The sequence below is a fragment of the Quercus lobata genome, chromosome 4 (assembly GCF_001633185.2).
Source record: "Quercus lobata isolate SW786 chromosome 4, ValleyOak3.0 Primary Assembly, whole genome shotgun sequence".
NCBI lineage: Eukaryota > Viridiplantae > Streptophyta > Magnoliopsida > Fagales > Fagaceae > Quercus > Quercus lobata.
The window spans coordinates 68,301,155-68,445,333 of NC_044907.1; the positions used below are offsets into that span (position 1 = coordinate 68,301,155).

Genomic DNA, 144,179 nt, shown 5'->3' on the forward strand with positions numbered 1-144,179 from the left:
CGGGGCTTATGATAAGACTTATTCAAACCAAGACCTCGTATGGAAAACACCCAAACGAAACACGCATATATACGCATTTAACAATATGGAGAATCACTTTCTGAAAGGAGGCAAATTATGTGACCCTTTTGCATATGCGCTATCGTAGAAACCACAAATCCATGGACCACAAACCTTAGCCACTGAATCTGAATGGCGCATGCTATAAATATCATAACCTATGGAACACTAAAGGAATAGAAAAAGAGCAAATTTAGAGAGATAGAGCGTTGGTGAGAGCAGAAACACGAGCGAAAGAGAAACCTTGGGCTTTTCCTAAAGGTGGCTTCATTAATAAAAACTAATAAATTCATTGTGCTAAGTAATTAGATCCTTCTTTCTCATTCTTATCCACCACAGTACCAATAAGAAATTAAATTTAACAATCTATTTATTGGTTTCATATTAAAATGTACCGACAATCAATCGATGTATAGTCTTCCTAAATCAAGATTTATAATCTTGTTTGTTGATTTTACAGGAAGGATTTCGGTATCACCATGCTGAACCAGATTACTTAATGCTTGTATGTTGGCTTCCTGAAACTGCTGATACTATTCCTCTAAATGCTTCACATCGAGTAGGTGTGGGTTCTTTTGTCATGAACAGTAAGAGAGAGGTATGAGTTTTGGATTAATTTCTGGCTTTCCCTTACCATGATTGGGGTCGGCCTTTAGGCTAGGCTATTTGGGCCAATGCCTAAGGCCCTATTATAACAAGACCTCTTATTATTATTTTAATAATTATTATTGTTAAAAAATTTACATAAATAAGTTGTTTATTCTTTTCTTCACCCCAATATGACCACAATATTGATGGCAAAAAGAAAATCTAACCCAATTGAAAATCTAAAGTGTTTAGAAAGATGTGTCGTAAAGATGATGATGGTGTCATTATTTTCCATTAATAAATTCAAGTTTGAACTTTTGTAAAAAAAAAAAAAAAAAAAAAAAAAAAAAAAAAAAAAAAAAAACTATTGCATCATGCATCACCTTATCCAAATTAAATGAGAAGTAATTAATTTAAATAAATAAATAAAAACATAATAGATTTTATGTTTGAACCATGATATCTGGTTTTTAATATAAAATTTGTCTTGGTTTGGTTAGTATTAATTGATTCATTGAGTTACATGATAGATAAATTTGAGTGATTCTATGATCTAAAATCTATCTTTGTTTGAGTAGATTGATGTTGTTAGGTGATTCTACATTTTTAAAATTATTATTTTTTGATATCTTCATACTACAATTTTATATTGTAGATATTTATTTTATTTATAAAATATTTTTTAATTACAAATTATTACTAATATCAATTTGGATATGAAAAACTTCTAAAAAAATGAGAAAAGAATAAAAATTAAATTGACTCCCAAAAGGATCCTTAATAAAGCTATTACTCGAAGAGAGAGAGAGAGAGAGAGAGATAATAGAAAACTTATATTAAATCTCATATATCAATGAGAAATTCATAAAAACTACTTCAAAGATAATCTCATAGAATAAAGGAAATAACAATGAAAATAATCATAATGATGTTCAAACATGTAATATAATATGACAATTCCTGATTATAGAAAAGAATAAATTCCTTTCAAATGCATTTATCTATTTTACAATTTTATTAATAAAGCTTGTTATAGTTGTTTCTAAAACAAACAAACAAAATATCAAAATTTAAACTTACAAAATCACACCTAAAATGGGATATGTGATAAGAAGATTAAGTGGACTAATCGTATTATCAATTGAAAAGTAGATGTTAAGAGAATCTAAATAAACAAACTTAGTAATTAATTTTGCATTTTAAACAGTAAGAAGAATAGATTTTAAATTATTAATAATAATAATAATAATAGATTTTAAATATAAAAAAGCCCCACCAATAATGTCTCCATAGGCCTAAAATGGTATTGTGCAAGCCTTGACCATGAAATCAAGGACAAAGCGGTAATTTGGAAATTCTGGTTTTGCTCTTGTTATTCCAAAAACATAAGCCATATGTTGATGGTATAGTCCAAAAAGACTAGTCAAATTTCTTCCAAAAAAAATATATATATACTAGTCAAATTAAAATTAGTACTACTTGTAATCACTTATGCAACCTAGATCAACTCAATACATATCCAATGTGAGATTCAACACTTGCCCACACAACCCTTATATCCAATCCAGTAAGAATTTAGACAATCCATTATTTGTGTTTGATCTTCTTAAAATTTATAAGTCACTTTGTTCATACTTCGTCTAGTTATTTCTATTAAGCAAAACAACTTGCTCTAGTGTATTTGACTTGACTATTTCAATACTTAAATACCAAAAATTGAATGGCCTTGTTATGATGGCTTAAAAAATCTAGCTACTAAAATGGAATTTATCTTATGGCAGGTGCTTGTAGTTCAGGAGATTAGTGGCAAATTCAAAGGAACAGGGGTGTGGAAGTTTCCTACCGGGGTTGTTAATGAAGTGAGTATGCCCCAAGTGCAATTGTTTACCAAATTCTTTAGAAAATTTTAGAAAGTGTTCACACTGGATTGAAATTTTTCATACGTAGGGTGAGGATTTTTGTACGGCTGCGATTAGGGAAGTTAAAGAAGAGACAGGAGTAAGTGATAAAAATGCCATTTGTGGATTCAAATGAGTATGAAATTTACCTACATGTAGGTTTACACATTTTAATGTAAATCTAAGACCATTACTTTTATTTTGTTTCAGATTGACACAGAGTTTGTGGAAGTTTTAGCATTCAGGTAAGAAAATTGCTTAATACCATCTAGTTCACATGCATTTGTAGATATTATTGTTTTAGAAGTATGGATAAACAATAAATAGTCTTCCCTGTAAAAGCAAGTTTACTAATGTTGCATTATGAAAAATTTATAGCAACTTGTTACACTAAAACTAATATTATTATATTAATTGTTTTCAATATAGTTTACATGTTCCTCAATCTCCTTTTGGTGTTTCATTCTAATCTCTCTCTCTCTCTCTCACACAATATACAGGCAAAGCCACAAGTCATTCTTTAGTAAATCAGATTTGCTCTTCATTTGCATGTTAAAACCACGAAACTTTGACATTGAGAAGCAGAATTTAGAGATTGAAGCAGCAAAGGTAATTTTTTTTTTATGTCAATACTACTACAAAGACTGTTTTTCTTTGCATCAACTTGTTTAGGGCGTTAAGAATAAAATTGCATTAGAGCAACCCTCAATGTGGAAATAGGCACATATTTTTCAAACTTCTATCAATCATACTAGCTACTTATATTCTTCCAATTAACTTTTCAAAATCATACTAGCTGAATGCAAGACCATAAGCCAATCTAATTCATCCGCTGTAGTCAGGTTCTAGTAAATAAGTCCTATTGGGAACTTTTTAAGCAGGTCCTATGGATTGATCTTTAGTACTTGTATGATGGTCGCATTTGTGCTTAATCTTAATTCAAAAGATATTTGTTGAAATCTTCATATTTAGGGTACTGACTAGCATGAATTATTTTGCATCTCCCATTCTTGAAATCCTCCTCTAATTCATATATCTTTAAGGCAACATGCCTTTTCAATTTGAACTTGAAACGTATTCTGAGGAAAGAAAATGCATTTAGAGCCAATGTAAAACCATAAAAAGGCTAAAAAAATCTACCTTTCAAGACCATTTGGTGGCAGAAGACATTAACTTATTATGTCCTATTTTCCCATTTTGGCTTGGCATGGCATAATTTAATATTAAAGCAATGTAAAATTCAAGAATTTTGATTAATATTGGACCTTCTATAATTACTGAAATATGGCAACATGGTTTTCTTATGTTCATTTTTTCTTTTCCAATTCTTAAGTGGATGCCAATTGAGGACTATGCAGCGCAACCTTTTAACCAAAAACAAGAGCTCTTCAATTATGTTGCCAAAATATGCTTATCAAAGTCAGAAAAGAATTATACTGGTTTTTCTCCACTGGCTACAACTACAGGCTCTGGCAAAGTAAGCTACCTCTACTTCAACAATCAGGATAATAACCACCTTGTAACTTCTGATAATCAGCCATTGAAAGTCTGATGTGATGTTTAAAAAACACTATATACTATTTGCATGAGTTGTGACAATAAGACCTCTATGATAGAAACGCTTGAAGGGTTGGCCATACTTACATTTCTTTACAGTGATATAATTCAAGATGTGGATTTCTTCTCAATAGAATGAGTCAATAAAGTTGTAATTTTCCTTTTTTTTGGGTGGAGGGTTGGGGCTAATAATAAAGATGTAATTTGATATTTATTTAATACAAAATGTGATAATAAAGATTCAATTTCTTTTCGTTTACCATATATCTTGCAATGAACAAGAGTACAAAATACACTCAATTTTATGCCCATATTAAAAAAAATAAAAATAAAAACAATATATGTAATGTATTGATCAAGAATCTTATGGTTTAGTAACATTATCGAAATCTTCTTATGAGAATCACTTGTAAGAGAAAAAAGAAAAAAAAAAATCTTCTTATGAGAATCACCAAATAAACTAAATGCAACGGAAATTAAATTGACATGGTGCTATGATTTATTGACAAATGAATAAAACCTTTCACAAGACAAAAACTCCACCAGTTTTTAAGTTCACTACTCTCAAAAATCCACTAATCATTAATCAAACGGTTACAAGTATGAGAAATTTTACCGCTACTCTAGCCTATCCTAAAATACCAACTTACAATTGAACTTTCACTCCAATATCTATTTGGACTTGATCTTGTAGTAGTTTTCTTTCCTTTGATGCACAAATCTCTAATCTGTGACTAACTCCTTTAAGCGGATCTCAGTACGTGACTAATTCTAGTAACTTAAATGATTATTGTTGGCTGTAAAGTTCTTCACTTATTGAATGATGAAGATCAGGAAACACTTAATTAAAAAACCCTAAGGCATACAAACGCAGTAACTTCTCAAAGAGAAAATTAAGCTCTTGGTCTTAATATTCATATATGAGAGCTTTTAAAATAAACCTTATATATATCTAGGGTTGTGAGAAAAGAAACTCTAACCAAATACATCAACATGGCCGAATTTCAGATCTGAAAGTTTGAAATCGTAGTTCTTGATAATCGAGCTTGTGTTGAGTTTCCCATTAATTCTTGATAGCAACTATTTGTCGACCTATCTATGGAGCTTTAGTAAACAACTTTTCTTCACTTATTTCTTGGATCAATATTCATGTCTTTAATACTACCACTTGATATGTATCAAATCTAACTTAGATCTACCCAATTTACAAATGAAGTGTGTTTTGTTGAAGGATTAGCCAATTACATAGAAAATATGACCTAACAAGAATGGTGCAACAAGCAATGAGAAGACAGATTTATTATATTTTATTTGATTTTAAGTATCAAGGGCAATTTTGTAATTTAATTTCATAATACTTGGAATTGGCTATGCCAACTATCCATTAGATCTTCTTTTGGGTTTTATTTAAGTTTGGTTATTTAGTTGGGCTTAGTAGTAAAAGCCTAAGGAGTCCAAGTCCAGGTCTTATTAGGCTTTTAAGAAATTCTAGATCAATTAGGATTAAGTATTAGTCTTCTATTTAAAGAGTTGCAGTACTTTCTATTAAGTTGATTATTAATGAATGTTTTTAGATTTTTAGAGCTATGAAGTTTTCTTTTATAGTTTGTGTGATGTAACATTCTCTGAGGTGTGATGTTTAGTAAGTCTAGGTGTGATTCCTAGTATTTATCTATTTTTTTTTTAATTTTACTATTCATGGTTACTGTTCACATCACTATTCATAGCAATCCAAATATTGATTTTTCACCTTTATTTTCATTCCCAAACCCTATTAATCCTTGTCCTCTTTGAAAGCCCTATAATACCTATTATTTTCTAGCTTATTCCCCACCAAAACCTAACCCTAATTCTTCAAAACCCAACCTAAACCAGATTTTCCCTAGTGTTCTAAATCAGATTTTGTTGTTCCCCTTGTCCTACATCAATATGCTTGGTCAAGTTCTAATTGATATAAGTCCTGTTGGAAACTTCTTAAGCAAGGCAGGCGAGTTGGATTTTAGTACTTTTATGATGACTCCATTTGTGCTTAATCTTAATTCAAAAGATATTTAGTGAACTCTTTATATTTATATCTCTAACTAGCATGAACTATTTCGCATCTCCAGTTCTTGAAAAAACCTCCTCTTATTCGTGCATCTTTGATGCAATATGCCTTTTCAATTTTAACTTGAAACACATTTAGAGCCAATTAAAAACCATTAATTAAAGGTAAAAATTCTTACTATTCATGAGCATTTGGTAGCAGAAGACATTAACTTGTCCCCTCTGTCTACTTTATTGCCCCTTTGGTTTAGCAGGAATAAAGTGGCTTATCTCCTATTTTCCCATTTTGGTTTGACATGGCATAACTTGATATTGATGTAATAAAAAATCATGAAAGTTGGGTTCATATTGGTCCTATGATCATTACAGAAATATGGTAACATGGTTTTCGTATGTTCATTTTTTTTTCTTTTACAATTCTTTAGTGGATGCCAGTTGAGGACTATGCAGCTCAACCTTTTAACCAAAAACAAGAGCTCTTCAATTATGTCGCCAAAATATGCTTATCAATGTCAGAAAAGAACTATGCTGGTTTTTCTCCACTGGCTACAACTACAGGCTCTGGCAAAACAAGCTACTCTACTTCAATAATCAAGGTATGAAACACCTTGTCACTTCATAATCAAATGTACAAAGTCAGATTTTATGTGCACAACACTATGATAGAAACCCTTGAAGGGTTAGTTATACTGTATAGAATGTCATACTTAGTGTACATTTATTTACTGTGTTATACCTCAAAATGTGGATTTCTGTACAACAAAGTGAATCAACAAAGATATAATTTGTTTTTATTTTTATTTTTTATGAATAATAAAGATGTAATTTGATATTTATTTCTGCACATTTTTTTAAGAAAGATTCAATGTTTGTTTGTTTATGCAGTATATCATGCAATGTACAAGAGTATAGAATACATTCAATTTTATGTCCCTAAAAAATACCTTTTTATTTTTATAAAAATTTAGCTATCACTGTATTTATTTATTTATTTTTAAATCATTTTTGTTGTGGAGACCACAATTTGATTCTTTGTAACCACTCTAAAAATAGGTCTGTGGGGCATTATGTCGAATGCCATAAAAAATTTGAATGTGTTTTCCTCATATCCAATTGGTTTTGAGTTGGATAACACAGCACATGGTCTGACAATTTCATTGCTCCCCTTACATACATTGACAAGAAAACTACCATATTTTACTCTTTTTTTTTTTTGGGGGGGGGGGGGGGGGTGTCGCTACTAGGCACTCATGTTTTAAACTTTAAAGGTTTTTTTTTTTTTTTTTTTGAGGGTGAACTTTAAAGGATTAGAAGCACCCATTTGAACATCATAAACTAACTAAATATGTAACCTTTAGGACCAAGAGTTGCCTTCCCCCCACCCCCCCCCCCCCCTTTTTTTTTCCTTTTTATATAGAGCTTTAACTGAAAGTCAATTTAGTATTTTAAGTAATTTGAAAATTATAGTGAACGGTGTTTCAAAATTCTGAATTTAAAGCATGAACAATAAATTGTAGAGTTCCTCTAAAAATCTATATTTCAATTTCTTTTTATTAAAAATGATTTTCCCCAATTTGACCAAACACCCTTTTGTTTGATTTTCTTTATTCTTTATTTGTTTTTTTTCCAGAAAGTGCAATAGTTTAAAGCTCTCTTTTGCAAGTCATATCTTACACAAATAGACTTGGTGAAATTGGGCTTTGAACAAGTTAATTTGCTTGAACCTGAAGTAAAAAAGGAATATGTGTGGGGAGATTTTTGAACCGTGGAAAAACAGGTCAACTTGAAATCCAAATCAAGAAATTACAAGTTAAATATGTATTTGACCCAGTGATTTGATAGGTTAAAAATTTTTTTTTTTTTTTTGGTAAACTTAAAAAATCAGTTAGTCAAAGTATTTGTATGCAAATATTTAGAAAAATACGAGTATGGTTAGAGTGGTTTTTTGCCTTTGGTAAAATGGTTAACTTGAAATCTGACTTAGGGAACTTGATAGGTTAAAACACAATTTTCTATAAAATTAAAATAAAATAAAAAATAGTGGGCAAAAGTATTTTGTATGAGTGATATTTAGGAAAAATTGAGTATGAGTAGAGAGGTTTTTGGATTGCAGCAAAAGAGGTCAACTTGAAATCTGACTTAGGAAAAACGAGCTAGATATATGTTTGATCCATTAACTTTATAGGTTAAAATGCAAGTTTTTGTAAACTTAAAAAATCAATATACAATACGATTTGCATTTTAATAGCAATATTTTCGCAAATATTTAAGACATTCTTTTTATTTTGGTTGTAATTCGAGTTAAAATTATTTTATTTAAATGGTCATAAGCCATACTAATTTTGGGATAAACAGCCTACTAACTCAAATATTTGATGTTTTATTATTTTCCTATTATATATTAATTGATTAATTAATTAATTAACTTTTAATGTTTTTATCTGAACACGTGTAGACTCATCACGAGTCCAACAATAATGATCTATTTAAATTTGGGTAACTAGTAAGTTGTCCGTGCGATGCACTGATAATCTTGTGATATTTTATGTAAAATAGTTTTGAATAATGTTGTACATAAATTATAAAGAAAAAGTAAACGATAGAGTAAAGAAACATATAAATTTTGAGATATTAAAAATTGGTTTAATAGTTTCCCTACATTTTTGTAGCCTTCTTAAGGTAAGATTATTATTATTTTTAATTCATGAAACCAAAAATAAATGCAAAAGAGTAACAAGACTATGAAATAAAATAATTTGTGTTGTATGTGTTTGTTTTTAGACCCCTTTAAAACACAATCCGATTAACCTAGTTATTTTGCCAAATGATTAACTTAGGTAAATTATGCAGATCTAGGTTAACACATACAAATCGTATCATTGACAAGTGTGGAAAATAAAGAACACAATGATATTATAACCCAAGAAAACCAAACCGGTAAAAAACCTGGGGAGGATTTAACCTAACTATCGTCAAGGTAAAACTGAATCCACTATGAAAGAATTGAAGTTTACACAATAGCGACTTAGACCACTAACATTCTATTGCTACCTCAATTAGGAAATTTACTACCATGACCACATGATAGCTTTGAATTCATAGACTACTTCTTTCTTAAATTCCCAACAAGCACAAGCACACTCGTTTATGTATCTTTAAGCTCTTGAATGCAGTAACTGAATTGATCACCAAGTTCTTGACATAATCTTGAATCTTGGAAACTCTAAGTATGTATGAAGGCAACCACCTCTTGATCTCACAAAAGATTCACACACACAGCATAAAGAGCAACCTAAAATGTGGTTAGGGTTTTCTCTTTTATACTTAAGACAAAATATAAAACCCTACACGTCAAACGGGCTTAGGCTGAGTTGGAAAATTCTGCAGAAAAACAATTTACGCGAGCTTCAATCGATCGAGTCTAATTTTCGATTGATTGAGCCAGGCAGATTTACACAGTAAATCCTACAGAACACTCGATTCCAACTTTACATATAAACACATTTTGAGCAAGTCTAAAACAAAGACTAAAACGTTTTGATCATGGTTTGCCAACATTATAAATTGAAATTCTAATACATTTAAACCTAAAGCCTTAGAACCCGACAGTATACATGTATGGGCAAGTGTGTATACATGTGTCTTATAGATGATTTAAAATTAAATCACGGTAGAATATGACTTTATATTGCGCACCAAATATTTTCTCTACTTATATACCCAAAACAAAAACTAACCAACCAAATTACCTAACCTAAATCATATTTAAGCCCCTAATTTAAAAAGAAAAAAAGATTACCGTAGTGGTTTTAGTGTCTTGATGGTGGTGGGAGGTCAGTATAACGGAGGTGGTGAAGCCTCAAATTCATCTTTCTTTCTCTTTCAAATGTTTTGTTAGTCTCAGGTCTTTTATTTTGGTAATATATAGTGAAATAGTGTCTTTTATTTAACAATCCACAACATTTTTGTGTCTCTTAATCTCTCTCTAGAGTCTTATCTCATTAGCCTTACTTTTTTTTTTTTTTTTTTTAAAAAAAAAATACTAAAATAGTGGGTATGCTAAAAGCCATGAAGAATAGTGAAAAGTGTGGTGTAAGATTAGGCAATTAATGAGATATTAGTGAGATAACAGTAAAATAAGATAATGTGAACTTTTGGGTAACAATAAAAGAAAAAAAACTTAATGAAAGAGGTAAAAAAAGGCTAAATGCAAAATTAGAGTGCCACTTGGTAGGACCTCATGCACTCTCGCATGAGGTCTCTGAGAGAGAGAAATTTTGTAACAACTTTTATTCTACAATATTCCTCCAAATTTTTTTTTTTACTCATTCCTTGAACTGAATAATAATAATGGTTATGTGTGTGCAATTTATAATTGTTGCTTCACTGCATATTTATAGCTTTCTCAAGGTAAGATTAATTTTCCACCCTAAAAAAAAAGGTAAGATTTTTTTTTTTTAAATCATGAAACAAAAAATAAATGCAAAAGAGTAACAAGACCGTGGAAATCAAATAATTTGTGTTGTATTCACATATTTAATACTATAAAATAAAACTATGTCCAACTCTCTTACTGTCTTCCACTCATTGATAATGCGACAATAAAACATAGTGTAGGCAAGTGTGTATGCACGTGTCTTATAGATGATCTAAAACCATGTTAAAATATGGTTTTACATTGCGTACCAAATATTCTCTTTAGTTATATACTCAAAACAAAAACTATCCAACCAAATTATCCATACCTAAATCATATTTAATCCCCTAATTTAAAAAAAATAATAAAAATAAATAAATAAAAAACCCTAGGGGTTTCGGCGTCCTGATGATGGTGGGAGGCCAATATGACAGAGGTAATGTCCCCTCAGATTTCTCTTTCTCTCTCTTTCAAATGTTTTGTCAGTCTCAAGTCTTTTATAGTGAAACAATGCGTTTTGATTTTGTAGTGAAACAATGAGTTTTATTTAACAATCCATAACATTTTTATGTCTCTCTATCTCTCTCCAAGGCCTTATTTGGTTAGTTATTACTATTAGTCCTTAATTATTATTATTATTATTATTATTTTGCTTTTTTAAAAATATTAAAACGGTAGGTATGCTAAAAGACATGAAAAAGAGAGAAACGTGTGATGTAAGCTTAGGCAATTAATGAGAGACTAATGAGATAACAGTAAAATAAGTTAATGTAAATTTTGTGGTAACAGTAAAAAAAAACTTAATGAAAGAGGTAAAAAAAAATGCTAAATGCAAAATTAAAGCGTCACTTGGTAAGACCTCACACACTCCTGCATGAGATCTCTGCTTATATATATATATATATATATATATATTGATGATTATTCCTTTATAACTTCTAATTACTAATCAACATGAGTCTCAAAAAACTTTGTTATAGGACTTTATCATATGTACAAAATAAGTGTAGATTTTTTTATCATTAAGAATTTTTTTATCTATTGTGTTCATCCTAATAAGAATTTAAGCATAGATTAAATTTTCATTATTTTTGACAATTTTTCTTTGATTCCTTTATAATTTATATATTGTGTTGGTTTAAATGAATTTTTTCTCAAGCTTTTAGAGGATGGACTTTAGATAAGATGTTCAAATTTTATACACCAAGCATTGACTATAAGTCATGTACATGGAACAAATAGAGATAAGAAATTAAGAATATGGTCCATTTTGGTTGGCCTTAGCTTGATTTGTCTAGACATCAATTTTCTCTCTTGCCAAAAGTCTGACTTATTTTAGGTGGAAGTTTCCTTGATTATTACTTGTATACAAAATTCCAGGATCATTAAATTGGAATAGGATGAAATTTCTTCCCATTCACACTAAATGTTGTATACACTCCAAATTTTTTCTACATCTCATTATGATACGTTGTTGATAGGTGTCATCCAAGTCCAACATGATTGAGAGTTGTAATTGAGACTATGGCCCAGAAGCTTTACTATTCAATACTTTGCAAGAAAAATTAAACACTCATTTAATGTAACAGGAGACTATGGAATTTGAAATTTTTATATAGTGGGGTTTGTTTTTGATGTTGTGAAATTGCTGTAGGTACTAAAAACTTTAGTTTGATTAGTTGGCAAGTCATGTTCTTTAATTGAGAAAAGTCTACAATGGAAAACTTTTGTGTTCCTACAATAAATATTTTGGAGAGAAAATTGTTAGCCTCCTCATCCTATTGGGACCCCCCTATTTATACAAAGGAAAAAGGGTCCAATATTCCTATGTGTGACTTAGTTACATGGAATTTTTGTGCAAATGTGCCTAGATTTCTTTTAAAAATTTAATTATAATTTTAAACTCTAATTTGGTGATTTTTATATGATTTTTGTGGTTTGATTTTGACTCAATGAAGACATATTAGCCAAAAGAAATGAAAGTAGAGCTATTAAAGAAATCTATACTTTCAGATTAGCAATTACAGATGGCTAATGTTGCATTGTCATTTGTGGTTGTGGTATGAATAAGCAGTATGTTGTTTGGGCGACTGATTGAGGTAAAGCAATTAACCATATTAAAAGGGATTAGCAACTTTTTCTTTCTTCTTTACCATTTGTGGTATGTATATGCCTTTTTCACATATGCTTAACTGAAGTACCCATTAGGATTTCCCTTAATTATGATAAACATATTAATTTTTTTTTTTAAAAGAAGTTTTATATTTATTAAATGAGATACACACACACACACACACACACACACACACACACACACAAAGATATATATATATGTTGAGGGCCATGTAGCTGAATTGGAACCTTCCCATATACAAAGTGTCTTGGGTTTAAGCGAGAAAAGATTCAAATTGCAGAAGTAAGGGAAAAGAGGTTCAAGTTGCAGGGTTAGCAGCATATTGTAATTATTTCTATATATATATATATATATATAGAGAGAGAGAGAGAGAGAGAGAGAGAGAGAGAGAGATATTGTTTTCCTTGAGCTAAAGCAGTTGCGATGGAAGTAAGTCCTTGAGTAGTTTGGATTGTTTCTAATGAGTAATGACTCCTCTTAGGCTCCTAAATTTTTTGGTTTATTGATTTTGCTATCTATAACTTTGATTCTTCTTTACCTAATAAAGTTTGGAATTTTTTGTAAGTAAATTTTTTCTTCAAGAAAATGAATAGAAATCTCCCTTTATGTTCATGTTCATGCTCATGTTGATGTTCATATTTGTATCTTTTGCAATACTCAATAAGTTGTTTACTCATTATTAATTGTAGTTAAGAAAAAAAGTATAAACACAATACTATTCAATCAAACTAACGTGAAAAATTGAATCTATTAGATTAAAAAAATGGACATGAAATTGAAAATTTCACAAAAAATTTCTTAAATAGAATTAAAATAATTTTTACTCAATATTTTTTATCAAGCAATCATGTACTAACTAACAACATTCCAATCATTACGTGTATAATGGGGTGATGAAATGGTTGTTCAGTTTATTTAAGAAATGTGATCTAGCTAATAGAAATTAAAAAATAACAATAACTTTCATGCGTAGTCATGAATTATACCTTTACGTATATCTTATGCATTTTATGAGTTTTATTTTATATAAATGTATTTCATAAAATTAACAAAATTTATCATAAAACCCTTCATTGTATTTTTTAAAATCACTACATAAAAATAAAAGAAGTTTTTTTCCCAAAAAAATGTTCTCCAATCATAATATTTACCAAAAAAGATCATACCAAAAAGAATCGTGCAACGCATAGGTCAATAATCAGTCTATATATATATATATATATATATATATATATATAATTAAAGCCAAAATTTAGAGAAAATCTAATTAGATTCTAAATTAGATTCCAATTGTTGTCTAATTTTGTGTTATGTGTCCAATTTAAAGTTTTTTCTTAAAAAAAGAAAAAAGAAAAAATTGATTCCAAATACCGATAGACTCACCATTCCAAATACATTCCAAAAGGCTGACGCCATCAATAAGCTAACACCTATAAAGTTGAAGGGAGTGGGATAAGCCGATGGTCCTGATAGCGGTTAGCTTGCTACCCACGATTACATATATAAGGAAATGTCTTGCTCTCCACGTTTGGTGCTACTCAAAGGGATTCCTATAAGGAAAGGATTCTGCCAAATATGCCCAAAGAGACTCTTATAAGGAAAAGACTTCCAAACCAAGGAAGAGAGGTCAACCCCTACTACTATAAAAGCACCAATACACTCACAAACCAAGGTACGCATAATTGACCCCACTCTAGCACTTTAGAGTTGTGAGAAGTTCTAACTTGAGCTCCGGAGGGTATTTGGCCGGCACCACACCGGTGCTCTCTATGAAGTCTTTTCTTTTTGTTGTGCAGGTGTCGTTTCAAGTGTGTAAGGACTGTGTGACTCATTGGTGACTTTTTCGGCATCATCAATTGGCGCCGTCTGTGGGAAATCGACTTCGTTGTAGATTAAAAAGTCATAGCAAATGCTTCCTAGACAAAGAGTTACATGGTACTTACTCGATTGATGGCGACCACCAACAATGTTCAGGGAGACGAACCACGTGTGATGGCCCTTGAGAGACAAGTGTAGACCCTTGCAGCGGCCATGGAATGCCTCACTAAGCAAAACCACGATTTGGAAGAACAGTTACGCCAAAGGAATTCGGGACGCTGCACCCAGGAAGAAAACCAAAAAGGTACCAGCGCCGAGCGACAAGACCGAGAGGGATCGGAAGGTAGCAATGCCCTAAGCAAACTGGAGCAGCAAAATATGAGCCTCCCATCCCTCAAGGATACGACTCCACCACATATTGTCGCAAAGATGTAGGTAATAAAGGAACAGATGGAGGTTATGATGAACGCCCTCAAGGGACGAGTGTCTAGCGATCTTGACGATCTTGTTAACCGAACTGACTCACCGTTCACCGCCTTTATCAATTCCTTCCCCCTATCGCATAAGTTTCGCATGCCGCATATAGATAGCTACGACGGAGTCAAGGACCTTACAGATCACCTAGAGACCTTCAAGACCTTGATGCATCTTTAAGGAGTAGCAGCTGAAATCATATGTAAGGCCTTCCCTACAATGTTGAAGGGCCTTGCAAGGGTGTGGTTCAGCCGACTGACACCCAACTTTATCAGCACTTTCAAGGAGCTAAGTGCTTAGTTTACCGCGCACTTCATCGGGGGACATAGGTATAAGAAGTCCATGGCGAGCTTGATGAGCATCAAGTAGCGAAAGGACTAGACACTGAGATCCTACATAACCCGCTTCAATAAGGAAGCACTCTTAATTGATGAAGCTAATGACAAAATACTTGTAGCAGCCTTCACGAATGGATTGCGGAAGGGTAAGTTTTTATTCTTCTTGTACAAGAACAACCCAAAGACCATGTCGAAAGTACTTTATGGGGCCACCAAGTACATGAATGTTGAAGATGCGCTGGTGGCTTGGGAGGAAAAGCCCAGGAAGAGGGAGAGACAGGAAGACACACGGCAAGACCAAGGGCGAAAGAAGGCAAGAACAGGTGACCAAAGGGATGAAAGGCGCTCTAAGCCCCTAGGAGGAAGGTTCACAAGTTTCACTCCATTGACTGCCCTAATAGATCAAGTCCTAATGCAAATCAAGGATGAGGGGCTCTGACATTCCTCGGAAAGCTGAAGGGAGACCTTAACAAGTGATCTAGAGACAAATATTGCCGCTTCCACCGTGACCACGGTCATGACACAGCCAATTGCTATGACTTAAAGTAACAGATTGAGGCCCTTATCAGACAAGGGAAATTGTAGAAGTTTGTTAGTAAGAAGAGAGCAGATCCACCCCCTTAAGAGCAGCACCCCTAATGGGATAATGAACGTCCTAGACCCCCCCCCCCCATAGGGGACATAAGGATGATTGTAGGGGGAACAATGACTATTGGGTCATCCAAAAAGGCCTGCAAAACTTTCCTTAGGATGGTCCAGAATGTTTAGCTGACGGGCTCCGTACCAAAGATAACATAGAGAGAAGGCCTCATTATCGGGTTCTCGGAAGAAGATATGCGATATCTTCACCACCCGCATGATGATGCACTTGTTGTAAGCATACGAGTAGAAGACTACAACATGCACCGGGTGTTGGTCGACAATGGCAGCTCGGCAGATATCCTATACTACTCGACGTTCCAGCAGATAAGGATTGACAAGGAACGATTGATTCCGACGAACACCCCGCTCGTTGGTTTTGGAGGAACAAGGATGTTCCCCCGGGCACGGTCACATTATCTATAATGGTAGGCAACTACCCTCAGCAGATCACCAAGAACGTAACATTCATAGTGGTCGACTGCTCGTCTGCCTACAATGCTATTCTCGGACTACCCAGCTTCAATTCGTGGAAGGCTATAACCTCAACCTACTATGTAATAATTAAGTTCCCTACCGACTATAGAGTGGGAGAGCTACACGGAAATTAGGTGGCCACACGCAAATGCTAAGTGGCCATGATGGAAATGAATGACCACCTCAAAGCCATGAACATAGAAGAACACCGGATGGCGACGGAGCCCATAGAGAAGCTTGAAGAGATACTTCTTGACGACTCCAATCTTGATCCAACGACCAAAATTGGAACCATTGCTAATCCCGCAGTCCACCAAGCTCTTAAAACTTTTCTTAGAAATAATCGGGACGTATTCGCCTAGAGCCACGAAGACATGCCAGGGATAGACCCTTCAGTCATGGTACATAGGCGGAATGTGTCGCCCTCCTTTCCACCCATCCGACAGAAGAAGCGAATATTCGCCCTAGAGCGAGATTAGGCCATAGCGGAAGAGGTCCGCAAACAACAGGAAGCGAACTTCATTAGGGAGGTTTACTACCCCGACTGGCTGGCAAACATAGTGATGGTTAAGAAAGCTAGCGGAAAGTGGAGGACGTACGTGGACTTCACCGACCTAAACAAAGCATGCCCCAAAGACAGCTATCGCCTCCCACGGGTCGACGTTCTAGTAGACTCTACGGTTTAGCATCAGTTGTTAAGCTTTATGGACGCTTTCTCAGGTTACAACTAAATCCGAATGCATGAAGATGATTAGAAGAAAACTTCGTTCGTGACTAGCCAAGGCCTCTTCTGTTATAAAGTGATGCCATTCGGCTTAAAAAACGTAGGCGTGAAATATCAGAGGCTTATGAACAAGATGTTTGCGCAGCAAATTGGGAGGAATGTCCAAGTCTACATTGATGACATACTAGTAAAAAGCCGAAGGGAGGAAGATCAATTGGAAGACCTCAGGGAAACATTCAACACCCTTCGCTCTTACAACATGAAGCTCAATCCAGGAAAGTACACATTTGGAGTGACGGTAGGAAAATTCCTAGGATTCATGGTGTCTCAAAGGGGCATCGAGGCCAACCTGGATAGGATCCGGGCCATAATGGAGATGGCGGCCCCAAGAAATGTTAATGAAGTACAAAGCCTCAATGGCAAAATAGCAGTGCTGAATAGATTCGTGTTGAGGGCTACGGACAAGCATTTACCTTTTTTTGCACACTGAAGAAATCTTTCAAGTGGATTGCCGAGTGTTAGCAAGCATTCGAGGAATTAATAGCTTATCTATCTTCCCTGCCGCTGCTAAGTCCCTTGCGGTCAGGTGAAGAGCTATTCCTCTACCTAGCTGTCTCCCCTGTCGCCGTCAGTGCCGCCTTGGTTAGAGAAGAGGAAAAAGTGTAGAAGCTCATGTATTACGCCAGCTGAGCGCTTCGTGGTGCCGAAGAAAGATACCCGCCCATGGAGAAACTCGCCTTCACATTGGTTACAACAGCTCGTAAGCTCAAACCTTACTTTCAAGCCTACACGATGATTGTCCTGACCGACAAGCCCTTGAGGTGGGCGATAAGCAACCCTGAAGCCGCTGGTCGATTGGTGTTATGGGCCATAGAGTTGAGAAAGTTTGACATCCAGTATTGCTAGTGAACCGCCATTAAAGGACAAATCGTCATGGACTTCATAGCAAAATTTACAAGCGATGAGGACAAGGGGGTAGAAGAGTCTCCTATGTGGAGCATACATACGGATGGATCATCCAACAGACAGGCCGGGGGAGCTAGCGTTGTACTATTGTCACCCGAAGGGGACATGGTTGAACGTATGGTCCATCTCGACTTCCCCACCACCAACAATGAAGTGGAATATGAAGTACTAGTAGCAGGACTCAATCTTGTCAAAGCAGTAGGAGCCACGAGCGTAGTCATTTATTGCGAATCTCAGGTCGTTACTAATCAAGTGAATGGGGACTATGAGTACAAGGGTGAAAGGATGAAGAGGTATCTGGATCAAGTAAGAAAAAGAGTAGATGACCTAAAAGCCAAGGTCATCCAAATCCCCAGATGAGAGAATGAGCAAGCCAGCCGCCTTGTCAAAGCCGCTTCAGCAGAAAATATGATCACCCTTGATAATGTACTCTCTTTTTTTTAGCTTTCCTCACAAATAGATTCCGATGACGTGCAGGAGATAGGTACTGAAAGAAATTGGACCACACCGATAGCTTCATATTTGAAGAATAGCGTCTTGCCAGACAGGAGGGAGGCCGTGAGAAAGCTGAATGTCTAGGAAGCGTGGATCATCTTGATAAAAGATGTCTTGTACAAAAGAGACTTCTCCCGTCCATATCTGAGGTGCTTAGGTGCTGAAGAGGCAGACTACGTCATGAAAGAGGTACACGAGGGAGTTTGCGGAAACCATTCAGGGTCAAGATCATTAGTGCACAAACTAGTGCAAGCAGGGTACTATTGGCCCACCATGCAGAAGAACGCCAAGGCTTATGTCAAGACTTGCGACAAGTGCCAAAGGTTTAGCAATATCATTAGACAACCAACCGAAGAGTTGACCTTGATGACGGCCCCATGGCCGTTTGTATAGTGGGGACTAGACATCATGGAACCATTCCCTACAGTAGTGCGACAGCTGAAGTTCTTGGTAATGGACATTGACTACTTTACAAAGTGGGTGGAAGTTGAAGCCTTGGCCAACATTATGGAGAGGAATGTACAAAATTTCGTCTGGAGATGCATCGTATGCAGGTTTAGGATCCCTAAAGTCTTAATCTCAGATAACGGGAAGCAATTCGACAACGACTCTTTCTAGGACTTTTACTCACAGTTAGGGATAAGAAACCACTACTCCTTCCCCGCCCACCCTCAAGCTAACAGATAGGTAGAAGTCACGAATCGATCCTTACTCAAGATTATCAAGACTTGGCTCGAGGGGGCAAAGGGTATATGGCCTGAAGAGTTGCCAAGCGTACTATGGGCATACAAGACAACGGCAAGAACTCCTATAAGAGAGACACCATTTTGGCTAACATACGGGAGCGAAGCAGTCATCCCAATTGAAGTTGGACTCACAAGCTACAGGGTACAAAATTATGACGAGAGTAATAATGACAAGGCCATACGACTACAACTTGATCTAGTAGACAAAATCAGGGCGACAGAGGAACAAAGGCTCGCACGGTACCAAGACCGAATGGCTAAACATCACAACTACCTGGTCTGACACAGAGACTTTCGGGTTGGAGATCTCATTCTAAGGAAAATCATGGGCACTGCTAGAGACCTTACCCAAGGAAAGCTCGGTCCTAATTGGGAAGGACCTTACCGAATCACGTCATGGTAGAGGAAAGACACTTACCACCTGAAGACACTAGACGGACGGAAGCTGCCACATCCATGGAACACTGAGCACTTACGGAAGTACTACCAGTAGAGATGATGACATGACGAACAACGCCCCCTTTTATTTACAGTTCACCGTAGTTAAATTTAGTTATACTCCTCAGTTTTATCATTTACTTTAATTTTTACTACAATACCTTTTTTTAAGCCCAAAGGGCAGAACTTTTTCTTTTTAAGAACTACTTTCTCTACGAATGCATGGCAATAAGAGGAGTTTATTCAAAAATGGTTGAGTTTCTATTTACAAGTTTTTAGTTCACAACAAGTGGACGACTTTTAGTTTATACAAGTGGACGACCTCAAGTCCAAAAAGTAGATGACTTCACCCTAAAAAAGATGAAAAAGTGCATAAAGTCCATGAAATGGACAAGTTCTTAAGTCCTTAAAGTGGACGACCTTAATTCCCCAAAAAGTGGACGACTTTAAGTCCATAAGTTGGACGACCTTATTAAGTCCACAAGGTGGACGACCCTATTAAATCCACAAAGTGGACGACATTGATAAGTCCAAAGTGGACAACCTTATCCTAAGAGAATGAAAATTATTATGTCCACAACGTGGACGAGTTTATCTTTAAGTCTACAGATTAGATGAGTCAGTTAGTAATACCCACGAAATGGATGATTGCACCAAGTCCCTAAAGCCGACGAGCCCATAAAGCTAACGAGTTCGTCCACTAGAGGATATGACTAACATTACAAGACGATGGTTTAGGATAAAAGTTAACGAGATGAACAAGTCTACTGAAGAGACGAGTTGGAATTGTCCAAATAAAAGGACTTAAACTCCATAAATTTGTCAATTCAAGCTGACGAGATCATGGAGTAGAGGGCAGTGAAGTCCATGAAATGGACAAGTTTTTAAGTCCTTAAAGTGGATGACCTTAAGTCCACAAAAAGTGGATGACTCTAAGTCCGTAAAGCGGACAGACTCATCCCAAGAGGATGAAGCATTGTTAAAATCCCTTGTATGAGTGAGAACCAAGTCCAAATATGGACAAATCAATAGAAGTGGACGACTTCATTGTCCAAATCCACGTGACATAAACTTGTCCCAAAGGGATGAAAAATATAATCCGTAAAATGGACGAGAGGCTATAAAGTTGACGGTCTCTTCAAATGGATGAGATCATAAAAACGACAAGTTCATGAAGTCCTAAACATGGACAAGACTATAAAGCCGACGAGTTCATCAAGTAGAGAAAGCTATAGAGTTGACGAAATTACAAAGAATGGCGAGTTCGTCATAAGAGTGGACAAGATCATAAAGTTAGCAAAATAAATCAAAGTCCATAGCTGAGCTCATGAAATCGACGAGTTTATCAAACTCAATAGATAAGATAGGCAAGCTCAAAATTACGAAGAATATAAGTTGATTGGCCATAAGATGGACGAGCCTATAAATTGACGGGCTCATCATACCCTTAAAAAGGACAAGTCCATCACTAATCCATGAAGTGAATGAGTTTGCAAAGATAGTAGGGACCATAGATCAGCGAATTCATTTTGGGCATTCAACACACAACATATTAACAGATAAAAGCAACAGGTACAATGTACCACAAATAAGAGTAAATCATTTACAAATAAAAGCCCAAAAAAAAAGGGGCACTTAAATACATTTTCCACAAATTAAATAGAATAAGGATAGGACTAAGCGGTAGGGGCATCAGTGGAAATTCTGTCTTCTTTATTCTAAGTAGGAGGAGTTGCAGCAGGTTGAGCCAAAACGACGCTATCATCTTTGGGTCATCACTCTCATCAGTGACGGTGTTGCTAGCAGGTGTTGTCAACACGAACTCTTCCATAGTGATCCCAAATAGGTTTAACTCTGGGAAGGCTAACACGACTTGCTTGAGGCAATCATCAAACCCAGTGCCATAATAGTCAACACAAGAATCGATGTATGATTGTGATGCTTTGAATTCTTGAAAGGCGTTATCACCAACCTTCTCCACCTGTTTGCGTAAGTCGTCAGCTCTTCCTCTAGCTACTTGTTCTGACTACCTGCCCCTTCCAACTTCTCCCTCGTCGCCTCTAGGGAAGTGAGCTTACCCGGGTAAGGTAAAAAAGAGTTGACTCCGCTAGCTCCTCTGTTCCTAGCTTAGCACAAGGATCCACATCCGTCGGCTTTATAAGGGTCTTCACTTCCTCGACAGTGCAGTCCTTGTGAGTGAGAAGGCAACATGGACCATCAATAACGAGACCAATTGAAGTCATCATCCCTTTACCCGTACCAGGACCTAGCTTGGGAGGTGACTTCTTAGAGTGCGCATCCCCAGGAGTGATGGCTACCTTTTTAGGCGGACGGTCATTCTCCCTGTCAGTCTTCCTTTTGGCCGAACCTCTAAAGATGTCCTTGGGGACAGACGGGGATGTCCCCTCTTTTCCCTTAGCCTTTCTGTCTTCTTCTTTTTTACGAGCGACAACCGCCTTCACCCTTTGCTTAGCTGCATCCATTTCTACAAAAGACAACTAACATGCATTATGAAAGTAGATGGTAAGAACAAAACTGACGAGAATGATAGAAAATCTACTTACGACAATGGCAATATTCGTCCAATTTGCGAGCTTCAGGCGTTGGCTTCGAGCCCCTACAGTACAAATGAAGAGTGTCAAGGATGATTAAGTCCCTACACTTTCATTGCTCAAGAGAAATATCAAGAACTCGATGAATGAATTCATCCTGCTCGTCAGATATGTGAGGACGAGTACTAGCTGAAAACGAGGGAATAGATGGTGTTAGAAGCATTAGAACAAAACAAAGGAAGAAGAGCAGACGGAATTAACCTGAATCCCTAACGAAAGCCCAAGTGTTGTCAAAATAACCACGGGGCATCGTCTCCCATTCTTCCTGACGACACACCCAATCCGTCCCATTGACAAAGAAATATCTACTTTTCTAGTTTTTGTTAGAGTCTGGCATATCAGATACTAGTTTCAAACCCTTCTCTTGGGCGGTAAAATAATAGGTCCTCTTAGAAGACACGATGTGCTGAGGTCTATAGACGACGGTTCCTTTTGCTCAGACGATCCCATAAGATCTCAGCACTTATAAAGATCCTCTAGGCATTTGAAGCAATCTGGCTAACGGATAGACCCAAAAAATTAGCTAGCTGACGGTACAAAGCCATCAGTGGTAATCTAAGCCCCGCAGCAAACATGGCATCATACATGCCGACGTCCGTGGTCCTCCTTGAATAGCACCTTTCGTTTTCTCTTTGGAGAGGAATTGGGATATGGTTTGGGATCTGGCAACAAGAATGCAACTCCTTAAAAACCCTATTACTCATCATTGGTAGAAATTTGTTGACGACCCAATCCTTAGGGAGAATGAAGGGATGGTTATCTCCAAGACCCCCTGAGGTCCCTTCACAGGATTCCTCGTCACCTTCATCTTCATCCCCGTCACTTCCACTCTCTCTTTCTCCTTGTTCTACCTCATCCTCCCCTTCATCCACTACCTCCTCATTTTCCTCAGTATAACTCTCAACATCATCATCAGGAGATTGGTCTGACGTTTCCCTCTCTGACGAATGTGAGAAGCCTTTGGACTCATCACCTGAACCAAAGACCTCGTCGTAGCCCTCTCCATTACGGATTGACGATTGTTCACTTTTCTTGTCACTCGACATCTAACTACCTACAGGTGGCAGATCAATTCTAAAACCTAAGATGACGACCTCACTAGAAAGTTAAGCGGTTGGAATAAAATACAAGGAAGAAAGAGAACTTACAAGTATGTCTTCTAAGTGGGAGATGATTCAAAAAGTGACGGTAATAGCACAGGCAACAGAGTCAGTAAATCAATGAAGTAAGAGTGACGGGCTCTCTCTCTCTCCAGAAATCAACAAGGATGAAATAGGAGAAATGAGGGGAGGAGGCGAGTTATATATAAGAGAGAAATGCATGGAAGACGAAGCGACGCCCTTATCTAGAAGCAAAGCCAATCGGGATGCGACATGTGTCTGAGCATTTAATGATGGCTGCTTAAGGATTCGCCCATAAATGGCTTTTGCCCCCCTGACCAAAAGACAATTAACCAATGAAAAACTTAACTCCATAACCCGTTAGTTAAAAGCGACAAGGATATGGAGTAGGGGGCAGCTGATATGGATAAAAATAGTGCTTATTCATATTAAGGCAGGAGCAGGCATAAGCTGACAGTTACAGGTAAAACCGTCAGCTTCCATTGGTAGTTGTCGACAAGAGGAGATCTGATAAGGTTAGTGAAGGGAGTCGGCAAGTCCCACCAAAAGGCTGACGCCATCAATAAGCTGACACCTATAAAGCTAAAGGGAGTGGGATAAGCCGACGATCCTGAGAGCGGTTAGCTTGCTACTCACGATTGCATATATAAGGAATTGTCTTGCTCTCCACGTTTGGTGCTACTCAAAGGGATTCCTATAAGGAAAGGATTCCACCAAATACGCCTAAAGAGATTCCTATAAGGAAAAGACTTCCAGACCAAAGAAGAGAGGTCAACCTCCTACTACTATAAAAGCACCAATACCCTTGCAAACCAAGGTATGTATAATTGACCCCGCTCTAACACTTTAGAGTTGTGAGAAGTTCTAACTTAACCTTCAGAGGGTATTTGACCGGCACCACACCGGTGCTCTCTGCGAGGTCCTCTCTTTTCGTTATGTAGGTGTCATTTCGAGTGTATAAGGACTGTGTGGCTCACTGGTGACTTTTTCGACATCATCATATGAGATAGTTTTTTTGATGAGATAATGGCTCCTAAAAAAGGCCATATATGAGACTGTGATTTCATGAATAACATGTAATTTTAAATAGACTGATGGTATGTTGTTATACACACACACACACACACACACACACACACACACACACACACACATATAGCCAAAATTGAGAGAAAATTTAATTAAATTCTAAATTGGAGTATAATTTTGCACCACATGTCTCATCTAATTTTTAAATTTGTGAGTCTAAATTCAATTAGATTCTAAATTGAATTTTAATTGGAGTTCAATGCCATGTATCTTATCCAATATTTTAATTTTTGTAGCAAGTGAATTATTTTGTACAAAAACCAAAGAGTCTAGATCCAATTAGATTCTAAATCATATATATATATATATATATATAATTTTGATTGTTTTTAAATGTACATGTGCATATGCACAGGGTTACACTCTACTTTTATTAAATGAATGTATCAATTTTTAAACACAAAATAGAAAAATAATTAGGAAATTGATTTCTTACCTTGTTGACATGACACTAATTATATTCATTACCGTGTTAGGTTAAAAGATTTTTATAATATAATTGGTAATAACTTTAACTTCTTAAAAAAATGACAATGTAAAAAAATTTACATTTGGCCTTTTTTTTATTTTTTTTTATTTTCATTTTAAAATTAGGTAAATAGTATGTTTTTTAGATGATGTTCATGAGCACTTTAACTAAAATGTCAGGACTTAGACCCCATTTGGTTGCCGAGAAAGCAAAGGAAAAGAAAAGAAAAGAAATGTTCAATTTCTGCTAATAAAATGACATGTCATTTACTTATGAAGACGCAATTAATATATTTTCAAATATTTTATTTTATTTTCTAATTAATGACACGTGATAATTCAAAGGATAGCTTAGATGGTATAAAAATATTATTTTGATATTAATGTTAGATACATCAATTCTTTTCATGTACCACTTAATAATAAGAATTATTTTGACGCAATACCAAAAGTTTAGAAACAAAATTGACACGTTTAAGATGTTAAAAACCATTTTGATACATAGTACAAGTGTTAAAGACTAAAACAATAATTAAACATGTTTTTTACATATTTTTATTAAAGATTAAATTCTATAAGGATGTGATTTAAAACTCAAATTTTACACCCTCCAATTCCAATATGCCACATCATCTTATCACGTATTAAAGAATGAGAACAACTACACTCAATCAATTATAATGCTTATCTGAAAATTCAACCAAATTGGAAGTTTATTAAAATGTTATTAATTATAGTATGACGTATTGAGTTTTAAGTAAAAAACTGATGTAACATCTCTTATTGGATGGTGTAAAACATTACACCCAATTTTTATCAAATTCAAACTCTTTTTATTAATATCCTCAAAACACTTTTTTTTATTAACTGAATTTGGAAACTAATATCCTATTTGGTTGTAAGGGAGATGAAAAGGAAAGAACAGAGGAAAAAGTAAGGAAAGGGAAAGGGAAGAAGAGAGAGTTGTATATAGAAGGATTGCATTAAATAATTTCTTCAAAAGAAAGGTCTTCTTTGAAAAAATAATGGGGCCGTCTGAAGGATTATGCTAAGAAAATTTCTAAAACACAAACTTTTCTCAAAATAAGGAGTTTTGAGAAAAGTATGAAACTTCATCAAAAAAGAAAAAAAAATATGAAATATTATTGAATCGATCAAATTGTGTATTCTCACTTTTTAATAAAAAACTGAAAAGTGAAAATGCTTAAGACCATCACAGCATATATTAATATAGAAAAACTTAATGAAAGAGGTAAAAAAAAAATGCTAAATGTAAAGTTAGAGTGCTACTTGGCAAGACCTCGTATACTTCTACGTGAGGTCTCTACTTTTATATATATATATATATATATATATATATAATGATTTCAAAGTGTTTTTTTTTTTTTTTTTAATAATTTTTTTCATTTCTTTTTGAATCCTGAGGGTAATTTCAACTTTTACCCGATTATAACCTAAAAACTTGGCAAGACCTTGTACACTTCTACATGAGGTCTCTCCTTTTATATATATATATATATATATATATATATATATTTTGATTTCAAAGTGTTTTTTTTTTTTTTTAATTTTTTTCATTTCTTTTTGAACCCTGAGGGTAATTTCAACTTTTACCCGATTATAACCTAAAGTTACCCAAGTGGATCAAATTCATACCTGACCTAAACCCAATTAATTGCTAAGTTTATATAATCAAAGTTCATACCTACTGTTGACTCTTCTCAAAAGTTCATACCTACTGCATGATTATCCTCTCAACTACCCTCATATCTCTCTTTCAAAAAAAAAAAAAAAATTAGAACTGGTTTTTGCAGCTTTCTGCCAAAGTTACCGTAATGACTTCAGGCAAAAACAAAGAAGGAATGTTTGCGCGTCAAATGTAAAAACAGAAGTGTTGAAAATAGAAACGAATATAGTCAGGAAGCGTGGCGAGAAATACTTTTCAAAGTATTGGTTGGTTTTAGAGGTGGTCAGTGGTCTCTTTGTTGGGACTTTCAATTCAATTTAATCGATCTTTAAAGGCAATTTCCAACAAAATTATGAAAAGTCCCAAACCAGCAAGCCGCCGGAAAATTGTCATCCGGATTCTGAGTTACGACTCTATCAGGTAAAAGAGTTATATATATAATCAGCTATCAGTACCTCTTTCGAATTCAGTAGCCCTTCAAAGTACATACTTCTTCATTTGCTGCAGCCCCTCCCTCCCAAAGAGGCCTTTGTCTCAACTTGGTATGTCGTGTCATCTTTCTGATTCTTCAAATACTAGGATTTGGGTTGGATTTAATACATCTAGTATTAAACTCATTAAAATAATGACATGTGACAAAAAATGATTGTGTTATCATCTTGACGATTCAGTGTAAGGACCCAAAACTTTGCCCGTTCTTACATATGTTCTTTAATCTGTTTCATTCATATGGGTTTGTTTGGAATTGGTGGTACATTGACAAATATTATAATGATTTTGATTGTCATCTTTCTTTTTTAATAGTTCACTATTTTCTAACTACTTTGTATTAGTTTCATATTCATTTTTGAAATTTTCATTTCAGTTTTATGTTATATCTTTTATGTTTCTTGTAATTATAAATTTATCCAAAAATTCTATTTAAAATTCAAGTAAATTTTCTATTCTATTTTTTAACAAGTTTTTATGTTTTCTAGTAGACATTTTCAATCTAGGAAAAAAAATGAAATTATAAATTCATTTTTTATTGTAATGGGTTGAACAAGTTTTGAATCCAAATTATTAGGGGCTTTTATTTATTTTTTTTAATGAGCTTTTTGTTGAATATTTTGTTCATTTGTTATTGTTTGGCTCAATCTTATTGTTGTTTGGGCTATGTTTGTTGTTATTTGGCCAGCCAATTTTTGTTGTTGTTATATATTGAGTTTTAATTTATTGTTTAAGGGGTTGAGGATTATGCTTGGTGGGCTAAGATTATTTGTATAGTTGTCAAATCCCATATATTGCTCCGTTTCTTTAGTAAAGTAATAAGTCTTTGCGACAATAGATAAAACCCCAATCTCACCCATCAATCTCACATCAACAACTTCGTTGAATTCAATAGCCATTGGATTAGCAGAATGAAGGTTCCTTCATCAGCATCAACAGTATAAACTTCTTCTTTTTTTAGAAACAAACACACACACACACAAGAGAGAGGAAAATGGATTGTAACACAAAGACGCACTATAACTCTACTCAAAAGTTATGGTAACTTTTAAGCAGTATAAACTTCATTGCTTTTTTTATTTTTATAATGAGATATATTTTTATAGTGGGACAGGAATTTTTGAATTGTGGAGAAATTGATCACCCGAGAAAAATCAAGCACAACCAGTGGAATAATAAAGCTAAAGAAAAAACTACAAAAAAAAAAAAAAAAAAAAGTAAAATATGTTTAATTCGATGGGCTATCTAAGTTGAGAAGAACATTTTCATGAATAGTTGAATTAGCAAACTTTTTAGTTTTTATCTGAATTCACCTCTAATATCACTTTATATATATATATATATATATGTGTGTGTGTGTGTGTGTGTGTACCACTAATAATCTGCCATGTTAGATGAGTATGAAATTTTTTGCCAAATTTTGTGTTTATAAACTTTCTCAAAAGATTATATATATTAAAAGGTGACAATGAGCACTCACATATCACCTACCCTTCGAACTTTGTTAAAAGGATATATTGTTTGCAAAGTCTACCTAATATGAAGCAAGTCATGTCTGAAAATAGAGTTGAACAGGTTGAGCTACTACGTTCAGATAATGATTCATATGGAGGAGTTGTAGTGAAGATTGAGCAGCCCATAGATTCTAAGATCTTTCCTTCTTTGCTTAGAGCTTCAATATCACAATGGAGGCAACAGGTATATATATATATATATGGTATCTATATGGTATCTTTTAATCTTATCAGTTTACCTTCGTGCGTCTAGTATCCACTTGATGTAGAATTAGCTGCCAGTACCTCCTATTATGTTATAAACTTGAGATGTAATTTGCAGGGGAAGAAAGGTGTTTGGATCAAATTGCCAATTGAACATGCAAATCTTGTTGAAGCTACAGTTAAGGTAAACACAGTTTTCCAGATTTATTATTATTATTTTATTACAACAAATTGGCTAATACTTAAAGGAGGTTTTTATTTATTTAATTTATATTTATTATTTTTTTAATATTTATTTTTTTTTAAAATTTTCAACTTATATATCCAATAGATAGAGTTTTGTTTTGGATAATATGGCCGGTGGCTATCATTGATTCACTGTGCTTTTATTTCATAACAAGCTAACTTATTTCATCTTAAGAAGCAATGATACAACAAATCCTAAAAAAAACTAAGATACCATACGATGGGATAAATGTACTATATTTTTCTATATATTTTTAATGTACATGGTTAAATATTTATTTTTCATATATTGTTAAGCATATATCAATTTAAAAGAAAAAATCTTTTGAACAAAATGTAAAAGCAATTATTGATAATAAAGTGAATTCATGTCTTTTAAATGATATTTATAATATGAACCAAAATTCAAAAGAGGAAATAAAATATAACTAGAAATCTTCACAAGTTTGGGCTATCTCTCACTATTATATAGATTTTGCTAATGTTTCCAAAAATAGATAACTTAATATGTGCCCTTAACCGGACTCCTATTATATTTATGGGGTTAGGTTATAATAACTTATTTGATTTGTATCACAGCTGTATCCCAAATATACTGACTTGTAAGAGTATATATTTTTTTTTGAAACTGAATATTCATTTCATTCAATAAAAGGCATGAAAGCCAATACACAGCTCAGACCTGACAGAAAAACCAGCAAAGAAAGGTAACAAGACAGACCACAAAAGACCAGACCACAAACTAATTCCTTTAGCTGAACCTATCTACACCAAGGAGATTAGCTACAATATCTGGAGTTGAACCCGTCTAGCTCTTCAGCTCCCCATTTCTCTTGGCCTGTTGAGCAAGTTCATGGGCTATCTTGTTGCCATTCCTATTTATGTGTCTAGCCTATGCCATCTTGAATTTGGACATTTCATGGATGATACCAGATATGATGTGGCCAGTCATTCCTCTAAAATCTTTTTTGTTTACTGCTTGGATAGTTTGCAGGGAGTTTCCTTCCAAAATGACATTCTCCTAGCCTAGATCAGAAGTAAGGATAGCACCTTTTTCCATGGCTAATGCTTCAGTTTCCTGTACTGCAAATTTTCTGGATAGAGGCATGCTAATAGCTGCAACAATTTGACTCTCCCAATCCCAAATGACAAAACCAATTCCAGAGTGACCATCCTCAGCTGGGATTGCCCCATCCACATTTATGAGGAAAAAACCTTTAGGTGGAGGCTTCCAAACTCTGGTCTACTTCTTTTTCCCTGCTGCTGCGCTATTATTTGCAGTCTTAAAATCTTCCACCATTCTAATTGCTGTTCCCCCCCCCCCCCATACCTGAGTATATTTGGGAAAGTGACATCGTCCTCAGAAATATGCAAAAAGGCATTAATATACCGTAGGACCCACGGGGCTTACAATAAGACTTATTCAAACCAAGACCTCGTATGGAAAACACGAAAACGAAACTCGCATATATACGCATTTAACAATATGGAGAATAACTTTCTGGAAAGGAAGCAAATTATGTGACCCTTTTGCATATGCGCTATTGCAGAAACCACAAATCCATGGACCACAAACCTTAGCCACTGAATCTGAATGGCACATGCTAGAAATATCATAACCTGTGGAACACTAAAGGAATAGAAAAAGAGCAAATTTAGAGAGAGATAGAGCGTTGGTGAGAGCAGAAACGCATGCTATAAATATCATAACTTGTGGAACACTAAAGGAATAGAACAAGAGCAAATTTAGAGAGAGATAGAGTGTTGGTGAGAGCAGAAACACAAGCGAAAGCGAAACCTTGGGCTTTTCCTAAAGGTGTCTTCATTAATAAAAACTAATAAATTCATTGTGCTAAGTAATTAGATCCTTAATTCTCATTCTTATCCACCACAGTACCAATAAGAAATTTAACCATCTATTTATCGGTTTCATATTAAAATGTACCGACAATCAATCGATGTATAGTCTTCCAAAATCAAGATTTATAATCTTGTTTGTTGATTTTACAGGAAGGATTTCGGTATCACCATGCTGAACTAGATTACTTAATGCTTGTATGTTGGCTTCCTGAAACTGCTGATATTATTCCTCTAAATGCTTCACATCGAGTAGGTGTGGGTTCTTTTGTTATGAACAGTAAGAGAGAGGTATGAGTTTTGGATTTTATGTTTGAACCATGATATCTGATTTTTAATATAAAATTTGTCTTGGTTTGGTTAGTATTAATTGATTCATTGAGTTACATGATAGATAAATTTGAGTGATTCTATGATCTACAATCTATCTTTGTTTGAGTAGATTGATGTTGTTAGGTGATTCTACATTTTTAAAATAATTTTTTTTTTTTTTTGATATCTTCATACTATAATTTTATATTGTAGATATTTATTTTATTTATAAAATATTTTTTAATTTCAAATAATTACTGTAGGGGCTGTTTTTGGGGCCTAAGCCTAGCAAGTAAGTGGTTCTGGCCCAAAAGACCCTAGACAATGAATTTGTAGAGAGCGGGTTACAGAACTAGGGCTGGACGAAGTGAACGTTAATTAGTTATATGCCATGCAACAGTCTGAACGTGAGAATATTTCATTTATGTTCACAGAATACCGATCCGAGGAGACGTATGAGTGCACCTTTTGCTCTGATTAAAGATTACAGAATTCTTTAATCTCTCTCTCTCTCTTTTTTCCTTCTAATTTTTCCGATCCCTCCTTCATGGGGATTTCCTTCTCTTATATAGCCTCCTTAAATTGATAAGAGTCTTACACTTGTTAACCATCTGGACCTTCACTTGAGTGCCTGTCCCATCGGACATCCACCTTATCTTTCTGTGAGTTGCACTGGCCAATGTAACACTGTTCGCTTGTCTTCTCCACATTAATGCAGCTGAAAAAGTAGTTTCCTTGCATTTAATGCGCCAGTTGTGGCTTCTCCCTAGACGTCTTACATTTTTCTCTTTCTTGCTGTGTGAGGCTCATTCTACTACCCACGTTTGTCTGGGATGGTTCTTCACTGTGGAGGGGGCACACATTGGGCCCGTATTTGTGTGTCCAAGGAGATATTCCTCCTCGGATGTCTTTTAAAATAAACTGGGCTCAACAGGATTGGGTTAGAAGTCTTTTGGTCCCCCTTTCCCCTTTTTGTCATGGTTGGGCTCCGTGCGGGGCCCAAGGCCCATTGTTGACTTTGGGAATTTTACCCCTACAATTACTAATATCAAAAATTGAATGGCCTTGTTATGATAGCTTAAAAAGTCTAGCTACTAAAATGGAATTTATCATATGGTAGGTGCTTGTAGTTCAGGAGATTAGTGGCAAATTCAAAGGAACAGGGGTGTGGAAGTTTCCTACCGGGGTTGTTAATGAAGTGAGTATGCCCCAAGTGCAATTGTTTACCAAATTCTTTAGAAAATTTTAGAAAGTGTTCACCCTGGATTGAAATTTTTCATACGTAGGGTGAGGATTTTTGTACGGCTGCGATTAGGGAAGTCAAAGAAGAGACAGGAGTAAGTGATAAAAATGCAATTTGTGGATTCAAATGAGTATGATATTTATCTACATGTAGTTTTACACATTTCAATGTAAATCTAAGACCATTACTTTTATTTTGTTTCAGATTGACACAGAGTTTGTGGAAGTTTTAGCATTCAGGTAAGAAAATTGCTTAATACTATCTAGTTCACATGCATTTGTAGATATTATTGTTTTAGATGTATGAATAAACAATAAATAGTCTTCCCTGTAAAAGCAAGTTTACTAATGTTGCATTATGAAAAATTTATAGCAACTTATTACACTAAAAGTAATATTATTATATTAATTGTTTTCAATATAGTTTACATGTTCCTCAATCTCCATTTGGTGTTTCATTCTAATCTCTCTCTTACACACACAATATACAGGCAAAGCCACAAGTCATTCTTTAGCAAATCAGATTTGCTCTTCATTTGCATGTTAAAACCACGAAACTTTGACATTGAGAAGCAGAATTTAGAGATTGAAGCAGCAAAGGTATTATTATTATTATTTATTTATTTTTTTTTTAATGGCAATACTACTACAAAGACTGTTTTTCTTTGCATCAACTTGTTTGGGGCTTTAAGAATAAAATTGCACTAGTCGCTAACCCATGCGATGCACGGGATAGTTAAACAAAATTTATACACATTCACTTTTATTGGTACAATCATTTGAAAATAATTCTAACTAATACCCAAATGTAAGAGATACATTGACTTACTATTTAAAGTAGTCTTTTGAAGAATTTACACATATTATGCAACTGAGCCTTAATTTCTCATCAACAATAAAAACATGGAAAGAAAATAAAAATTACAACAATTAATTCCATTATCTTTCGTGCTATACTTTGTAATTGTACGGAATTAAGTCAACTCAATTTAAGTAGTTGTAATAAAATTGGCTTCTACTATTCTTTATTCTATAGAGATATGAACATATTGGATTTCTCAAACAATTACCGGTATTGCAATAAAATGATTTATTATTGAAAATAAGAAACAAAGAAAATCTATCTATAGCTTAAGAAACACAATATACTAAAATTAAAGAGATAAAATTTTCGGAGGACAAAATATTATAGATAATTTTAGAAACAAATTATACACTTAAAAGGGTTAGTAATTTATAGCACTTACCCCCCACTATTAGTATACAAACACCAAGTGCGGTCGTCGTAACCCTTTGAAAGAACCTTCCCCTATTGGACCCTAACAAAAAAAAAAAAAAAAAAACCACCCAATTAACAAAATTGATCCAAAAGGGTCTAAAAAGCACACAAAATCAATTCAAAAACAAAAATATGAGACAAAGTATTACTTTCCGCTGCCAATGAAATCGTCTTTTGTATTGCTGTTCCAAACTGCAACACTTATCTCTCTAAGGCCTTCAATTAACGAAAACACAAACTTCTCTTGGAATATTGGAGTATTATGACCATCTATACACACACACACAAGAAAAACAAAATCAGCATAACTCACTATAACTCTATAGAAGCCTAAAAAATATAAAGAGAAATTAAAGGGGTTGAATTTGATATTTATGTTTGGAGAGAGAGAGTTTGCAGAAACTATGGCTTTATATTTCTTAACTTGAGAGGGGGGTAAGGTTGCTAGGGTTTTGAGGTGTTATAATGTTTTTATTTTTATTTTTTATTTTTTAAATATTGTGCTGAAATATTGTGCTAACGTGGAAAAATATGGTGCCAACAGAGGCTTCAGTTTTATATATATATATATATATATATAGATTAGGGCAACCCTTAATGTGGAAATAGGCACATATTTTTTCAAACATCTATCAATCATACTAGCTGCTTATATTCTTCCAACTAAATTTTCAAAACCATACTAGCTGAATGCAAGACCATAAGCCAATCAAATTCATATGTTGTAGTCAGGTTCTAGTAAATAAGTCCAATTGGGAACTTTTTAAGCAGGTCCTATGGATTGATCTTTAGTACTTGTATGATGGTTACATTTGTGCTTAATCTTAATTCAAAAGATATTTGTTGAAATCTCTATATTTAGGGTACTGACTAGCATGAATTATTTTACATCTCCCATTCTTGAAATCCTCCTCTAATTCATATATCTTTAAGGCAATATGCCTTTTCAATTTGAACTTGAAACGTATTCTGAGGAAAGAAAATAAATTTAGGGTCTGTTTGGATTGAACTTATTGTTGCTGAAACTGAAAACTGAAAATACTGTAGCAAAATAATTTTTAAATGTGTAAATAGTATCGTGGGACCCATTTTTAATATTTTTTTAATGAATGAACAGTGTTGCTAAAGTGATGAACAGTGATGGAACAGTACATGAACAGTAAAAATTGTCTCCTAAACAATAGAATCACTGTTCATGCAAAAAAAAAAAAAAAAGACTGAAAACGTGTTGCGAAACGTAGACGTAGGATAAAGTTGAATCCAAACGCCCTCTTACAGCCAATGTAAAACCGTAAAAAGGTGAAAAATATCTACCTTTCAAGACCATTTGGTGGCAGAAGACATTAACTTATTATGTCCTATTTTCCCATTTTGGCTTGGCATGGCATAATTTAATATTAAAGCAATGTAAAATTCAAGAATTTTGATTAATATTGGACCTTCTATAATTACTGAACTATGGCAACATGGTTTTCTTATGTTCATTTTTTCTTTTCCAATTCTTAAGTGGATGCCAATTGAGGACTATGCAGCGCAACCTTTTAACCAAAAACAAGAGCTCTTCAATTATGTTGCCAAAATATGCTTATCAAAGTCAAAAAAGAATTATACTGGTTTTTCTCCACTGGCTACAACTACAGGCTCTGGCAAAGTAAGCTACCTCTACTTCAACAATCAGGATAATAACCACCTTGTAACTTCTGATAATCAGCCATTGAAAGTCTGATGTGATGTTTAAAAAACACTATATACTATTTGTGTGAGTTGTGACAATAAGAACTCTATGATAGAAACGCTGAAGGGTTAGCCATCCTATATAGATGTACATTTCTTTATAGTGATATAATTCAAAATGTGGATTTCTTCTCAATAGAGTGAGTCAATAAAGTTGTAATTTGCTTATTTTTTTGGGTGGAGGGAGGTTGGGGGCTAATAATAAAGATGTAATTTGATATTTATTTAATACAAAGTGTGATAATAAAGATTCAATTTCTTTTCGTTTACCATATATCTTGCAATGAACAAGAGTACAAAATACACTTAATTTTATGCCCCTATTTAAAAAAGAAAACCAATATATGTAATTTATTGATCAAGAATCTTATGGTTTAGTAACATTATCCAAATCTTCTTATGAGAATCACTTGTAAGGGGGAAAAAAAAAGGAAAAAAAAGGAAAAAAAGAAAAAAGTGCAATGTACCAACAAATAAGTTGCGTTACTTTAGAATTAATGGAGGTCCTTAATACTGTTGATAAATTCTGTTTCACGTTTCACAGTAACAAAGTGTATTTTTTGCGACGAAAATTAGTGAGGAAATATTTGTCATCACTAAAATACAGCTTTAGTGACAAAATATGAATTTCATCGCTAATAATGAAAAAAAATTATAACATTTAGTGATGAAAAATAATTTTTGTCACTATTGTGATCTGAAAAATGGGCGCCAACGGAGGGAAACTTTGGCGCCAGCTTAATTAATCTACAGCGATGAAATATTTCATCACTAAAAGTTAAAATTTTTAGTGACGAAATATTTCATCACTGTAAGTATTGCTGTGGATAGTATTAGTGACGAAAATCCTTTTGTCACTATAAAGAAGAATTAGCGACAAAAAATAGTTGTCACTAAATATAATAATAGTTTTGCAGTTACATATTTTTAGTGACGAAATCACATTTCGTTACTAAAAGTATGCTTTAGTGACGAAATATGAATTTTGTCTCTAAAAATCTTAACAAAGCCAAGGTTCTTCAGTGATGAAACTGACATTCGTCACTAAAAACATAAAAACAATACCTTTTGCGACGACGAACGGAGCATTAGCGATGGAAAAGAATTCGTTGCTAAAGAGGTGAGTATATTACTTCACCTAACCCCTTTCATTTTATAACTTCTCTTTTTTATTTCAGCTCCACCAACGCCGAACCAGTAATGCCGAACCTGAAGTCGACGATCTCGACGATTCTGATTCCCATTCATGACGATACCCACTCCAAATCGCACCGGCGACCCTTCGCCTCCCTTCGCACCGGCAACCCTTCTCCTCCCATTGTGACCCTTCACCTCTCTGTCTCACTACCGCCGGCCTTATCATCACCTCTTTATCTCACTACCGCCAGCCTCAACATCATCGCCGACAAGCCGTCATTGCCATCCTCAGCCCATTGTCTAGTGAAAGAAGATCCTTTCAACTTCTTGATCTGCTTCTGCATTGAACTCCTCCCTTCAATCCTCTCTCTCTCTCTCTCTCTCTAACGATGACAGTTTGAAGGTGAGATTTGCTAACTTTGCCAAAGATTTTTACTTTTAAATTTTTTTATAGATTTAATCTTCTAATCCATTATGGTTTGGTTATTTTGATGATGATCTCGGCCACTCCTTGTCCAAACATTCTTGTAAGTGTGTTAGTCTGCAACTCTCGAATCCAGGCAAGGTACTCTTTGTGTGCTCCGATATTTTGATTGTTTTATTTTTTTTTAATTGTTTTTTATTTATGTATTTTTAAATTTGGAGATTTTGATTCTTACGAATATTTATGGACGGACTAGTTTGGATTATATTAATCTTTATGTTGTGAATTTGACTGCAATTATTGGCATTTAGGTTTGGGTAACACCAACCTACTGTGAATTGGATTGAGAATTTTGAGATCTTACGAATTGTGGGTTGACTCAATATATGTGAGTTGGATTATGACTTTCTCGTGTTTTTTTTATAATAGTCTGAATCGGTTTGTAGGGTTAAGGGTTTTTTAATTTTTTTGGGTTGGGCTGGGCTATGGGTTTACGCAGTGTTGAGTTCCCTCTCAACCAATTCACTATCATGGGAAGGGACACACCCTATCGTTTAAAACTTTTTAAGGTTCCTACTTTCTAGTAGTTTCTTTCCTGCTCTTAGAAATTAATAATAGTAAAACTATACTCAGCTGCCTTGGTCTCCTTCTCCTTCCTAGTAGTAGCTTTAAAAGATATTTTTGTGGGCCCTGGATTTTATTGTATTCAAAAGTCTAATTTAGTTTTTGAAAATTAAGTGGAGGTACAGTGAAATGATTATGAAGTAGGAAAAAAAAAATACATATATATATATATATCAAAACACTGTAGTTTTGAACAACAATAATTACAACAAAAAGAGGGAAAAAAAAATGAAATATAGGTAAAAAAAAAATTAGAACTGTGATATCTGTTTTACAAAAAGAGTGTGATCCTTCATTATTTCTTGAGGTGGATATCCTTTAGCTTCTTCAACTTCTTCAGCTCACTGACTTTTTATCTTGAGTTTTGTTGCAACGAGAGTGACTGAGAGATAAACTTAAGAGTGGAAGTGGCTGTGGAGCATAAAAGAAGTAGTTCTCTAAATTAGTGGGATTAGGTGAGGTAGGTGTGATATTTATTTGGGGTGTGAGAAAGTACAAAGCTCATTCCAAACCAACAATGGAGAATATTGTATTACAAGTAATTAACAATAATTAAAATTTATTCCTTCAACATCAAGACACTCGTTAAAATAAAATATTACACTCATTTTATTATATGATAAACAAGAAAAAAAATAACTATGGGTGTTCACTTATTATACCACCACATATTAGAAACCTTTTTTATTTTTTCTATACCTTTGTTTAAATGGAAAAAAAAAAATAATAATAATTGACTGTTTTTTACGCCTATTACATACTAAGTTTCCAACAACTTAGTAGTGGAAAACTGTGACATTCCACCTGATGATTGCATTAGAATTGGGTATGTCTATGTAAACAGTCTCTAGAGTAGCAAAACCACAAGCCAACCTGAATATTCCAGTTCCTGAAACCACAGATACCTCCATTTACTTTTGGTAAAACCTGTCCGCCCCTTGTATTTCAAGAGTGCTACCATTGTACCCCTTGTTGGTGAACACAAGGGACATCAATTGGTGCAAGTCAGAGCCGTCCAATGCCAAGTTCACGTAATTGCCATGAGCCCTCCCGACCTTAGATGAGTTCCTTTCAATAGCCACTGTCAACTTGTCATAAAATTAATATGTGTTTTTAAAACCATGGGTAACATGCCTCAATACAAAAAAAAAAAACAATCAAATTTTATTGATTCACCTTGCTTGATTGTAATAACACACTTATGTAGATGGTAACCTGGGATGCACGGACGCGGCTCTAGAGGCGTCGCACCCACGTTCGACGCGGGAGGGACGCCACTGATTGCGCGTCGGGCTGCGTCTGCCACGTGGTTTCTTTTTTTTTTTTTTTTCCCGACTCGCACCAACACGGTTGAGACTCAGCCCGATTGGCGCCGACTCAGGCCGTATCGGTCGAAATTGGCAAAATGGCCGGTTCAAGCCGAAATGGCCGATTCAGGCCGAAATTCAAACACTCTCTCTCACTCCGTCACTCATCTCTCTTCTCTGTGCTCTCTGCGGTGTGTGTGTGCTCAGAATCACGCTCTACCTCTCTGTCTCTGCTCTCCATCTCGGCATCTCCAAAGCAACCCAACACAAATGCTACTTTCCTGCCTGGTCTTCCAAGCTGGCTTCTCAAAAAAAAAACACAAATGCTACTCTGTTGGCCCATGACAAAGAGTTGCAATATAAAAGTCTTTGATTACCCCAAAATGCCCTTTGCTTTGTATTCTATTGGACCCCCTAGATGCACCCAAAATCATGTGGCTGTTTTGGTCATTTTACCTTAATGTACACGTGTTGGTTGAGATGGGTATAGTGCATGATCTAATATGGCATGATTAGGTGAGAGGGTAGGACATTTCTTTTCTGTTTTGTGTTTTTTGCCTTCTTCTTTCTTTGTTTTGTGAATCTAATGTGTTTTTTAAGAATATTTTAATAGTAAAATAAATAGAAAATATAAATAAAAATATTTTTAATAATTTTTTAATTGCCAAGTCCTGTCGCACCCGCACCCGCACCCGCACCCACCTTTTTCAAAAATTGCCGAGTCCCGCACCCGCACCCGCACCCGTACCTGAGTCTCGAAACGCACCCGTGCTTCATAGATGGTAACTCTTAACTTCTAATAACATTAGGACTACTACTTGTTGGCCGATAAGGGTTGGGCTCGGGGGCCAGTAAGGATGGGTTGGGGTTTTGGGTATCATAAATACCTTCTTTTTTTTGGGCCAAAGGGGCTCAAGTCCTAGATAAAATAAATAAATAATTCTAGAGTTACAAAAAGTTTATCAATTATCAAGGTGACAAGTTATTAGGAATTGGTATAAAAAGTAGTGTCATTAATGAGTTGTGTATAAAGCATTTTTTTAATAAAGTATTAAATGCATCTTAATCACTACCCTTAATGTATTTATTAACAAAATTTTTTAATTATTACGATAATTGCTGGGTATATAGCATTACTTTTTTAAAAAAGAAAAAGAAAGAAAGAAAAAATAACACCATTGTCACTCTTTCTGAGGAGGGTTTAACGTGCATGTGCAAACAAAGTAAAAATAGTAAAAAAAATGTATGCATTTTATTTTATTTTGTACCAAGTGGTATAGAAAGAAAGGTACGTAGGTTGAGTAAACCTAGTTTGTTGGCTAAACATTCAAGACTCTTTCTATCTAACATATATATATAATAAATGTCTCTAAGAAAAAGCCTCAACCTTTCACATATATATAGAATCTCTAACCTTCATTATCTTTCTCATTACATTAGTTGCTTAATAATGACTGATTGGTTTTAATTCTGTGTACCAAACAACAAAACATAAAAAGTTCAATAACAAACTTGGTCTCTGTCTAGTAATTCAAGAAAAAGTTTGTTAAAACTGTTCAGATTAGTCTCTCCACCAATTATTACCATTATTGCAATTCCCACATTCCTTGTTTTTCTTAACTATTTTTGAGTTTAGTCTTTAGAGAGAGCCAAACCCAAAACTTTGTTTTGAAACAGACACAAGTGAAGTGATCTCAAATGTTGTTGTGAACAAGAACTGGACACTTTTGAGCAAAATAAGTAAATTCTAATTAAAAACTTATAAAACTTTATACTTGTGATGTTGGAAATTGGATTTGTGGTGGGTTGTTGTGTTGGAGTAAGCGGGTGACTTGCATGGTGTTATAAGGTGGCTTAAATACATATTGGGAGTGTTTTTCATTTCTTGCAAATGTGGATGAGTATTTTTGATTAGATGTAATGAATAGTATTTTATTTGATTTCAATACTTGTAAGCATTATAGTTGTGATGTTTGTGATTGATTTTATAGTGCGTTGTTGTGATGGCGCAAGCAGGTGGCTTGCATGGTGTTATAAGATGGTTGAAATTCATATTGGTAGTATTTTTAGTTTCTTGCAAATGTGAATGAACCTTATTGATTAGATGTGATGAATAGTACTTTAATTGATTTCAATACTTGTAAATATTATAGTTGTGATGTTTGTGATTGGTTTTGTGGTAGGTTGTTGTGTTGGAGCAAGCGGGTGGTTTGCATGGTGTTATGTGGTTTAAATTCATATTGAGAGTGTTTTTAGTTTTTTGCAAATGTGAATGGATCTTATTGATTAGATGTGATGAATAGTATTTTAATTGATTTCAATACTTATAAACACTCTATACTTGTGATGTTTGTGATTGGTTTTGTGGTGGATTATTGTGTTGGAACAAGCAGGTGGCTTGCATGGTGTTAAAGAATATTCTTAACTTTTTGAGGAGTAAGGGTTATGATGATGCTCTTACCTATGGGGGTGGTTCAATTTCAAGTTAAAACACTTTTTGATTAGTACTTTATTTTAGCAATTGGACCACACTACATGGTGTGATTATTTCTTTTTTATGCATTATTTGAAACTAATTGTATTATAACATAGTTAATGTTTTTATTTTACGATTTTAATTTAGTATTGTTTTTATATTTGTGCAAATTTCTTATTGGTGGCTTTTAGGGGATTTTCTTTTGGCATTACTTGAAGACATTTGAGGACTTCTTCCGTTAGTTCTAATTATATTATGCTACACTTTTTGTATTATTATAAAACATCTTGAGTTATTGTATGTGTTGCAAACAATTATTGTATGGAAGGAGTTTGAATTTGATACTTGTTTTATTTTTTACTTGTGGAATGTATAGATCTTTTTTTATAAATGTGATGTTGAAATAAATGTGTTATTCAAATGTGAGGTTTTTAATAATATAATGATAGGTTACAATTTAATATCAAAGCTATAAAAAAAAATAGAATTTTTTCATCACAAATATAGTAACAAAAAATTGTTTTAGTGACGAAATAATTCTTTGCTAAATGTAAATTTTTTTTTGTAAGAAATGGTTTTAGTGACAAAAATTTTTGTTGCTATATAGGCCTGGATTTTCTATAAAATAGTTTTAGTGACAAACTTTTTGGTCATTGTATGTATCCGAACATAGTTTTAGTAACAAAATTATTCGTCACTAAATATGATTTAATAAACTACAGTGTTTTTAGTGACAAAATATTTTCGTTATTGAATAGTGTTTTTAGCAAATTGTTTTAGTGACAAAATAATTCTTTGCTAAATGTAAAATTTTTTTTGTAAGAAATGGTTTTAGTGACAAAAATTTTCGTTGCTATATAGGCCTGGATTTTCTATAAAATAGTTTTAGTGACGAACTTTTTGGTCACTGTATGTATCCGAACATAGTTTTAGTAACAAAATTATTCGTCACTAAATATGATTTAATAAACTACAGTGTTTTTAGTGACAAAATATTTTCGTTATTGAATAGCGTTTTTAGCAAATTGTTTTAGTGACGAAATAATTCTTTGCTAAATGTAAAATTTTTTTTGTAAGAAATGGTTTTAGTGACAAAAATTTTCGTTGCTATATAGGCCTGGATTTTCTATAAAATAGTTTTAGTGACGAACTTTTTCGTCACTGTATGTATCCGAACATAGTTTTAGTAACAAAATTATTCGTCACTAAATATGATTTAATAAACTACAGTGTTTTTAGTGACAAAATATTTTCGTTATTGAATAGTGTTTTTAGCGAGGAAAACATTTAGCAATGGAACATTTTCGTCGCTAAAAGTTTTTTTTTAAAAATAAAATAGGACTTTTAGAACAAAACAATTAGAAATTAGAATTAGGCTCGCGGTCAACTGGAATGTGTATTATCCATATAGGTGATCTTTCAATTGAGAAGATCCGTCGACCTAAGAAACTAAGAGAAAGGTCTATTAAACTAATGATTCGTTATTGTATCAGATAGCAACAACCATTTCATCCGACATGCGTATTTTTTATTTTCCAATGGATTTACATCTTTCATTAATAGAAATTTTTTGATGTAGTGAGTACTAGCTCTGGTTGTTCGCTGTTCAAGAATTCTTGTTTCGGCAGTTCATATCATCCATACATAATGTTTTGATCTAAGATTTCAATTCTTCCGTGTTTCATTAAGTATTCGACTTTCTTATTAGAGTCCCCTCTAGGAAATGCACTGAGTGTTAAATGTATACATAGGGAAAGCCATATGCGATGAAAGATGCAAGCATGGCTTGGGGAGGGATTTTTTACCTACTTTTTAACAAGTAAATTATCTACTCCATCCGACTAGTTCTGGGTTCGAGTCCCAGGCAACTCATTCGAATATCTAAATTATATGTAATAAATTAGGAATAAGGAATCTATATCAAAATCAAAGAAAGGTCTAAGGAATAATGGTATCCATTGTTATTTGCTTTGATCCATTGCTATCAATAAGATCAGTGAATTGGTTGAAAGGTATGGTTCACCGCTTTAGGTATCAACACTATGGCTTTCAACTTAAATGGTTTCAATTTCAACCAATCTGTAGTTGATAGTCAAGGTCGTGTAATTAATACTTGGGCTAATATTATTAATCGTGTTCTGTATTCCGATTAGGCCTTTCTGGGGAACAACAAATGGGTTATTCATTTCATGGTGGATCGGTGAATTATTGGGCCGAGCTGGATTTGAACCAGCGTAGACATATTGCCAACGAATTTACAGTCCATCCCCATTAACCGCTCGGGCATCGACCCAGGAAGAATCAATTCCAAGCATATTGATAATCCATGATCAACTTCCTTGCGTAGTACCCTATCCCCAGGGGAAGTCAAATCCCCGTTGCCTCCTTGAAAGAGAGATGTCCTGAACCACTAGACGATTTTTTGTCGCCAGGACTTTTAGTGTCGGGGTTTCAGCGACAAAATGAGTTTCGTCACTAAAAGTCCAATTTCTTCACTAATGGTCCTTAGTGACGAAAAATTGGACTTTTAGTGACGAATTTAGTTGTAGTGAACCAAAACATGTCGTTTTCTTATATTGAGATAGTGATAAATGCTTATTCATTATTGTATACTAGGGAGTAATAATTGTTAATAACTTGGCTGGTTGAGTTATATTGTCTAATTAATGAGAGACTAATAAAATAAATAAAATAAGTTAATGTAAATTTTTGGACAACAATAAAAAAAAACTTAATGGAAGAGGTAAAAAAATGTTAAATGCAAAATTAGAGCGTCACTTGGCAAGACCTCATTGCTGCATGAGATCTTTGCTTATATATATATTGATTATTATTCCTTGGTAACTCCTAATAACTAATCAACATGAGTCTCAAAAAACTTTGTAATAGGACTTTATCATATATACAAAATAAGCATAGATTTTTTTTTTTTTTTTTTTTATCTTTATTATTATTATTATTATTTAAAAGGATATTGCTATTTTGTTCATCCTTATAAGAATTTAAGCATAGATTAAATTTTCATTATTTTTGACAATTTTTCTTTGATTCCTTTATAATTTATATCTTGTGTTGGTTTAAATGAATTTTTTCTCAAGCTTTCAGAGGATGGACTTTAGATAAGATGTTCAACTTTTATGCGCCAAGCATTGACTGTAAGTCTTGTACATGGAACAAATAGAGATAAGAAATTAAGAATATGGTCCATTTTGGTTGGCCTTAACTTGATTTTTCTAGACATCAATTTTTTCTCTTGCCAAAAGTCCGACTTATTTTAGGCAAAAGTTTCCTTGGTTATTACTTGTATACAAAATTCTAGGATCATTAAATTGAAATAGGTCCTTCACTAACCTAACGAATTGGAATATGATAAAATTTCTTCCCATCCACACTAAACGTTGTGTACACTCAACATTTTTTCTACATCTCATAATGATATGTTGTTGATAAGTGTCATCCAAGTCCAACATGATTAAGAGTTGTAATTGAGAATATGGCCCAAAAGCTTTACTATTCAATACTTTGCAAGAAAAATGAAATACTCATTTGATGTGACAGGAGACAATGGAATTTGACACTGTATACACTGGAATTTGTTCTTGATGTTGTGAAATTGCTGTAGGTACTAAAAACTCTAGTTTGATTAATTAGCAAATCATGTTCTTTAATCGTGAAAAGTCTATAATGAAAAACTTTTATGTTCCAACAATAAATGTTTTGAAGAGAAAATTGTTAGCCCCCTCATCCCATTGGGACCCCCCTTATTTATACAAAGGAAAAAGGGTCCAATATTCCTAAATGTGACTTAGTTACATGGAGTTTTTATGCAATTGTGCCAACATTTCTTTTAAAAATTTAATTATAATTTTAAACTTTAATTTGGTGATTTTTATATGATTTTTGTGATTTGATTTTGATTCAGTAAAGATATTTTAGCCAAAAGAAACGAAGGTAGAGCTATTAAAGAATTCTGTACTTTCAGATTAGCAATTATAGATGGCTAATGCTGCATTGTCATTTATGGTTGTGGTATAAATAAGTAGTATGTTGTTTGGCTGACTGATTGAGGCAAAGCAATTAACCATATTAAAAGGGATTAGCAACTTTTTCTTTCTCCTTTACCATTTGTAGTATGTATATGCCTTTTTCATATATGGTTAAGTGAAGTACCTATTAGGATTTCCCTTAATTATGATAAACATATTAATTTTTTTTTAAAGGAAGTTTTATATTTATTGAAATATATATATATCAAGGGCCATATAGCTAAATTGGCACCTCCCCATAAACAAAGTGTCTGGGGTTCAAAGGAGAAAATGTTTAAATGGCAGGAGTCAGGGAAAAAATGTTCAAGTTGCAGGGTTAATAACATATTGTAATTATTTTTAAATTAAAAAAAAAAAAGATATAGAGATATATATTGTTTTCCTTGAGCTAAAGTAGTTGGGGAAGTGTGGAGTGGATGGTTTTTTCTTTTCTTTTTTTTAGTTCTTGAGTATTTTGGATTGTTTCAAATGAGTAATGGCTCCTTTTAGGCTCCTAAAATTTTTGGTTTATTGATTTCGCTATCTATAACTTTGATTCTTCTTTACCTAATAAAGTTTGAAATTTTCTAGAAGTACATTTTTTCATCAAGAAAATGAATAGAAATCTCCCTTCATGTTCATGCTCATGTTAATGTTCATATTTGTATCTTTCGCAATACCCAATAAGTTGTTTACTCATTTTGTGAATTATCAATTGTAGTTAAGAAAAAAAGTATAAACACAATACTATTCAATTAAACTAACGTGAAAAATTAAATCTATTAGATTAAAAAAATGGACATGAAAATGAAAATTTTACAAAAAAATTTCTTAAATAGAATTAAAATAATTTTTACTCAATATTTTTTATCAAGCAATCATGTACTAACTAACAACATTCCAATCATTACATGCATAATGGGGTGATGAAATGGTTGTTCAGTTTATTTAAGAGTAGTCATGAATTATACATTTACGTATATCTTATGCATTTTATGAGTTTTATTTTATATAAATGTATTTCATAAAATTAACAAAATTTATCATAAAACCCTTCATTGTATTTTTTTAAATCACTATATAATCATGAAAGAAGTTTTTTTTCCCCAAAAAAAAAATGTTCTCTAGTCATAATACTTACCAAAAAAAAATCATGCAATGCACAGGCCAATAACCAGTCTATATATATATATATATATATATATATATATATATATATATATAAAATTAAAGCCAAAATTGAGAAAAAATCTAATTGGATTCTAAACTGGATTTCAATTGTTGTCTAGTTTTGTGTCACGTGTCCAATTTAAAGTTTTTGTTTTCTTATAAAAAAAAAAAAACCATTGATTCCAAATACATTGCAATTTATTATTATTATTATTATTATTTTGATAAGATAATGGCTCCTAAAAAAGGACCATATATGGGACTGTGATTTTATAAACAACATGTAATTTTAAATAGAGTGATGGTAGGTTGCTATATATATAGCCAAAACTGAGAGAAAATTAAATTAAATTCTAAATTGGAGTCTAATTTTATACCACATGTCTCATCTAATTTTTAAATTTGTGTGTCAAGTGAATTATTAGGTGCAAAAATCAAAGAGTCTAAATTCAATTAGATTCTAAATTGAATTTTAATTGGAGTTCAATTTTGCGCCATGTATCCCATCTAATATTTTAATTTCTGTAGAAAGTGAATTATTTGGTACAAAAACCTAAGAGTATAGATCCAATTAGATTCTAAATCATATATATATATATATATATATAATTGTGATTGTTTTTAAATTTATATGTGCATATGCACGGGGTTGCACACTACTTTTATTAAATGAACGTATCAATTTTTAAACACAAAATAGAAAAATAATTAGAAAATTGATTTATTACCTTGTTGACATGGCACTAATTATATTCATTACCATGTTAGTTTTCAAGATTTTTATAATATAATTGGTAATAACTTTGACTTCTTAAAAAAAATTATAATGTAAAAAATTGACATTTGGCTTTTGTTTTTTTAAAATTTTCATTTTAAAATTAGGTAAATAGTATGTTTTTTAGATGATGTTCATGAGCACTTTAACTAAAAAGTCAAGACTTAAACCCTATTTGGTTGCCGAGAAAGCAGAAGAAAACAAAAGAAAAGAAATTTTCAATTTCTGCTAATAAAATGACATCTCATTTACTTATGGAGATGCAATTAATATATTTTCAAATTTTTTATTTTATCTTCTAATTAAGGATGGCATAAAAATATTATTTTGATATTAATGTTAGATACATCAATTATTTTCATGTACCGCTTAATAATTGTAGGGACTAGGGCCCAAAGTAGTGTATTGGGCCTTAGGCCTTGTCCAAGGACATAGACAAGTCTGAGGAAGAATGAGTAATTACCAAGGGTTTCCCTGCTAAAGTCTCATAAGCAGGGGGTGAATGGAACGAGATCCGAGGAGGAATACCTCCTCGTATACGACAAATGTAGTCCAAGTGTGTATTCTAGTGATTAAAATGACACTCCAAAAGGCTCTAACGATAAAAATGTGCCCCATGAATGTACAAGAAGGAAAGAAACTCAAAATATCTAAGGAAAAACTACTACCACTGCATTAAATGCATTGTAGCTACTTTTCTGGTTGCATTTATGTGGAGAAGACCTCTGAATAGTGCTGCCTTGGCTACCACAACTCACAGAAGGCTGAAATGGGTGTCTAATGGGACAGGGTACTCAAGTAGGGACTTAGTTGATCAACAAGTGTAGGATCAAGATAATCCGAAAGAAACTATATAATGTAGGAGATCCTCCATGAGTTAGGCATTGAAAGAGGAGAAAAGAGAGAAAAAGCAATCAAAACCATTTTGAGATCCCAGAGTGATCATCATATCTAGATTTAGCCTCCTCGGAGTGGAAATTTATTAATATCAGCATCCTTGGTTTGTGTTTGAACATCATGAAATCCAATACTAGCAATAATCCAACTCATTAAAACCTAGTTCTTTGACCCATTTCTCTACAAATTCATTGTATTGGGCTCATTGGACTAAGGCTTCATACATTTAGGGCTTGGGCCTCAAACTATGACCCTACCATAATAATGATTATTTTGACACAATAACAAAAGTTTAGAAATAAAATTGACACATTTAAGATGTTAAAAACCATTTTGATACATAGTACAAGTGTTAAAGACTAAAATGGTAATTAAACATGTTTTCACATTTTTTTATTAAAGATTAAATTCTATAAGGATGTGGTTTAAAACCCAAATTTTACACCCTTCAATCCCAACATGCCACATTATCTTATCACGTATTAAAAAATAAGAACAACCATGCTCAATCAATTATAATACTCATCTGAAAATTTAACCAAATTGGGAGTTTATTAAGATGTTATTAATTGTGGTATGATATACTGAGTTTTAAGTAAAAAGCTGATGTGACATCTCTTATTGGATGGTGTAAAACATGAATTTTATACCATATTCTTACCAAATTCAGACTCTTTTTATTAATATCCTCAAAACACTTTTTTTTATTGGCTGAATTTGGAAACTAATATCCTATTTGGTTGTAAGAGAGATGAAAAGGAAAGAAGGGAGGAAAAAGTAAGGGAAGGGAAAGGGAAGAAGAGAGAGTTGTACATAGAAGGATTGCATTAAACAATTTCTTCAAAAGAAAGGTCTTCTTTGAAAAAATAATGGGACCGATTGAAGGATTGTGCTAAGAAAATTTCTAGAACACAAACTTTTCTCAAAATTATAGGTTATGAGAAAAGTATGAAACTTCATCAAAAAAGAAAAAAAGTATGAAATATTGGCAAATTGGTCAAATTGTGTATTCTCACTTTTTAGTTGAAAACTAAAAATTGAAAACACTTGCGACTATCATAGCACATATTAATATCGAAAAACTTAATGAAAGTGGTAAAAAAAAGCTAAATGTAAAGTTAGAGCGCCACTTGGTAAGACCTCATACATTCCCATATGAGGTCTTTGCTTTTATATGTACTAGACACAGACCCGCGCAATGTGCGGGAAAAAAGAAAACTATTTACTACAGTGAAAAATACTATTTCTCTTTTAAGAGCTCAAATGATAAAGCTAAAAGCTAATGATTAATTAAACCAATATAATTTTTTCCTATGAAGGGTCTTACATTTAAGTATGAATTTCAAATTGGTGTGTTTTCTATAACAGGAAGTCTCAAACAATAGGATGATTAAATAAAGATGGATTGAGTATAATATTATTAACAGAAATAGTTTAAATTTAAAAAAAAAAAAAAACAGTAAAATGGAACAAAAATGCAATTGTAATTAAAAGTTAAAAGTGAAATTTCAAGCTCCATTACAGTCTCTCACAACATATTTGGTTCACAAAATACAATCATTATTACTCATACGGAGTTTGGATTGTGCACCTATACTTGCAATTTAGAATCTTGACATTGAAATTGATAGATGGTAAATTCTCTTTAGAATCATGTATATCATTTGAGACCTCAACTACTTCAAGTACTTTGTTTTATCCACATGACTTTGGAATCAAAACTCAAAATGAAATACTAAGGTCATCACCATAAAATATAAATGTATCTAATTTGACAATAAGATTTGATAAACTAATCACTCACCAAAAACAATTATTCCTACCAATCATAACCATTTGAGCCAAATATCAAAACTAAAAATCATTTAGATGGAAATGGAGAAATCAGGAATGCAACAAAATTCCTACAGAATGCAATATGGAAGGAGAGGCAGAGACAAACCAACTCTTAAGAACAAAAGTGCAAGAGCGTGACAACAAAGGATTAAGACTTGAAGAGATGCCCAAAGAACCAAAAGAGAAGACCATGGTGCTTGATTAAACTTAGGTTCAACTTACAACATTTACAAACCACTTAGCTGCCAAGTGCCAATACTCACAACTTTCAACAAACACCTACTGCCCAACAAATTGATACCAAGTGAAGGCCTAAGGCCTTGACATAGCAACTTTGAAATGTATTATAGGTCCTATATAGTTTATGTTTCAATAGTTTGTACCAATTTAAAAATATGCCAAGGGGAGTACAACAAACATCTATTAGACAAAATAATACCTTACATGAAACCTAAGTCCAAAAAATATATATATATATAGAATAACAAATAAGGAAGCTTGTTCTACAAATTCTCTCATGACTTTGATAGGGAGAACCCTCAAAGATAACAATATAGCAATAGTCTTCCTATGCACTTTTCAACTTTGACAGCCCATGAACATATTGGAACTTCTTCAAATTCTTACACTAAAATGAAACACCAATCCATTTTCCTTTCTTAGACTTTGAAGCTTCCAATGAGGACCATGATTTGCCTGAGAATAGGAAAATTTTTCATCTGTTTCAATGTTGTTGCAGACTTTGTTCTTAGCATTTCTCTCCTTCCAAAAGCACTACTAAAGACAACATTCTATTAGACATCTTCTCAAATAAAATGTGATCAATAAAAAAAATGTTTGCTTCTCCTTACAAAGGCAGCAATAGAGAGGTACACCCCAATAAGAAATTGAACAATTAATAAAATCTCTTAGCTTCCGTTTAGTTAGCTGTGCCCCCACTTATTGAATTTTTGTTTAAATCTATTGCTGGAGAAAAGAAGAAGCAACTATTAGACAATATTGAATAAAAATAAAAATGCAATATTTTTCATCTCAAAGATTTAACATACAACTTTGTTCATTTTGCACAGATGATAGGTCCTTGACCCTAATTGCACAAAGATTAAACTCACATTAAATAAAGTTAAGTAAGACCCACATTCTTTTTTGCTAAATAATCAAGTGAGAGTGGCCCTTACACACACTTCAATCATTGAATTTTTAATTCCATTTTAAAGACCAAACCACTTGAAAGATAAATATTTACATAAAAAATAGGCAGGGAAGGGAGGAAGTTAGTTTAAATTGTTAATTTTTTTGTATAATTGGTCTTCTTTCTTGTTGGTTTTTTTTGTGTGTAAGTTATTCTTTCCTACTAATGATCTTCACACATTTCAAGTCATAGTGAGAGTATAGAAATTTGACAGAAAGTTTCAAACCCATTAATCTTTCAAAGCTTCACAGTGAAGTCTGAAGGGCATCAATAAGATCAAAATTAATTTAACCCTACAAAAGAAAAAAAAAAGGTATAACCATGTCACTTCAAAAACATTTAAGGAGCAACATAATTGGCAAATCAAATATCAAATATAAATTAGAAGAAGAAAGATGTATATTAAGTAATGAAGCACACTTGCAACCCATACCTTAGTTCCAATATGGCAACAAACAAAAGCCAAATTCTCAGCCTCAATGCTTAAATCAAGGAGCTAATTTACCATAGATAAAGCATGACAGATTTCCCCTAATATCATGCCCAATTTCTGACTTTGTTCTTTGTAATTACCTTAGGAATATATCATGCATTTACTTTATAACTTTTCCTTGTACAAATTACTTTCTATACATGATGTAAATAGAATTTCTCATAAACATATTTCAAGCCTGAATCACTGTCCATGATTCCAATAGTATTAAAAGCATGTAAAATTTTCAAATTGTTCATACCCTTTCTGAAAGAAGCAATGGTGTTTTTTGTATTGCATGAACATGGCAGTGATCACTTGGACTTCTTCTTTCTAGAGCCGCTAGGTACTGATTCGTCAGATGGAGTCGATGACACCAAAGCTAATTCGTCATATTAGCATAGTTGATTCCTGTTGCAGAAAGCATTGAATGTTTCTTCAAAGTTTTAAGTAAAAATTTATTTAAAATTGAAAGTGAATAAGAAAAACCTAAACAATGAGAGATGTGGATAAGGGATTCACCATCATTGTCTAGTTTATGATTTTAATGGTGACACAATCATCAAACCCTATAATGTTCGTCATTGCTGTATCTTCATCATCAACTTGAGCCCTTGCATCACTGTAACACATGGCATCAATTCAAAAGTAGAAAAAAAAAATTAAGACAAACAATTTAGAATGGCAGAAAAGAATACATGGCCGATCCTCTAAAGATCTATAGCCTCAGAAGCATGAACACTCCAAAATCCCTATACTTAAAATAAAAATAAAATACACATAAATATATTAATTGATTTAAACACTATACCCCCAACGTATCATGTCTTAATTTTTTAAAGAATCGACATATCACTGTGTGATCCATATCCATATCAACCCCAAAATTTTGGGATTAATGCTTGGTTGATGTTGTTGTTTTAGTAAGAACAAACGATTTATGTGCACTTGGTGTGTCCATAATTACATCAATCGAATTATCAGTTTTTGCTTTGCATATAACATAAAAATACCAACACATAAATGAACAAATCAATGTAGAATTTGATTACTAATATGAAACAAAAATTCATTTCAAAGATAAAACTTAAAGAAGGCCATGATTAGATAAAAGTAGACATATATGTATATAACTTGCATTTCTAGGATTGGACCGTAGTTGAACATCATCAACAGTGCAATAGTGGTTGAGTTTTTGAATGTACTCATCGACTATCAATTGTACTCCAGGGGAACACTTTTTCCCTACCGTTAATATCCGTAGCAACTCTCTGCCCAAAATAAAAAATCAATTAGCATTTAGTTAAACTCAGAATTTGAAGGAAAAATCAAAAATAGATTTTATTTACCACAGATTGGCCCGTGTATATGCCTCCTGAAATATGAAAAAGTAAAGTAAAGAAGCGGAAATTATTAGTAAGAAAAGAAATGGTGGAAAATGTAAGAACTTGAAAGAGGAGCAGTTAGATTGGCATAGATTGAAATAACCATCCCGCCTTCCTTTTGCTTTTGATTTTGCCTAAAAGGAGGAGGGGGAGGATAGAGAGGCAAAATTGAATCTGGTTTTTTTTTTTTTTTCATAATTTAATCAAGTTTTTCATACGGCAAAAAAACCTAAAATAAATATCAGTGCAACATTCAATCCTGTACCAATGATTTTCTTATGGCCTGTTTGGATGTTTGAAAAAGGAGGGGGAGTAGGGTAGAGAGAGGGTGAGTAATTCAATTACCTTATTTGGAAGGTTTCTAAGGAATGAGGGGAGGGGGTTTGGAGGGATTTTAACTATCTTTAATCCCTCATTTTTAATTCCCCCAAATTGGAGAGATTTGGAGGGAGAGGGGAGTAGATAAATTATTGACCAAATGAATTCCCCAATTTACCATTTCTAAATTAACAAAATTACAAACCGATAATATAAATAATCTTTATTTGTTTCCTAAGAAAATTTAAGGTGAATGGAAAAAAAATTTTGAATCTCACTATTTCATTGACACATCTGATTTGAACCACTCCACAATCTGACAACAATGAATATCACACTCCACAATCAGGCATATTACAATGAAAATCACACACACACACACATACAAAAACATGTTAGCAGCTTAGTTCTGAACACAAAGGCAGCAAATTTGGGTTCTTCAAGTGAGAAAGTGAAGGGAAAAATGGGTAGAGGGGTTAGAGTACTGGGTTGAGCATTCTAATATGTCCTTCGAAGTCTTTCAAGCCCTCAACCAAGTCTTACAAAGAAGATATTCACAAACAAGTACACAACTAGCAAAACCAATGGTTTCTTTTGCTCATTCTCCTACTCTGGTGACTGTCTTCCCACCTAATCTGCAAGCTCCAGCGACCGAGGCTACAGTTCCTCTGGTGGTTTCAGGTACTGCAAAAATGCCATAGGTGAAAGAGCTTTTCTTTTTGTGTTTGTTTTCTATATATATATATATATATATATATATATATATTTGTTAATTTGTTTAGTCAAAGTTGCAGGGTTTGAAAGCTCTGTCACATTTATTAGTAAACCATTGTCTTATGCTATAGTGCGAGCAATAACTTTTTGCATGACATACACATTGATATGTGGACAGTTGGATTATTATATTTTCAAATATGTGTAAATTTGTTTATTTAAATCATTTCCTCTTCTTTCCATCCTAATTTTTAAAACATCCAAATAAGAGCAAGAGCTAATTACTCCCTTCCCCCTTACTAATTTTAAAAACATCCAAACAAGATAGAGGATAACCATTCCCCTCTACTCTCCTCCCTCTCTAAACTTCCAAACAGGCCATTAAAATTAGAAACAAAAGTACCCAAACTAAAATCAATATTTTTAGTGATTATTATAATCTAAAAAAACTAACAAAAATAAAACAGAAGCAAATATCTAAAATTGAGAAAACAAACATTTTGATAGAGAATCCAAAAACCCAAGACAAAAACAAATCAAATCTAAACCTACCCAACAAAAAAAACTCAATTAAAAGTAACGTTTTATGCCCAAACCTACGAAATTGAGAACAAAAATGTACCTTTGTCAATGTCAGTTCTAGCAATTTGATGGTTTATGTCTAGCAAGGAATGGTGATGACTAGCCATACGAACTCCGTCTCCTTTGTATTACAAGAGTTTTTTTTTTTTTTTTTTTTTTTCTCCTTCCCTTTCTTTGCATTGCTAGGTTTTTTTAGTTGCAGCCTTTTTTTATTTATTTGACTTTAACCATTTTTTTTAATATATATACACAACCACTGTCAAACGGTGTTAACATGGTAAAACAATATAATGTATCATTTTTTAAGTTATATGTGTCTGAATTTTAGATAGCCACTTTTCCTATTTGTCACCGTCTCCTTAATTGTAGGAATCCACTTTCTCTCAGTTTCTGCTATTATATATATATATATATATATATATATATAGACCCCTTTGCCCATCCATTACCTCAGACTCCCACACTTACGTCTACCTGTCCTCGGACTATTGAACGTCCTCGGATAGGGCCCATGGCCCAATATACCTCTTTGGGCCTACCATCCATACAAGTCATATATTAAAATTTTTATCTAAATTTAATACTACTTATGATCATTTTTTTTTTCTAGATAGAATGTATAGTGATTTTTATTTTATTTATTTTTTGAGAAACATTAATATGTAATTGTGTTCATTAATATTAGAATCATTAAGTCATTGTGGATAATTATGATAACATGTAGAATTTTTGTAATTTTTAATTTCAATTTAATTAAGTTTTCTATTACCTATTAATATATATATATATATATATATAGATGACTTATAAATTTGAATTTTTTTTTTAGTTATATGATTTTTTTTTTTTTTTTTTTTGAGAATACTAAGTATTTTCTTAACACATACACGGGGAGAGGGGAGAAGGTTTTTTAAAGAAACTTACAGTGGTGTATATCCAAAGGGCCTAACTCTTGGATATATAGCACAGACTTTAAAATCTCTTAAACTCATACTCATTTTCCAATGTGGGATTAACACACTGTTTTTTCTTTTGAGAATATTAAGTATTTTTTAACACATACACAAGGAGAGGGGGAAAAGTTTTTTAAAGAAACTTATAGTGGTGTATATCCAAAATGACCTAATTCTTGGATACACAGCACAGACTTTAAACCACTTTAACTCACACTCATTTTCCAATGTAAGATTAACTCACTGTTTTTTCTTTTGAGAATATAGGGAGAGGGGAAAAAGTTTTTTAAAGAAACTTACATTGGTGTATATCCAAAATGGCCTAACTCTTGAATACACATCACAAGCGTTAAACTTCTTTAACTCACACTCATTTTCCAAGGTTTATTATATTGGACTCCTCATTTTCTACACTAAATTAACTAATTTGGCACAAAAATTTAAAAGTTTAGATTAGATGAGACACATGACGCAAAATTAAGCTCTAATTGAAATTCAATTTTTACACTAAATTAACTCACTTAGCACAAAATTCTAAAATTTAGATTAGATGAGACACGTGGCGCAAAATTAGACTCTAATTGAATTTCAATTTGAAATTTATTTGGATTTTCTCTCTGCTTTACCTACTACTATTATTATTATTATTATTATTATTATTATTATATAGATGAGATCCAGGCAAACAAACTAAACTAATGGTATTGGGGACCAGGTGCTATTGTACAACCCCACAACCCGCAAGATATTATCAACTTTTAGTGAATGCTTGTGTGTGCATAATGGCATGCACTACTTCTAAGCAAAAAGGAAAATAATTATTCACATTTCTTTTTGGTTAGGTTCTCTTCCTTCAGGTTTTCAATCTGCACCCGCTACCCAAATCCTATCTCACCCTTTTATCAGCTTAAAATAAAAGGTAATTATAGTTTTATATTGTACTAACAATGTAAGTTTTACATTGTAAATTAAACAAATAAGTTGAATTAGTGGCGGAGCTAGAAAATTTCTTAAGGGGGGCCAAGTTTAATATATATATGAAAAGTTTAATCGAAAAAATAACATCTATATATATACACATAAAATATGTTTATAACATGATTTAATATATGTTATTTTCTTATATTTAATAGAAAAAAATATAATATTAATAAAAATTAAATGATTCTTAATTCCTAACCATGAAATCCACATTTATGGTTCTTCTAAAAGGAAAAAATAATGTCTGTATCTCTAATTTTTTTTTTTTTTAAGATTTTTATTAAAGATATTTAATTACATATTTATAGGATGTCTTCTAAATATTATTTGGTTTGATGAATAATTAGAGGGAAAATAAAGTGCACTAATAATTTATAAACCTTTCTATTTAAATGAAATACATTAAATTTTCTTTAAATTTATGAGTCATGTATGATATAAAAGTAATTTTAGGAAACAAAAATAATGCTATATATTTTTATATTTTTACCAAACATTAAAAGAAGGAAGAAAATACTGTGTACATTTAATATATGTTATTCATTTATAAAAGAGTAATGTTACAAGTACAAACTATTTTACAACATTTTTACAAAATGTTGATGTGACCAACCTCTTATTGATTTTCATCTAAACCCATCATTAATATCACATTTTCATTTACCAATAATTTCTTACCACATCAACAGTTTGTAAATTTTTTTTTTTTTTGTAAAATAGTTTGTATCTCTAACATTATTCATTTACAAAAGAGTAATGTTACATGCACAAACTCTTTTACAACATTTTTATAAAATGTTGATGTAATCAACCTTTTATTGGTTTTCATCTAGGTTCATCATTAATATCATATTTTCATTTACCAATAATTTTTTACCACAACAACAGTTTATAAAATTTTTTGTAAAATAATTTGTATCTCTAGCATTATTCATTTACAAAAAGAGTAATATTATAGACATAAACTATTTTACAACATTTTTACATGATGTTGATGTAGCCAACCTCTTATTGGTTTTCATCTAGGCTATCATTAATACCACATTTTCATTTATCAATAATTTCTCACCACATCAACAGTTTGTAAATTTTTTTTATAAAATAGTTTGTATTTCTAGCATTATTCTTTACAAAAAGTGTGCAATATTATAAATTTTACATTGCAATTTCAATGTAAAGTAATAATTTTCTTAAATAAAATGATCATATGTCACTCTATTACCGAGTAAAATCATGAATGATGCAAACAGTTTGCGCCCATAGATATTAGATACCAGTCTCTGGTTTTGGCGGCTATAATGAATTCATTTGGATTAAATTAAAATTTCTTTATATATGTGACATTATCTATATCCGAAAATGAGATAAAGTATTATTCCCGCAAAAAAAAAAGGAAGAAGAAGAAGAAGAGAGATGAAGTATAACAAAGCATATCTTGTTAGATAAAGAAGAAATCAACAGATGCACCAGTACAATTGTTTTTATTTAAGAACATAAATTTCTGGGGTAGGTAATACCGAGCAAAGATTGAGTTTGATATTATAAAAACCTTAATTTCATTTTCATATTACAAGTACCTTTTTTTTTTTTTTGTGCTGAATATATTACAAGTACCCTTGGTATTGGAGTCCAACTAGACTTGATATCAACAAAGGAAAATCTAATACCACTTGTTGGGTTAAGATAACTTGACCCCGGTTAATTAATTTAATTACTTAAATTGATTAATTAGGTCAAATTATATGCAAATCGTAGTGGTGCCAACAAATCACCAAATAAACTAAATACAGCAGAAATTAAATTGATACGATACAGTGATTTGTTAACAAATTAGGAAAACCTTTCGCAAGACAAAAACCCCACCAGTTTTTAAGTTCACTACTCCCAATAATTCACTAATCAACAATCAAGCGGTTATAAGTATGAGGAATCTTACCACTACTCTGGCCTATCCTAAAATACTAACTTATAGTTGAACTTTCGCTCCAATACTCAATTGAACTTGATCTTGTGGTAGTTTTCTTTCTTTTGATGCACAAAACTCTCATCTGTGACTAACTCCTTTGTACGGATCCCAATATGTGACTAATTCTAGTAACTTAAATGATTATTGTTGACTGCAAAGTTCTTCACTCATTGAACGATAAAGATCAGGAAGCACTTAATTAAAAAACCCTAAGGTGTATAAACACAGTAACTTCTCAAAGAGAAAATTAAGCTCTTGGTCTCTATATCCATATATAACGGCTTTTAAAATAAGCCTTATATATGTTTAGGGTTGTGAGAAAAGAAACTCTAAACAAATACATCAACATGGGCCGAATTTTAGATCTGGAAGTCTGAAATCATAGTTCTTGATAAATCAAGCTTGTGTTAAGCTATGTGTCGAGCCTCCCATTAATTCTCGATAGCAACTGTTTGTCGAGCTATAGATCAAGCTTTAGTAAACAACTTTTCTTCACTTATTTTTTGGATCAATCTTCATTTCTTTAATACCACCACTTTATATGTATCAAATCCAACTTAGATCTACCCAATTTACAAATGAAGTGTGTTTTGTCGAAGGATTAGCCAATTAAATAGAAAATATGACCTAACAAGAATGATGAAAGAGGTAATGAGAAGATAGATTTATTATATTTTATTTGATTTTAAGTATCAAGGGAAATTTTGTAATTTCATAATACTTGGAATTGGCTATGCCAATTGTCCATTAGATCTTCTTATGGGTTTTATTTAAGTTTGCTTATTTAGTTGGGCTTAGTAGTAAAAGCCTAAGGAGTCCAAGTCCAGGTCTTATTAGGGTTTTAAGAAATTCTAGTTCAATTAGGATTAAGTATTAGTCTTCTATTTAAAGAGTTGTAGAACTTTCTATTAAGTTGATTATTAATGAATGTTTTTAGAATTTAAGAGATATGAAGCTTTCTTTTATGGTTTGTGTGATGCAACTTTCTCTGAGATGTGATGCCAAGGAACCCTAGGTTTGATGCTTAGGAAGTCTAGGTGTGATTCCTAGAATTTATCTATTTTTTTTAAATTTTACTATTCATGGTTACTATTCACATAACTGTTTATAGCAATCCAAATCTTGATTTTTCACCTTTATGTTCATTCCCAAACCCTATTAATCCTTGTCCTCTTTGAAAACCCTTTAATACCTATTATTTTCTAGCTTATTCCCCACCAAAACATAACCCTAATTCTTCAAAACCCAACCTAAACTAGATTTGCCCTAGTGTTCTAAATCAGATTTTGTTGTTCCCCCTTGTCCTACATCAATATGCTTAGACAAGTTCTAATTGATATAAGTCCTGTTGGAAACTTCTTAAGCAAGGCAGGCGAGTTGGATTTTAGTACTTTGTGCTTAATCTTAATTCAAAAGATATTTAGTGAACTCTTTATCTTTATATCCCTAACTATCATGAACTATTTCACATCTCTAGTTCTTGAAAAAACCTCCTCTTATTCGTGTATCTTTGATGCAATATGCCTTTTCAATTTTAACTTGAAACATATTTAAAGCCAATTAAAAACCATTAATTAAAGGTGAAAATTCTTACTATTCATGAGCATTTGGTGGCAGAAGACATTAACTTGTCCCCTCTGTCTACTTTATTGCCCCTTTGGTTTAGCAGGAATAAAGTGGCTTATCTCCTATTTTCCCATTCTGGTTTGACATGGCATAACTTAATATTGATGTAATCGAAAATCATGAAAGTTGGATTCATATTGTTCCTATGATAATCACTGAAATATGGTAACATGGTTTTCTTATGTTCAATTTTTTTTTTCTTTTCCAATTCTTTAGTGGATGCCAGTTGAGGATTGTGCGGCCCAACCTTTTAAACAAAAACAAGAGCTCTTCAATTATGTTGCCAAAATATACTTATCAAAGTCAAAAAAGAACTATCCTGGTTTTTCTCCACTGGCTACAACTACAAGCTTTGGCAAAGCAAGCTACCTCTACTTCAATAATCAAGATATGAAACACCTTGTCACTTCATAAGCAAATGTAGAAAGTCAGATTTTATGTGCACAACACTATGATAGAAACCCTTGAAGGGTTAGTTATACTGTATAGAATGTCATACTTAGTGTACATTTATTTATCGTGTTATACCTCAAAATGTGGATTTCTTTATGATGATGCATGAAAATTGTCAGTGAGTTGTTGGCTCAAAATCACGCTAATGGACACTTACAAAACAAAACACAAGGACCAAACAGAAGGCACCGGTGTGGTACCAACTAAAGACCCTTCAAAGGCCAAGTTAGTGAATGAGAAATCTCTAAGAATTCTATAGTGAGAGAGCTAGAAATTTTCTGCGTACTTGAGAAAAGAGGAGATCCGGTGTTTATATAGTGGCAAGTAGTGGACCAAGATTCCTTAGATGTTGGGATCTTTACTTGTAGGGAAGATCTAGTATTAGGGTTTCCAAAATTTTAGGGTGTCTTTCCATATGAGGAAGATATGGGTACGTAATAGGATCTTTGTGCGTGGTACGCAAGATTTTTCCATACATGAGTATGCATGTGGATCAAGTAAGGCCACATGGGAACCTTCAGCTTTCCTCTCCATCAATTTTGGGTCCTTCGTTGCTTAAGGATCTATCATCAGTTTGTGGGGGAGACGTGCGCATCAACTTTAGGGTTGCACCATCCACCTTACCGTCATTCAGAGGACTCCATCGATTACTATAAGGCTAACGGCAAGGCTAACAGTTCTAAAGGTGGCGTCAGCCTTCATAGACTATTTTGCTTTTGGGTCTCAATTTCCTTGTAAAAAATACCCTTATCAGCTGCCCCCTACTCCTTGGTTCTGTCGATTATGGCTGACAGGCCTCGAAGTAATAAGAGTCTTTATGAGCATTAATTGAATTTTTATTGAAGAGTGAATCATTAATGACACAGGCAACTTTTAGGTTAAATGCTAGGTTACACATGGAACTTATTGGTTGGCCTTCTTTCTCATCAGAAGCGTTGCTTTGTATATTGTGCCCTTTCACTCTATAAATATTTCTTCCTCCCATAGTCATTTTCTTTACTTTATTTTCACTTCTTGAGAGCTCAAGCTCAGGGTTACTCTGTTGCTGTGTCACTTCGTCGTTTCCGAGCAATCTGTTACTTTGAGCCATCGTCTACTATCTTTGTAAGTTTCTTTTCCTTACCTTATTTTCTTAACTCTCCAGTTGGTCATCATTTATTTAGAGACTTGTTGAATAGGTTCTTGGAATACCTTTGTTGCTTATAGGTGAATAGATGTTAGGTGATAAAGAAGTGATGAGTGAACAATCATCGTCAGTCCATGAGGGTGTGGGCTATGACAAGGTCTATCTATCAAGACGTAAGCCCGCGGAAAATTTAACCTAGTCTCTAGAAAGGGAACCGTTTGCTCATTTCCCTGCCAATGAGGAAAAGGAGGAGTATGAAAAGGATGAGGAAGAAGGAGCAGAAGAGAGTGACGAAGGGGAGGAGGAAAAGGAAGAAGGAGAAGGTGATGAGGAAGAGGAGGAGGAAGTGGCAAGGAAGGTCAAGTGGAGGGTGATGGGGAAGCAGGCTAGGTAGATGGTAGTGGCCACAGGCCCTTCATCCTTTCTTTGATATGGATAGTGAACGACTTTTACCCAACAATGTCCTAGAAGGTCTTTGACACACTTCATGACTATCACCAAATCCCCGAGAATTCCCCTTCGGTTGTCAAGGAAGTTCGAGAGGTGCTACTTAGGAAAGATGGCAAACGTCGGCATGTATAATGTCATGTTAACCGCAGGACTAAGATTGCCACTGAGGGAGCTACACCATTAGCTTGCCAATTATTTGTGCTTGTTCATCAGCTAACTTGCCCCCAAAGCGTGGAGAATCTTCATCGGTGCTGAGGTGATATAGGGTCAGTTGAGTGGTGGAAACAGTCAGCTTACCCTCGACGAGTTTTATTATTATTATAAGCCTCAGCAGATTTCCTTGTTGAAGTGTATTTACCACTTTTTAGCTAGGAGGTCGTCGCTTAGATTGGTGTCTAATATGCCTGATTCCAATAGGAATTGGAAGAACATGTACTTTTTTTTAAGGGGATAGACTGGGTGTGCAAATCTAAGGAGTGCGATAGCATGCTCAACAGGTTTAACAATACTTGGGGTACTGTTAGGGAGTTTGGTGAGTCGTTAGTATTTATCTTTCATTACCTTGTTAGTTTTAATTATGTATCTAGCTTTTTGCTTTGCCTTTTCAACTTAAGTCCTTCCACAGATAATCGATGAGCAGGAGAGTTTCCTCTGATGGGTTTGGGTGATCCCTCAGGAGCAGAGGTAATGGAAGGACCTTATGGCTCTTGATACCCTCCACACTTTTTATGAAGGTCTAGTGCCGACACTCAAAACCCAACAACTAGACGCTTTTTCACACCAACATAGATTTCCCTCTCTATCCATCTATTTTTTGGTCAATTACCCTTATTTTGCTTCTCTTTATCTAATTTCATTCGTCACCTTTTGTAGAGATGGACGCTGGCCGACAAAGGAGGACAATGAGGGAGTCGGCTGCTACACGCAAGCAGTAAGGGGAGACATCGGCATTGGCCCCCAAGGTGGCCTCCTCCAAAGTGGCCCCTAAAAGAAAATGCAATGCAAAGGACAACCGTTTGTCCAAGAAGGCTACAGGCTCATCTGTTGGAGCTGATTGTGGGGATCAGTGGTAGAAATCTCCTCCGCCTTCTCATCATGAAGCTAGAAAGGGTCTGATGATGGGGAAGGGCCCCATCGTCCCCAACTCTGTCCAGAGGCTGGTCACCCACAAGGACTATGTCATTGAGATGGTTAACTCGATTATTAAGGAGATAGACATGAATGCGTGTGGTGAGCACACCATAGAGAACTTGGGGGCTTCTGTCCTTTATGACTTGTCGAGGTATGTATCCATCGGTCTTACTGCATATTTCTTCTCTTCATTTTAACTGTCACTCTTTCATTTCAGGCGATGGTGCAGATAAGTTCCATTCAAGACAAGTGTGTGGCTAACGAAAGGGTGATCCGTTGGTTTCGTAAGTGACAAGAGATTGAAAACAAGGAGCTGGACCAGTACAAGAAGGCCATCTGTACTCTCAACATAGAGCTAATGGCCAAGCTTGCCCTGCTAGAGAAGGAGACTCATCATTGCGAGGAGTTAGAGAAAATGAACACCAACTTGATAACGAGCTGGCTACCTTTTGCAAGAAAATGGAAAAGGGTAAGGTTAAGCTATGGCAGTGTTTCAGACTTCACAACCATATTTTGACGACTATGGTGGCTACTATGGCGACGAGTTTAATGACTGCTTGAAAAAAGTGATAGCTATCTACCCAGACTTGGACTTGTCCTACGTGGTTAAAGATGACACGGTCCTCCCGACCCCCAGAGGTGCCGACACTGCTAGCGGTGAAATTGATGACTCCATCCACACTATTAAGGAGGAGATGAAGGACCCTGACGCTGAGGTCGTCATCTAATTTGTCCCTGAAGGTCTGACCACCCCTAAAGGTCCGTTTGCTACTGATGGCTCGTTCTATTGTGGATTAGCCCCTTCCCAATGCTCCTCCATCTTGATTTTATCTTTCTTTTTAAGTTTTCTTATGTCTTTCTTTTTGTATGTTTAATCTTAAGACAATGGTAGACCGTAGATGGCCCTTCTTTTAGGCCTCATGTAAAAACACTTACCCCTATTGGGTTTACTTACATTTACTGCTTTCTTATCCATTGCTTTTACTTGTCGTTTTATAATTGTGGATATGCCACCTTGCCATCGGTATTTTATTACATCCGTCTACCTTGTAATAGTATCTATCTGTGCCTAGTGGGTTTTCGTGACCAGGTACCTGCTGGGGTCCTCAATCATCCGTCTGCCTCGTAAGTAGGACTTAGTAGAATTTTTGTAACTTGGTACTTGTCGATATCCATGATCATCTGTTCACCCTGAAGGTAGGACTTAGTAAAATTTTTTGTGACTAGGTACTCGTCGGTATCCTTGGTCATTCGTTCACCTCATAGGTAGAATTTAGTAATATTTTTTGTGGCCAGGTACCCGTCGATATCCTTGGTCATCCATCCACTTTATATGCAGGACTTAGTAAATTATTTTGTGACCAAGTACCCGTTGGTATCCTTGATCGTACGTCCGTCTACCCCTACGTAGGACTTAGTAAATTTTGTGACCAGGTACCCGTCGAAAACCTTGGTTATCTGTCCACCTCGTAGGTAGGACTTTGTAAAATTATGAACAGTTTACTAAAGGGTAGAGTAGAACAATGTATTTGATAAACCTTCCAAGTCTTATTAGTAATAAAAAAGCTTTAAATTTTTTTTTTTTTTTTTACAAAGGCTTAAAAAACTTAGTATTCTTAAAAATTCAGCATCTTCAGTATCCAACTTTAACATAAATAATAAAATAAAACGATAACATAGGCTCCACTTGTTTACTACTGGTAGTATTTCCTTAGGTGCTTGTTGTTCCATAGGTGATGGAGCATTTGTCTGTCGAGGGTCTCTAGGTAGTAGGTCCTTTTTTTATGGTAGTCGACGATCATGTAAGGTCCTTCATAGTTGGGGCCCAATTTGCCCTGTCTGGGGTCTCTGGTGGCTGCCATCACTTTCCTCAAAAGTAGGTCCCCAACTTGAAAATGCCAAGGCTTGACTTTGGTGTTGTAGTGCTTTGCCATCAGGTTCTGATAACGAGTGATTCGTTGCTCTACCGTTGCTCTAACTTCATCCAGAAGATCCAACTGTAGGCGCATCCCCTCTTCGTTCCTTTCTTCGTCATGGTGGGATATTTGATTGTTGGTCAATCTAACTTCTGCCGGGATGATGGCTTCACTTCCGAACGCAAGGCGTAGAGGTGTCTCCCTTGTAGGTGTGTGAGCCGTCATCCGATATACCCACAGGACACCAGGTAGTTCATTCGGCCATATTCCCTTTGCTCCCACGAGCTAATTCTTGATCATTTTGAGTAAGAATCAATTTATAATCTCAAATTTTCCGTTGGCCTAAGCATTAGCAGGAGAGGAATAGTGGTTCTTGATCCCTAACTATTGATAGAAATCTCTAAACGCATCATTATCAAATTGCTTTCCATTGTCAGAGACGAAGACCTTAGGGATTTGAAGTGGCAAATAATGTTGTTCTATACGAAGTTTTAAAAATTTTTCTCTATGATAGTAGCCAACAATTCTACCTCGATCCATTTGATGAAGTAGTCAATCCTTACGACAAGGAACTTGAGCTGCCACATTACCACGGGGAAGGGTCTTACTATGTCTAACCCCCATTAGGCGAACGGCCAGGGGGCGCTCATTGGTGTAAGTTCCTCTAATGGTTGCCGTATGGTGTTGCTGAAGTGTTAACACTTGTCATAGGCCTTCACATGGGACTAGATGTCCTTCTGCATAATGGGCCAATAGTATCCTGCTTGTATCAGCTTGTGGACCAGCGAGCATGCTCCTGAGTGGTTCCCACACACTCCTTTGTGGACTTCTCTCATGAAATAGTCTGCTTTTATAGGGACTAGGCATCTCAGATATACATCTCCGATTAGTACGAAATGTGACGATTGCACCTTTAGCCTGTAGGAAGCATTGTGATCTTTTAAGAGTGTCCCATTCTTGAGGTAGGATACGATTGGTGTCTTCTAGTCAGTTCCCGTGGGAATCACTTGTACTTCTACTTTGTCAATGGCAGGAGAATATTGAACAAAGGATAGTACCTGATTAGCGATGACCATATGTTCTGCAGATGTAGCTTTGGCCAGACGGTCTACTTGCTGATTCACTTCCCTTAGGATTTGCACAAACTTGGCCGAGAACCCCTTGCTTACCTTTCCTTTGATTATATTCAGATATTCTCTCATCTATTCCCCATTGGCTTCGTAGTCATCGTTGATGTATCCTATGACAACTTGCGAATCGTAGTGTATGACTACTGATGTGGCCCTTGCTGCTTTAGCTAGGTTGAGGCCTGAAAGGGCTACTTCATATTCGACCTCATTATTAGTCATTGAGAATTGGAGGCGAACTACACACTCTATTGTATCTCCTTTTGCAAACTATAGTAGGACCTTAGTTCCTTCATTCCGTTGGTTGGACAAATCATCTGTCCATATCATCCATGTTGCCTGCCAACTGTCTTCATCCTCTTTTGTTGTGAACTCAGCAACAAAATCAGCTAAAGTCTAAGCCATGATCACAATTCTAGGTCGGTATTGGATATCGAACTCGCTGAGTTGTATTGCCAATAGAATTAGTCACCCTATTGCCTTTGGGTTGTTCATTGCTCTTTGCAATGGTTTGTCCGTCTGGACCATTATGGTGGGCACTTGGAACTATGGGGGGATATCTTCCTTTAGCTCCCTAAAGTGCTTGACTAGTGTAGTAGATGGGTAACTATATACAATTTTCTTCTCGAATATGATTGGAGCTGACAGCCGTTGGTAATATTGCCAAGTAGAGGGAGAGCTCTTCACCGGGTTTGGATGGACTAAGTAATGGTGAGGACGCAAGGTATGCCTTCAATTCCTCAAAAGTCTTTTGCATTTATTGGTCCATTTGAAAGCCTTTTTTAGTGTCTTGAATAAGGGTAGACACTTATTTGTCGCCCTGGAGAAGAACCTGTTGAGAACCTCCTTGACGTTCTTTGGAGGCGTTATCTCCAATATGGCTTGAATCTTTTTGGGATTGGCTTCCACACCTTGCTGCTATACCATAAAGCCCATAAATTTTCCTCATGCTACTCCGAACACATATTTGTTGGCGTTGAGCTTTATGTCATCGAGGTGAAGGGTTTCGAATGTTTCCTAAAGGTCGTCTAGGTGGCTACTTTCCCTTGACCTCTTTACAAGCATATCGTCTACATATACTTCAACGTTCCACCCAATCTGTTGGGTGAACATCTTGTTCACAAGCCTTTAGTATGCCTCTACGTTCTTCAGTTCGAACAGTATGACTTTGTAACAAAAGAGCTCTTAGCTCGTGATAAATGAGTTCTTCTCCTAATCCGTTTCATCCAATCTGATTTGGTTGTACATGGAGAAGGCGTCCATGAAACGCAATAGCTGGTGACCAACCACTGAGTCCACGAGGAGGTTGATGCGCGGGAGTAGTCAACTGTCCTTAGGGCATACTTTTTTTAGGTTTGTGAAATTTACACACATTCTCCACTTGCCATTTTCATTTTTGACCATGACTTTGTTGGCCAACCATTTAGGATAGTAGACTTCCCCAATGAAATCTACCTCTAGCAGTTTGCATACCTTTTCGGCTATGGCCATGTCTTTTTCTTAGGCGAAGACTCTCTTCTTGTGTCGAACTAGAGGGAAGAATAGGCATACGTTGAGCTTATGGACCATGATATATGGTCTAATCCCTAGCATGTCCTCGTGGCTCCAAGCGAAAACATCCTAATTGTCCTTCAAGAAAAGGGTGAGCTCTTTGCAAATTGAAGGGTCTGCCTATGTGTCGATACAAGTGATTTGTCTGGGGACGTCCATTTCCAAGTCTCCCGTTGGTTCTACTACAACTTGTCTTTCTTCGATGCTTAATGCCTACAAGTGATCATCCATTTCCTACATGACAATGTAATATTCACAGCCAGCCATCTAGTTCCCTTATACTTCTCTTATCCCATATTCTGTCGGGAACTTCACTAGCTAGTGGTAAGTGGAAATGGCTGCTTTCTACGCATTAAGTGTAGGTCTACCAATGATGCCATTGTAGGCAGAGGACCAATCAACAACTAGGAAGTTGACTTCCTTAGTGAGTTGCTGAGGGAACATCCCAATGGCCATTGGTAAGGTGATAGTTCCCACGGAGAAGACCTTGGTGCCACTAAATCCTACTAGTGGTGTATTTGAGGGTAGAAGGCGCTCTTTGTCGATTCTCATCTGTTGAAATGCAGGATTATAGAGGATGTCTGCTGAGCTCCCGTTGTCTACTAGCACCCATTAGGTACTGAAGTTTGCAATTGACAAGCTAACGACCTAGATGTTGTCATGTGGGTAGTGGAGTCGTCTAGCATCATTCTCTGTGAAGCTAATGGCTGGGTTGTCAACCCTGGTCGTTTTAGGCAATCGTCCAAAAATCTGGATGTTCTGCACCATTCGAAAGTATGTCTTCCTTGCCTTTTTAGGGGATCCATCCATCGTGCTCTTTCCTATGATCACCCTTATCTCTCTAAGCAGGGCCTTTGGGCTTTCCTTTACCCCTCAATTGGGTTTGAGGTCCCTTAGCGGGTTTTCTCTGCCCTTGACAAACCACTACAACTTCCCTTGTTTGATGAGGGTTTCAATCTACTACTTGAGGTCATAACACTTGGAAGTTTTGTGCCCATGGTCTCGATGGAAGTAACAGTACTTATTTCTAGGCCTCTTGTTTAAATAGCCCTTCAATTTATTCGGCCAAGTTGGTGCTATGTTGTGCTTTATTTGCATGAGGACTTGGTCCAGTGGAGTATTTAGTCCTTCCAGGTAGAGGTCTTAACCTCCTATCGTCCCTTCAGTTGTTGGTTTTGGTTGACTTTCTTCCTTTGTTTGGACGGGGATCGTCTTGCCTCTCTCTCTTCTTCGATCTGTCCCCTTGGGCAATCATTGCATCTTTAGCATTCATGTATTTCGTGGCCTTGTACAGCATATTAGCCGTCATTTTTGGGTCGTTCTTGTAGATGGACAAGAGAAACTCCCTAGATTGCAACTCGTTGGTGAATTGGTGACTAGGACTTTGTTGTCAGCTTTATCAATCAAAAGGGCCTCTTTGTTGAAATGGGCTACATACGACCTTAAGCTTTCATCTTCTCGTTGTTTTATGTTCAACAGACTCATAGAGGACCTCTTATACCTTTGACCCCTAATGAAGTGAGTGACAAAGTGTCCACTTAACTCCTTGAAGGTGGACATCGTGTTGAGAGTCAACTTGCTAAACCATACCCACGCTAGCCCTTTGAGTGTAGTGGGGAATGCTCTACACGTAATCTCATCTAAAAGCCCCTACAGGTGCATGAGGGTTTTGAACAACTCCAGATGGTTAGGCGGGTTCCTTGATCCATCGTACATTATCACCTGTGGCATCTAAAACTTTGCAGGGAAAGGGAAGGAAGTCACTTGGGCTATGAAAGGTGAGTCTGTTTGCTAGACTAACTCGTTCAAATTGGTGGATACCCATCCCTTCATGGTGTTCATCATCACATCCATCTTCTCCTTCATCATTTGCATATCTTGGGCCATACGCATCGCGCTGATCTCCATTTCAGATGGGTGGCTAGTGTCCTCTAGCCCATCCCATCTGTTGGGGACATTGCTTTCTTCCTGGTCTTCTCTTTCTTAATGGTCTCCCGTTGGCAAGTGACTACCATTTTACTCGTTGTTGTCCTGCTCGTCACTTATTCCTTTAATTCAGTTGTTACTCTAACTCTTGGTTGTGTTGGGTAAGTCACTCTATTGTCATAGCCAGGGTTTGCACTTGTCTTTCCAAGGTGTCGGAGGGATTCCTTGTTTCCTAGTTGATGGTAGCCATTGAACGTGCTGGACCATGCAACTCTTTGTCTTAGAAGCAATGATATGGCTAATCATTCGATTCCTACAGACGGTGCCAACTGATGATGCACGAAAATCGTCAGTAAGTTGGTGGCTCCAAATCACACTAATGGGCACCAGCAGAACAAGAACACAAGGACCAAACAGAAGGCACGAGCTTGGTACTAGCCAAAGACCCTCCGAAGGTCAAGTTAGTGAATGAGAAATATCTAAGAACTCTATAATGAGAGAGCTAGGGATTTTTTGTATACCTGAGAAAAGAGGAGGTTTGGTGCTTATATAATGGCAAGTAGTGGAACAAGATCACTCAGAAGTTAGGATCTTTCCTTGTAGGTAAGATCTAGTATTAGGGTTTTCGAGATTTTAGGGTGTCTTTCCATATAAGGAAGATATGGGTGCGAAGTAGGGTCTTTGTGCGTGATATGCAAGATGTTTCCATATATAAGTATGCATGTAGATCAAGCAAGGCCACGTGGGACCTGTCAACTTTCCTCTCCGTCAGTTTAAGGTCCTCCGTTGCTTAAGGATCCTCCGTCGATTTGTGGGGGAGACGTGCTCGTCAGCTTCACAGTTGCACTATTAACCTTACTGTCGTTCTGAGGACTCCGTTGATTACTATAAGGTTGATGGTTTTAAAGTTGCTGTCAGCCTTCATAGACTATTTGCTTCTAGGTCTCAACTTCCTTGTCAAAAATACCCTTATTACTTTACAACAGAGTCAATTAATGAAAATATAATTTGTTTTTGTTTTTATTTTTTTTATGAATAATAAAGATGTAATTTGATATTTATTTATGCACATTGTTTTGAGAAAGATTCAATGTTTGTTTGTTTATGCCATATATCATGCAATGTACAAGAGTATAGAATACATTCAATTTTATGTCCCTAAAAAATACCTTTTTATTTTTATAAAAATTTAGCTATTATTGTATTTAAATATATATATATATATATATATATATATCAATTCTGTTGAGGGGACCACAATTTTACTCCCTGTAAACACTCTAAAAATATGTCTATGGGGCATTATGTTGAATGTCATAATAGATTTGAGTGCGTCTTCCTCATAATTAATTGGTTTTGAGGTGGAATGGCACAACTCATGGTCTGACAATTTCATTGCTCCTTTAGATACATTGACAAGAAAACTAGCATATTTTAGATTCGGAGGGAGGGCTAATAAGCACTCATGTTTTAAACTTTAAAGGGTTAAAAGATTTTTTTTTGAGGGGGAACTTTAATGGATAAAAAGCACTCATTTGAACATCACAAACTAACTAAATATGTAAACTTTAGGATCAAGAATTGTCTTTCCCATGGTTTTTAAAACCAAATCAAACCGATCGGTTCAACTGGGAACCAACTACTAATCTGGTCCAGTTATGATTAAAAAGGGAAAATAGCTAAAAATCGAAAATAGTAAAAAATCGGCCGGTTTAACCCTGAAACTGGAAACCGGTACAGTTGAACTGGTTATTGGCCGATTGTGTTGAGATTGAAAAACTACACCGTTTTGACCTTTTTCCAACCTAAAAACTCATATCCTCTCTTTTTCTTTCCCTCACAACCCTCTCTCACACTCTCAACCTCCGTTTCCTCTGATATTTTTTTTTTCTCTCACTCTTTCTCGTCTTCTCTATTCAGGTTTGGAATTTGGTGGTCGGTGCCTCAGCCTCAGCCTCCTTTTTCTCTTGGCCTTGCAATATTTTGAGTAGATGAACGAGCTTCAAAGGACAAGAACTAAAGAAAATTTAATCGTTTCTCATCTTTAGTTCTTGTAAAAGAAATGAAATTTGCGGAAGAAGCAACGCTGATCTGTTGTAAAAGAAATGATATTTTGGGAACATGCTAGTTGTGAAGTAGGTTGAACTTTGCTTGGTAGGGAGAGAAGTAGAGGAAGATGTGTAAAATGATAAGAATAAATGAAGAGTGAGAAATTAGATTTGGATTTTGTGTAGAAGCAAATTTTGAATTGAGGTGGTATTTCGTATTCCGAAGAGCAAAAGGAGAAGAAAGTGGGGTAGGTGGAGAAAATTTAATGAGCAAAAGGAGAAGAAAGTGGGGGTAGGTGGAGAAAATTTAATGCCAATGGTGGTAGATGGAATGGTAGGGTAGTTATTTATTTATTTTTCATTATAAGTTTGTTTTTAATAATTGTGGTTAAACTTTTATGATATAAATTTTTTTAAGTAAACATTATTAGTTACTATAAAATTATTATATAATTTATTTATTATTTTTATAATTATAAAATTATTAATTATTAATTATGACATCACCGGTTGAACCATCGGTTCTGACGTCGGTTGAACCATCGGTCCGACTCCGGTCGAACCAGAAAACCGATAATCAGTCATTTTTATGGTTTTTTGTCTGTGTCAGTTTTTAAACCCATGATCTTTCCCCTTTCCCCACTCCCATTCCCCCCCCCCCCCCCCCAAAACGCACAAAAAAAAAAAAAAAAAGGATTAACTTTAGCATGTTTCCATCATATTGCTATAAAAAGTGGAACTTTAATTTTAAACTATTTGCAATAGAGTTTTTTATTTATATAGAGCTTTAATTGAAAGTCAATTTAGTGTTTTAAGTAATTTGCAAATTATAGTGAATGGTGTTTCAAAATTTTGAATTTAAAGCATGAATAATAAATTGTAGAATTTCTCTAAAAGTCTATATTTCAATTTCTTTTTATTAAAAATTATTTTTCCCAGTTTTACCAAACACCCTTATGTTGGATTTTCTTTATTCTTTATTTGTTTTTTCCAAAAAGTGCATTAGATTAAAGCTCTCTTTTGCAAGCCACTTCTTACACAAATAGACTTGGCAAAATTAGACTTGAACAAGTTAATTTGCTTGAACCTGAAGTAGAAATAAGAATATGTGTAGGGAGATTTCTAAACCGTGGAAAAACAGGTCAACTTGAAATCCGAATCAAGAAATTACAAGTTAAATGTGTGTCTGACCTAGTGATTTGATAGGTTATTTATTTTATTTTATTTTATTTTTTTATAAACTTAAAAAATCAGTTAGTCAAAGTATTTGTATGTGAATATTTAGAAAAATATGAGTATGGTTAGAGTGGTTTTTTGCCTTTGGTAAAATGGTTAACTTGAAATCTGACTTAGGGAAAATGAGTGTTTGATCCATTGACTTGATATTTTAAAACAAAATTTTCTATAAAATTAAAAAAAAAAAATTAGTGGGCAAAAGTATTTTGTATGAGTGATATTTAGGAAAAATTGAGTATGAGTAGAGAGGCTTTTGGGTTGCAGAAAAAAGGTCAACTTGAAATCTAACTTAGGAAAAACGAGCTAAATATATGTTTGATCCGTTAACTTGACAGGTTAAAATACAACTTTTTGTCAACTTAAAAAATCAGTATACAATACGATTTGCATTTTTTAATAGCAATATTTTTGCAAATATTTAAGACAATCTTTTTATTTTGGTTGTAATATGAGTTAAAATTATTTGATTTAAATGGTCATAAGCCATGCTAATTTTGGGATAAACAGCCTACTAACTCAAATATTTGATATTTTATTATTTTCCTATTATATATTAATTGATTAATTAATTAACTTTTAATGTTTTTATCTAAACACATGTAGACTCATCACGGATCCAAAAATAATGATCTTTAAATTTGGGTAATTTCAAAGTGTTTTTTATTTAAATTTTTTTTTTTTCATTTCTTTTTGAATCCTGTGGGTAATTTCAACTTTTATCCGATTATAACCTAAAGTTATGTACCCTAGTGGATCAAACTCATACCTGACCTAAACCCAACTAATTGCCAAGATTATATAATCAAGTTCATACCTACTGTTAACTCTTCTCAAAAGTTCATACCTACTGCATGAATATCCTCTCAACTTCCCTCATATCTCTCTTTCAAAAAAATAAAAATTTTAGGACTGGTTTTTGCAGCTTGTTGCCAAAGTTACCTTAATAATTAAGGGAAAACAAAGAAGGAATGTTTACGTTTCAAATATGGAAACAAAACTTTTCAAAGTATTGGTCGGTTTTAGAGGTGGTCACGGTCACTTTGTTGGAACTTTCAATTCAATTTAATCGATCTTTCAATGCAATTTTCCAACAAAATCCATGAAAAGTGCCAACCAGCAAGCCGCCGGGTATATATATAATCAGCTATCAGTACCTCTTTCGAATTCATTAGCCCTTCAAAGTTCAAACTTCTTCATTTGCTGCAGCCCCTCCCTCCCAAAGAGGCCTTGTCTCGACTTGGTATGTCATCTCATCTTTCTGATTCTTCAAATATGAGGATTTGGGTCGGATTCAATGCATCTAGTGCTAAATTTATTAAGATAATGACATGTGAGAAAAAATGAATATGTTATCATCTTGACGATTCAGTGTAACTAGATATTGGACCCAAAACTTTGCCCATTTGTATATATGTTCTTTAATTTGTTTCATTCATATGGGTTTGTTTGGAATTGATGGTACGTTGCCAAATATTATAATGATTTGGATTGTCATCTATCTTTTTTAATATTTCACTATTTTCTAACTACTTTGTATTAGTTTCATATTCATTTGTGAAATTTTCATTTCAGTTTTATGTTATATCTTTTATATTTCTAGTAACTTTATTTCTGTTGAATTTTCTATCTTTATATATATATATATATTTATGAAAGTTGTTTACTATTGGATGAATTCTTCAGGCTTAACTCGGTGCATAATTAATTGCTTTCTTTTTGTTATTCGTTCAGGAGATAGATTTTCATTCTTAATCAGAAGCAGAGAAGCAAGTCATGTCTGAAAATACAGTTCAACAGGTTGAGCTACTTTGTTCAGATAATGATTCATATGGAGGAGTTGTTGTGAAGATAGAGCAACCCATAGATTCTAAGATCTTTCCTTCTTTGCTTAGAGCTTCAATATCGCAATGGAGGCAGCAGGTATATATATAGTATCTTTTAATCTTATCAGTTTATCTTCCTACGTCTAGTATCTACTTGATGAAGAATTTGCTGATAGTACCTCCTATTATGTTATAAACTTGGGATGTAATTTCCAGGGGAAGAAAGGTGTTTGGATCAAATTGCCTATCGAACATGCAAATCTTGTTGAAGCTACAGTTAAGGTAAACACATGTTTCCAGATTTATTATTATTATTTTACAACAAATTGGCTAATACTTAAAAGGAGGTGTTTATTTATTTATATTTTAACATTTAAAAAAAATTTCAACTTATATATCCAATAGATAGAGTTTTGTTTTGACACATATACCTGGTAGTTACAACTGTGCTTTTATTTCATAACTAGTCGCGAACCCGCACGTTGCGCATGATAATTATTTTTATGGTGATTTTATTAATTTTTTTATAATTTAAACTAATCTAATAATGAGTAATGTATTTCGTAATTATATTTTTATTTATTATAGGAACAATCATAAATGTAATATAAGAACAATCCAAAACACCAAAAAAAACGTAAGCTAAAAAAAATTAATAAAACTTAACAATGATTAATTGAACCAATATTAGGATAAAATTTTGTTTTTGATAATCTATTAAAGTTATTTTCTTTGTAGAAATTATAATTTCGGCCACTCAAAACATATTATCAAATAAACAATTATTAGCAAAATCTAAGAATTAAATTTCTATTCAAGCATTGTTATAAAATAATAATAATAAAAATAGAATTGCAAAAATTAAAATTTGTCACCTATTCAATTATTTTCATTTGGCTAACCTTTACTTTTCTTTAAATAAATGGCATTATAGAGTACTTTTAATACAACTATTAATAGTACTTTGTCTACCACAAAGGATTAGAAAATAAACAAAAATTAGTGAAGTCTCATAGTTTAATATCTAAATTGAGCACTATAAAAAATCATGCTATTTAACACAATAAATACCAAATTATCCAAATCATGCTATGTAATAGAATAATATTATATTTTTATATGCTATATTTAATTCTTTAGAACGCAATAGGATAATATTTAATAATCAAAGAGAATAAAAAATTAAAAAAAAAAAACAACAATTTAAAAAACAAAACTAAATCACAATTTTAAAAACAAAACTAAATCGCATTAACACAAAATAGAGTTTTAAAGAATATAAAAAATTATCAACCTAAAGTAGAGATGCAAGAAAAATAAAAAAATCCACCAAAATATTTAGAGAGAGAGAGAGAGAGAGAGAGAGAGAGAGAGGACCTTTTTTTATGAGGGAAAACTATGCATAGAATAGAAGTGATAGTAACAAATTTATAGTAAGAGGGTGTGAATAAGAAGAGACAAAAATAAAGGAAGATGAAGAAAAAGAGGAAGAATGATATTAATGTAGAGGGTAGTGGGGAGATGAAAAGGTAAGGGAGGAAGAAAAATTGAAGTAGTGGTGAGATGAAATGGTAAGGGAGAGAGAAAGGTTGGAGAAGTGTAAATATTAAAAAAATAAATGTTAAAAACAATTATAAGAAAATTGTGAAAAAAAAAAACTGAAAAGGCTCACACAAAACCCTAAAGCTAAACTAAAAAGGTTTTGAGTTGGGCTTGATTGTGGAACTAAATAAATAAGAGGTAGGTTGGATTAATTATAGGGTGATAGTAAAAGTAAATAAATAAGTAGTGGGCTACATTTATAGGACTGAAAATTGAAAAAACCATTTTAAAATTTTAGGACAAATTATATCTTTAAAAAGAAAATAAAAAAAGAATGACGTGGCAGTTGATGTTGTGCAACATGAGAGCAGCAGCATTAAACACTACGCTTCAGCTTTTAGAGAGAGAGAGAAACAACCTTTCTGTAATGGAAAACTATGCAAAAAATGGAAGAGAGAATAACAAATTTATAGAAAATAGTGTGAATATGAAGAGACAAAGATGAATAGTGACATTAAGGTTGAGGGTAGTGGAAATATGAAAAGGCAAGGGAGGGAAAGATGAAGAGACAAAATAAAGAAAGATAAAAAGTGATATTAGATTTAGGATAGTGGGGAGATGAAAAAGTAAAGACATGAAAAATGTTGAAGAAAGTGCAATTATTAAAAAAAAGTAAATGTTAAAAAACAATTATAGGAAAATTGAAAAGAAAAAAGATAATGACGTGAATTTTGATGTGGCTCAATGTGAGTATAGTAACATTAAACGCTACGCTTCAGCTTTTATTAATATATACTTTAGAACGCAATAAGATAACATTTAACAATCAAAGAAAATAAAAAATAAAAAATAAACAATAACAGCAATTTAAAAAACAAAACTAAATCACAATTTTAAAAACAAAACTAAATCGCATTAACCAAAAATAGAGTTTTAAAGAATATAAAAAATTATCAACCTAAAGTAGAGATGCAAGAAAAATAAAAAAATCCACCAAAAAATTTAGAGAGAGAGAGAGAGAGAGAGAGGGAGAGAGCGGGGACCTTTTTTTTTGTGAGGGAAAACTATGCCTAGAATAGAAGTGATAGTGACAAATTTATAGTAAGAGAGTGTGAATAAAAAGAGACAAAAATAAAGGAAGATGAAGAGAAAGAGAAAGAATGATATTAATGTAGAGGGTAGTGGGGAGATGAAAAGGTAAGGGAGGGAGAAAGATTGAAGTAGTGGGGAGATGAAATGGTAAGGGAGAGAGAAAGGTTGGAGAAGTGTAAATATTAAAAAAATAAATGTTAAAAACAATTATAAGAAAATTGAAAAAAAAAATCCTAAAGCTTGAAAGGCTTCAACGTTTTTTTTTTTTTTTTTTTTTTTTTTTTTTTTTTTTTTTTTTTTTTTTAGTTGAAAAGGCTCATACAAAACCATAAAACTGAACTAAAAAGGTTTTGGGTTGGGCTTGATTGTGGAATTAAATAAATAAGAGGTGGACTAGATTAATTATATAGATTTATTATAGGGTAATAGTGGAAGTAAATAAATAAGTAGTGGTCTACATTTATAGAGCTGAAAATTGTAAAAATCATTTTAAAATTGTAGGATAAATTATATTTTTTAAAAGAAAAGAAAAAAGAATGATGTGGCAGCTGATGTGGCGCAACGTGAAAGCAGCAGCATTAAACGCTACCCTTTAGCTTTTAGTAATATATAGATAACAAGCTAACCTATTTCATCCTAAAAAGCATCTGTATGGGTACACAATGATACAACAATTTCTGAAAAAGTTACAATTACGAGGGGACATGTTCTAATTTCACAAACATGGCATAAATTCATTGTGCATGTCCTCTCGTCAGAATTGTAAACCTTGGGCTTTTCCTAGAGGTGGCTTCTCTAATAAAAATAATAAATTCATTGTGCTAAGTTAGATCCTTAATTCTCATTCTTACCCATCACAGTACCAATAAGAAATTTAACCATCTATTCATTGGTTTCATACTAAAATGTACTAACAATCGATGTATAGTCTTTCTAAATCGTGATTTATAATCTTATTTGTTGATTTTACAGGAAGGATTTCGGTATCACCATGCTGAACCAGATTACTTAATGCTTGTATGTTGGCTTCCTGAAACTACTGATACTATTCCTCGAAATGCTTCACATCGAGTAGGTGTTGGTTCTTTTGTCATGAACAATAAGAGAGAGGTATGTCTTTTGGATTAAATTCTGGCTTTCCCTTACCATGGGTCGGCCTTTAGGCTAGGCTATTTGGGCCAATGCCTAAGGCCCTATTATAACAAGACCTCTTATTATTATTTTCATAATTATTATTTTTACTAAAAATAATTATTAAAAAAATTTCTTAAAGAGGTTGTTTATTCTTTTCTCCACCCCAATGTGACCACGATATTGATGACAAAAAGAAAATCTAACACAATTGAAAATCTAAAATGTTTAGAAAGATATGTCGTAAATATGATGATGATGATAATGGTGTCATTATTTTCTTGTAACAAATTCAAGTTTGAACTTTCGTAATAATAATAAAAAAAATTTAAAAAAAATCTACTGCATCATGCATCGCCTTATCCAAATTAAATGAAAAGTCATTAATTTTAAAAAATAATAATAATAATAATAATAGATTTTATGTTTGAACCTTGATATCTAATTTTTAATATAAGATTCGTCTTGGTTTGATTAGTATTGATTCATTGAGTTACATGATAGATAAATTCGAGTGATTCTATGCTCTAAAAAATAAAACATATAATAGAAAACCTATATAAAATCTTACAGATCAATGAGAAATTCAAAAAAATTACTTCAAAGATTATGTCATAGTATAATGGAAATAACAATGAAAATAATCATAGTGATGTTCAAACATGTAATATAATATTACAATTCTCAATTATAGAAAAGAATAAATTCCTTTCAAATGCACTTATCTCTTATACAATTTTATTAACAAAAGCTTGTTATAGTTGTTTCTAAAACAAAGAAACAAACAAAATATCAAAATTAAAACTTACAAAATCATACCTAAAATGGGATATGTGATTAGAAGATTAAGTGGACTAATCATATTATCAATTAAAAAGTAGATATTAACAAAACCTAAATAAACAAACTTAGTAAGTAATTTTGTATTTTAAATAGTAAGAATAAAAATAATAGATTTTAAATATAAAAAAGCCCCACCAATAATGTCTCCTTAGGGCCTAAAATGGTATCGTGCAAGCCTTGACCATGAAATCAAGGACGAAGCGGTAATTTGGAAACTCTGGTTTTGCTCTTGTTATTCCAAAAACATTAGCCATATACTGATAACATACTCCAAAAAGTCTAGTCAAATTAAGATTAGTATTACTTGTAATCACTTATGCAACCTAGATCAACTTAATACATATCCAATGTGAAATTCAACACATGCCCACACAACCCACACTTATATCCAATCCAATAACAATTTAGACAATCCATTATTTGTGCTTGATCTTCTTAAAATTTATAAGTCACTTTGTTCATACTTCATATAGCTATTTCTATCAAGCAAAACAACTTGCTCTAGTGTATTTGACTTGACTATTTCAATCATTAAATACCAAAAATGGAATGGCCTTGTTATGATGGCTTAGTAAATCTAGCTACTGAAATGGAATTTATCTTATGGCAGGTGCTTGTAGTTCAGGAGATTAGTGGCAAATTCAAAGGAACAGGGGTGTGGAAGTTTCCTACCGGGATTGTTAATGAAGTGAGTATGCCCCAAGTGCAATTGTTTATCAAATTCTTTAGAAAATTTTAGAAAATGTTCACCCTGGATTGAAATTTTTCATACGCAGGGTGAGGATATTTGTACAGCTGCAATTAGGGAAGTCAAAGAAGAGACAGGAGTAAGTGATAAAAAATGCAATTTGTGGATTCAAATGAGTATGATATTTACCTACATGTAGGTTTGCAAATCTAAGACCTTTGCTTTTATTTTGTTTCAGATTGACACAGAGTTTGTGGAAGTTTTAGCATTCAGGTAAGAAAATTGCCTAATACTATCCAGTTCACATGCATTTTTAGATATTATTGTTTTAGATATTATTGTGGAAGTTTACTAATGTTGCATTATGAAAAATTAATAGCAACTTGTTATACTAAAACTAATATTATTATATTAATTGTTGTCAATATAGTTTACATGTTCCTCAATCTCCTTTTGGTGTTTCATTCTAATCTCTCTCTCTTACACACACAAAATATACAGGCAAAGCCACAAGTCATTCTTTAGCAAATCAGATTTGCTCTTCATTTGCATGTTAAAACCACGTAACTTTGACATTGAGAAGCAGAATTCAGAGATTGAAGCAGCACAGGTAATTTATTTTATCGCAATACTACTACAAAGACTGTTTTTCTTTGCATCAACTTGTTTAGGGCTTTAAGAATAAAATTGCATTAGTTTTGTTAATCAAAATAATGTTGGAGTTGAGCAATCCCCAATGTGGAAATAGGCACATATTTTTCAAACTTCTATCAATCAACTAGCTGCTTATATTCTTTGAATTAACTTTTCAAAATCATACTAGCTGGATGCAGGACCATAAGCCAATCAAATCCATGTTCTTGTTTGATAAAAGAAAAGACTATACATACGGAATAATCAATTATGTCTACAAGATTTGTGCCCGGATTGGAGCATCAGAATAAAATGTTTTTTTTAGCATATGTTGTAGTGAGGTTGTAGTAAATCAGTCCAATTGGGAACTTTTTAAGCAGATCCTTTGGATTGATTTTTAGTACTTGTATGATGGTTGCATTTGTGCTTAATCTTAATTCAAAAGATATTTGTTGAAATCTTTATATCTATGGTACTGACTAGTGAGAATTATTTTGCATCGCCCATTCTTGAAATCCTCCTCTAATTCATATATCTTTAAGGCAATATGCATTTTCAATTTGAATTTGAAACGTATTCTGAGGAAAGAAAATGCATTTAGAGCCAATGTAAAACCATAAAAAGGCGAAAAATATCTACCTTTCAGGACCATTTGGTGGCAGAAGACATTAACTTATTGTGTCCTATTTACCCATTTTGGCTTGGCATGGCAAAACTTAATATTAAAGCAATGTAAAATTCAAGAATTTTGATTCATATTGGATCTTCTATGATTACTGAACTATGGCATCATGGTTTTCTTATGTTCGTTTTTTCTTTTCCAATTCTTTAGTGGATGCCAATTGAGGGCTATGCAGTGCAACCTTATATCCAAAAACAAGAGCTCTTCAATTATGTTGCCAAAATATGCTTATCAAAGTCTGAAACGAATTATACTGGTTTTTCTCCACTGGCTACAACTACAGGCTCTGGCAAAATAAGCTACCTCTACTTCAGCAATCAGGATGCGAAGCACCTTGTAACTTCTGATAATCAACCATAGAAAGTCTGATGTGATGTTTAAAAAATACTATATACTATTTGCATGAGTTGTGACAATAAGAACTCTATGATAGAAATGCTTGAAGGGTTAGTCATACTATATAGTGTTAAGTTCTAAGACTTTAGGATCTAAATGTATTAGAATTTCAATTTGTAATGTGTTGGCAAACCATGATCAAACATTGAGTCTAGGTTTAGGCTTGCTCAAAGTGTGTTTCTTTGTAAAATTGGAATTGAGTGATTGCAGGATTTACTAGTCTAAATCGGCAAGACTTGATTGATCGAAAATTAGACTCGATCGATCGAATCTTATGCAGATTTATTTTTTTGCAAAATTTCCAATTCAGCCTAAACTCGTTTGACGTGTAGGGTTTTATGTTTTTAAAAGCTCGATTATGTGTTAAAACACAAGAGATGTTTAGACCCCCAAATTAGAAGTTACGTCTTGGTTGATTTTACACTAACTTAAACTAAGTGTAGAATAGAGTAAATGTGAGTGAACAAACAATAAAACTACTCTAAGCCATATTCATCAAAACATAGCAATAAAATGAAAGTTAAAAGAGTAGGGGAGAAGAATATAGACACAAGATAACACGCCGATGTATTATCGAAGAGGAAACTGAAGTACTCAGCAAAAAACCTCTTCGCTACCCTCCAAGCAGTAAATCAATCCACTAGACAATAAGTTGGGATACATGAGTAGCAAGAGACCCTGTAGCTTTCTGGATCCCGCAATATGCCCGATTTCATCCACCAAAGTTTGACTTCTTCCAATGCTTCCTAGTAGCATCAAAACCTCACTTGACACTCAAAATGGGTGTGGTAAGTGTTTGGGGTATCAACCTTTCAAGGATTTGGAAATGTAGAGGTAGGAGTTAAGGAAAACCACAATGGATTGTGTAGAGAATTGTGGGTGTAAGAATCTCTCACTTTCAAGGATAGTGGCTAGGGTTTTCTCTCTGAAAGCACTCCTCTCAGAATGTGCGTAATGTGGTATATATAATGTGTGTAGAGACCTAGTGTATCAAATATGACAAATTGGAAAAACATAATGTTTTACGGGTATCTCGCAGGAAGGCCTTATCCACGAGACACTCGCGAAAACCAGTTGTCACCATCTGTCATGACTTTTCGCATTCCAGTCATGTGCAGGGCACATGCTTCACTTCGCAGGAAGGCTTCTTGCGAGCTACTCGTGAAAACTTCTTGCTCTTCACTTTGCCTTGAGTCTTCACACTCTCTCTCATACACAACCCTTATAAAGAAATCCCACATAAAATACAGGATACATAAGATTGAACAAAACTACAATCAAATTTGGCACGGAATAAAAGCCAACACAAAATAGTTGTAAATCACAATTTTACAATTCCCCCCTTTGGCTATTCCGTGACAAAACCCCTAAAACAAACTCTAAACTTAAACGTGAGTTTGGGAACAGTAACAAAACTCACTCACACCTAATCTAGAAGCTGTGAAGAACTTGCATGTATGTACCTATAACCTGAAACACTCGTACACAAACAGAACTTTCATTAAGCTTATGACAAGTTGAATACACGGGACTTATATAAGCAAGTAAAATGCGATCAAGGTAATAAACACTATATAACAATTAAGCATATCTTGATCAAACAGGTTCAGTCATTAAAGAATGACTACAATGGTCATTTAGCTAGTAAATGATCATTCGGACATCCAATGAAATTAAGAGCAACGCAGAGAATCCATTACATGTTCAACACATAACCAATGCGAAATACAAGAAGTATTTGCATCAAGGATACAAGATCCAACAAGGGTACAAGTGTGTAATACTCAAGATTGCTTAATCAACATCTGAAAGTACTAAAAAAATGCTACAAAGCAATGAAATAAACAAAGTACTAAATATTAAACTGAAATTAACCATACATCTGCTCTACCCTTGCCATGAGGCGATCAAGACGATCAGGTCCCTGTGCTTGTGCTTGGGAGGATGGTTGAGCATAACTTTTTGGTGTTGAGGTGAATCTGTCAATCTCTTCCTTAGTATCTCCACCCTCTTCTTCAGCATTATCCCTTGGAATTTGAGAGATTCCAGTTTTGGATCCAGTGATATGGGCCTTGCTTCTGGTCACTGTGTTAGCACCAATGGGATAGTCCCTTGGCACGATGGTAAGACCACTTGAAAATTTCCGTCTTGTTTTTGCAATGAGACCCATAATGAGAGTGGGGAATGACATGATTGTCCTTGTGTTCCTTTTGGTGATGCTCTTGGTCAGGAGGTGGTATATGTGTCCACAAATGTCGATCTCTTTATGTGTGTAGAGATCATATAGGAAAATGGTCCTTGGCCCGGACAGTGTTGTCAAGTTTGTGACCGAATATAGGTTGTGGATCATGACATATGCTACTGTCCTCATCTCTGCATTGAACGGGATGGTGTTCTTGAGCGAACCACCAAGAAGCTTCGCCATTGGCTCAAGAGATTCCAATCTGTCATCATATTGTACAACTATTAGCTGAGAAGGTGGACGAACTTCTAGGAATTCTTGGATGGAGTCCCTTGTGATAACAAATTCCTTGTGTCTCACCCAGCAGTTAATGTGGTCTCCATCCACAATGGCATTGGAGAAGAATTCTCATATGATTTCCTCATAAATGTTGCCACTAGGATTCAGTAGCTTCATCCAAGTTCTCTCCTTGAACACCTCGAGGATGGAAGTGTTCTCAAGTGTCTCTAATCGGACAACCCTCTCCATAATGATTGTTACTCGTTTGTAGCAATCATTATATGCCATGTCTGCCTCAATGGACCTAAAGTTGTCGGAGTCTGTGCGTGGATGCTTGGAAGATTTCTTGGAAGCAGAGTGCTTGGTGGGAGACATTTGCACAAATAACCAAAAAATAGAGAAAACAAGTGCAAAAACACAAAACATGAACATAAACTTGATTAGTGTCAAGTTAGTCCATAAACATAAACACAAAAACTTAAAACAGAACACAACAGTGTCAAATAAACATGGTGTAAGTGTTAAAACTTGTAATTAACATTAAAATGCAAAAAAAAAAAAAAATGACAACTATGCATGTATGTGCATTGAGTGTGCATGAGGTGTGCCTAGGTGATGCATGGCAAGGCATGAAAAGGCATAGTTGGGTTAAAGTGTATAAAACACATACCCAATGATCAAAACATGATAAACAAGTTCAATCATGGGAAATTCCAACATTTGGAACTCAGTGGAGTCCAAAACAACTCAAAAATGCCACTTGAGCATTTTGTCAAGTACTCGATATGCAACACTACACTTAACATGTGGGCAAGGCATGAACATGTGAAAATATGCCTAAATACATGTTAAAATTGCCACATGGGGCCAACACAGTCACAAACAAATCAAATGGGACTAAGCCCCAAGAATATGAAAAAATTTTGACCAAAATAAGTGTTCCCAACTCCTTTTTCAAAAAACCCCAAATCAAGTAAACCTAGACAATTTTCTGCAAAATCTAAGAAAAGAATGAAAAGGTTTATAAAAACATACCTTAGAGATGATTTTGCACTTATTGAACTTGATATTTAACGAGTTTTTGAGTGAAAAATTGTTGGGGATTGAAAGAGGCACGAGGAAGGCACAACGAGGGAAACTAAAGTGTGTTTAAAAATTTGTCACATCAACCCTTTAAAATTGAAAACACACGTTTTTCATGGGTTACATACTCGTGAAATTACTCGCGAAAAATGCATCTGAAACACAAAACCTTTCGTGGGAAGTCTGTAGCCACGAAACAGTTGCAAAAGTCTCTGTTTGAATTTTGTGTTTTCAAGTTTTGCCTTAACCTATTTTAGCAGGAAGAGCTTAGTCGTGAGCTTATTGTGAAAATGCCTCTGAAGAAGTTTTTAAAGAAAACCATGAAAAATGAAATTTGACCAAAAACTTAAAACATGAAAACATAAAAACACTTTCAAAAACATATAAAATACTCAAAAATATTTTTGGGTTTGATCGATAAGTAATTGAGCATACACATCACATTTGATCATGTACAATCACACAAATGAAATAAGCATTTGTTAAATAAAAGTCTTGTGTGTTGTGTGTGAGTATCAAATATGGAATAGTCCATAGTCCAGAGTGAAGTTTCAATGATCAATTCAATGAAGTCATACACAACTGGTACAAGGTCAAGAGATTTATCTCAATTATAGAAATGAACATATATAACCTCCCACAAAATTGATTACATAACTTTGAAGTTTTTCATTTGGCTTCTTTACAATACATAATATTTGATCATTTTTGAATAATACATCTAATTTTGAGATCGATGTCTAAACTTTTGATATTTCATTTTTGAAAATAAGCCTTTGGCTTTATGGGCATCATACATTTTAATACAAGTTGTTTTCCCTTTTTCCTAGTCAAATAATAGTATGTGCGACGGCTTTTACAGTTCATTATCTTTGTTCATTTTGAGATTTACATTTGTTAAGCTTTTTAAGGGAAAAGAAAAATGTGGATAGATATATAGGCACAAGTCTATGCATGTATCAAAATCATCAAAACCATTGACGAATCATTCATGACAAGCTTGAAGATCAATTTACAACAGTCACACATAGATTTCAAGATTTTTCCCACAAAGATAAATGTGAAACAAAACAAGCTAAGCTCATAAATGCACTATGCCATTACTACGAAGGTACTAGGCCAAACTCACATGTGATATACACAACACAAGTGATCAAACTTTTTAGAGATTTTTCAATTTTTATGGTTTTTTGAATTTTTCAACACACTCAAAAACAAAACAAGTAAAGTAAGATCAACAAAAACAACAAGTACAAAGTAAAACTTGTAAAAGAAACATGCTATAAACAGGAAGCAATGACACAAGTGAATTATGTATGTCATGATGCATGAACCTATGATCCTAAATAGTGGAAGAATTAATGCATGGGCATAGAAAGTGGTCATACATAAATACTCTTCTTCACCCACATTTTACAAGTGTTTTAGGGGAGAGCCTTAGATGGACGAGTACAACCAACATAACTTTCAAACCTCGGGATAAGCTTGCAAGGCATAATGATATGTTCTTCAACATTTCCATAACGCCTCCAATGAGATGTCCCTCACTATCTCCCTTAGCTTGTGCTCTCTTTGGTCTTCTCTTTGAACTTTCTTGGCCACGCATAGAGTCAGCCTTCTTGAGAGCATGAAGCTTGAAACAATTCGGCCTTGTGTGCCCTTATATGCCACAATGCTGACACACATGCTTCACTTGAGGCCCTCTTTGATTTTTTGGGTAATAACTTCCATTTTTCCTTTGATTTTGCACCAATGGTTCTTTTCACAACATAAAGGTCTCAATCTCAGGCTTCACTTCCTTGAGTTTCTCTTCATTCTTGGCTGATATGAACCTTACTTCTTTCTTGGGTTCGCTACAAGAGCTTCCTTCTCTAGTGTAGCCCAAACCAGTCTTATCATGTGAAGATTTTTGTGAGGACAGCACGTTGTCAAGTTTCTTGGTGAAGATATGCTCAACCTTGACATTAGCTTGGATAATTTCAAGTTCAAGAAACTTGATCTTAGAGTAAGCTTCAACCAACTCTCCCTTGAGTCCTTCTACTTTACACTTCGTTTACTTGAGTTGCACAAGTATACACCTATGCTCTTCTTCAATCTTTTTCATCTTTTTCATAGCAAGGTTTGCAACCTTGGCATATTTGCCACAATCTTCTAGTAGTGAATTATATGCTTCTTGAAGATTGTTCATGCCTTCATTTTGGCATACATCTTCATTTTCTAAGTCTTCCATTTCCTCTCCCTCGGAAAGATCACCAAGTTCATCAACCAAATTACTTAAATCATCCTTTAAATCAACAGAGGCAATTGTCATAAAGGCCCTACAATTTCCTTCACTGTCATATTCTCCTTTTGTGTTTGAATTTGAGCTTTCAAAATCACTAAGGTTGGTGGCAAACACTTCACCCTTCCCTCTTAAATAGTTGGGACACTCCTTCTTAAGATGTCTATGACTGTTGCATTCATAGCAAACGATTCCTTGAGGGGTTTGTGAATCCTTCCCATCTTTCTTCTTGAACTCCTTCCTGTCATCTTTGGGGGAAGAAAACTTTCCTTTGCTGAATGACTTACCACTTTCCTTTGCAAGGAATGCTACGTCCTCCTCTACATCATCTTCTTCGGAGGAGTCATTCATTCTCTCGTTGATGGTTTTGAGAGCAAGTGATTTGCTCAACTTGTGAGAAGGTAGTCCGAGCTCATATGTTTGGAGAGTTCCAATGAGTTCTTGGATCTTGATCTCGTCCAAATCTTTACTCTCTTCTATAGCTGTGACCTTTGCATGAAAGCTCTTCGGTATGGACCTGAAAATCTTTCTCAACACCTTGAGAGCAATTATGATTTCATTGAGCTTGTCACAGAATGAATCAAATGACTTATCGTCGCCCATCTTGAGCTGTTTAAATCTTGTGGCAAGCATTTGGAGCTCTGTGTCCTTAACAATCTTGGTACCCTTATAGATAGTCTCAAGGATCGTTCAAGCTTCCTTCACAGTCTCCACATGCGATATCCTGTGAAATTTATCAATAGACACACCATAGAAAATAGCGTTAATTGCTTTACTATTGGCATTTGCCAAAGCAAGAGCTACTTTGTCCCATTCGGACTTGGGTGTCGTGGGTCTAATATACCTGTTCTTGAAAGAATCCCATACAGACTTATCTATAGCACAGAGGAATACCTTCATACAGACTTTCCAAAACGCATGGTTGCTTCCATCAAAGAATGGTGGAGCATTGAGTGATTGAGATCGATCCATCACAAAGGGGTCTAGGATCACACTTAGGTAATAAAACCATAGCAAGTGTACCCACTCTGATACCAATTGAAAGCTCGATTATGTGTTAAAACACAAGAGCTATTTAGACCCTAAAATTAAAAGTTACGACTCAGTTGATTTTACTCTAACTTAAACTAAATGCCGAATAGAGTAAATGCGAGTGAATAAACAATAAAACTATTCTAAGTCATATTCATCAAAACACAACAGTAAAATGAAAGTTAAAATAGTAGGGAAGAAGAATACAAACACAATATAACACGCCAATGTATTATCGAAGAGAAAATCGAAGTACTCACTGTAAAAACTCTTCGCCACCCTCTAAACGGTAAATTGATCCACTAGACAATAAGTTGGGATACACAAGTAGCAAGAGACCCTCCAAGCCTAATCTACCCAATGCACCTAAGCCCTTCAAGCTCCTACTCTAACAAGACTTCTCAAAACTGTGTCTTGTCTAGCTTTCCAAATCCCGCAATATGCCTGATTGCATCCGTCAAAACATGGCTTCTTCCAATGCTTCCCAATAGCACCAAAACCTCACATGACACTTAGAATGGGTGTGGTAAGTGTTTGGGTTATCAACCTTTCAAGGATTTGGAAATGGAGAGGTAGGAGTTCAGGAAAACCACAATAGATTGTGTAGAGAATTGTGGACGTAACAATCTCTCACTTTCAAGGATAGTGGCTAGGGTTTTCTCTCTGAAAGAACTCCTCTCAGAATGTGGGTAATGTGGGTATATATAATGTGTGTAAAGACCTGGTGTATCAGATATGACAGATTGAGAAAACATAATATTTTACGGGTATCTCGCGGGAAGGCCTTACCTGTGAGACACTCATGAAAACCAGCTGTCACCATCTATCATGACTCTTCACATTCCAATCTTGTGTAGGGTACATGCTTCACTTCGCGGGAAGGCTTCTCGCGAGCTACCCTCGAAAACTTCTTGCTCTTCAATTTTCCTCGAGTCTTCACACTCTCATATAGAATATAGGGTACATAAGATTGAACAAAATTATAATCAAATTTGGCATGGAATAAAAGCTAACACAAAATAGTTGTAAATCACAAGTTTAGAGTTTTACTCCAAGTGTAGAAAGAAAAACCCTAGCTATGTTTTAGAAGTATTTGATGTGTTGTGTGTTGAATATTTTGTGAGATCTAGAGATGTTTACCTTCATACACACTTAGGGTTATCATGATTAAGATTCATGTCAAGAACTTGGTGATCGCTTCAGTTACTACATAAAGAACTTAAAATGAAAATTTAAAACCTTTGAGTGGAGTTTCAGAGTCATAAGTGGGAGTACTTGTGGTTATAGTTGATCAAGGAAAGAAATAGTCTGTGGACACGGAGCTATCACGTGGTCATAGAAGTAAATTTTCTACTCGAAGTAGCAATAGGATGTTAGTGGTCTAAGTTCTATTGTACAAACTATAATTCTTTCATAGTGGATCTATTTTACCTTGAAGATAACTAGGTTAAATCCTCCTCATGTTTTTTATTGGTTTGGTTTTCCTGGGTTATCATATCGTGTGTTCTTTTAATTTTCGCATTATTTACATGATATGATTTGAATGTGCCAACCTACATCTAAATAATTTATCTAAGTAATCACTCGATTAAATAACTAGGTTAAACAACTTGTGTTTTAAGAGGCCTAAAATCGTACAAATGGTATCAGAGTAGGTTAGCTCTTGTATTTAGATTTTTTGATCTAAGAGTTGATCCTTGACCCTGTTGTCATAGAACACGGTCACTCTCTTGTGATCCCACCTCATTTTGATGGGAACAACTATGCCTACTGGAAAGTAAGGATGAAAGCATTCCTGAAATCTATTAATGAGAAAGTTTGGAATTTCATTGTATACAGATGGGAGAAACCGACTACTCTTGTAAGCGAGTGGTCAACTTCTTAGAAAGAAACAACCGCTTTTAATAGAAAAACCATGAATGCTATTTTTAATGTTGTTTCTATGGAGGAATTCAAGAGAATCTCAAATGTTGAGGTTGCTCATACTGCATGGAATATTCTTCAAATTGTGCATGAATGCACAAAGGCAGTTGAGATTAACAAACTGCAATAGTTAACAACTAGATTTGAAAGTATTAAAATGTCTGATGATGAATGTTTTGATGAATTCTATACTAAACTGAATGATATTGTTAACTTTGCTTATAATTTGGGTGAAATTTATGATCAACCTAAGACTGTTAAGAAGATACTTAGATCCCTAACTGAGGAATTTAGATCCAAAGTAACTGTCATTACTGAAAGCAAGAATGTGAACTCCATCACTGTTGATGAGCTTGTAGGATCTCTACAGTCCTATGAACTAGACCTATCTAAGACAAAAAAATCCAAATCAATGGCTCTTAAGTCAGTTGATGATGTTGATAAGAATGAATTTGATGATGAACCCTCTTCTACAGAGATTGCATATCTTGCCAAGAACTTTAGAAACTTTCTTAGGAACAACAATAGAAGGGTAAGAGGTAAAAACAATGCTGAACCTAGGAATTTTAGGAGGAATAAACCCATTAAAGTGAACAATACTGATAAACCTAAAAAGAAAGTAGGTTAAACCTCTAATAATTCTTTGGGTCAACAATGTTTTGGTTGTCAAGATTATGGTCATGTAAAATCAGAATGTCTTACATTCTTAAGATCAAAGGGTAAAGCTATGGTTGTAACCCTTAATGATGATGAAGTTTCTGATCATGAGTCTGGTAGTGATGAGGATGGAAACTTCATTGCTTTCACAGCTACCGTTGTAGTTGATGAAAGTGTTGTGGTTGAAGAGAATCATTCTGATGGAGAACTCTTTGAAAGTGCTGATTTGTAAAAAGTTTTTAATAAGTTTTGCAAGGTTACTGCAAAGGATGCAATGAATGTTAACTTAGGTTTAAAGAAAATTGCTTCCTTTGAGCTTGATAAGAAAATTTTGTTATTGAAATTGTTTGTTGCTAATGAATTGGTTGATAAGGTGAAGACTGAAAACATGGTGTTACTTGATAAGATAAAGAACTTAGAACTAGAATTATCTGTTACTAGAAAGCAAACTAATAGGTCTACTAGTTCTAAACTTGATCTCATGTTGAGCATTTAGAAGTCTTCCTTAAACAAAACTGGTCTAGGTTTTGTAGATAGCATCTTTGTATCTGAAACTCATTCCACAAACTTTGTTTCTTCTTTTGAGCTCCCCCAAGAGTGAGATTGTCAAACCAGTAGAAGTCACACCACCTCCTAGGAAGATTAGGGTTGATCTTAAAGAGTTTAAGCCTAAGAATCCTACCCTCCCTAAGGATAAGTTGCATGATAGACTTTTATGGGTTTGTCATTTTTGTGGAAAGACTAAGCATATTCACCCAAACTGTTTCAAGTTGCAAGCTGCTAAGCGAGCAAATAAGGCAAAAGTATATGTACCTTAAGCATAAGATCCTATGGTACTTATTGGTGAATTGGTAAAGACACTAAACTTTTATACCAATCCTAGAGTTTCTCATCATTCTAATATAAATAATAACTCCAATGCAAGAGTTGCATCTAAAAGGTTTTGGATGCAAAAGGCTCAATCTAATTGAGTCTTTTTGACATGGTCCTTGTGCTTCATTTCAATATTCTTTGTGACCATTCTTCTTTTGCTGTTTTTTTTTTTTTTTTTTTTTTTTTCTTTTCTTTTAGGATTTGCATTGCATAACATTCATGCATTTCATGATAGGTTGGTTTTGTTATTCCTTTTAAAAATTTTAAAAAATAAATAAATAAAAAAAGGAAGGAAAAATGTGTTTTGTATTATTTTTCTTAGACTTGTAATCAACGTTGGCCATATTATCTTTACATAACATGCTTGTGTACCTTGTTTAGCTTGGATAAGCTTATTTTACTGCACTTTGCTAGTTTTAGCTATGTAGTGTAGGAGTTGTTTATAGTTTTTGATCACTTGATCTTGATTTTGAAGTCACATGCTTTTGATTGTTTGGACTAGAACTTAATGAGAAATGTATAAATAACCATCTCATCACTATTTACTAGCCAATCATGAGCACCATAGTGCATATCATAAGATTTGTACTCGAGAAAGTGTAGCATATGTACAAAAAGAAAATAAGGTGTAGCCTTGGATTAAAAGTAAAATTGGTGTGTACATTTTTGGGCTATAATAAAGATGACACAATGAAATAAAATTGGTGTGTACAGTATCTGGCTAATCTAATAATTTCACAATGAAATAAAATTGGTGTGTACATTATGAGACAAAACAAGAAACTTACATGATTGCAAGCTTGTTTTCTAGGAGATGTGAGAGTTATATGATGTATCTTTTTAGGTAATAGTCTCTTTCAAAATTATGTGATGAATTTTGTAGAAATTATGATTGATTACTATATATATATATATCATCTCACATGTATCTCTTGCTATTGCTAGTTGCACACACTACACAAATTATTTTTTTCTAAACTTAGTACATGATGTTGTGAGTGAATTTTTTTTGGCCATCCAAGGTTATATGTTCTTTGACTTTGATGCAAAATATGTTTAATGTTTGAGTTTTGGGGACAAATTAGCTGAAAAACTTGTTTTTGGAAGATCTGGGTTAAATTCAAGTGTTTTTGAAAAATTTTTAATCTCATACGCATGCATTTCTTTCATGAAATATTGTGATTTGAGGAGTTTCTACATAAAATTGCTCTGTTTTTCAAAAATCCCATTTTTCCAGATTTTCAATCAATCGAATATGTTGCTTAACCAATAAAAAAATGCGATAAAAACTTTGGTTTGAATCTGCCTAACTCGATTGGTGCTCGATTGATCGAATTTAATTTTCGATCAATTGAAGCTAATTTTCGATTGATGGAAGCTAATTTTTGACTAATCAAAAATCGGTCAGTGAGTGTTTTAAAAAGAAGTTTCTCATGTATTCTTCATACCTTTCAAACTTTTTCAAACACTCCTCTCACTGTTTTTTCTTGACTGATCCAATCTAAAGCATTTTTGTCATTTTCTTCCTCAAATTTCTCAAAGGCTTTTGTCTTCAAGCTTGAGTAAGTCTCTTTTACCCTTTCTTTTTCATTAAAATCACATTTTTCATGCATTATTATGCATTTTCATTGAAAATTTCGAACAAAGCATTTTTTGGATTTGAGATCATTTCAATTTTTTTAATCAAAATAAATCAATGGTTTTTGTTCTTAGATGATAATAACATGATTCCCATGCATTAATTTGATTAATTTTGTGATTTGTAAAAATTGAAATTTCTAGGGCTTGAAACTTTGTGAAATTGGGGATTTTGTTCAATTGGGCTAAAATTGTTGCAATTGATTTGTGTTACTGATTGATTATATCATTATATGATGTTTTCTAACTAATGTAATGATTAATTAATCAATTTGGTTTAATTTTTGGAATTGGGCTTTTCAAATTTTGGGGTTTTTGAACTAAAACTCTATGTTCAAGTTAGTTGATGGTTTATAAAGTAAAATTGAACAAATTTCAATGCATTAGAGCATGCATCATACGTTCATTCATTTCATGCATCATATAGATTATTATTTTCTATATTTTTTGTGTTCTAACCCTCTCTAATGCAGTTTGCCCTTGGTTTTTTGTTTTCTTTCTTTGTTTTCTGTTTCTGTCTTTCCTTTCCAACCCTTAGCATCATGGTTAGAAAGACTAGAGCAAAGAAAACCACCACCCCCTCTACCTTGGCTTTTAAGAACTAAGAAAAATCAAGAAACCAATGAGAAGCTAAACATTTATAGGTTGGTCTGGCCTGAGCATAAGGTCATATTAGATGAGTTAGATCTAGAGATATGTAGGAACTTTGAGCATAGGGGCCGGTTACCACTCTTAGACATTGAGCATCCACCTCCGGTTGCTTTGATTAGAGAGTTCTATTCAAACCTCTCTATCCACTCGATGATTCCAACACTCAGTATGTGAGGAGTTTGATAAGGGGTGAAGAGTATGTCATTACTCTTGCTGTAGTGGCCTCTGCTCTTGGTGTACCTTTGGTACAATAGCCTATGTACGCTTACAATGAGACCCTTCCTCTTGATGACATTACGTCTTTCATCACCAATACTACCATCAGTTAGGGTACTGATCCTCGTGTCACAACCCATGAGCTTACTGAGCTCAATTATTTATTTTTTGGATTTCTTGTCATTCCATCTGGCCCATCTTTCATCTTCACACTATTCCCATTGAGAGATGTGCATTTTTGTATGCCCTTGTTACTGACGCTCCTATGAGTTTTTCTACTTTTTTCATACAATCTCTTGTTGAGGCATATAGGAGTAGTGCAAAATCTCATGGTCTTTTCTTTCCAGTTTTTATTCATAGGATTCTTTTAGATTTAGGTTTAGAGGATTTTCCTGCGTTTGAGCCCGTACATATCATAGCTCTTATAGGTGCCACCTTTCTTCTGCAAAGAGCAGCTCAGTTGAAAGCTAGCTTTAAACACCCTAGAGTCAAGTCTTCTACAGGTGCATCTAGGCCTCCTACTTCTGGTGACCCCACTACTAAGGAATTTGTAGACCCTACAGCTTCTGTTGAGCCTCCTGCTTCTTCATCGAGCGATTCTTCTATTCGGAGTATGCTGGACAATGTCATGATTGTTCAAGCGGTGCATGGTCAGCTTCTTTTGGATGTGCTCACTAAGCTTCAGGCTTTACGAGTAGATTTGGCAAGTACTAGAGGATCTACTCCACAACCTCCACCTTTTGATGATGAGTCATGATTGCCCTTTGGCAATTCGTCACAAAAATGGGGGAGTACATATGCATGTTGATATTGGGAGTTTTTGTTTTGGATCTAGATTGTATCTAGGACCTTGATGTACTTTGTTTTGGCTTTTAATGTATTTTTTGGCTTTTGATGTATTTATCATTTATTGGTTGTATATGTTAGGGGGAGACATTATATTTTTTTTTTCTTTTATTGTTTCTTGATTCACATATAATACACTGGTTATTAATTTATATTATAGGTTATTCATGGTATATGTCTTATTTTATGTTTTGTGAAATCAAGAATTTATTTTGGTTTACTTGTATTTTCCACACATGCGTTTATGTGTTTGTTGAGTGTTTTAGGAATTTACAGGTTAATTTAGTCGCGATTGTTGTTTATACTGGCAACTGATAGATGGTAGTTAGGTTGAATTGTGTTTGGGCATTTTAAATTTGAATGGGCTATTTGTAACTTTGAGCATTTCATTTTTGTGATGTGTTTTGTCACAGATTGCCAAAGGGAGAGTTTGTTAGGTTCTAAGACTTTAGGAACTAAATGTATTAGAACTTCAATTTGTAATGTGTTGGCAAACCATGATCAAAACATTAAGTCTAGGTTTAGTCTTGCTCAAAGTGTGTTTATTTGTAAAATTGGAATCGAGTGATTGCAGGATTTACTGGTCTAAATATGCAAGACTCGATTGATCGAAAATTAGACTCGATCAATCGAATCTTGTGCAAATTTATTTTTCTGTAGAATTTCTAATTCAGCCCAAGTCTGTTTGACGTGTAGGGTTTTATGTTTTACTCCAAGTATAAAAAGAAAAAACCTAGCTACGTTTTAGAAGTCTTTGATGTGTTGTGTGTTGAATCTCTAGTGAGATCTAGAGGTGTTTACCTTCATACACACTTAGGGTTATCAAGATCAAGATTCATGTCAAGAACTTGGTAATCACTTCAGTTGCTGCATAAAGAACTTAAAGAAGATTTGAAACCTTTGAGTGAAGTCTCAAAGTCATAAGTGGGAGTACTTGTGGTTGTAGTGGATCATGGAAAGAAGTAGTCTGTGGACTCAGAGCTATCACGTGGTCATGGTAGTAAGTTTTCTATTCAAGGTAGTAATAGTATGTTAGTGGTCTAAGTTCTATTGTACAAATTTCAATTCTTTCATAATGGATCTGTTTTACCTTGAGGATAGATAGGTTAAATCCTCCCCAGATTTTTTACCGGTTTGGTTTTCCTGGGTTATCATATCGTGTGTTCTTTATATTTCCGCATTATTTACATGATATGGTTTGAATGTGTTAACCTAGATTTGAATAATTTATCTAAGTAATCACTTGGCTAAATAACAAGGTTAAACAACTTGTGTTTTAAGGGGTCTAAAATCGTACATATAGAATGCCATATGTAAATTTCTTTATTGAGATATAATTCAAAATGTGGATTTCTTCTCAGTAGAGAGTGAGTCAATAATTAGGTTAAACAACTTGTGTTTTAAGGGGTCTAAAATTGTACGTATAGAATGCCATATGTAAATTTCTTTATAGTGATATAATTCAAAATGTGGATTTCTTCTCAGTAGAGAGTGACTCAATAAAGTTGTAATTTGTTTATTTTTTTGGGTGGAGGGTGGTTGGGGGCTAATAATAAAGATGTAATTTGATATTTATTTAATACAAAGTGTGATAATAAAGATTCAATTACTTTTCTTTTATGCCATATATCTTACAATGAGCAAGAGTACGAAATACACTCAATTTTGTGCCCCTAAAAAAAAAAAAAAAACAATATATGTAATGTATTGATCAAGAATCTTATGGTTTAGTAACATTATCCAATTTTTCTTTTGAGCATCACTTGTAAAGAAAAAGAAAAAAAAAGTGCAATGTACTGACAAAGAAGTTGCATTACTTTAGAATTAATGAAGGTCCTTGATACTATTGATAAATTCTGTTTCACAAACCAAAAACATGTCGTTTTCTCATATTGAGATACTGATAAATGCTTATTCATTATTGTATATGAGATCCAAGCAAACAAGCTAAACTAATTGTATTGGACCAGGAGCTATTGTACAACCCACAAGACATTATCAACTTCAAGTGAATGCTAGCGTGAACGCATGTGCATAATGGCATGCACTACTTCTAAACAAAAAGGAAAATAATTATTCACATTTCTTTTTTTGTTAGGTTCTTCCTTTAGGTTTATCAATCTGCACCCACTACCTAAATCTTACGCACCCTTTTATCACCTAAAAATAAAGATAATTATAGGTTTACAAAGATAATTATAGGTTTACATCATACTAGTAATGTAAGTCATACATTATGGACTAAATAAATGTGTAAAATCAGTGGCAGAGCCAGAAAATTTCCTCAAGGGGGCCAAGCTAAATATATATGAAAAGTTTAATCCAAAGAATTACATCTATAATAATAATAATAATAATAATAATAATAATAATAATAATGATAATAATTGATGATACATGAAAATTAGTAGGCTAGAATGCTTCGGGCTAGGGTGATAGCTGTGAGTCCTGAAAAGAAATAAAGAACTGTCAAGGGTGACCGGTATAACCCGGCCAAGGATCTTCTGACAATTAAGTCAATTTTCTCTTTAGAGCACAAGGATGGGAAAATAGTGAATGGTGATACTTACCTTGGGTGAGTAGGATTTGTTCCTTTTATAGAGAGTTAGAAGTTGGTCTACTTGTTCAGACTCACTACCACCATCAATGATATGAGTAGTTAATGGAGAAAATGGGAGAAAGCTCGAAAATGTGTGAAAACACAAGAGCTATTTAGACCCCCAAATTAAAATTACAGCTCGGTTGATTTTACTCTAATTTAAACTAAGTGTGAAATAGAGTAAATGCGAATCGATAAACAATGTAACTACTCTAAGCCATATTCAACATATCATAGCAGTAAAATGAAAGCTAAAAGAGTAGGGAAGAACAATACAAACACATGATAACATGCCGATGTGTTATCGAAGAGGAAACTGAAGTATTCGACGAAAAACCTCTTCGCCGCCCTCCAAGCGATAAATCGATCCGCTAGAGAATAAGTTGGAGTACACAAATAACAAAAGACCCTCCAAGCCTAGTCTACCCCATGTACTTGAGCCCTCCAAGTTCCTGCTACCAAATGACTTCGCCAAGCTTTGTCTTCTCTAGCTCTTCAAATCACGCAATTCAGGCCGATTGCATCCACCAAACAAATGGCTTCTTCCAATGCTTCCCAGCAACACCAAAACCTCACTTTACACTCAGGATGGGTGTGGTAAGTGTTTGGATTATCAACCTCTCAAGGATTTGGAAATGGAGAGGTAGGAGTTGAGGAAAACCACAATGAATTGTGTAGAAGATTATGGGTATAACAATCTCTAACTCTCAAGAGTTGTGGCTAAGGTTTTCTCTCTAAAAAGCACTCCTCAACATATGTGGGTAATGTGGGTATATATAGTCTGGGTAGGGACAAGGTGTATTAGATATGACAAATTGGCAAAACAGAATGTTTCACGAGTATCTAACGGGAATGCCTTACCCATTAGACACTCGTGAAAACCAGTTGTCACCATCTGTCATGACTCTTCGCATTCCAGTCATGTGCTGAGCACATGCTTCACTTCGCAGGAAGGCTACTTGCGAGCTACTTGCGAAAAATTCTTTGGTCTTCAATTGCCTTGAGTCTTCACACTCTCTCTCACACACAACTCTTACAACAAAATCCCATATAAAATACAGGGTACAAAAAATTGAACATAATTACAATCAAATTTGGCACAGAATTAAAGCCAACACAAAATAGTTGTAAATCATAGCTTTTCAATGGGTAAATGAAATACATGGAGCGAATTACGAGGAACTCCTTCCACATTTTGAGAGTAGTACACTATGGCCAAATCATAAAAGAGTTTATGAGAAGTCTTTTTGTAGAATTCACCAAGTATTATTTGGTCGTCCTTATGTTTGTATTATGGACGACCCACCTGGTCTTGTTACAAAGGGACTTATATTGTTTCCTAAGTACAATGTTCTTGTTCTCCTCTTCTTAAGGTTTCGTGGATGTGGTGACTATGGACGGTCATCATGGACGAACATCCTTATTAGTCCCCGTTAGTTGCCCCCTTGTCCTTGTGTCATCCACACCATTATCTTTTTCTTCAACTATTAATTATTTATTAAAAGACTAGTCAGGGAATGTACCAAGGAAGTTGACCCATGGCTTAATCTTAGAGGCCTTCAGGTCGAGTTGCTTCATTTTTCAAAAATATGCCACGTGGCACATTTTAATTGGTCTGTGTTGCTTCAGTGTCCTATCCTATTGGCTATAAATAGGAGAATACCCCTTTTACCCTTCCACATTTTTCATATTTCCTTCCTTAACATCAGTCGTCCTATGCATCATTTGGAAGTTTCCTCCCATCCTTAGTCATCTTCATCTAGAATCAGGTATCCTCCTTTCTTATGCTATAGGTTTTCTTGAGTTATTCTTTTACAAAATGGCTATTGTAGTGTCCTCGTCTAGCAACAGTGATGATAGAGAGATAGATGAATATCATGATGAGAATAATAATAATAGTAGTAGTAGTGGAAGTGACAGTAGTGCAAGTAGTTCTTTAGACGAGCACTACTTGTTTGGGGTTCCGAGGGTCCCATTAGAGGTTTTCCAAGAAGAGTTAAGGTAGAAGACGGCATTAAGTTCGTCAGCTGGCTCGTCCTCTCACATACCAGTGTCCATCTTTTAGATGAAGAGGAGGATATCTTATATTGTTGCGCAGTAGGTATTCCTTCTAAGACAGAAGAGAAAAAACTAGGTTTCACTACGAGTTAGTATTAGATCCCAAACGATTTGAATCCTTATCTAGTTGTCCAAGGTGAATGGTGTTGTTCCCCTCGTCTTGGAGTTGGTATTTACAAAGCTTATTTGTTTGGGGGGGGGGGGGTCTTAGGTTGCCTCTTAACTCTTTTGCTAGGGAAATTCTTTATAGGCTAGGTATAGGTATAAACCAGCTTAACCTCAATGCATGGAGGCTCATTGTGTCTATGCAAGTGTTGTGGAGAGAAGTTTTTTGAGAGAAATTGTCCTCTTATTGTGGACGAGTTTCTTTACTTTTATAAGCCCTCTGAGATTAGCTAGTCTTCGGGCTTTTATCAATTTCCCACAAGGAGTTCCAACTGTTGGTTGGTTAGGTCTCTCCCCACATTTGATAGGAGGTGGAAGATAGAGTTTTGCTTCGTCTCTAGGTTTTGGGAAAAGAACCCTGTTGAAGTAGGCAGGGATCCATTTCCTCCCTATACTAGTGAAATGGGTCATCTTTGTCCAAAGGGTATGTTATTTCCCACCCTTTGCTTTATTTCTCTTTATCATACTTTCTAATTTTATTTTATTTATTTATTTGTTTTAATTGTAAGATGACTTGCTTTGTCCAAATTCCACCTAGACTGCTTCCAGCGAGCTCGTTCTTTTGTAGATAGGACATTTCACTGCTTAGTGACACTTCGCCGTCTTACTAGTTGGGGACTTGGCCTTGAACCCACCGAAGAAACGCTTGCCACGAGCTTACCACCCGAAGACGCAATTTTTTTCATTTTCTCTTTTCTTTTTATATTTAAGTCATCCAAATATTGAACCCCATCTCCTTTTTTTTATTTTTTTTATTTATTATTATTTTTTTTTAAAGGAATGGCAACCATGAAGGAGAATAAAAAGAAGGGCATTGCTAGAGACAAGATTGAGGAGGAGGCTATTAACCAGTCTCATCCTCCAGTTTCATCCAAGGTAAAGGTCATCCCTCATGCTTCGTCTGAGCAGAAGAAGATGGTGTCCAAAAGAGCAGATACTAGGAAACTTCCTAGTCGTCGAGGCGACAAGAAGCAAAAGGTTAACCCTTCAACAAAGTCCACCCCTGTTATGGTTCTTGACCACCCTGCCCCCATGACCAAATCTAGAGTTGGCACTTATCCTTCTCATCTTGGTGTTAACATATCTAAGCCTTCCAATGCTGCCCCCATGACTCTTCTTGAAAGTGAAGACCCAGCTTGGGAGAAATTTAATCAGGTAGTCACTGATGAAGACGTTGCCATTTGCTACAACATGTCCATGAAAGAGTTTGAACATTCCACTGTTCATGATCTCTTCAAGGTATTGTAATTCGTCCTTAGCTTGATTTTTGTTTCTTTGAGTCTAAGTTTCATCACTTTCTTTTGTTTATATTCCTTTGATACAGGTTATGTTAAAGTTTATGGCAGTGTCTAGGTAGGCCTATGAATTGGACCACACTAGGGTTAGGCTAGAGGCAAAAATCTGTGATATAGAGAAGGAGTCAAGTCGCAGGATCGGGGAAAGGATGAAGCTTGAGGCTAAGGTGGAGGAGTTGAAGAATTTAGTAGAAGAATTAGGGACGGACATTGTGGAAAACACCCATCTGACCATTTGTAGAAGCAAAACGAGGAGCTCAGATCGTCCTCAAGTCAAGCCAAAGACGAAGTGATCAGGGAATTCAAGTTGTCCAAAGTGTTCACTGATCTTTTGGATGCAAACTATGCAGAAGGCTTTCTATTTTATCTATTTCATTGTTTGTTGTTTTGCTTTTGTCTTCTTCTTTTTTTCTTTTTTCTTTTTTTAGGGTATTCGTTGTTTTGGACCATTTTAATTTTCTGAATGTACATTATCACTTCCATGTTTAAGGATGACTATTTTATACAATTGCCTTTTTTGGGGTTGATACAGTAAGGTTTTTGGATGATAGCCGTCTACCTTTTTATTTATGAACATGTTTTTTTCCATATTTTAATTGCCAACTTCCATTCCAAGTATTCTTAATCTACAGATAAGTTTGGAATATGAATATTTTCCTTGTCCTTAGACTTGTTCTTGAAATGGTACTTAGCTATATATTTTCTTATAGCTTGAATTACCCAACAAATTGGACGTGTCATCCATATAATATGTATTGCATGCATGCTTTTTTTTCGTCTTTTATTTTTGGACGAATGTATTGGGAAGTTTATTCCTTCCCTTTGCACTTATCATTATTGTCCTAGGTTTTATAGAAATTTGTCTTTTCCTTGTCTAAGGATGGCTCATGATGATACATCTCCACATCTAGAGATTTTAAATGCCTTTAATTTAATATGGATGTTAATTTCACAATCAACACTTAAATTAGAGAATTCAAGCTACTTTATATACAATAACTGTACAAAACATTGTCCATAAACATCAGAGAACTTAGTACATAGTATTATGCAAAGACATCATCCATGCTAGTACTTAGTCCTTTTTTTAGGGAATTCAAATTGCTTTATATACAAGGACTTTGTTCATGACATCGTCCATAGCACACCCTAGTAGCTAGTGCTTTTTAGGGAATTCAAATGCTAGAAAACATAAAATACTGTTGAAAAACATAAGTGTTAAAAGATAACATAAATAAACTACTAGCAATCTTTAGACTTGTACATGTTGACCTTCCCAACGAATCTTCTTTACTAGTAGTACTTCCTCAAATGCTCACATTCCACGAGTGCTCTAACTTTCGTCCATCTAAGGTTTCCAAGTAGTATGAACCTTGTCTTTTGGAATTGATGACTCTATATGGTCCTTCCCAGTTAGGCTCTAGCTTTCCATGAGAGGGGTCCTTTGTAGCAAGTGACACCCTTTTTAGGACAAGATCTCCAATGTTAACTGTCTTGGCCTCACCAGTGCTTCATGATGTTTGGCCATCAAGTTTTTGTAACAAGCCACCCTTTATTCTGCATCCATCCTCACCTCGTCCACAAGGTCAAGGCTCAGACGAAGCTATTTTACATTCTCCTCATTGTTGTTATAAGCCACCCTATAGCTAGTTAGATCAACCTCCGCGGGTATGACCACATCACTTCCATATGTCAACTTAAAAGGAGTCTCTCTAGTTGGAGTCCTTACTGTCGTCCTGTACACCTAAAGGACGTTGGGTAACTCGTCTAGTCATATCCTTTTTGCCCTCTCAAGCTGAGTCTTGATGATCTTCAACAAGGATCGATTTGCAACTTCAGCTTGTCCGTTGGCCTGTGGATGGGAGGGTGAAGAGTAATGATTCTTGACTCTTAACTGCTCGCAAATTCCTTTTAAGAGTGTATTATCAAATTGGCGTTCGTTGTTTCAGACGAGCATCCTAGGAATTTTGAAACGACAAATTATGTTCTTCCAGATGAAATTTCTAACATTTCAATTTCGTTCAGTGACCATGGGCTCTGCTTCCACCCATTTGGTAAAGTAATCAATCCCTACTATCAAGAACTTCATTTGTCTCGTCCCTATGGGAAAGGGACTAAGATGTCAAGTCCCCACTGGGCAAAGGGCCAAGAGGCCACCATTGGAGTAAGATACTCCAATGGTTGCCTAGGTATGTTGCTGTATCTTTGATACTTATCACATGCTTTAATATAAGCTGTGGTATCTACTTGCATAGATGGCCAATAATATCCTACGCAAATCATCTTATAGACTTGGGATCTAGCCTCTGAATGGTTTCCATAAGCCCCTTGATGGACATCTCTCAGGACATAAAGAGACTTGTCTAGATTTAAACACCTCAAACAGGGTTGAGAAAACCCCCTCTTATATAGCACCTCATCCATAAGGACAAACTTCGTTGCCCTTACCCTTAGTTTTCTTGGCTCTTCTTTATCATTTGGGAGAACTCCGTCCTTGAGATAAGACATAAGTGGGGTGGTCCAACTAGTAACTCCATCTACTTGATTCACTTCCAGTATGTCTATGCTCGGAATGTATTGGATTATAGCTTGATCATCCACTATCTCGTCCGTAGATGTAGTCTTGGCTAAAATGTTGGCTTTTGCATTTTCTTCCCTTGGTATTTGTTGGAACTGGACTGTTGCGAAGCTTTTTATGTATTGCTTAAATTTTCCCAAGTACTTCTTCATACATTCTTCCTTGGCTTCACATGTCCCATTTATGTGGCCTATCACCAATTGAGAGTCTCCCTAGACAAGGATTGAGTTTGATTCAAGTGATTTCACTAGCTGCAAGCCCTGAAGTAGGGCTTTATATTCTGCTTCATTATTGGTTGTTTGGAACTGTAGATGGACTGCATATTCCAAATGACCTCCTTTTAGTGAGTGTAGAACAAGCCCAATTCCTACTGCATGCTGCATGGACGAGCCATCTATACAGACGACCCAAAGCTTTGCCCCCTGATCCTCACTATGTTACTCCTTGGAAGGAGTGAATTCTGCAATGAAATATGCTAGGACTTGAGCTTTTATTGAGTCTCTTGGTTTGTAGTGCACATCAAACTCACTAAGTTCCACTACCCACTAGATCAGTTGTCTAGCAGCCTCTAACTTGTTCATGACCTTCTTTAGTGGGTGATCTGTTAGAATGTTGTTTATATGAGCTTGAAAATAAGGCCTAAGCTTTCTTGCTGCTGTTATTAATGAAAATGTAAGCTTTTCCATGGGTGGGTATCGTCCTTTAGCTCCTCTTATAGCTTTGCTGGTGTAGTAGACAGGCTTTTATACTTTTCCTTCCTCCCTAATTAAAGCTGAACTTATTGCATGAGGAGACACCACTAGATAGAGATACATCTCTTTTCCTAGTTTAGACGGGCTTAACAGTGAAGTTGAAGTAAGATAAGCCTTCAAGTCTTCAAATGCTTGTTGGCACTATTTGTCTATTCAAATGCTTTTCTTAACACTTTAAAAAATGGTAAACATTTGTCATTAGCTTTTGAAACAAACATGTTAAAGGCAGCTACTCGTCCAGTGAGGCTCTAGACGTTCTTGATATTCTTTGGTGGCTCCATGTTCAAAATCACTTGGATCTTATCAAGGTTTGCTTTAGTCCCTTTTTGTGAAACCATAAAACTAAGGAATTTCCTTAACGCAACTTCGAATGCACATTTGCTTGGATTCAATTTCATCTTATATCGCCTAAGTGTATCAAAGGTTTCTTGAAGGTCGTCCAAATGCTACATCTCCCTTGTGCTCTTAACCAACATGTCATCTACATATACTTCAACATTTCGCCTAATTTGTGGACAAAACATATGGTTGACTAGCCTCTGGTAGGTAGCTCTTGCATTTTTCAAACCAAAAGGCATCACTTTGTAATAAAACAAACCTTGGCTTATGATGAAGGATGTTTTCTTTTGGAAAGCCTCATCCATCTTAATTTGGTTATACCCTGAGAACGCATCCATGAAGCTTAGCAACTGATGTCCAGCTGTTAAATCCACCAACCGATCAATGCGTAGAAGAGGATAGCTATCCTTAGGACATGCTTTGTTTAAATCTGTGAAATCCATGCACATCCTCCATTTGCCATTGGCCTTTTTAACCATTACTACATTAAGATGAACTCTGCGATAGTAAACTTCGCAGATGAACTTTGCGGTAACTAACTTATGAACTTCTTCTTTAATGGCATTATCTTGTTCTGGGGCAAATACTCTCTTCTTTTGACAGATAGGCTTGTAAGATGAGAACACGTTTCAACAGTAAGTGATCACACTTGGGCCAATTTCAAGCATGTCTTCTTGACTCCAAGCAAAAACAAATGTGCTCTTTTTGAGGAATCCAACTAGATCCTACTTCATCTTCTCCCCCATACTTGTTTCAATCCTGGTAAATTTCTCCGAGTTGGACTCGTCTAATGGTACATCTTCCAATAACATGGCTAAGTAACATTCTCTAGCAACTAATTGATCTTCTTGTACTTCTTGAATGCCATACTCTAGTTGTTGGAAACTTGACAAATAAGTGGTAGGTGGATGTTGTAGCCTTCCAATTGTTCAAAGTTAGTCGTCCAATAATGGCATTATACAAGGACGAATAGTCTACAATAAGGAAATTCACTTCCTTATTGATTTTCTAGGGGGTAAGAGCCAACCACAACTGGCAAAAAAATGGTGCCTACCAGTAAAACCTTCATTCCTCCATTAATTCTTTATTAATCCTCATTTGTTGGAAGGTTGGATCGCGGAGGATGTCTACTGAACTCCCATTATCTATTAACACCCTTCTAGTTGTATAATTTACGAATCATCAAAGTAATGACAATTGCATCATGATGAGGATGGTGCAGTTGTCTTGCATCTTCATTCGTAAAAATAATGGTAGGCTCATCTTCTCGGATCCTTGGTGGCCATCTAGATATTTGAACATTCTGGACTTCTCGTAGGTAGGTCTTCTTGGCTTTGGACAAGCTTCCTATTGATGTACCCCTTACTATGATCCTTATTTCTCCAAGCAGTGGACATGCTAGTTTCTTTACTTTGCCCTTCATTAGCTGTCTCTTGTCCTTGTGGTCTCGCCCAAGAAAATTTTTCAACTTTCCTTGCTTAATAAGAGCTTCAATTTGCTGCTTCAAGTCAGAGCATTCATTTGTATCATGTCCATGGTCACAGTGAAAACAACAATGCTTGCTTTTGTCTTGCTTGCTAGGATCTCCTTTCATCCTTTCAGGCCACTTCAAGGATGGACCGTTTTTAATCTACATTAATACTTGATCAAGCAGAGTATTCAAGGGAATGTAGTTGGAGTATCATCCTGAAGACGACCTTGCCTTCTTGTCGTCGCGACCCCTTTTCTCCCCTATTTTGGCTTTCTTTGGATGAGAACCTTGCTTTGGATGGTGTATATAGCCATTTTCCAGTCGTTCACCTTTCTTCTTCTTCTTGGCAATAATTGCGTCTTTTGCATTCATGAAACTTTGGGCTAAATGTATAAATTACACCATCATCTGAGTCTCCTAGTACAGCTTGTGAATGAACAGGTTTGAATTGGCTCCATTATAGAAAGCTACTAAGAGGATCTTGTCATCCACCTCGTCCACCAATAGAGCTTCTCTATTAAAACGGCTGATAAAAGTAAGCAGGCTTTCATTTTCTCCTTGTTCTATGTTCAACAAGCTAGACGAGGAACGCTTTTGCCTTTGTCCCCTAACAAAGTTGTTGACAAACAACTTATTTAACTCTTGAAACAATGTTATGGTATTTGGCAGTAGCTTACTAAACCATACTCTGGCTGGGCCTTTTGAGGTGGTAGGAGAGGCTCTACACATGATTTTGTCTGGAACACCTTAGAGATGCATGGTTGTTTTGAACGTGGCAATATAATCTCAAGGGTCACGCGTCCCATCATATGAGTCCAGGGTAGGCATTTTGAACTTGAAAGTCAAGAGATGACTTGTAATGGACACAATGAAAGGGGTCCTTTGGACGAGATCATCCACATGGTTTGCTCCTCATGGAATCCTTCATCTCTTCCATGTCTATTTTCATTTAGTCCATCTCCCTCTCCTAATGTGATACTCTACGAGTGACGGTACCTCTGGACTGGTCTCCTTCAGCATTGTTCTCAACCCCTTCATTCTCTAAATTTTGGTCTCGTTCTCCATCACGTTGTTGATGACGTTGTCTATTAACTTCTCTAGTAACTCCTAGTTCTATTGTGTCAGTTCTACCATCACTGCTGTCATGGACTGTAACTGTTGTTGGACGGTTATGGGGGGTGGTGGCGCATGATTTGGGTGACTAGAGGCATTTCCACTCTCCTGGTGTCCTGGACTGATGGCCATTGACTAGTCCAAACCATGCAGTCTTTTTGTCTTGGAAAGAGCAAAAAAGTTAACACTTGGAAACTTTTTTCCTTATCTTTCCCCACAGACAATGCCAACTAATAATACACGAAAATTAGTAGGCTAAAAATGCTTTGGGCTATAGTGATAGCTATGAGTCCTAAAAAGAAAGAAAGAACTGTTAAGGGTGACCAGCGTAACCTAGCTAAGGACCCTCTGATGGTTAAGTCAATTTTCTCTCTAGAACACAAGAAAGGGAAAATAGTGAATGGTGATACTTACCTTGGGTGAATATGACTTATTCCTTTTTATAGATAGTTAGAAGTGGGTTTACTTGTTCGAATCCACCACCATCGCGGATGATGTGAGTAGTTAATAGAGAAAATGGGTAAATGGAATATGTGGAGCAAATTACGAGGAACTCCTTCCACATTTTGAGAGTAGCACACTATGGTCAAATCATAAGGGAGTTTATGAGAAGTCCTTTTGTAGAATTCACCAAGTATTATTTGGCTGCCCTTATGTTTGTATTATGGACGACCCACCTGGTCTTGTTACAAAGGGACTTGTATTGTTTCCTAAGCACAATGTTTTTGTTCTCCTTTTCTTAAGGTTTTTTGGATGTGGTCAAGTTATGGATGTGGTGACTGTGGACGATCATTATGGATGAATATCCTTAACTTAGTCCCCATCAATAATAATAATAATAATAATAATTAAAGAGTTCTCCTAACCATGAAATCCACATTTATGGTTCCTCCAAAAGGAAAAAATATAATTTCTGTGTCTCTAATTTTTTAAAAATATTAAAAATAATTAAATAAGATTTTTATTAAATATAAGGTAAATTGCAAATTACACTCCTAAAATTTGGGGGTGATTGAATTTTACTCCATGAAGTTTCAAAATTTGGATTTTACTCCCTCATGTTTGAGGGTGTTTGAATTTTACATTAAAAGTAATTTTAAAGGTAACTTTAAATTAATTAGTTATATATGGTGTAAAAGTAATTTTAAGAAACAAAAATGATGTATTAGTCAAATCTAGGAGGCCATTATTTAAATTATTATATTTTTACCAAATATAGAAGAAGGAAGAGTAGTATTGTATACATTATACACATTTGCAAAAAAAAAAAAAAAAAAGTACAACATTGTAAATTTTACGTTGCAATTACAGTGTAAACTAATAATATTCCTAAATATGTATCCAAAAATAATATTCCTAAATAAAATTGTCATATACTCGTATGTCACTCTATAGTCTATTCCACGAGTGAAATTAAAAATGATGCAAACAGCTTGCGCCCATAGATTCCTGTCTCTGGTTTTGGCTATAATGAATTGTTTTGAGTTAAATTAAAACTTCTTTTTATATGTGTCGTTATCTACTGTATATCCTAAAAGGAGATAAAGTATTTCATTAAAAAAAAAAAAAAAAAGAGATAAACTAAAAAAAAGCATATCTTGTTAGATAAAGAAGAAATCAACAAATGCACCAGCACAACTGTTTTTATTTAAGAACATAAATTACTGGGGTAGGTAATACCGAGCAAAGATTTGAGTTTGATATTATAAAAACCTTAATTTCATTGTCATATTACAAGTACCTTTGGTATCGGAGTCCAACTAGACTTGATATTATCAGCAAAAAAGAAAAAAAGAAAAAAAAAGGAGATAAACTAAAAAAAAGCATATCTTGTTAGATAAAGAAGAAATCAACAAATGCACCAGCACAATTGTTTTTATTTAAGAACATAAATTACTGGGGTAGGTAATACCGAGCAAAGATTTGAGTTTGTCAATTTGATATTATAAAAACCTTAATTTCATTGTCATATTACAAGTACCTTTGGTATCGGAGTCCAGCTAGGCTTTTTTTTTGTTTTTTTTGTTTTTTTTTTGTTTTTGTTTTGAGCTAAGTCCAGCTAGACTTGATATCATCAGCAAAGGCACAGCACAACCAAGGCCTTCCAAGAGAATATGAATTTACTATTATTAGTTTATAGTTTAGTTTAGTTTAGACCATCATGCATGACAAACAGCCTTGTCTCTTATTACGGACTTTGATTTGTGTCCATGTTCATTTTTGAGTTTGTTATGGTATGTTTGCAATTTCATGCTAAATTTTGGGGCTATACAAAAGTAGTGGCCCAAATGTCTGTACTTTCACCAATGATATATATATCTAATGGCCACCAAGCTTTTTCAGGTACAATCAGTATTGAGAAGAAAATTGTTTGCAGTTTCCACTCGGAATATTCCTCAGCAGAAACCAATTCGAACACTCACTTCGGCTATGGCTTTGGCTCAAGGCAAATGGGTCAAGGTTTGTTCCTTAACTCACACTTTAGTTTTGCTTCAAATTGTCTGTTTTGGCTTTCTTAGGCTGACTCTAATTTTTAGATGCACTTTCAGATGATTTCACTTGTTTCATACTTATCAATTCATAGAGAAAGAAGAAAAAGTATGGTTGATTTGCTTCATCTCTTTGTGTTTTCTTGACAGAAAGGTTTGGTTAATCTTTGAAGGATTCACATTTGATTTTGGTCTCCTTATAAACCCCAGAAATTGAAATGGTCTCCAGGTGGATTTTTTAAATCTTTTTAATGATCTATGAAATGCAAAACCATACAGATGACACCAAAACCAATTCCTTTATTATTCAATAATATCATCTGATTTAATATTTTCTCTTAATCTTTGATATTTCTACCCAGATGGACTCCTTAATCTGCAATAAAATTCTGTCCTGAGTACCTTATTTTGTTTTCTTCCACTTGATTACTTTATTGATCTGGATCTTCTTTATTCACTTTTATGTTGCTGATTGCTCTCTTCCTTAAGTATCAATGTCTTTTTTTTTTTAATAAGCAATAGAGTAATTTTGTTGTACCTTTCGCTTTCATAGACGAGTATAAATTTAATGATATTAAAATTTGCACAATCTATTTAAAACTGATAAGTTATTATTGTTGTAATAATTTAAAAAATATATATATAAATCCAGTATAAATACAACCTATACCTTTATTAATACCAATCACAACATACTAACTCAACAATTATGAAGAAAAAAAAAGGGTGAAAATTTTGTGTTCAGCTTTTGTTACGTTGGATGGCAATTCTTGATCTAAATCTACAGTAAATAAGAGATCTTTTAGCACATATGCCCTTAGTTATTGTCTCTGCTGATGCTGGTGCTTTCTTTGTTTATATTTGTGTCACTTTCTTGGTCACATGTATGATAAAGACTTTGTCATTATCACATTTAACATAAAGTTTGTTGTCTGCATTTGTAAATTAACTTTGGATCAGCTTGATCAAAATGGTACTGGGCCTGGAGCAAGAAGCTCACATGCCATCTCCATAGTAGGACAGAAGGCCTATGTTTTCGGTGGTGAATTCTCGCCACGTGTCCCCGTGGATAACAAGGTCCATGTATTTGACCTTGAAACCCTAACATGGTCTGTTGCTAATGCTACCGGGGATGTTCCACCGCCACGTGTTGGTGTCACAATGGCAGCCGTTGGGAAAACAATTTATGTTTTTGGTGGTAGGGATAGTGAACACAATGAGCTCAATGAGCTCTACAAGTTTGACACATCTACAAGTAAGTGGACCCAACTCTCCGATGGACCCGATCATCGGAGCTACCACTCTACCACCGCCGATGATCGCCATGTGTATATCTTTGGTGGGTGCGGTGTGGCGGGCCGGCTTAACGATCTATGGGCCTATGATGTTGTTGATCAAAAGTGGATCAAATATCCAAACCCAGGGGACAAAATCAGGGGAAGAGGTGGGCCTGGGTTGGCAGTGGCCCAAGGAAAAATATGGGTTGTGTATGGCTTTGCTGGAGAGGAAGTGGATGATGTACACTACTTTGATCCAGCCCGTGAAGAATGGGCCCAAGTGGAGACAACTGGTGAAAAGCCCACGGCCCGAAGTGTATTTTCCACTGTTGGGATTGGTAAATACATATTTATCCATGGTGGGGAAGTAGACCCTAGTGACCTAGGTCACTTAGGTGCTGGGAAATTTGCTAATGAGGTTTATACATTGGACACTGAGACATTGGTGTGGAAACGGTGGGAGGATGGGCCGGATTCGGGTGATCATCCCGGGCCTCGCGGTTGGACTGCGTTTGCTGGCGGTCACCGACACGGCAAGGAGGGACTTTTGGTGTATGGTGGCAATTCACCAAGTAATGATAGGCTCGGTGACATTTTCTTTTTCACTCCTTCCTTGTAGAGCAGATGATAAATAATCATAATCATATGTACCTTGATATTTTCATAATTATATCATGATAGGTGTATGGTGGTTGTGAGAGACTGGCAACTAGGATTGTGTGGGTATGTAATATGACAACCTTTTGTATCTTGTAATAAAGTGTTGTTTTTTCTCAAAAAAAAAAAAAAAAATTAAATAAATAAATAAAGTGTTGTTTTGACTTTGGACATGATGATTTGGGTATTGAAGTGCTGGTTTTTGTGTCCCATCGTAAATAGAAGACAAACTTTTGGTGTGAAGTTCTAGTTTTTATCGATTTTTGTCAATTTCAATTGATCATTCTCTTTATACTCGTTTTGTTTATTCAGGTCAAGCAGTTGACAGAAGAAACATTAAATAAATAGCAAATTACTTGATATTGAATTAATTTTACATAAATATTGAAATAGTAATTGAGCAAAATTAGGTCAGTATTGGCAGGTGGCGACACTTGTCAATCTAGCTAAGAATGGTGGGTTCAGCCGAAATAGAAAGTACAATTCAGTAGCAATGCTCTCTGTCTCATATCTCCGTCACATTCAACATCACTCTTTTATTAGTCTCACTTATGAGACTTGCACCATATGAGAGTGAGATCCACGTAATATGAGGGATATGCTACATGTAGTTGATATATAAAATGATTTTTTCTATTGAAATATTAAATGATTTTTTCTATTATTTGTTGAGATCTACACAATATAAAAAAGATGCTGCATATAACTGATATATAAAATACTTTTTCCTACCAAAATATTAAATCATTTTATGTATTATTCGGTACTTTAGGGGGCAATTAATGCTCATTCTCACATACTTTTTATTTTTTATTTTTTATTTTTTGAGAATCATTCCCACATAGTTGGTGATTGTTATTATCCAAACAAACATGTGCGTGGAGCAAAGGGACTCTAGGCTGGCCGAGAGTGAGGATAGACATGAACTCAGCGTGTACAACTTGGATGAGCATGAGTAATGGATTGTGTGTTTTCCTTAATTTAGGGAATTGCTATTCGCTAGTGGTAGAGTAGTAAGTGTGTTCAACAAATAAAATTCCTAGTTTTTTGGAAGAGTTACCAGATTTTTTTTCCTAGTTAATTGTATTTCGATTGTTTTCAGCTTATACTCAGAAGTCAGCAATCAGCACTGTCATTTAAGCAATGAGACTTGAATTATAAAGTGATGATGCAAAAAATCAGTGGGCTGATTGTTCAAACCAAGATTTGGTGGAAGACCTAAAAAGATGTAATAAATACATTCAAAGTGCACTGGTATGGTGCCGAACCAAAACCCTTCGATCATTAAATTATAACTTCTCTAAAAATCTCTAAAAACTCTTTTAGATGTATAGGAACTGGAATTTCTCACGTACTACAAATTTGGTGATCTCTAGCCTATTTATGGGAGATCATGAGTGGAACTTCGTATTTTATGTCACTTTACTCATGGGAGGTATATTAGCAGAGTGGAGATAGTGGGAGCAAATTTTGGCCCACGTTCTGAAGTAGTTATCTAATGTGGTAAATCTCATTTGTGTCAAATTTGGTGAATGGCAATGCTTATGGACGAGCATGCTCTTTTGCCGATTGACATACTGTGGATGGTCCTTACAAATTTTGGCTGGCCAATAAGTGCAAATCAATTGACCAAAAATTGCTATATCAAGCCCTTAAAAAAAAAAAAAAGGGTTACAAAGTGGAGCTTGAATGATTCAGAAAGTCTGATTTACTCCCAAGCAACAAAATATAAAAATATAAAAAGATGCAAATGAAAAGCTTCACATTATACCAAACAATAACTTTTTTAATTCTGTTTGCCAATTACTTCCTTGCTTGCTCATTAAACAAATCCCTTGTGACCATCATCGAATTTAGCACCCCAATTTGGTTTATATATTTCAAGTTGAGTGGCCAATTGCAAAAATTATTTGGGTTAATTCTCCTTGGTCCATAAGATTCTTGGAAATGAATTTCAATTCCATAACTGAGTCGATGAGATTTGTGATTCAATCAAAGGAAAAGGTTAAAACTCCCAACAAACAAAAAGTTAGAAAGTTCATGTGACATAATATGGATGACAATAAATCGAATTTTTGACATAAACTTAAAGGGAAGTAGTTGATCCTTTACTCTTAATTAGACAAAGCAACAAAATATACACTAATCAATTGATGTCTTGGAAATATGCAGTTGAAGATGATGCAACTCATGGTATCCCCAGTTCTCACTTTTCTGAAAATTAATTCTAATAATGAAGAAAAAGCATGCTTAGCAGTAGTTGGTAGAAAGCATAAAGGAGAAGTTCTTTTTGATTGGACTGATCGAATCTACTAAGAACTTCAAAGTAGTTGAGTTGGGATTGAAGTTTGTTATTTGTGAAGGAGAAACTTTGAATATGATATCTTCTATTTAAAGTAACTCAACATCCCTAATGGGAAGGACCAAGAGAGAATAAATCACCAAGTAGTTGAGTTAATACTTTACCCTCCATTATTTTTTTATTCTTTTATATGTAGAAGAAATGTCAATGGTAAATTGTATGGTTAGAACATCTATGAAAATTAAGACTTTCCCTTAGTTTATTTATATTATTTATTTATATATATATATATATATTTTTTTTTTTTTCATATTTTTTTAATAGTAAAAGGAAATCTATGTTGACTTGTATATATTTAGGCATGTAAAATGATGTTTATTATTTAAATTATTTAAAATTGATTAAATAATTTAAAAGTATACCCTTAAGTCTTAATGGTTTAATCTATATTATATTCAATAAAAAAAATATTGATAATCGTTAAAAAATTATTAATTTTGATCATTATGATTTATAGATAGTTCACAATTTACAGATTAACTAGATGAAAAAAAATTGTTTTGACTAACGTAAATATGTTAAATCATGTTACAGATTTACTTTAAAAGTTGTATGGTTTTGATTTAATTTTTATCTATTTATTTAACTTGGTCTCCAGTAATGGGTTCCCTTTATAATGTCATTTTCCTTGCATAAAATTAAAATAGAATAAATAAAATAAAAAATAAAAGAAAGAAGGAACTATATGTGTCATGTAGAGAAGAACTTGCTCTACTTCCATAGCATCATAGTGTTAGTACCGTGTGATTGTTATGTCAATGCAATGTAGAAATCAAAATTAAAAAAAAAATAGTAGAATTGTTGGGGAGTTGGGGGGGAAGGTGATAAAACCATCTGAAAGTCAAAGTTTCTGGAGGGCGAGAAGGTAGACCGGGAAGCATGGATAGGAATTAAGAAGTGAAAAAGTTTGGGTAGTTTAGCAGCGGCCTTATCCCATCTGAAAGTCATAATGGTTACCAGAATAGATAGTAGGACTAGGAAGAAAACATGAATATGGTCAACTTGTTTTAAGTAACATAAACCTTGGACCATTCGAAGTTTTGGTAGAGGGTAAAAAGACAACAAGACATAATGGTGGCTTCAGACTTACAGTTATTCGTTTGTTTTTTTTACAATTTAGAAAGGCTATTATATAAGATCAAGATTTATCTTGGCATTTCTTGGATCAAGATTCCATGATTGATATGGTTTAATTTATCAAGAAACAACTCTTAAGCTTTTTCTTTGTCTACCATGGCTATACGCTTAAGTGCTTGTTCTTCTTCCTCAGCCACCTTTATTGCACCCTCCTCATTCTGTCATGAGACTGAGACTATACTAAAAAGAAAGAATTTTGGAATCTGGGTTTGTCAGAACAATTCAAATTTTCATGAAAACAAGCGGTTTGAGCTGAAAGCTTCAAACGTGCAACCACTAAAGGCTGTTTCTTTGCAGGCTGGTGAGTTCTTAGGACCTCTACTTTTAACTTGAAAATTTGCTTCTTTATGATGGTCCTGGAACATGTGATTTTTTCTAAATAAATAACAATGTGTCTCGAACAATTCTTCAAATTCGTTTAGGTATTCTTTGGGGTTTTTGGTTAAAAATTTTGAAGTTCATTTGTCGCATTCGAAAAGAAAAAAAAAATTTGCCTTTAAATTTTCATAACACTGTTGATTGCTTTCCTTTTTTAGTTACTTTCCTTTTTCTCTTCAAGGAAAAGCAAAAGGAAAGTAATGAGAATTGGCTTAATTTTCTATATGCTTATGAGAATTATGTGTGTCACACACATATGGTTGTGAGAATTGGATTAATTTTCTATATGCTTATGAGAATTGGCTAGTTTCTTCTAGTTAGTTGGAGTCCCAATTCTGATATTGAAGTGGATTTATGGAGTAGGTGCACCTGCGAATTCTCTAGCTACAGAACGTGTTGTGAATCCAGTGCAAGAACACTACATTCCTTTCTTAGAAACAGTGAAAGAAGAGTCTACTCTCAGCATTGTTGTTGTTGGGGCTTCAGGGGATCTTGCTAGGAGGAAGATCTTCCCTGCACTATTTGCTCTTTTTAATGAAGATCGTTTGCCTGAGGTTTGATTCTATGATACTATGATACTTTCCTAACTGCTTCTAAAAATGTCTTAGCGTAATTCACTTTGTTATTGATCATTTCTTTTTTCTTTCTTTTTTACCCCTTTAACTACTATGCAGAATTTTACAATTTTTGGTTATGCACGGAGTATAATGACTGATGAGGAGCTGAGGAATATGATCAGCAAAACTCTGACTTGCAGAGTTGACAAGAGGTGCCCCCCCTCTCCTTTCTTGTGAAATGATCTTCATATGATATGTTTAACCCAATTAAGTTGTCTATTTTATGCTGATGACTCTAATTTGATGGTACAGGGAAAATTGTAATGAGAAGATGGATGCATTCTTAAAACGGTGTTTTTACCAATCCGGTCAATATAGTTCTGAGGAGCATTTCTTGGAATTAAACAACAAGCTGAAAGGAAAAGAGGTATTAATGCATGCTTTATAGAAATTAATATATATAAGATTCTATCTTCAATGACTTCCCTGCCAACTGTAACAATAAATATATATATATATATATATATATATATAGTTGCAAGTATCCTCATTATGGTTTTCGAAGCTTTAGTTGCAACCATGTACCTACTGAAACTAAAGACAATTAGGCTATAATATAAGATGTATCAGTTTTCCACAGCTATGGTATGTGATGAATCCATGGAAATTAATTAAAATTTGGCTGAAAAATACTAATTCTCTTTGTCACAATAGTGCTTGTCAATCACAAACTATGGCAATGAGACAACGAGGAGTTATTATTATGTTTAGTCTTGAAGCTGCAGGATTCCTTCATGATGCTGTGTAGTCCTTTTCTTCAATTGTCTCTGTTGTTGATTACTAGGAATGAATTAATATTAATTTATACTCCATGAAGTCAATTTGGACTATTATGAGAAAGTTTTGGCCATAGAAGTGCAAAAGCAAGCAGTACAGCTCCAGCTTCATAGGCGTTATATGAAAAAAAAATACTTCATTGATATGCATGGTTCTACATCCCTATAAGGTATTGCAATTGGACATCATAAAGAGAAAAATGCATATCAGACACCAATATACATATTCCTAATACTCTAATTCATATTTCAAGATTTGGACTTCCAATTTTTCCCCCTACTAAATTGATCCTTGAGTTCCTCAGACACCAATATACATATTGATAATACTCTAATTCACATTTCAAGATTTGGACTTCCAATTTTTCCCCCTACTAAATTGATCCTTGAGTTCCTTTAACTACAAGGAGTTGATAGCAATGGAGAATAATGTTTTCTCATTATAATGTTTTTAGCAATTGTATGTCTCTAAAGTCAATAACTTAATTCTTTTAGGCTGGAAGACTTTCGAATAGGTTGTTTTACTTAGCAATTCCACCAAACATGTTCGTGGATGTGGCAAGATGCGCCAAACATCGTGCTTCTTCAGAAAATGGGTGGACTCGAGTCATTGTTGAAAAACCATTTGGTCGTGACACAGAGTCATCCAGGGAGCTGACCAGAGGCTTAAAACAATATTTAAGTGAGGACCAAATATTCAGGTATGTAATTCTATGCATTTTGGTTCCTTGAGACAGATTTCAAGCCACTCATCCATGTGTGCATACACAGATCTTCAACCTTGCTAATCTTTTTTACAGAATTGATCATCACTTGGGCGAGGAGCTAGTGGAAAATCTCTTGGTGCTTCGCTTTTCAAATCTAGTTTTTCAGCCTTTATGGTCAAGAAACTACATTCGCAATGTACAGCTGATTTTTTCTGAAGATTTTGGGACAGAGGGACGAGGCAGGTTAGTTAAGTATCTTCTTTTTTCTATTCTACTCAAATTATTTCATTCCTTTTGGTACATCCCCAGAATTTCTCTCTTATAGTTATAGATACAAATATTGCCTCAATGCACTAGTTTTTCGTACAGGTACTTTGATAACTATGGTATCATCCGGGATATAATGCAAAACCATCTCCTACAAATACTTGCACTATTTGCAATGGACACACCTGTCAGCTTAGATGCGGAGGACATTAGGAATGAGAAGGTACTGAACATATCATTTAAATGATCATTACTGTGTATCAGTATCAACACAACCGATAAATCCCATGACTAATGTTTTTAACATATTCCACAGCTTTTAATTAATTATCAATTAAATAAAATTGACCCTTTAAAGCAAAAATGCAGTCCATTATATGATCATACTCTTGTGACTAATATTATGTGCATGGCCTTGAATCAGGTTAAGGTTTTACGATCTGTGAAGCCAGTTCAGCTGGAAGATGTGATTATAGGTCAATATAAGGGTGATTGCGATGGCAATGCATCATATCCTTCCTATACTGATGACATGACTGTATCAAACAATAGCCTTACACCAACATTTGCAGCAGCCACTCTCTTTATCAATAATGCTCAATGGGATGGGGTTCCATTCCTGATGATAGCTGGGAAGGCTCTCCATTCAAAGCGGTAGGTAAATAATGCTCATGTCCATGAAGATCATTTCTTTGTTGAGCAGTAGTATAACATTGAAAGTGATAAAATGATCAAAATTCTTGTTGCATTGAAATTCCAGAACAGAAATCAGAGTTCAATTCAGGCATGTTCCAGGTAACTTGTACAATCACAAGTCTGGAACTGATTTAGATAATGCTACAAATGAGCTTGTGATTCGCATACAACCTGATGAAGCTATATATCTGAAGATCAACAATAAGGTCCCCGGTCTTGGAATGAGATTGGATCGTAGTGAACTTAATCTGCTTTATAAAGCCAGGTATAAACTACAACAAAATACAACTGACTTTAGATAGAAATCTGTAATATGTTTTTATATAATGCAGATAGGGTATCATGGAAATTTGCTGTTGCAATTTCCACTAAGGCTGAGTTTAGCTGGCTCTTTTTGAGGATATCTTTTATCTCTAGTTCTATTGGTGGAGTGTAAAGTAATCAATTCTAAATTAGAAGTACTTCATCACAAAATATCATCTTGATTTGATTAGCTTGGAAAAGAATCTGATACTAGCCATTAGAAACTAATTATAAGTAAATAAGTCACACCCATCAATTGATGAAAGAATTTTGGCAATCATGTGAGTACTTTCATAACCTGACTACAATTATGAGCAAGTAACTAACTAGAGATATAATGAGTGGCATGGGGACACTACTGCACTTCTATCACACAATGTTTTCTTTTCTACTACTTCCTTTCAATTATGAGCTGCTGATGATAAGATTTGGTTTGTTAAGGTATCCAAGAGAAATATCAGATGCATATGAGAGGCTGCTCATCGATGCAATAGAAGGGGAGCGACGGTTGTTCATTAGAAGTGATGAACTAGATGCAGCTTGGCAAGTACTCACACCATTGTTGAAGGAATTAGAAGAGAAGAAGGTTGCTCCAGAGCTCTACACATATGGTAGTGGAGGGCCAGTTGGAGTGCATTATCTTGCTGCACAGCACAATATTCGCTGGGGTGATTTTGGTTACGAGGATTAATCAATAGATGGGGTCTTTAGCATGCGAGGATTAGTATTTTGATGATGATGACGATGATGATGATGATGATTGTTCAAAAGTATTCAAAACTCATTTCTTTCATATATATATATATATATATATATATATTTTCTATGTATAATGTGTCGGTCTCAGTTAATTTATAATGTACAAATTAAATAAAGGGATGTAAGTTTGGATTCTGCAACATGTATATGTACAAGTAACAAACAATTGTAATAAAATGAAATTCATGAATTAGTATTATCATTTTTTATGTGATTTTCTTTCTTTGAGATGTGTTAAATATATATAAGCAACGCGATGCGTTATACTATATTGTATATGCTAAAGTGGATGTGGAAGGGGAAGCATAAAATAGGAATACTAAGAACACGAGGGTTACGTGGTTCGGCCTTGTCGGCCTACATCCATGGAAGAATCCCTTAAGAGCTACTTCTTTATTATGTAAGAGTGTAGTACAATAACCTGTGTTACAATGAACCCTAACATAAGTATATATAGGCGACTAAACCCTAGACTACTAGTACAAGTAGGAGTGAGCTTGGGCCTATTACATTGGGCTAATATGTCTAATATATCTCTAACACCCTCCCTCAAACTCAAGGCGAAAGCTCAATGAATGCTTAAGGTTGGATAAGCATGAGAAGATCTCATGAAGATGCCTTGAAGAATGCCTTTGAAGAAACCATGATGAAGAATGTGCCAATTGACCAATTTTGGTGCTTCAAATGAAGAAAAAAAAAAGTCCAAAATCAGAATTTACGCGAAAAATTGAGCAAGATAGGCCCTTTCGAAAATTTTAACTTTTGGTTAAAGGTCAACACAAAAGTCAAAGTCAACTGGTCAAGACGGTCAAGGGTCAATTGTTAGTCAACGGTCTACACAGTCCAGGTTGGTTCTGGGTCAGGTCACGAATTGAGCTGTAGAGCTGCTGATGTCATCATGATAACGTGTCGTTAACGTGGACTAGGGCTAATCTGGCTAGGGCTTGCATGGCTCTTGCTAACGTCAATAGATGATGTCATGGATGATGTCAGAAGAATGCTGACATAGTTCTTCAGCATATGCACGGCACTTGACGGGGACGGTGCATGACAGGATCTCCAAATGGCGCGTGTAGGCGCGTGTGACAGAGGATGGTAGCAAAATTTCACAGTTTTGCAGATCGGGGGACAACAAGATCGATAAAGCAGCACGTGTGACCATAATCCTATCTAGGAGTTGAGAATTTTGGCGGCACGTGGGAGGAGAAGTCAGAGCCTTTTTCCACGCCTGGTGGTGCGTGCAACTGCCAATGGAGACTAAGTTCTTGGGTTTTGGTTGCGGGAGGCCGTGGAGCATGTCTGTGGTGTTGATTTCATTAGGCGAAGCCTTAATTTGCACAAATTTGAAAAGGGAGGCACGAATTGCTTGGGCTGTGAGTTAAGACATAACGGCAAGATAGCGACAGTAATCCGTGGAAGTTGTATGATGCAGTGGGGTTCAGATCTAAAAACAAGCAGGGATACTGTGGATCTGTGCTATACATGTATGAATCTTCTTTACTGTGTAAAGATGTTTTTTTGATGCCATGAACAAAGTTTGGCTTTGATACCATGTTAAATATGTATAAGCAACGTGATGTGTTATACCATGTATATGCTAAAGTGGATGCGGAAGGGGAAGCATAAAATAAGAATATTGAGAACATAAGAGTTACGTGGTTTAGCCTTGTCCGCCTACCTAAGGAGGAAATCCTTAAGGGCTACATCTTTATTATGTAAGAGTGTTGTACAATAATCTGTATTACAATGAACTCTAACATAAGTATATATAAATGATTAAACCCTAAACTACTAGTACAAGTAGGAATGGGCTTGGGCCTATTATATTGGATTAATATGTCTAATATATCTCTAACAAAATGGACCAAGTGGTTGGATTGTTTGTCATTGTGGAAAACGTTCAATGGATGTTGATCTTGCTATTGGGCAGATTTTCATGCCAAATTTACTTAGGCTGTGTTTGGCAACATGTAAATTATTTTCCGAGTGTAAAATATTTTCAGATGAAAATATCTTTGGGAAAGGAAAATATTTTCTAGTGTTTGGTTGCATTTTTGAAAATTGTATTAGAAAATTTTTCAAGTGTCAGGTAACATTCTGGAAAATGCAAATTTTCTACTAGTTTCTCACATTTTCTTAGCCATTTTCTCAGTTTTCAAACAAATTTTATAATAGAAAATTACAAGATATAAACTTTTTAAAGAAACAAAAATCAAAATAAAACCATTAACTTTCAAACTCGGTCAAACAGAGAGGGGGAGGAAGAAAGAGTAAGAGATTGAGGGAAAGAGAGAGGTAGATCGAGAAACTTGGTTGAAATCGGGTCGCGGGGGGGGGGGGGGGGTGATCTAGAGGTGGTGATGAGGAGATCGGTCATGGGTAGGTCGATCTAGCGGGCGGCGACGACAAGATTGAGAGAGGTGGAGGAGACGAGCTACAGAGTGGCGGCAACGAGAACGAGATACAAGGCTCCAATCTGTGTTTGGCGTTGATGACAAGCTTCAGCAGCGACAAGAACGAGATGAAGGTATGGGTTGGTTCGGACGAGGGATGGGTTAGTGGAGGACGAGGACAAAGGATAGGTCGGCAGAGTGGCTTGCATGTGACGGCGGGGCCGTGTGTCGAGGGGTGGTTCTAGGCATCATCGACAATACCCTCTCCTTACTCAGCTTGGGCTTGGCGTGAGTGATTTCCGGTCTTCTTTGGGTTTTCTCTTTGAGCTCTTTCTCTCTCTCGCTCAGTCTCTCTTCAGATTTTCAGTCTGTAAAACTAAGTTTGAAGGTAAATCAAGTGTGTAATTGATTTTACGGTTTTAGGGACTGAATTTTACGGTCAATGAAATGGTTTTCAGTTTAACCAAATTTTACATGTACAACCAAACACACATCAGGGTGTAAAATATTTTCTCAAATTCATTTTCAGCCGAAACAAATGCAGCCTTAGTCTCAATGAACAACCTAAAACAAATACTAAGGAAAACTCCTAACTAATTTATGTGAATCAAGAATGCATAGTATAACCCAAAAATGCTTGGAGAGCACTTCAAACCTTTATTATTTTACTACAAAGTACAAAAGAAAGAAAAAAAATATTACAAAAAATCTACCTTAACCTAAATCAATCACTATGGCTTTAAATATCCATTCAATTACATAAAATGCATCGTTTCCCTCATTGTAGACACTTTTTCCCTTACTCATACTGTTTACTTGTCAAGGGATCTGGATCCTCTCCATTTCCCTTTGAAATGGAGAGTGTCTAGTTCACGGACAGGATCATTTTGAAAACTATCAAAAGTAAAAAAAAAAAAACGTACCACGTCTATTAAAATGTAAGCACACACTTAACTGGGGTTAAACACTTAAACTAGAGGGTTGTTTAACCCAACCGGACAAATGAAACAGAGGTATATCCGTGCACGTTCAAAGTTTCACAAATTTTATCCAAAAAAAAAAAAAAACTTCACAGAAGGTTCTGAGAACAAGTTCAGAGCACATCTCTATTTCTATCTTGCCAAAACAAAGGTATATCCGTAAAACTTGTTTATGCTTATCTTATTTGATGTTTGATCATTTTTCTGCATTTATATTGTTGGCTTGGTGAGTTTATATTGTTGTTTTGGTGGCTGAATGCAAGTTAGAGTCTATCTGAATTTTTATTTTTAATTTTTTGAGATAAAGATTGAATCTTTATAATGGTTGGATGATTCTTGGAGTCCATCTCATTTTTACTGCATTTATATTGTTGTCTTGGTGAGTTTATATTGTTGTTTTGATGGCTGGATGCAAGTTAGAGTCTATCTAAACTTTTATTTTTAATTTTTTGAGATAAAGATTGAATCTTTATTAGTATATGGCATATTTGATTGCCTGGTCTATCCACACCAATGGTCCCTGTCCTGCCTAGTCTATTTCCCATTTGATTGCTGACATTCAAGACTTAGCTATGTCTTTTGTTTCTTGCAATTTTAGTTGGATTAGTAGATGCCGTAACTCTACTGCGCATTCAACAACTAAATTTTCCCTTGCTTCCAATGACTTTTTCATTTTTACTCTATCTCATTTTTTTACATCATCTCTGTTTTGAAAACAAATGATAGGTGAAAGTTATAATAAATTTATGGTCAATTTTTTTCTAGGGATAATGATGGGAATACATGTTCCTTCTAATGTGGCTATGGAATCTATCCCATTTAAAGGGATGGAATTTGAAGCAGATGAGATTGCATATGATTTTTATAATGAATATGGCATCTACAAGTTCTTCATCATATCAGGGAAGCTCATCAACAAGTGTTGCATTAGCATCACATTTAGAGAGTATATCAAGTGTTGTAAGCTCCAACGACAGAATTAGTGGTGCAGGAGGTCTCTTGACTCAAGGAAGTGTTGCAAGTGGAGGTCCCTTGACTCAAGAAAGTGTTACAAGTGGATGGAATGAGATGGTTCAATAAGTCAAGCCATTTTTCTAGTTTAGGATCATGTTTTATAATCTATGACACATGTTGAGATTAAGTGCTCTTGTTTTATAATTTTCCTAGTTTAGGACTGGAGTTTTGATGGTCCAAAACTTAGTCACATTTGGTCACATTCAAATGTTCAAACTTAGTCACATTTATGACCAAGTGTTCTAGTTTTGTAATTTTCTTACTTTAAGATTGAAGTTATGATGATCCATAAATTTCCTTTTGTTATCAACTGACAGTGATTTGTATGTCTGATGTATCTCTGCATGGTGTTAATTTCTGCATAATTATTTGTTGCTACAAAATTTTTTATGTTTTTCTACATAATTACTGTTTCGGCAAATTGAACATTCCGTAGATTGTAATTTCTGCATAATTACTGTTTGTGTTTCTACATAATTACTGTTTGTAATTTCTGCATAATTAATGTTTCTGCATAATTATTGTTTGTATTTCTACATAGTTGTTGTTTTCTGCAAAAGGTTTCGGATGTATTAGGAATGGATCAGTTTCCTTCTTTGCTGTAGATAGTGTTCAGTTTTTGTCTAGGCAGGAGTTGTTTTTATATGTAAGTGTTGCTGTTTGGGGAAAAAAATTATATAAATAAGCCAAGCTTTTATCATATGTTTCTAAGGCAAGTACCCAATGCCATCAGTGAATATAATGTATTTTGCAATAAAGCAATCTAGTTGCCATCTTGCCTTATTGCAATCTAGTTGCCATCAGTGAATATAATGTATATTGCAATATATTTTGTAATTATTGTGGTACACCAAAAACTGTTATTGGTGTTAATTAGTGATCATTAATATTTACAAGTGATGCTGTGTTTCTGTGTTTCTGTGTTCATTAGTATTTGCCCTTTCTCCCATTGAAAGCACTCTTCATATTATATAGTCAACCTGTGCAGATTGTACCATCTCTTTTGGATCAAGCTTCTTTTATTTTTGAGTGTATTATATAGTCAACCTGCATATTTAGTTTGAGTGTATTAATGGTTTAGGTTCCATTTTGTTGCTTGGTAGACACATGATGTTTCTGCAATCTCAAATTGCTGTCTAAAACAGTACATTTAAACCATTCACATTTTACAGGTTGTAGAACAAGTTAGATTGCACATTGTTTGGGTACAGTGGAGCACCATTTAAAAGACCATTTACTTGAATATTTTTTGAGTTTTTATGCTGTATGCATACAGCTGAGGAGTTAATCTGCTTCTTTTTTATGGTTCCCAATAATATCACAAACAAGCCTTTTAAGGTACTGTTCAAACTGCTTTGATGTTGAGTGCACACAAGGCACAAACACTTCACAACAATACAATAAATTGGTATACAAGTCATAGATTAATTAAAAAGACCATGTTCCATTGCTGAAGTCTCGGATTACAGAGAGAATTACAAACAAATTCAGACCTTTTCCCACTAATACATACCAACACATACCAACACAAACATTCTGCCAAAACCTACCAACATACACCAAAATTATGGTCTTTTCCCACTAATACCTACCCACCTAATGACCCATTTCCCCCGCACCTATTTAGCCAACCAAAAGAAGCATCAAGCAAAGTAGCATCCCACTTATCACTAGAGATAGCCCCAGGCAAATGAGCAGCATCTTCTCTCACTTCATGTAGCCTCTGCTCCGTTGCCTCTTCAACCAAAATCATGAAAAACAACAACAAATAGTATTAGCAAAATCTGGTCACAGCCAATCCAATACTTGTATTAGCAAAATACTAAAATCCTTGAAACTAAAAAAGACCCACTAAAGAAAATAGCTATAAAATAAAAACCCTTGTGCTCTCTGATCTTCCAAAACTAAAAAGCATTTGCACCCTTGTGCTATCACATAAACAATATACATTGAAGAAAAACCAATTGCACTCCACAGATCAATTTCCTCTTGAATCAATATAACAAGCAAAAACACAAGAACCAAAAGTAAAAAAACAAACATCTCTAATAAAGGCAAACTTGTGTACTCGAACCACTCTTCGGCCCCTTGAAATGCTTATGATTCCAACCACAACACATGTTACAAAAGAAGCACCACCTAATATTGTATTAAGGCCAACATCACATGTACCTTCACCCATAAATAAGACGATGCTTGAAAAGAAATCAGGAGCACCATTGCCAAGAGAAAGCTAAGTAACCCAGCAATTGTAGGAGACAATTTTAGTAAACTTGATAAGCTTTCAAGTGAAGAACAAAAGTACTCAGAAACCCAAAAACTGAAAAGAAATTTAAAAACTTTACAAAGAAATTTAAAAACCTAGAAACTTACCCAGAAATTTGGAAACTGGTAGTGTGAGGTGAGCGAGGAGCTAAGTTCGTGGGTGAGGGATCGAACTTGAATCCATGAGAGCAAGGAGCTGAGTTTGTGGGTTAGGGATTTCAATCTGTGTGGTGAGCAAGGAACTAAGTGAGGAGCTGAGTTAAAAGCTTAATCAAATCATAGCCTTGGCGTAGGTGGTACTGGTGGCACCGTGACGACAGAGCGAGAGAGAAAGTCAAACCTTGGAGCAGAGAGTGAGAAAGAGAGTTTGAAATATTCAGATGGATTTGGTGAGAGAGAAACTGTGGTTTGTCTGATTGGGTTAAAGAGCCTCTAGTTTAAGTGTTTAACCATAGTTAAGTGTGATTTGGGTTAAGTTATGACGTGGAACATTTTTTACCCTTGATAGTTTTCAAAATGATCATATCCGTGAACTGGACACTCTCCATTTCAAAGGGAAATGGAGAGGATCCAGATCCCTTGTCAAGTAACTGCCCTATACCAATGCCACCTCCAAGTATGACCAACACAGCCTACAGAGCACATCCCCACCCATATACAAGCCACACCCCAAACTCATTTTCATACATAAATTAACTAGCATGTCTATATTATCTTAATTGGTGTAGTGGGTCCTTTTTACAATGTTGGGCTAGGCTGGGCTACCTCCTGCGGTATTAGGTCCAACTGCAACTCACTTTGGTTCGACTTGTGTACAAACTATGCCCCGTTTGCTAGGCTTTGGTCACAGGCCCATGACAGGCAGAATTGCTGCGAGTAAGTTATGACAGGCAAATATGATAAAGACAATACAAGAAATGGTAGACAAAATGAATAAAAGGGAGAAACAAGAGGCAACCCATAGAGCGAAAGTAGAGAAATAAATGATGAATAATAATAATGGGGTTATTAAGTAAAAGAGGGGAAAATCAGTCTACCATGCCAAATAATGTTGTGGAGCTGAAACCAAGAAGGTAAACCACTTCCTCAATGCGATTAATCTCCTAGGGGAAAGAAATTAATTGCTTTGAAGGAGTGGGCCTAAATGGTTTATGTTTAATAGGGATCCTCTGTCTTTTTTTGATAGAGGGCAAGGCTCTAGAGGGAGAGAAGAGATCAACTTATTGGTGCATGCCTACCGTTTTATACTCTCTATTCTCTATCCTTCCTAGTTTTTCCTTTCTTTCTTTTTTTTCTTCCTTTTCTTTCTCCGTGTTTTTTTTATTTTGTTGTGATACTCCCTTGGATGTTGCTATTACAGTGTTTTTGTGATTATGATCCCCTGACCGTCTCTCCCCTCTCTACTATGCATGGCAAAGCCCCTTTTTATAGTGCCTACCATGACTAAATTTTACTATTTTAGCCTTTAACAACCTTTGTCTGGTCTGGGTATCCTTACTGACCATTTACTGGTTTGCTAGCCACCACCACTTACTTATGCCGGTCGTGGCACCAGACAAAGAAGGCTATTTTGTTCGTTTACCTGCCATGCTACAGTGTGAGAGCTTTCTCTCTCTTCCTATCCCTCATGGCATGCACCTAGTAGTCCTAGCTCATCCTTGCTTCCTTTAGGTGGTATGTCATCCCAGCAGGACGTATCCCCCAAAAGAGCCCGAGCAGAAACCCCAGAATAGGTTTTCCCCTCTCTCCACCGCCAAACCATGCCCTCTTACCTCTGACCCATGACCTCACCACCTCCTATATTAGCTGGGTACAAGCTGGTGATATCTGGGCCTTGCGCGTGCTTCACTTCCATGTATATCTGAAATTTGCCTGCTACTCGCGCATTCGCCGTGGTCTGGAGACTTGTCTGCACATCCTGCCACCCATCCTTGGCTTCTTATGGTGTGAACCATTTTCTGGATTCTCATTCTTTAAAGCTTGCTCCTTTCAAGGCTAGGCTTTTGCTTGGCCGTGGGCTTTTCCTCCTTCGGCCCACTCTCTTGTTCTTTTCTACAATCTTTGTGTGTCCTGCCATACTGCTCTGCCATTCCTGCCATAGCGTTATTTGACCCAAGCCTGTTGGGCCTCTTTGGGCTTGTTGCTTATTCTTCCCTCAATGACTCAATATAGTCATTTGAGCCTTTTTGGTTACGTTGGGCATCCTTGGCCCATTTACTTTCCTTGGGCCCTTTTGGTCCTTTTCCTAGCTCTGCATTCGCATGGGCTTTTACTAACTCCTTTTAGCTTTCCTAGCCCAATTACCTTATCTTTCATCCTTGGGGTTCATGGACTTTCTATCAACCCCTTACTTTCTTTACTTTCATTACTTCGGGCCTGCTGTGACCCATTCTCACTTTTCTACATCACATACTATCAATGAGTTTACTTTTTCTCTCTTTCCAGGCCCCTTTAGGCCCGTCTACTTCTTCATGGCCCATTTGTTTATTTCATGGACCTGCAATTCATTATTCCCGCCATTTGGACTTAATGGTTTTTCCTATCCACTTACTAACTCTTTTTTGCCCATATTGCTGGGCTTCCAAAAATGATCATCAACAATTGGTATTACTCAGACTGCTTCTCTAGTCAATAGCCTTAATTAGCTTTCTTTTTAGGTCATGTTTCACTACAACTTTTGAACTAGTTTTGCAGATCACACCACTAAGTAGTCTCCATAGGTATGATTTGCACCGTCTTCGGTAACATCAAGCCTCGATCACCACATACATCTAGCATTTAGATAAGCCTATCATTTTCATTCAATTTGTTAGAGATATCAGGACCAATCCTGGTGAAAGGCTAAAGTTTATAATATATCATATGTCGGTTTATTGTATTAAGACTTAATTACTACAAGTAATTCTAATCCTACTTATAGTGTAAGTAGTGTGATTCAACGTTAGCTTACCATATATACCATTGAATGATTTTATTGCATGTCATACACAGAGCTTACTAGTAAAAATGTAACTATGGAAGACTTCCCATTATGGACGTACACTTCTACTGCCAAACAACGTTAATTCTCTCGCATTCTCTGTCTCATTTGCTCTATTTTTCTTATCTTCCCGTACACTTTCTCTTTATCTGTCTCATTTATTTTCTTGTTCATATATTTATCTTGATATCAAGTTATGCTTCCAAGGAAAACCCAAGAGAACATTCACATATATAACATATGTTCACACCATTTGCAAAGCTTGAAACGCAACTTAAGCCCATTACTAATGTTGTACTAGTACAGTAATGACTTAGGAATGACCTGTGTCACCATTTCGTATCATCATCATGTTCACGATTGGAACACATTTCCAAATCATAAATTTGTCTTGGCATTTACCATAAATCTGAAAACGTACTCGACAATGATCTTATATTTTATGTCATACTAATAGTATTTAAAAAAAGCAACAATAAAATACACACCGCAACTAGAAATTTTGTGCTCTTTACAGATCACATACACATGACAACTGAATGGCACTATACAACACATATATATGATATACATCAAGACAAATCAAATAAATTATAAAAGGGCCCAAGCAAATGGGGCTCGTTATTTCTTTTCTTTTTTCTTTTTTCCTTTTTTTCCATAATTAAAATGTAATATTAAAAGTACCCAAAAAAAAAAAAAATTCAACTCTCTCACGATGAAAGCTGTATAGCAATGGAACTTTTTATGTAGCGCCAGGGTGTCACACTCATGTGATATTAACGTTACACCACTAGTCCACTAATCATAGAGCCAAAAACCCCACACAAAAACTCAAAATCACCATGATCAATCTCCCACCGTCCAATCCACTAGCCCCATTGTTATCAGCCGTCTGATTCCCCACATCATCACCCTCAGGCGAATCGGCTGCCGGTGTTGCTGCGGCGGCCTCTTTGGCGGCCTTAGGTGCCTCAGCCTTTGTTGTTGGTGCAACCTTAAACAACTCTCTAGGCAACAATACCTTATCAACCTTATAAACCACTAACGGCTCTTCATCCTTTAACGTCCCCGTTAATTTTGCCGTTACAACCTTCGTCTTCAACGTAACCTCCTCGCCGTCATTTTGGATGTTAAAGTCATATTTGTTAGCTCCGTCAGTTGCTAACGTGTTTATGATTCCGTTATTTGACTTCAACATTTGTATAGACTGGTATACAGGAATTCCGTGATATAACAGTAATGATATCTTTTGTGGTGCTGTTAAGTTCTTGTACTTAGGCATGAAGCCGTTAATAACAGTGTCGGTTGGGCAAAAAACTGTTAAACCTCCGTCAATGTTTTCCTGGAATGTTGTGTCGGCTCCTGAAGCTATTAATAAGTCGGCAAATGCTTTGCAGCCTTGCTTGGACAATATAGCCGTTAAATTCAGCTGACCTGGACCTGGTGTTGGTGCTTCAGCTTCAGTGGAAGTTAATACCTACAATTTCCATTTACAAATTCTTATTAGTATAATTATATATATATATATTTTTTTTATGGTAAAGAATCAATATATTTGGTATATGTGATGTATTTAGTTTACAAAATATACTGTGTGCACTAATATTTACTCATGGCAAAAAAGTATATGTGATGTATAATACTTGAATTTATATATCTACAAGTTGGTTTTCTAAAACTTGCTATCAGAAACAAATTTATGAGGCTATTTTCAGTTATCTAAGAATCCATCCTTGTTTTGCTCTAGTCAAATACTCAAATATTATTTAGAATTAACAATTTCCAAAATTACTTTATTGATTTGTTTACTGCCTTTTGCAATTTTGAAAAAAAAATTGCAAATTATTGTTACTACTAATTAATTAATGTGTACCTGACTGATTTGTAAGACGGAGATATTGTAAGGAATCTCCTTCACGGACTTCACATAGACAGCATCAAGATTGCCATTACTATCTTCAGCACCAAACCCAACTTTACCACCTTTAAGGTCGGTGACATTCACGTAGCCTGAGGAACCAGCGGCTGAGCCTGTGGCCTGGAACATGGAGGAAGTCAAGGCAGAACCATTTGTGATTTGGTGGAGTTTCTTGGAACCAAAGTAATCGACAAGGACATGGAGGGAGAGCACGTTCTTAATGGTGTACACAGAGAGGTGTTTGGAGAGGAGGGATGACATGGCAGCATTGTCCACGGCGAGGACAGTGATGGTGAGGCGGCGGTTTATCTCAGAGGCGAGGTGGGTGATGGTGAGATAGTGATTGAAGGTCGAGAACTCGGGGTGTTGGGCAAGTATTTGGGTGATATTGTGTGCATTGCTAGAGGGGAATAGGAATAATAGCAAGAGAGGGATTGCGAATATGGAGGTGAGTGCTGGTGATTGCCTCATTGTGATGGTGAAAGAGGCAGAGGAGAGAAGAGAAGTCTAGAATTGGAGTGTGAAGGAGGAAGAAAGTGTTGTGACTTTAAGTAATTGAGCATAGGACCAAAATTCTTGTATGATTGTGCTAGCTTGGCATTAGGTTGGATGGGGTCCATAATGGGGTACCTTATGGGGCACTGATGAGAGGGATATATTTTGAAAAACATGTCTCATATATGATGCTCTATATGAATATAACATTTGAAAAACATTTTTATATTTGGAAGCATGAAACCCATCTAATAATCTAGATACCTACTGGTCATGTTTAATAATTAGTAATTTGGGATGTAATAGATTTCACTATTTTATTGACAAAATTGCTCCTTCAACACATGTTTGCCATGCTTCTTCCACTTGATTCAAGTTTTCTCCAAATCGATTGGCAAAACGTTGTTTTCAAACCAAATTAGACATGGCATCAACCGGCCATGACTGGAATTTCTTCTAACTTGGTGAGAACATAAATTAGTTTCACATTCTAATTTGGTTAGAGGCAACATTGCCTTAAGATTTTCTTATTATTATAATTCAAAATTCATATAAATGTTTAATATTGAGTTGAGGAATAGTGAAAGTAAGGAGTAAGGAACACAATCACACACATAGTTCATTGAATGAAGAGAGGAATGGGGACAGAATAATTTCTTGCAATCCCATTGGAAATAAAGCCAAAAAGAAGCCATGTGCGTACGATATAGAAAAATATCACCCACCAAAGGAACAATTTCATAACTCTAGCCACTGTTATAATGATGGGTACATAAATCCAGGCTTCATTAGATTCTTAAGGGATGTGTACCCGTCGTTGCATGGTAAATTTAATTTGGAAGAGAGGATAATTCCAAATGTTAGTGTTTGAAGGGTATTTATTTATGCTTCACAATCATTGTTGTTTTTTAAATTTCTAATACTAAAAAACATTAAACGGTAGAACAATCCAAACCCTACAAAATAATATATTGTGCAAATTCTTAAACTCATAGAGCTAAATTTCATGTCATTAAATCAAATAATGGATGCATATTAATTATTCATATTCTCTTTGTATAAATTTGACTACAAATAAGTTTCTATTTCATTTCTTTCTTTTAAGATGTCTTTGTTCCACTACAAGAAAATGTATTTTTAGTGACGAAAAAATTCGTCACTAAAAGTCCTGTTTTTCATCACTAAGAACCTTTAATGACGAAATTGGACTTTTAGTGACGAAATTCGTTTCGTCGCTGTAGCCCCGTCGCTAAAAGTCCTGGCGACGAAAACTTTCGTCACTAAAAGTCCGATTTTTTTTTTTTTTTAACTTTTAGCGACGAAACGTTTTCGTCGCTAAATGTTTTCCTCGCTAAAAACAGTATTTAGTGAAGAAATACTAAAACCATTTCAGTTTATTAAATCATATTTAGTGACGAACAATTTCGTCACTAAAACTATTTTCGGGTACATATAGTGACAAAAAAATTCGTCACTAAAACTATTTTTAAGAAAATCCAAACACATATAGCGACAAAAATTTTCGTCACTAAAACTATTTCTTACAAAATTTCGCTGCATTTAGTGACGAAATATTTTGTCACTAAAACAATTTCTTGTTGCCATATTTGTGACGAAAAAATTCGTCACTAAAACTTATTTTCTATTTTTATTATTTTCATGGCGTTGATATTAACCTGTAACCCGTCATTACATTATTAAAAACTCATATTTGATTAACACATTTATTTCAACAACACATTTATAAAAAATTGATCCATACATTCCACAAGAAAAATAAAATTTCCTCACTTATTTTCTATTTCATTTCTTTCTTTTAAGGTGTCTTTGTTAATTCGATCAAAAAAAAGAAAAAAAAAATGAATTGATTGAACTTTAGATGAGATTTGAATGTGGATATTCATAATTCATCATCTTAATTATTTCTTTTTGAAAAAATGATGCAATTCATATCAAAATTCATGAAATCATTTTAATGATATCTAGGGCTGTAAATGAACACAAATGTTTATGAACAGCTCAAACTCATTTCGAAGAAGAAAAAAAAAATCGTTCATGTTCGTTTGCAAAGCTCAAGTACAACTTTGGGCTTAACTATTAAACAAGCCAAACTTAATTATAATAATATGTTCGTGCAAGCTCGATTTAAATCTATATAATAATATATTTTTCTATGTATAATTTTTCAAAATTATACATATATAGAATTGAGAATGGATTATGTAGTTTATAACTAGGTTCATATAATGCCAAATTCATATTAGTAGTTTATTGATGATATAAATAGTTTATTCGTAGTAAAACTCATAGATTTGTAAAGGGAGGTAAGAAATTTTAGTCATGGTTTTATTATATATGGGAAAAAAAAAAAAGTTAATCATGTAACCCATGAACAAGCTTAAGTTTGTTCGAAAAGAAAATTAACCACGCTTAAATATAGAATCTTAATTGGTAATGAGCTCAAGCTCAGCTTGTATCCAAAATCTATATATATAAGCAAAGACCTCATGCAGGAGTGTATGAGGTCCTGCCATGTGGCACTCTAATTTTGCATTTCATCTTTTTCTTTTTTTACCTCTTTTCATTAATTCTTTTTATTGTTACCCAAAGACCATATTAACCTATTTTTACTATTATCTCATTAATCTCTCATTATTTGCATGAGCTTATACCACAACCTTCTCTCTTCTTCATGACTTTTAACATTTCCAATGTTTTAGTATTAAAAATCGAAAGCAAAATAATAATAATAATAATAATAATAATAATTAAGTTAACCAAATAACGCCCTGGAGAGAGATAGAAAGACACGAAAATGTGGATTGTTAAATGAATTCACTATTTCACTATTACCATGAAAATGTTGATTGTTAAATGAAATGCATTGTATCACTATTACCAAAATAAAAGACTTGATATTTATAAAACATTTTGTAAGGTTGAATTTTATCAATCATATTGTTCGCTTTATTCCGTGCTAAATTTTCTTGTATTTTAACAATTAGTAACCCTGTATTTAGGTGGGAATCATGTAAGGGTAGTGAATGAGAGAGTGTGAAGAAATGTTCAAGATTGTGCAAGGATGCAGAAACTCGCGGCTGGACTCGCGGGTTACTCGCAACTGGTAAGCCGCCAAAGTTGGCACACGTGTGGAGCATGTAGGGGAGCTGAAGAGTCATGCCAGTTGTTGCACTATAGGACAAAAGTCCCAGGCTGGTCAGGCCGTTAGCTCGCGACTTGAACTCGCGACTCAGCCCAGTTGTGAGGTCAAGTCACCAAACCACCCTGTTTGGGAAAAACTGACTTTTCACATTCCTTCTCACCCTACTATATATATACCCTTATATCCACGATATTGAGAGAGCTTCCAGAGAGAATTTTGAGAGAGAAACCCTAGAGAAAAACAAGATTGATTCATCCATAATCTTCACATAGAGACTCTTCAAATTCCTCTACTCTCTTCCTCTCCATTGTCAAATCCTTGAGAGGTACATTGCCAAAACTTTTTCTCACTATAACCATATCTGTGAGAAGGCCATTAGGTGTTTAGGAAGTAGTTAAGAAGGGACCAATTTCATATTGGTTGATGCTATGGTCAAGTAGCGGAATCTGGTAAGCTAAAGAAGAAACAGGTTCGGCGTAACCTCGTTAGAGTAGGAGCTTGGAGGGCTTAAGTACAAAGGGTATATTAGGCTTGGAGGGTTTTTTGCTGTTCATGTATCCCAACTATATTCTTTAGTGGATTGTTTACCGCTTGGAGGGTAGCAGAGAGGTTTTACGCCGTGGGCTTCGGTTTCCTCTTCAATAACACATCGAGTGTTGTCCTTGTGTTTGCATCTCTCTTCCCTTAATCATTTCCATTTAATTTATACTGTGGATGTGATTTTATTTGGTTTAGATTGTTTATCAATTCTGTTTAAGCTTATGTTCATATTCCGCACATTAATTGTTTGACTTTAAGCTTGAATTGGTAATTTGTAAATTGGGGGTCTAAACCAATGTCAAATTGATCTTAATATCAAACAAGGTTTTTATCCAAACTAATTTAGAGAGAAATCCTTCAAACTCCTTTTATATCTTTTTATTGGATATGAATTTAATTTGAAAATCTAACTGTTAGATTGCATGTTCTTTATATTCTTAACATACACGTCAAATTTCATTCGATCAATAAACTTAATTAAAAATTAAAATTACAATCCATCAGTTTTTTTTTTTTTTTTTTTTTTAAGTTACTACTAAAATTTAGGACAGTTGTAAAAAATGTCTAAAAAGTGGAAAATTATTGAATACTCCAAGGGTATCATAAATGCATACTCCCTCTCTCATATGAATTATGAGTCCCACCATAAATTTAATTAATGGGACCTACAATTATGTGAGAGAGGGGAGTACGCATTTATGGTACTGATGATGCCGAAAATATCACTAGTAACATACACGGTCCTCGCGCGCTCCAAACAGCACCTGCACAGCAAAAAGAAAGGACCTAACAGAGAGCACCGGTGTGGTGCCGGCCAAATACCCCCCGAAGGTCAAGTCAGAACTATTCTCACAACTCTAGAGTGTTAGAGAGGGTAAATTATGCGTACCTTGATTCGTGAGGGTGCTTGGGTTTTTATAGTAGTAGGGGTTGACCCCTTTTCCTTGGAGTAGAAGTCTTTTCCTTATAGGAGTCTTTTTGGGCATATTTTGCGGGATCCTTTCCATATAGGAATCCCTTTTAGGTTTCTCAAAACGTGGAGGGCAAGTCATTTCCTTATACACGCAAACATGGTTAGCAAGCATTATTTGACTAGTGCCATCAGCTTACATTATGCCTTCAGTCTTCATCCTGTCAGTTTCAGGATCCTTTCAGCTTTATGATCCCGTCAGCCTTTGGATGCCTCTGGTGCCTCTCCCTACAACTCTCGCCCATCGTTAATCATTAAATGGGGGCTGACGGCTCAGTAGATCCCGTCACCTATAAACCGTCGGCTTATCTTTTGTGATCAATCTCTTTATCCTTATCAGTTACCCCCTACTCCATATCTCCATCACTTTTCATACTGACGGGTTATGGAGTTAACGTTTTTGTTGATTGTTATATTCTTTAAGGAGGCGGGAAAATTATTTACATGGGTCTCCTCGAGCCACCACGCATTTAATGCTTTGGACAGGTGGCGTGTTCTCATTGGTTTTGCTTCTGACGAGGGCGTTGCTTCGTCTTCCGCGCCCTTCTATTCCATATATAAGTGGCAACTCCTCTTCATTTTCTCTATTTCATCCTTGCTGATCTTCGAGAGAGAGAGACCGTCACCCTTAATTCTGTCAGCTTATCCTTTACTTCCGTCAGCTTATCCGTTGCTATCCTTGAAGCCGTTCTTCTCCAGAAGGTCAACTTACCAGTAAGTTCTATCTCCTTTTCTCTTTCATTTTCGCTTATGCCTGAATAAGTTTTTAGTGAGGACGTCACCTTAGATACCTAGATCGAATCCGTCACTTGTAGGTAGTCAGATGTCAAGTGACGCGTCGTGTGAGGAGTCGTCAGTCCACGAAGGAGTGGGCTACGACGAGGCCTTTGGTTTTGGTGATGAGTCAGAGGACTTCTCACCTTCATCAGAGAGGGAGACGTTGGCCCAGTCTCCTGATGGTGATGAGGGTTATACTGAGGGGGGTAAGGATGAAGTAGAAGAGGGAAGAGAAGAGAATGGAAGTGACAGGGATTATGTTAATGTTGACGAGGATGATGTTGAAGTTGACGGGGATGACGTCGATGTTGACGGGGATGATAGTGACAGTGATGAGGAAGGTCCAGGGGATAACCGTCCTTTTATCCTTCCTAAGGATTGGGCCGTCAACAAGTTTCTACCTATGATGAATGATAAGGTTTTTAGGGAGTTGTGTGCCCGTTACCAAATTCCAAACCATATCTCGATCCGTCTCCCTACAGAGAATGAGAGATGTTACTCAGGGAGAACCGCTGACATTGGCATGTATGATGCCATGTTTGCCGCGGGTCTGAGATTGCCGCTAACGGCCCTACACCATCAGCTAGCTGATTTTCTGGGTCTGTCCGTCACTCAAATCGTCCCGAATGCCTTGAGAACTTTCATAGGTGCTGAAATCTTGTGGGGTCAACTTAGTGGAGGAAACCGTCAGCTTACCTTGAATGAATTCTTTTACTGCTACAGACCCCATCACATTGCCTCGTCTAAGGGGACATACCATTTTAATGCCCGAGAGAAAAGTTTGAGGCTGGTATCAGATATGCCAGATTCCAATAGGAACTGGAAAAGTAGGTTTTTCTTTGTTGAGGGGACGGATTGGGTTTGCCGTCAGGAGGAATGGGCGACGATGCCCCATGGTTATTTTGACAACACTTGGGCTTTTGTCAGGGATTCAGGTTATTCCCGTCAACCATGCTCCTTTCATTTTGAAGTGACGCTACTAACATTCTTTCTCTTTTTTCTTTTCAGCTCATACTCGTCCCCACATAACCGACGAACAGGAGGAGTTCATCCGTCGAGTTTTGGAAATCCCTTTGGAGGAACATAAGTGTAGGGATTTGATCACCCTTGACACTATTCATTTATATTGTGGGGGTCCAAAACCGTCAGCTAAAGCTCGAAAGTTGGACGAATTTTCTCGCCGACGTGAGTAGATTTCTTATTAGCTCCGTCGGTCTGCTCCTCCGTCTGTTGTTCTAACTTTTTTTTTTTTTTTTTTTTTGTGTGTAGAGATGGAATCTGCTAAACAGAGGGTGAGGGCTGCCGCAGCCTATCAGAAGGAGGAGAAGAGGGCAAAGGAGGCAGGGGGCAAACCTCGTCAACCCCTAAGACCATTGCTAAGCTTGCAAAAAGGAAGCTCGACGGGAGTGACGACCGTCCGTCTAAGAAGGCCGCTGTCACTCCTGGGGATAGTGCTCTAAAGGAAAAATCCCCTCTTATGCCAAGCCATGGTGCAGGCAAGGGGATAATGACTTCCTCAAGTCCCGTCAATAAGGGTCCCTGCTGCCTCTTGACCCATAAGGACTATGCCGTCAGGGAGGATGTATCCTTCATAAAACCGACAGACATAGGGCCTTGTTATTTATTGGGGACGGATGACTTAGGGGCGTCAACCCTTTTTGATCTCACCAGGGTATACTTGCTACCTTTTGATTGGTTTTATTTTATTTTGATAAACTTTGACTGACGTCTGTGTTCTCTTCTCAGGCCTTGGTGCGCATTAAGGCCCTTCAGGATCGTTGCGTTGCCAAGGAGGGAGTCGTCACCCGGGTCCGGAAGCATAATACAAATCTGATGAATGAACAGGGGCAGTACAAGGATACCGTCCCCACGCTAAACCAAGAGCTAAAGGAAGTCAGGGAGAAGCTGGCGGAGGCTAACCGTCAAAATGAAAAGCTCCAGGGGGAGGTGACGGATCTAGGCCAAAAGGTACAGACGGTTGGGGCTGACGCGGTTCGAGACTTTAAAGCGACGCAATCATTCATTGACTCTTGTGCTGAGTATTATGGCACTGGATTTGACGATTACCTTAAGTAGGTCGCGTCGGCATTCCCAGATCTAGACCTGTCTGGAATTACAATGGGTGATGGAGATGACGTCTCCTCTGAGCCTAATCTTACTCCGAAGGCTGACGGTGTCGCTGTCCTAGCCTAGCCTGCTGCAAACCCTCCTACTTCTACTTCCAATACTCCGGCTGTGATTGTAGACGTTGAAAGTCAACAAGCTGACAGGAGGCCTGCTGACGCTCATGTTCCTTAGTTCTTTTTATTTGTATTTTAACCTTGTATTCTAATCATTTTGCAAACAATCAATGTATTTTAATCATTTTGCAAACAATCGTTTAAGTGCCCGTTTGGTTTTCTTGGGCTTTTGTTTGTATACAGCTACATTTATTACATGGCATGTTATTCCCGTCGCTTTCATATTTTTTAATCAGTGATTGTGCCAAACGAAATCCTGGTAAACATTCCCGTCTGTTTTGGGAACCTCGTCAGTTTTTTGAACTGGTTGGGAGACTCCGTTGGTATAGCCTTTCTGTGACTTCTTATATCTTCAGTTTCACAGGTTTTCCCCTTAGATTTTCAACCTTGTTCATCATTTTTCAAGGTCCGTCAGCTTGGTTGCATTATCCAAGTGATGGCTCTGTCGCTTGTAATCCGTCGGCTTTGCAGCTTCGCCCGTCAATTGTCACCATTTTTATTACTTTACTTACTTTAATATGGCCTTCAATTTTTTAATTTCCAGTCATCTTATGGACTTAATGTAAGCCCGTTGGTTCTACAATGACCCCATCCGTTTGGTGAGACTGTCAGCTTTTTAGTTTTAGTTTGTCATGGACTTGATGAGCTTGTCATCTTTGTAGGCCCATTGGTTTTAGAACCTTGTCCATATGATGATAGCCTCATCTATTAGGTGGGACCGTCAGCTTTTTAGCTTTAGTCTGAAAAAGAGGTATTGTTGCAAAAAACTAAAGTAAATGATAAAGCTGAGTAAGACTAAAATTTGCTGAAATGTAAATAAAAAGGGTTGGTCTTCATGTTGCCGCTTCTACTGGTAATACTTTCGTAGGTGCTCGGTGTTCCTTGGGTGTGGCAGCTTCTGTCTGTCTAACGTCTCCAGGTGGTAAGTGTCTTTCCTCTGCCACGATGTAACTCGGTAAGGTCCTTCCCAATTGGGGCCGAGCTTCCCTTGGGTAAGGTCCCTAACAGCGCCCATGACCTTTCTAAGAACGAGATCTCCAACTTGGAAGTCTCTGTGTCGGACCCGAGAGTTGTAGTGTTTGGCCATGCGGTCCTAGTACCTAGCGAGCCTTTATTCTACCGCCGCCCTGATCTCGTCCACTAGGTCGAGCTGTAATCACATTGCCTCGTCGTTTTTATTCTTGTCATGGTTGTGCACCCTATAGCTCATGAGCCCAACTTCGGCCGGGATGACTGCTTCGCTTCCGTACGTTAGTCGGAATGGTGTCTCTCTTGTGGGTGTCCTTGCCGTCGTCCTGTATGCCCATAGTATGCTTGGCAATTCTTCAAGCCATATACCCTTTACCCCCTTGAGCCGAGTCTTGATAATCTTGAGTAAGGATCGATTTGTGACTTCAACCTGGCCATTAGCCTAAGGGTGGGCGGGGGAGGAGTAGTGGTTCTTTATTCCTAACTGTAAGCAAAAATCCCGGAAGGAGTCGTTGTCGAATTGCCTCCCGTTGGTCGAGACAAAGACTCTAGGAATGCTAAACCTGCATATGATGCATTTCGAGACAAAGTTTCATATGTTCTTCTCCGTAATGGCGGCCAAAGCTTCAGCTTCCACCCATTTTGTAAAGTAGTCAATGCCCACTACCAGGAACTTCAGTTGTCGTACCGCTGTAGGGAATGATCCCATAATATCTAACCCCCATTGTGCGAATGGCCATGGGGCCGTCATCGGGGTTAGCTCTTCGGTTGGTTGTCTAACAATATTGCTGAACCTTTGGCACTTGTCACAGGTCTTGACATAAGCCTCGACGTCCTTCTGCATAGTGGGCCAATAGTACTATGCTCGCACAAGCTTGTGCACCAATGACCTTAACCCTGAATGGTTTCCGCAGATTCCTTCATGTACCTCCCTCATGACGTAATCTGCTTCTTCCATACCTAAGCATCTCATATATGGACGGGAGAAGCCTCTTTTGTACAAGCCATCTTTTATTAAGATGAACCTTGCCGCCTGGACCTTCAGCTTTCTTGTAGCCTCCTTTCCGTCTGGTAACACCCCGTTTTTTAAGTATGAAATTAACGGCGCGGTCCAACTACTGTCAGAGCCTATTTCTTGCATGTTGCTGGAATCTATTAGTGGTGAGAGCTGAACAAAAGAGAGTACATTACCAGGGATGACCATATGTTCTGCTGAAGCGGCCTTTGCGAGGTGATCGGTTCTCTCATTTTCTCCTTTGGGGATTTGGACGATTTTGGCTTCTAGGTCATCTACTCTTGCCTTTACTTGATCAAGGTACCTCTTCATCCTTTCGCCCTGCACTCGTAGTCTCCATTTATTTGGTTAGTAATGACCTGAGAGTCACAGTATATGACTACCCTCATGGCTCCTGCTGCTTTGGCGAGGTCGAGTCCTGCTATTAATGCTTCGTACTTTAATTCATTGTTGGAAGCGGGGAAGTCGAGACGGACCATAAATTCAACTGTATCTCTTTCGGGCGATAACAGCACAATGCTAGCCCCTCCGGCTTGTCTGTTTGATGACCCGTCCGTATATATGCTCCAATGAGGGGACTCTTCTGCCCCCTTGTCTTCGTCATGAGTGAATTCTGCTATGAAGTCTGCGACGATCTGTCCTTTGATGGTGGTTCGTAGGCGGTACTGGATATCAAATTCGCTCAACTCTATAACCTATAACGCCAATCGACCCGCAGCCTCAGGATTGCTCATCGCCCGTCACAAGGGCTTGTCAGTCAGGACATTCACTGTATGGGCTTGAAAGTATGGTTTGAGCTTGCGGGCCGCCATAACTAATACAAAGGCAAGTTTCTCCATAGGCGGGTATCTTTCTTCGGCACCGCGAAGCGCTCGGCTCGCATAGTATACGGGCTTTTGTACTTTTTCTTCTTCTCTGACTAAGGCAGCGCTGATGGCTGTGGGGGAGACGACTAGATAGAGAAAAAGCTCTTCTCCTGGCTGTGATGGGCTCAACAGTGGCGGGGAGGAGAGATAGCCTTCAACTCCTCGAATGCCTGCTAACATTCGGCAGTCCATTCGAATGATCTCTTCAGCGTGCGGAAGAAGGGCAAACATTTGTCTGTCGCCCTTGACACGAACCTATTTAGTGCTGCTATTTTTCCGTTGAGGCTTTGTACCTCCTTCACATTTCTTGGTGGCGCCATCTCCATAATGGCCCAGATCTTGTCCGGGTTTGCCTCGATCCCCCTTTGGGACACCATAAATCCTAGGAATTTTCCCGCCGTCACCCCGAAGGTGCATTTTCCTTGATTGAGCTTTATGTTGTAAGAACAAAAGGGGTTTAATGTTTCCTCGAGATCTTTCAAATGATCTTCCTCCCTTCGGCTTTTTACTAGCATGTCGTCAACGTAGACCTAGACATTCCTCCCAATTTGATGCGTGAACATTTTGTTCATAAGTCTTTGGTACGTTGCGCCTGCATTCTTCAGGCTGAAGGGCATTACTTTGTAACAGAAGAGGCCTTGGCTAGTCACAAACAAAGTTTTCTCCTGATCAACTTCGTGCATTCGGATTTGGTTGTACCTCGAGAAAGCGTCCATGAAGCTTAGCAACTAGTGTCGGGCCGTTGAGTCTACTAGGACATCGACCTTTAGGAGGGGATAGCTATCTTTGGGGCAGGCTTTGTTAAGGTCGGTGAA

General features: G+C 35.2%; 6 protein-coding genes across 9 annotated transcripts in view; 5 read left to right on the top strand and 1 right to left on the bottom strand.

Moving 5' to 3' along the window:
* LOC115987617 (nudix hydrolase 7-like) overlaps positions 1 to 4,283 on the top strand; it is a 9,672-nt gene extending 5,389 nt beyond the window's left edge. For both annotated transcript variants that reach the window (XM_031111202.1, XM_031111203.1), the window contains exons 4-9: positions 521 to 658; positions 2,430 to 2,507; positions 2,596 to 2,646; positions 2,757 to 2,791; positions 3,047 to 3,155; positions 3,880 to 4,283. In XM_031111202.1, the coding sequence (XP_030967062.1) occupies positions 521 to 658; positions 2,430 to 2,507; positions 2,596 to 2,646; positions 2,757 to 2,791; positions 3,047 to 3,155; positions 3,880 to 4,098 (630 nt within the window). In that variant the 3' untranslated portion in view covers positions 4,099 to 4,283. The remainder of the gene's footprint in view (positions 1 to 520; positions 659 to 2,429; positions 2,508 to 2,595; positions 2,647 to 2,756; positions 2,792 to 3,046; positions 3,156 to 3,879) is intronic.
* A 22,548-nt stretch (positions 4,284 to 26,831) lies between these two features.
* LOC115987061 (nudix hydrolase 7-like) lies at positions 26,832 to 82,626 on the top strand. The gene is made up of 9 exons (XM_031110508.1): positions 26,832 to 27,334; positions 75,225 to 75,413; positions 75,533 to 75,598; positions 78,923 to 79,060; positions 80,535 to 80,612; positions 80,701 to 80,751; positions 80,851 to 80,885; positions 81,114 to 81,222; positions 82,078 to 82,626. Exons 2-9 carry the CDS (start codon positions 75,267 to 75,269, stop codon positions 82,285 to 82,287), a joined length of 834 nt encoding a protein of 277 aa, XP_030966368.1. The 5' UTR covers positions 26,832 to 27,334; positions 75,225 to 75,266; the 3' UTR covers positions 82,288 to 82,626.
* On the top strand, positions 28,821 to 35,943 carry LOC115987060 (nudix hydrolase 7-like). Of its 2 annotated transcripts, XM_031110506.1 has the most exons (8): positions 28,821 to 28,979; positions 29,118 to 29,183; positions 31,256 to 31,393; positions 32,535 to 32,612; positions 32,701 to 32,751; positions 32,862 to 32,896; positions 33,148 to 33,256; positions 35,443 to 35,943. In XM_031110506.1, exons 1-8 carry the CDS (start codon positions 28,821 to 28,823, stop codon positions 35,659 to 35,661), a joined length of 855 nt encoding a protein of 284 aa, XP_030966366.1. In that variant the 3' UTR covers positions 35,662 to 35,943. The 2 variants fall into 2 exon arrangements, with proteins under 2 accessions (XP_030966366.1, XP_030966367.1); XM_031110507.1 differs by lacking the exons at positions 32,535 to 32,612; positions 32,701 to 32,751 and having other exon boundaries at positions 28,829 to 28,979.
* A 27,862-nt stretch (positions 82,627 to 110,488) lies between the features above and the next one.
* LOC115983583 (nitrile-specifier protein 5) lies at positions 110,489 to 112,921 on the top strand. 2 transcript variants are annotated; one of them, XM_031106300.1, is made up of 3 exons: positions 110,489 to 110,588; positions 110,698 to 110,814; positions 111,804 to 112,921. In XM_031106300.1, the coding sequence occupies exons 1-3, from the start codon at positions 110,565 to 110,567 to the stop codon at positions 112,737 to 112,739; spliced, it is 1,077 nt and encodes a 358-aa protein (XP_030962160.1). In that variant the 5' UTR covers positions 110,489 to 110,564; the 3' UTR covers positions 112,740 to 112,921. The 2 variants fall into 2 exon arrangements, with proteins under 2 accessions (XP_030962160.1, XP_030962161.1); XM_031106301.1 differs by lacking the exon at positions 110,489 to 110,588 and adding an exon at positions 110,994 to 111,072 and having other exon boundaries at positions 110,719 to 110,814; positions 111,804 to 112,919.
* A 3,271-nt stretch (positions 112,922 to 116,192) lies between these two features.
* LOC115987935 (glucose-6-phosphate 1-dehydrogenase, chloroplastic-like) lies at positions 116,193 to 120,988 on the top strand. The gene is made up of 10 exons (XM_031111541.1): positions 116,193 to 116,577; positions 117,018 to 117,208; positions 117,329 to 117,423; positions 117,524 to 117,638; positions 118,543 to 118,748; positions 118,848 to 118,997; positions 119,124 to 119,244; positions 119,446 to 119,675; positions 119,782 to 119,982; positions 120,462 to 120,988. The coding sequence occupies exons 1-10, from the start codon at positions 116,373 to 116,375 to the stop codon at positions 120,709 to 120,711; spliced, it is 1,764 nt and encodes a 587-aa protein (XP_030967401.1). The 5' UTR covers positions 116,193 to 116,372; the 3' UTR covers positions 120,712 to 120,988.
* A 9,904-nt stretch (positions 120,989 to 130,892) lies between these two features.
* LOC115983311 (fasciclin-like arabinogalactan protein 2) lies at positions 130,893 to 132,900 on the bottom strand. Its single transcript, XM_031105960.1, has 2 exons — positions 132,285 to 132,900; positions 130,893 to 131,888 (listed from the first exon to the last, which is right to left on the bottom strand). Exons 1-2 carry the CDS (start codon positions 132,798 to 132,800, stop codon positions 131,214 to 131,216), a joined length of 1,191 nt encoding a protein of 396 aa, XP_030961820.1. The 5' UTR covers positions 132,801 to 132,900; the 3' UTR covers positions 130,893 to 131,213.
* Between the last annotated feature and the right edge of the window lie 11,279 nt (positions 132,901 to 144,179).

Excerpts from the sequence above, each read along its gene's own strand:
- LOC115987061 (XM_031110508.1), top strand. The coding sequence starts at position 75,267 with ATGTCTGAAAATACAGTTCAACAGGTTGAGCTACTTTGTTCAGATAAT. Across the intron at positions 75,414-75,532 it reads TATCGCAATGGAGGCAGCAG|GGGAAGAAAGGTGTTTGGAT; the intron begins GTATATATATAG and ends TGTAATTTCCAG. Across the intron at positions 80,752-80,850 it reads AAGTCAAAGAAGAGACAGGA|ATTGACACAGAGTTTGTGGA; the intron begins GTAAGTGATAAA and ends ATTTTGTTTCAG.
- LOC115983311 (XM_031105960.1), bottom strand. The coding sequence starts at position 132,800 with ATGAGGCAATCACCAGCACTCACCTCCATATTCGCAATCCCTCTCTTG. Across the intron at positions 131,889-132,284 it reads CCGTCTTACAAATCAGTCAG|GTATTAACTTCCACTGAAGC; the intron begins GTACACATTAAT and ends TGGAAATTGTAG.
- LOC115987060 (XM_031110506.1), top strand. The coding sequence starts at position 28,821 with ATGAAGCAAGTCATGTCTGAAAATAGAGTTGAACAGGTTGAGCTACTA. Across the intron at positions 28,980-29,117 it reads TATCACAATGGAGGCAACAG|GGGAAGAAAGGTGTTTGGAT; the intron begins GTATATATATAT and ends TGTAATTTGCAG. Across the intron at positions 31,394-32,534 it reads TTATGAACAGTAAGAGAGAG|GTGCTTGTAGTTCAGGAGAT; the intron begins GTATGAGTTTTG and ends ATCATATGGTAG.
- LOC115987935 (XM_031111541.1), top strand. The coding sequence starts at position 116,373 with ATGGCTATACGCTTAAGTGCTTGTTCTTCTTCCTCAGCCACCTTTATT. Across the intron at positions 118,749-118,847 it reads AGTGAGGACCAAATATTCAG|AATTGATCATCACTTGGGCG; the intron begins GTATGTAATTCT and ends TCTTTTTTACAG. Across the intron at positions 119,983-120,461 it reads AATCTGCTTTATAAAGCCAG|GTATCCAAGAGAAATATCAG; the intron begins GTATAAACTACA and ends TGGTTTGTTAAG.
- LOC115983583 (XM_031106300.1), top strand. The coding sequence starts at position 110,565 with ATGTTCATTTTTGAGTTTGTTATG. Across the intron at positions 110,589-110,697 it reads TCATTTTTGAGTTTGTTATG|GTACAATCAGTATTGAGAAG; the intron begins GTATGTTTGCAA and ends AAGCTTTTTCAG. Across the intron at positions 110,815-111,803 it reads CTCAAGGCAAATGGGTCAAG|CTTGATCAAAATGGTACTGG; the intron begins GTTTGTTCCTTA and ends ACTTTGGATCAG.